A 144,179-nucleotide genomic window follows, 5' to 3' on the forward strand; every position below is an offset into this window, starting at 1 on the left:
AAGTTCTTGTGCCTGCCATAAATTCTCCTGGGTTAATTGCATGAGGGTGTGGAGTTTTGCGCGCAGTTCAAGAACGTACTGGATTTCATTTTTACTCGGTGAAGTTCCCTCCTCCCAATTTTCCCGCAGCACATCCAGAATGCCACGCGGCTTACGCCCATATAATAATTCAAAGGGAGAAAACCCTGTGGAGGCTTGCAGGACCTCTCGTACTGCGAACAACAGGGGTTCGAGCCACTTATCCCAATTACGCGCATCTTCACTAACGAATTTCTGGATTATGTTTTTGAGTGTCTGGTTGAATCGCTCGACTAATCCATCTGTTTGTGGGTGATAGACACTGGTGTGGATAGACTTAATCTCCAGGAACCCATGCAGCTCGCGTAGTGTGCGTGACATAAACGAGGTGCCTTGGTCTGTCAGGATTTCTTTCGGAATCCCGACCCCAGAGATAATGCGGAAGAATGCTTCCGCAATACTGTGTGCTGAGATATTGCGGAGAGGCACTGCCTCCAGATATCGCGTTGCATAGTCCACTAGAACTAAAATAAAGCTGTTAGGGTTTTGCTGGGATTCGAACCTGGTTCGCTGGTGTGATAATCCAGCAAACCCCCACTAGGCCACCAGGGGGATGACTCAAATCCAGAGGCGTGAGGTGGAAGTAGAAAAAGTATCAAAAGGTTTATTTACAATATTTACAAAAAATCCAAAAAGTATAATCCAAAACGCTCAGAAGATCTTAAGGGAAAAAATAAAAAATCCAAAAGTTCAAAGTCAATACAAAAGCCAAAAAAAAACTAGAAAAGAAAAGGCAAAAATACCAAACACTCAGAAGATTCACAAAGTCAAAAAACAAAATCCACAAAGTCCAAAAGAAAGCAAAAATACAAAGAACACAAGGACATGGACGAGGAAATCGGAACAGAGGTAACTGGAGCTTAAACATAACAGCACAAAGACTCCGTGACAAGAGGACTGAACTCAGGGGATATAAATACACAAAATAAATTGGAAACAGGTGACACTAATGAAAACAGGCAATCAACACCAACCCAAAACACAGGACACAGTGGCGACCTCTAGAGGCCAAAACAAACATAGACAAAAAACAGGAAATAACAGCGGCCTCTAGAGGCCAAAACAGTCCCAGTCCTAACAAAAGCAATATCCCCGTGCTGACCGATCTAATGGCCCTACGAGATCCATCCCAATTTGCTCAAATGGGGTCTCGATTAGAGGAAGAGGGTGCAACGGCGCTTTTGGAGTGGCCGCGGGATTTACTAATTGGCATTCACGGCACGCTGCACCCCACCAATGGACATCCCCGCGAATCCCTGGCCAATAGAACCAGGCCATTATTCTGGCTAGTGTTTTGTCTTGCCCCAAGTGCCCGGACATGGGATTAAAGTGAGCCGCATGGAATACAAGTTCCCTACGGCTCTTTGGGATTAACAACTGGGTTACTCGTTCCTTAGTTTGAGTGTCCTGCATCACTCGGTACAATCTATCTTTAATAATGGCAAAATAGGGGAAGGTTGGCGCCGCGCTTGGCTGAAGAGTTTGACCATCGATTACCCTCACTTGGTCAAACGCATGCCACAGAGTCTCGTCTCGCGACTGCTCTAATGGGAAATTCCCAAGGGACTCCCCGAGAGAGGGAGGAGGAGCGGGGTGCTCCTCACTCTGACACGGTGTTGATGCAGACGGCCCTGTGACAGCTTCTCCAGCCAATGCCACACCAGGATCTTCCCGTGACCTACTAGGGCAGGACCCACTACGTGTTAAATACTCCATTAATTATTTAAATCCCAGCCAATCACTACCCAAGATCAACGCGTGGGTAAGGCGAGGATTAACCGCCACCTTCATTTTATGTGTTTGGCCCCAGAATAGAATCTGGACTGACACTAGAGGGTAATGGTGAACATCCCCATGCACACACAACACCTTCACCACTTGTGCTCCCCCCAATGCCTCACCTTGCACCAGGCGTTGGTGAATTGAAGTCTGATTGCAACCAGAATCCACCAAAGTGTAATATGTAGCCCCTTGAATACTCACCGGTACGCGATACGTTCCGGCCCGATCAGGGGCGGTTTCTGGTGCGTCGGGGATCCAGATGACAGCCCCCACCTCCCTTGCGGGGCTCTGACTCTGGAGACGCTCCGATTCCCTGACGCGCCAGGACACCAGCCCAGGCTTTCCCTCTGCACTGGTGTTATGGGTGTCACTCACCTGAGTGGGAGACAACACAGACACAGAAGAGGGAGATGGGAGGACACCACGGGTGCAACGGGCTGGCTGGGGAGGAGCCAGCCACCGCCTCCATGTCAGGGGAACAGGGTGAGGAGGGGGACAAGAGACGGGGGGGGAAGAGAGAGAAGAGAATCGGGGGGAGATGCCTCATCTGCCTGCTGTCGGAGCCGCCTCCAGATGGTCCTCCGCCAGCTCGATGGCTCGTTCCAGCGACGCCGGGCGGTGACACTGGACCCTGGACACTGGACACTGGACCCATTCAGCCATTCCTTCCAGAAGTTGAGAGATGAATTGCTCCAGTGCCACCAGATCAATGATCTCCTCGGCATCGCGGTCTTCCACCCTCAGCCACCGCCGGCAGGCATCCCGGAGTTGCTGGCCGAATGCAAACGGCCGGCTGACCTCCTCCAGTGTCAGCGTCCAGAAGCGCTGACGGTGTTGCTCCGGGATGTGGCCAAGCCGCTGCAGGATGGCTTTCCTCAGGTCCATATAGACCAGCCAGCTGTCAGCAGGGAGCTGCTGCGCTGCAAGTTGCGCCTCGCCAGTCAGGAGCGGGAGGAGGCGTGCCATGCGCTGCTCCAGCAGCCACCCCCATGCCTCGGCTGCTTGCTCAAAGAGAGCGAGGAATGCTTCCGGATCGTCCTGCGGTCCCATCTTCGTGAGGGTGGCGGCAGCAGTGGCTGGCGGCCCTGCTGACGTGAGCCGGTGCCGGAATGCCTGACGATCTTCCTGCTGGGCCAGCATCAAGGCTTCGAAGCGCTGCTGCTGCTCCTTTCGGAGGGTGATCAGCTCTTGATGCTGGTTCTGCTGGGCGGTAGTGAGGGCAAGGATGAGCTCTTTGAACGGGGAGGACTCCATGGGGTGGTTCCCTTCTGTGCGTCCTGGGTTTCGGCACCACTGTAGTAATCCCCGATGTGGGTGGAGCACAGAAGCATGGCAGGCGGGAGTTCATGTTCACACACATGCACTTTATTGAGCTTTTCAGCATTCATTCATTCACACGCGCACGCACACATGTGTTGTGGTCGGGAAGCGAATTCCTCTTCTCTCCTCTCCCCCTCCCTTTATACTCCATCCCTGCAACAAACAAACACACACACACACACACACACACACACAAATTGACATCAGGTGTAATGACCTAGCCACTTACCTTCCCCGACCCCACCCTCCATTCACAGACTGCTGCTTAGCCATGTCCCCGCTGACACAGTCTCAAAATGCACAAAACCAAAAATAGCTCACTTCCTGTTGAGTATGGCTGATGCAATGTATAGGTAATTTTGTTTGGCTCAGGGTACTCCACAAACCTAACAAATTTGACATGTATTGGTGAAACTATACACCGGGCAGGAGTCTCTATGTCATATGGGGGCGCTATGGAGTCCCCCGGACACACCTGGGGCCAAGCCCCTACAGCTAAGTAGCCTTGCCCATGTCTGACGTGTGTACCAAATTTCATAAGTTTTCGAATATGTACAGGGTGTCAAATCTGTATTTTTTAACTAGGTGGTGCTATGGAGTTAATGAAGCCCTCCTAGACAAATTTACCATATCATCTCAAATTATATCATAGGACAAATGTATCTGCAAAGTTTCATGAATTTTTAGCCATGGTAAGCCCCTCAAAACAGCACAGAAAAATTTCAAAATCCCACATTCCATACAGCTTGGCTGACTTCCTGTTTGACAGAGTCAAATACTACAAAGTGAAATTTATCCTATATCACTATTATATATAGGACTATTATATACAGTGGTGCTTGAAAGTTTGTGAACCCTTTAGAATTTTCTATATCTCTGCATAAATATGACCTAAAACATCATCAGATTTTCACACAAGTCCTAAAAGTAGATAAAGAGAACCCAGTTAAACAAGTGAGACAAAAATATTATACTTGGTCATTTATTTATTGAGGAAAATGATCCAATATTACATATCTTTGAGTGGCAAAAGTATGTGAACCTTTGCTTTCAGTATCTAGTGTGACCCCTTTGTGCAGCAATAACTGCAACTAAATGTTTCCAGTAACTGTTGATCAGTCCTGCACACCGGCTTGGAGGAAATTTAGCCCATTCCTCTGTACAGAACAGCTTCAACTCTGGGATGTTGGTGGGTTTCCTCACATGAACTGCTCGCTTCAGGTCCTTCCACAACATTTCAATTGGATTAAGGTCAGGAGTTTGACTTGGCCATTCCAAAACATTAACTTGATTCTTCTTTAACCATTCTTTGGTAGAACAACTTTTGTGCTTAGGGTCATTGTCTTCCTGCATGACCCACCTTCTCTTGACATTCAGCTCATGGACAGATGTCCTGACATTTTCCTTTAGAATTCACTGGTATAATTCAGAATTCATTGCTCCATCAATGATGGTAAGTTGTCCTGGCCCAGATGCAGCAAAACAAGCCCAAACCATGATACTACCACCACCATGTTTCACAGATGGGATAAGGTTCTTTTGCTGAAATGCAGTGTTTTCCTCTTTCCAAACATAACGCTTCTCATTGAAACCAAAAAGTTCTACTGGGATTTTGGTCTCATCCATCCACAAAACATTTTTCCAATAGCCTTCTGGCTTGTCCACATGACCTTTACCAAACTGCAGATAAGCAGCAATGTTCTTTTTGGAGAGTAGTGGCTTTCTCCTTGCAACCCTGCCATGCACACCATTGTTGTTCAGTGTTCTCCTGATGGTGGACTCATGAACATTAACATTAGCCAAAGTGAGAGAGGCCTTCAGTTGCTTAGAAGTTACCCTGGGGTCCTTTGTGACATCACCGACTATTACATGCCTTGCTCTTGGAGTGATCTTTGTTGATCGACCACTCCTGGGGGGGTAACAATGGTCTTGAATTTCCTCCATTTGTACACAATCTGTCTGACTGTGGATTGGTGGACTCCAAACTCTTTAGAGATGGTTTTGTAACCTTTTCCAGCCTGATGAGCATCAACAACGCTTTTTCTGAGGTCCTCAGAAATCTCCTTTGTTCATGCCATGATACACTTCCACAAGCATGTGTTGTGAAGATCAGACTTTGACAGATCCCTGTTCTTTAAATAAAACAGGGTGCCCACTCACACCTGATTGTCATCCCATTGATTGAAAACACCTGACTCTAATTTCACCTTCAAATTAACTGCTAATCCTAGAGGTTCACATACTTTTGCCACTCACAGATATGTAATATTGGATTATTTTCCTCAATAAATAAATGGCCAAGTATAATATTTTTGTCTCATTTATTTAACTGGGTTCTCCTTATCTCCTTTTAGGACTTGTGTGAAAATCTGATGATATTTTAGGTCATATTTATTCAGAAATATAGAAAATTCAAAAGGGTTCACAAACTTTCAAGCACCACTGTAGTGCTCAGGCACTAATAAGAAAAAACATGCTGAAAACAATAGGGCTTTGCACCTATGGTGCTCAGGCCCTATTATTATTATTAATAATAATAATAATAATAATAATAATAATAATAATAATAATAATAATAATAATAAACAGGAAAAAACAATAGGGCTTTGCACCTATGGCCTGCAGCTCAGTGCTCGAGCCCTAAAAAGCATGCCAAAAACAGTAGGGCTTTGCACCTATGGTGCAGGCCATATGTCTGCACCTCGGTGCTCGGACCCTAAAAAACAATGACCATTGACCCATCAACTTTGACAGTGTTAGCACTGAGCTATCATCAGAAAACTTCAGCAGTTCTATGTTCTGTGAAACTGGACAAGACCTGGCCATAGGGGGCGCTACTTGAGAAGGGTGCTTGGACCCCACAAGTATAATCTTTCCCTCGTCATTCAGGCAGCTGCTGTCCAATTTGCAGACATTATTTTTTTGAATTATACTTAATGATGCTGCCAAATATGTACCATGCTTATGTCATTTTACAACATTACAGTACATGTTACACATTACACACACATATATATATATATATATATATATATATATATATATATATATATATATATATATATATATATATATATATATATGTAACATGTAATAACTTAAGTATTCAAATATTTCTTCCTATCCATCCTGAAAACATGAAAATGGGCTTTGCTTTGTAACTTTACATTTTTTGTATTTTCTAAAACATTCCAAGTAAAATCAGTCATTTGATTATAAAAAAAAAAATACATTCTTAAAGCATATACGCAGAACCATGGCCTCACTTTTTGTTTATAATTGCCTTGAGACATCAAGAATGGCATCGGGATAGTTTTAAGCTTTAACAATAAATATAATATAGTAATTTTAATGATTAAAGTGATTCATATAGGTAGTGGTCTGAGTGAATGACCATGACGTCCGTGATGTCACAGCAGGAAGTCTATCGGTCTCATCTCCATTTCCGCTATACTAAAACACAGAGCTGACTGCAACTCCGATCCTCCATTTTGAGCTAATTTATCGCCATGCCACATATATGTGACCCCTCACTGAATCCAGGGACACATGTCGGCTGAAATGAATCCGAGATAATCGCAAAAGAAGCATATTTTTTTTTTTAAATTTGTGATTTTTGTTTTTTTCCATCATGTGCAAGTTGAGATCTTGAAGAATGCAATCAGTATTTCAGATAATAGATTGTTTTGTTGGAAAAGCATACATTTCTTTGTTGCAAATTGTCTCGTTTTTGTCAGGACTGTAGCCTGCTGGGGGGTGTGGGTAAATTACCATATGGGCCATTCACATGAAGATTTAAGTAATTTTTTTTCCGCGAATCAGCTGTATGATCCGAGTTGAGCACATGGCTACTTAACCTGCATACAGGCGTGTAATTTCACTATGGAATGAGTTACTAAACAGAGCGCAGAGGAGCAAACACCGCGAAGCAAACAGACACACGGTATTTACATCGGAGATCACCATTTCTAGCAAAAAAAACCGCAACCTCGTTTTCCAGATTGAATGGAATACTTGAATGATTGGATGATACACGGACCGTTCTAGGATTACATTCCATCGGAGGCATTGGTGTGTGCAAGGCGCCGTTTCTCTTTCTGATGGGGTAAGTTTATTAATCTAAGGCTGTGTGGTTATTTTTGCATGTAATGGAGAGTGTTGTGGTTTGGTTAAGCCTAGGTCACAACTGGACGTACGATTTTTTGGCCATGTGATTTTTGGCGTTTCCCAAATCGCTGCGGGGTTTTTTTGTTCACGGAGAAAGACGCGCGTTGGCCGTAAGTTTGTCTTGCAACCTGAAAAAAACGTAAGTGCCCGTAGAGTTTGTTTGACATGACAAAGAACCTCTGCGGCTGGTCTGCGGCTCAAAAATCAGCACATCACACGCGCGCTCTCGTGCTTTTCACACGCGCGCTCTCGTGCGTTTCACACGCGCACTCTCTGTGTGTTTCTTGCGTTTTTTAAATGTAGACCGGCCGTAGGAGCGCGTACTGTACGGCCGGTTGTGACCGAGGCTTTACATGAAACTAGTGTTGTGTTAGTTGTGTCATCATCGTGCTATCTTTCTTTCTTACGGTGTGAGTAATTTTTCAACCACAAAACGTTAAAGTATACTTTAGGACTTATTTTTGTACTTCATAATTGTGTTGGGCATACTTTGCATGGAAGGAAAATTGACGTGGTGATCTTTGTTTACATGAAAGTAGTATCGTGCTAGCTCGTAGGGGGTAGAGCTTTCCTTAATTTCATGCAAATGAGCACCATTATGTGCCCGTCCTACACCCAGAGTAGCTGAGATGGAAAACTTTGAGGGCGATTTTCTCCCTTTTCTGTTTTAAGAAGTATACACTTTCAAAAGGCCACACATTCTTCAAATATTGTCACATCTCCACATGGAAGGCATCATTGGAAAGCTTAGAAACTGTACTTTCTGAATCTGTCAATAACTCAAAATGCCCCCGGGCCGACATGTGTCCCTGGATTCTGTGATCTGCCACATATGTGTTGCTGGCGGGTGCAGCAACATGACAGAAGGTGGATTTACGTTGCATTCATGGCCCAAGAATGTTCAAACTGCAAACATTTGGACGCGTTTTGCGAGAAGTTCACGGGCACATTGGGTGCCTATACAGTGATCTCTCCTCTGCTCTGCACATTTTACTGAAGACTCGTACGAGACCACTGATCTGTTGAGGAGCATTGGCTATAAGCCCGTATTGAAAGAGGGTGCAGTACCAACAATTAAAGGAAAAGAAAACTATAAGAAAAGGAAAGTAAGTTCATTTGCACCAGTTCTCTTGGAGTGTGAGCCGAGGGTTGTTGCTAAAACCTGGGACAGAACGGGACATATTATCGCTCAGGCAGTGAGCTCCCCGCGGTTGTTGCTCAAACCAGTGACGTCCCGTCCTGCGTTTTAGTAACTGCCTGAGCCAAGCAGTAATGGCGGAGTACTCAGTATGGAGAAAATGGAGAATGAGTAGAGCCACCGTCTGATTTCTCCACTGGATATGCTTGCCTCAGCAGCAATATCTTGTCCTTACGTGGAAGAAGCGATTGAACGGCAAACTGAATGAACAACTGAAAGTCAGATTGTTTCAAAACAATTGGCCACAAGATCTCACTTCAAGAAGTGAGAACACAGACGGGTAAAAAGCGACTCTCATTTGGATATAAAACAACAAAACAACAACACTCGTTGTTTACCTGCATTTAGATTAATATATGTAACTTGTATTGTGTGCTTAAGTTACCGGTATAAGATTATTTAATTTGCTTCAGAATGTGATTGTCTCACTTCATCTGATTATTTAATTAGCCTTTTACGTTTTATCAGTGAAAATGCATGCATGTACATGTACTGTATGTTGCATCAGTTATAACACCTATCCTGTTTTAATGAGAGTCAACCCACAATCAATGAAGTCAAATCAGTCTTAGTTGAGCAAGTTGGTAACGGTATTTCTTACTTTCACCATAAATATTTATTTATATATGACTTTGGTCTACAGCTGTCAAAAGCCTTGGCCTTAAAACCGGTTACAGCTATGACATCACCCACTCAGGGCTGGTTGGCTCAGTGGGGCAGCTCGAATGCCAACTTTGCGGTCGATTTTAACTCTCAAAAATATATATATTTTTAATTCCCATTTATGCAGCATACAAGAGTCAAGGATGGAGATACTATCCACTCAGAAATGTATTTAAAAATAAAGGTTCTGCGTATCTCCTTTAAAACCTTTGCAAAACTTACTGAGTTCAAATAAAACATATTTTAACCATAAAGAAAATTTATTTAGCACAAAGTTGTGCACAAAAACACAACTGGCTTTTTAAAACAATGTTTCCAAAAAACAGCAAATAGGAAGTCTCATCTCATTATCTCTAGCTGCTTTATCCTGTTCTACAGGGTCGCAGGCAAGCTGGAGCCTATCCCAGCTGACTACAGGCGAAAGGCGGGGTACACCCTGGACAAGTCGCCAGGTCATCACAGGGCTGACACATAGACACAGACAACCATTCACACTCACATTCACACCTACGGTCAATTTAGAGTCACCAGTTAACCTAACCTGCATGTCTTTGGACTGTGGGGGAAACCGGAGCACCCGGAGGAAACCCACGCGGACATGGGGAGAACATGCAAACTCCACACAGAAAGGCCCTCGCCGGCCATGGGGCTCGAACCCAGGACCTTCTTGCTGTGAGGCGACAGCGCTAACCACTACACCACCGTGCCGCCCCCAAATAGGAAGTAATACTTACAATATATAAGTTCTCTCTCTCTCTCATTATCTCTAGCTGCTTTATCCTTCTACAGGGTCGCAGGCAAGCTGGAGCCTATCCCAGCTGACTACGGGCGAAAGGCGGGGTACACCCTGGACAAGTCGCCAGGTCATCACAGGGCTGACACATAGACACAGACAACCATTCACACTCACGGTCAATTTAGAGTCACCAGTTAACCTAACCTGCATGTCTTTGGACTGTGGGGGAAACCGGAGCACCCGGAGGAAACCCACTCGGACACAGGGAGAACATGCAAACTCCACACAGAAAGGCCCTCGCTGGCCATGGGGCTCGAACCTAGGACCTTCTTGCTGTGAGGCGACAGCACTAACCACTACACTACCGTGCCGCCCCCAAATAGGAAGTAATACTTACAATATATAAGTTGAGTCTGTAAAATAAATAGTGCTTTAGTGCTTTAATATGATCGTGCTTTAATATTGTTTCTTATAAAATATTTATGAGGTCCAGGGCACAGAAAAATATCCGACTCCATAATATAGGCAAAGATTACTTTCTTCCGAAAGAACTCTATGTGCCACACTGGGTTTGGATAAGAAACCAATTAGCCAACCTCTATTTTCAGTGGGTGTGAAACAAAGAATGAGGAGTGGCATTGTGATTTAAAAATGGGCTATAATTGTATTATGAATAGCATCAATTACTACAGCAAATTCTCTTTTAATAACTGGAATGTTTTATTGATAATTTAGTATGATAAAATATTGTTATTAAACTAAATTTGGAATAGGCTTATAGATATTTTCCTTTTGATTATCATGGTTATAGTCTAGAGATCATGACTGAAAGCGTTTTTACTTTGTTTATGGAAAGTGAATAGCTTAATTTGTAGTGTTATATAATTAATTACATAAAATGATTGGAGACCAGCCACTTTAGAGAATGCAAAATAAGCATGTCCACGTTAAGCATACCACCACGTTATTATAAACGTTCATAACGAAGGATTTGGCATCGCGTTCTTATGTTATAAACTTGCATACTCAAGCTTCGTAGCACATGACGAGTCTTTAGTGTAACGTTAACGCATGCGCCACGCAAACAGGACCGAAAGGGACAGCCCGGATTCAGCATCCATGTGTCCGATTGATCAAGGCGCTGTGTTTCCGCGTCACGTGACTGGTATTCCAAGCTGTGGGGAAAACAGATGGTAATTACGAAAACACACAATAGGGAGTGTGTGTTCCTATTGAATACTGTTTGAGTTTTTGGCAATTGGCTGCTTGTATTCTGGCCGTTTTGTTTGAAACAGAGTTTGGAAATTGGTTTGGACAAGAGCGCAGGTGTTTTTTTTTTTTTTGTCTGCTACCTTTCTGGGTCATGTGACCAGGAGGTGGAGCCAACAAGTCTCTAACTCGACAGGTAAAAGCAAGGTGAGTGAAGAGTAGAAAACCCGAAACCATTTACTATCATGACTGGGAGCAGTCTCACCTGACTTCCTGCTAACTACTTGTTACTGGGTGTTGTAGGCTATTTGAAAACAGAAAATTAACGCAGGACGAGCTCAGCTTTGCCGGCCATCAGCGCGATGTTGAATCCTATAAGTAGCGGGCGCAAAGCGCTGGGAAAGCTTGCAACGCGCCTGGAAGAGGTGAAGAACCTATGGCGGCCCACTTCCACGTTAGAGCTGAGCCATAATGAAGCAGCACGTCTCGCCACGGACGCGCTTCTCGAGTCCGGAGAGAAAGAATACCGGCGGGTTTTAACTGAGGAAAAAGAGCTCAACTTTCTCTCTACACTAGAAATTCGCTATATTACTGAACATCAGGCTAAGACCGGGAAACCCGAGAACGGCTCTAATGGAGTGGGAGACTTTGGAGAAGGAGACACAGTTTCAGAGCTCACTTCAGGAACTTATTTCCCCATGATGTCAGATGAAGAGCCGCCTATGCTGGAGCTCGGCTGGCCCGAGGTGTCCAACCGCCACGGGCCCTGCGAGACCCAGATCTACTTCCAAAGAGACAAGTCGAAAAATGTCAAAGATTTGGTTCGATCCCTAATCAGTAAGGCCAAGAAGGTAAGGAAAATACAAGGGGCATATCACGTCCTCATGAACTAATCCTTATGAAAAGTTCACAAAAGAGTGATCTTGAAAATTAGTCGGCAATAAATTGTCACGGGCCATAGCGAGTTTGTTTTTAATTGATACAAGTTACTATTTCAATGCGAAGTGGCTCATCCAAGTAAGTTCTTAGGAATCTTTGAGAGATGGTGTTTGTGTGATGATACGAGAAAGCGGAGCAAGTTGTCATTACTAAGTCGTTTCATTCTTCACACTTACATCAGCACTATTAACCGTTTTGTGTGATATATAAAATGTTTTTTTTTTTTAATATTTGGATTTCTCTTTCATGTTTTCACTCTAATCCGAGGTGAGCAAAACAAGTTGTTTTTGACTTTCAAAAGTTTTTAAAAAGTCGTGTCATTTAGGTTTAAAAAAAACAACTTGACAACCTGCTTAATCATTTGGTATTGTGGTATCACCTCCTGGGTTTTTGATAATAGTAGTAAATGTTATTGTAAATTAATTATTCTGTAATTACTTATCATATACGGAATATTATTTATCTGCCATTATATATTTACAAAGCATAGGTGTATGCGTGGAAACCCCCAGGGAATGAAAAGCGGTTGATCAGATTGTGTGATGCAGTCGCGCCCTTCTAGGGGTCCCCTGGAAAATTAATGGAAGAAAAAAAAAGTGCATTCTGAGTGCTATTATTTGAAGAACATTGCTCAGGAAATCAGGTCGACATATATTTAACAGTTATATTTAAGTTATTCCACTCAGTCTCATCGTACATGGTTTATAGCCAACCTGGTGCTACGTGCCACATCAGCTGTCAGCTCATGGACAATAAGATTGAGTGAGTGGAATAACTGTTTTATTATTTCCACATTCAATGGATTTTGAGAAATGGAGCATTTTTATTTTTTGCAAATTCAATAAATTTAAAAGCTTTATAAAAACCGTTTGACAATCGTTTCAGCATAGAATGTAAAAAAAACGGCCAAATGACAGTAGCAATTTGTGAAAAATGCTATAATAATAATTCTTGAAATAGAAAAGGCTACGTTCTTACCATCAAATACTTTTTGTTCCATATTTTGTCGCATTTTTATTTTTTTGGGGGGTGGGGGTTTGTTTTCAAGTAGAGTTTTTATTTCATACTCGGTTGGTTCAGCAACACCATTTTGTTTTTCTCTATACCAGCTTTGCCATTGCTGATAGCCTAGTAGTAGAGTGGCCGGCCAATCAGAGCTTGTGATTGCTCATATCCAGTGAAATGTGGATTTTAAAAAGTGTGTGTATGTATATGTACACACACACACACACACACACACACATATATATATATATATATATATATATATATATATATATATATATATATATAGTGTGTGATTTATTTATATATATATATATATATATATATATATATATCACATTTAATCACACACTTTTATGTATATAAAAATCACACACATTTTGTGATATATATCACACAAAATGTGTGGTTTTTATATACATAAGTGTGTGATTAAATGTGTGAGATATATATATATATATATATATATATATATATATATATATATATAGTGTGATTTAAGTGTGTGATTTTGATATATCAAAATCACACACTTGTATATAAATATCACACACTTTATATGTGTGTGTGTATATCTATCTATCTATCTATCTATCTATATATATATATCTGATTGGCTAGAACTGTAATGATAGCCAGTGGAATGGTAAGATACAGTTTAGGTTCAACACCATTATCATGCCTTTCCATTGGCTCTCGGCTTCACTGAATATGACTATTTGACACTGTGTCCCCTGTGCCAAAAATAGCTGAACCAAGATCAGAAGAGCAAATCCAACAGTGTTCACTGGTTATTTTGTAATGCTGCTCTAACCATGGGGACACCATAGCCTAATATTTAGAGAAATGATTTTGGAACCAAAAGGTTGCTGGTTTGATTCCCTGGACTAGCAGGAATGGGTGAAGTGCCACTGAGCAAGGCTCAACTGCTTTCCAGGCTGATCCGGGTATGTTGTACGTCACTCTGGATAAGAGCGTCTGATAAATGCCTGTAATGTAATGTGGTAGTTTTTAGAACTAAAAATGGTAGGTAGTATTCACCTGTCAAAATTGCTAGACTGCCATGTTAATTGGTAGGATTGGCAAGTATGTAGGTGTAGTTGTGTGTTTCTACTAACATACTAGATTGACATGCTAGTGTGTGAAGCAGTATATACACATAATACCACTCCTGCCTCTGTTCCAGTGTTTTGTTTTATTTTGTTTTATTAAGCTGTCTTTGGGTTTGATTTTTGAAATGAAGAAAAAAATCAATATGTACAAAGATTTGTAATCTTATGATGTTGAAAAATCGGGTGAGTTCAGTGTCACGAGTGCACATCCTCTTTTTAACTGTCTATAACTCCAAACAGATATAATAATATAGGAAAAAGGGGGGTATTGGGCCCCACTACGTTGAAAATACATGGACTTTATCACCAGCATGTTAGACATTATTGCAGATTACTCAGGAGCCAACTGGAATGCTTGATAATTGTACATAATAAAATGAAATAGAAATTGAAAGTTGAACTCTTGCTGGGGGTTTATTATCCCATGCCTGTGGGGCATTGGCTCTACTATTAAAAAAAAATGGACCTGTTGGAAAACTTTCACTTTTATCATTGGATTTCATGCCAGTTAGTGTTTGTGTGTGTGTTTTCTATTACACTGTTAAGAAAGTTAAACTCTATACCATGTATTTATTTATTTATTTTTTTAAAGTGTGGCCTAATGCCTCTTTCCCCTAATAAATAGAAAATCTGTGCCAGAGACATTATTTAAATTGGTATGCCATTTTATTGCACTGTAATTTGTCATACCCAAGAAATGTAACAAATGGTGAAAACACCACTCTGCGCCTATTTAATCACTGTAGATGCTCATTGTTTATTGCCATCGTTGCTTCAGAATTTTATGAAATCTCATGAAGTCACACTTACACGACTCTGCGGAGGGTTTTTTTAATTGAAAACCATGGATGCAAGAAATGGAGCTACAAAGCAACATCTGGCCAAGAGGAGAGGAAGAGAGACAGAGAGCGGTAGATGTAACTAGCGAACATTGAGTTGGATAGATTTTACAGTTTAAATAAAAATTTGTAATGTACAACCCCGATTCCAAAAAAATTGGGACAAAGTACAAATTGTAAATAAAAACGGAATGCAATAATTTACAAATCTCAAAAACTGATATTGTATTCACAATAGAACATAGACAACATATCAAATGTCGAAAGTGAGACATTTTGAAATTTCATGCCAAATATTGGCTCATTTGAAATTTCATTACAGCAACACATCTCAAAAAAGTTGGGACGGGGCAATAAGAGGCTGGAAAAGTTAAAGGCACAAAAAAGGAACAGCTGAAGGACCAAATTGCAACTCATTAGGTCAATTGGCAATAGGTCATTAATATGACTGGGTATAAAAAGAGCATCTTGGAGTGGCAGTGGCTCTCAGAAGTAAAGATGGGAAGAGGATCACCAATCCCCCTAATTCTGCGCCGACAAATAGTGGAGCAATATCAGAAAGGAGTTTGACAGTGTAAAATTGCAAAGGGTTTGAACATATCATCATCTACAGTGCATAATATCAAAAGATTCAGAGAATCTGGAAGAATCTCTGTGCATAAGGGTCAAGGCCGGAAAACCATACTGGGTGCCCGTGATCTTCGGGCCCTTAGACGGCACTGCATCACATACAGGCATGCTTCTGTATTGGAAATCACAAAATGGGTTCAGGAATATTTCCAGAGAACATTATCTGTGAACACAATTCACCGTGCCATCCGCTGTTGCCAGCTAAAACACTATAGTTCAAAGAAGAAGCCGTAACTAAACATGATCCAGAAGCCTTCTCTGGGCCAAGGCTCATTTAAAATGGACTGTGGCAAAGTGGAAAACTGTTCTGTGGTCAGATGAATCAAAATTTGAAGTTCTTTATGGAAATCAGGGACGCCGTGTCATTTGGACTAAAGAGGAGAAGGACGACCCAAGTTGTTATCAGCGCTCAGTTCAGAAGCCTGCATCTCTGATGGTATGGGGTTGCATTAGTGCGTGTGGCATGGGCAGCTTACACATCTGGAAAGACACCATCAATGCTGAAAGGTATATCCAGGTTCTAGAGCAACACATGCTCCCATCCAGACAACGTCTCTTTCAGGGAAGACCTTGCGTTTTCCAACATGACAATGCCAAACCACATACTGCATCAATTACAGCATCATGGCTGCGTAGAAGAAGGGTCCGGGTACTGAACTGGCCAGCCTGCAGTCCAGATCTTTCACCCATAGAAAACATTTGGCGCATCATAAAACGGAAGATACGACAAAAAAGACCCAAGACAGTTGAGCAACTAGAATCCTACATTAGACAAGAATGGGTTAACATTCCTATCCCTAAACTTGAGCAACTTGTCTCCTCAGTCCCCAGATGTTTACAGACTGTTGTAAAGAGAAAAGGGGATGTCTCACAGTGGTAAACATGGCCTTGTCCCAACTTTTTTTTAGATGTGATGTTATGAAACTTTGAATCACCTAATTTTTCTCTTTAAATGATACATTTTCTCAGTTTAAACATTTGATATGTCATCTATGTTCTATTCTGAATAAAATATGGAATTTTGAAACTTCCACATCATTGCATTCTGTTTTTATTTACAATTTGTACTTTGTCCCAATTTTTTTGGAATTGGGGTTGTATTTCTCTTGATGTTCATGGCCAACTAATTCTTATTAATATTAATGTGTTGTGAAATAATGGTCCCGCTTACATTAGCTAGGTAACCTTAGTGTTGCCAAACTCAGTGAATCATAATTCTAGTAACATTACTTCAATACACATTGATAAAATAATTGCAGTTATTTTTATATTAGCTATGTACAACTCCAATTCCAAAAAGTTTGGGACATAACATTATGCAATAATTTCCAAATCCTTTTCAACCTATATTTAATTGAATAAAATGCAAAGACAAGATATTTAATGTTCATATGGATAAAACTTTGTTTTTTTGTAAATATACATTCGTTCTGAATTTGATGCCTGTAATAAGTTTCAAAATATGTGGGACAAGGGCAACAAAAGACTGGGAAAGTTGTTGAATGCTCAAAACCTTCTGAACCTTATGATATTTGGTCGGCAGGGCAGTACTTTTGCATATTGCCAACTTGGCAACAAAACAAAAAACACCAGTTTGGAGCATTCTACAGGTAAACAGTTTAATTGGGAAGGCTCAGTTGTTCACAAGAAAGGATTGGGTGAGTTTTAGCACTTTATGAAAAACTGCGTGGGCAAATAGTCCAACAGTTTAAAAACAATGTTTCTCAACATAAGCAAGTAATTTAGAGATTTCACCATCAACAATCCATGAAATCATCAAAAGATTCAGAGAATCCAGAGAAATCTCGGCAGGTAAGGGGCAAGGCTGAAAAGCAAAATTGAATGCCTGTGACTTTCAATCCCTTGGGCTGCACTGCATTTAAAAACTGGCAGTTGTGTAATGGATATTACCACATGGGCTTGGGGACACTTTAGAAAACCACTGTCAGTAAACAGTTTATCACTGCATCTACCATGCAAAGCAAAAGCTATATATCAACAACATCCAGAAACGCCACCAAATTATCTGGGCCCCAGCTCATTTGATCTGGGCTGGCACAAAGTTGGAAAGTGTGCTGTGGTCTTACAAGACTACATTTTTAATTGGATTTAGAAATCACGGATGTCGTTTCCTCCAGGCTAAAGAGGAAAAGGACCATCCAGATTATTACCAGCATAAAGATCAAAAAGCCAATATCTGTGATGGTATGGGGGTATGTTAGTGCCCATGACATGGGTAACTTGCAAATCTGTGAAGGCACCATTAATGCTTAAAGGTACATGCAGCTTTTGGAGCAACATATGCTGTCATCCAGACAACATCTTTTTCGAGGAAGTTATTCCAGCAAGACAATGTCAAGACACATTCTGTACGTGTTACAACAGTGTGGCTTCATAGTAAGTGCATGCTAAACTGGCCTTACTGCCTTCCTTTGAAAATGTGTGGCGTGTTATGAAGCGCAAAATATGATAAAGATGACCCTGGACTGTTGAGCAACTGAAGGCATATATCAAGCAAGAATTGGGGAAAAAAATTTCACTTTCAAACTTTAACAATTGGTGTCCTCAGGTCCCAAGCACTTATTTAGTGTTTAAAGAAACAGTTGTGTAACATAGTGATTAAACTTTCCCTATTTTTTTTTTTAACAGATTGCAGGCATCAAATTCAGGAGTCTATATGTACAGAAAATGATGAGTGGCCTAGTGGTTAGCGTGTCAGCCTTTCAATCAGGAGATCATGAGTTCTACTCACGGTTGGGTCATACCAAAGACCATCATAAAAATGGTACCTACTGCCATCTGGCAAGGCAATACAAATGCGAGTGGGGAGTCAAACTCTTGCGGTTACCAGAGGACTAGCCCCCCACTGTAACCCTAGCTATGTAATAGGCCGAGGGCTACAGAAACGGAGATCAGTGCCACATGGCGTGGGAAGAACTTTGATATGTACAAAAAATAAAGTTTATCATTTTGAGCATTAAATATTGTCCTTATATTGTATTCAATTGAAAAAAGATATGCATATCATTGCATTCAGTTTTATTTATGTTTTACAGTGTCCCAACTTTTTTGCAATCAGGGTTGTATTAAAATGTTCCTGATTTACATTTTCAAATGAATTTGTTAAATATATCTCCTATACGAGAAAGATGTCTGGTAAGTTTAGCTAGGGAGGGGCTCAAGGTTCTTGGCTCTGCCCTGAAGTTTTGAACAGAAAGAAATGCCTCTGATTCTAAAATATATAACTTGAGTGGTGGCTACTACAGTATTTTAATATTCTTACAGATTGTGTGATCAAGTATTTGTGATGAGAGAATTATCTGTTACTTATTGTCAAATCTAACCTTATTAGACAAGTAGATAGGCAGGAGGACTGGAGCAGGAAATGGAACAGAAAGAGAGGAGAGTGGAGGGAAAAACTAAGACTAGGGTAAAATTAGTTATTAATTAAAATAAAATTATTTATTAATAATGTGTCCAAGAATGATGCATTTATACTAGATTTGGGCAAAATGTCAGGGATAATGTACAGCGAGCTGATCATTATTGCGAAAAAACAAAAACCCTGACCGGGTAAACAGGACCCTGATGTGATGTTAAACTGAATCTTTAAAATCATGAAATGCTTTTTTTTTTTAATTACAGAATTTTTTCCTCCTCCTTTTCAGTGTTAAATAATTAATTTTTGTAGATAATAATCAATAATTTTTTGTCTTTAAGTATCATGATACTTGACTTGGAATTAATTTTGTAAAGAAAAAATTAGTCTCACACTTTTTTTTTTTTTATTACATATTGATCTTGTATTCTGACTGTCAGTGTATTAGCGTGTGCACGACCCAAGTGCAACAAACCTCTTTACCCATGCAGCTGGGGGAAAAAAAAAGAATCCTAGTGGAAACATTGCAATATGTTTTTATGACCATTCACCTTTTACCCAGAGTGATAATTACTTTCTGAAACTTAAACATTGACCTTAACACTTTGACCAGGCTAATTTGGCTTGAAATTGGCAGTGCATTAAAATATATAACATTTATAAATAATAGGGTGTACAGTATGTCGGTCAGTACTAAACCAAATCCACTGCAACCACGCTATGATGAACTCTTTTACTATGAGCTTTCCCATATAATGAACTAACTTTGTGTCCCCTGTGTTTAGTGATGGAGTCAGAGTCTTCAAAAACAAAATCACTGAGCTATGTGCTCCTCTTCCCACTAGAGACAAACAATAATCAAGTCCACAGTCAAGTTAACAAAGACTTAACTCGCTTTGCTTAGGTGTCAACCACTAGCAATTATTGAAAATGGTGTTCAAAAGGTCGATAAAAAGACAAAATGACTGCTGACATCATCGGTGATTTTTGCGCTCATTATACATCACTCTGGATAAGATCGTCTACTCATTGCCATGTAATGTAATTTGCAACAAATTAATGAACTGAATGGTGAAGATTTAGAAAACAGAGTCAGTGGGTGGACACTGACAGTGATACACTGGTAACCATTGTCATTTCCATAACAGACAAAGAAATAAGTGCCTCTGTTCAGGACAGTTCAAGGTGCGTAGGGTTGTTTTTTTGTTGTTGTTTTGTATTTTTTTATTTATTTTTAATTAAATAATCATCTTTAGGTTTTGTGTGCATGTTAGGAAACACGACTCTCTCTCTTGTTACTAACCATCTAAAAGACACAGACATGTTAATAGACAGCCAGTAATTCGATACAGGTGTAACTCGTCACATTACTAGTTACCTGCTGGTTCAGCGTGACTCCTAGTCATTCACAGCAGACACTCAACCACACCCTTACTGCAACACGTACTTTTACTAACTGATAGTTTACATAGGAAGCCATGGCCTAAAGATTGGAGAAGCAGCTTTGGGACCAAAAGGTCGCCCGTTCGATTCCCTGGACCAGCAGGAATGGCTGGAGTGCCCTTGAGCAAAGCACCTATCCCCAATTGCTCCATGGGCTGCCCACTGCTGTGGGTATGTCAGGGTCCTGTTGTATGTCACTCTGGATGAGAGTGTCTGTTTAATGCCTGTAATGTAATATTCACATTATTGTTATGCCATTGAAAAAAGTGACTTATTTCCTTTACTTTGTAAATGTGTAAGTGAATTTAAGCATAAATATAAATTAAACACAGTTGGTCTTGTTTTACATAAGAGTGAGTGTGTGGTGTGACAAGTGGGTCCAATTCAGTATTACGAACTTTTTGGTATCACAAAATATTTGGATGTCCCCCAAGGAGTTTGTTATAGTGGGGTTGCAGTGTACATCAAAAAAATATTATACTTGGTCATTTATTGAGGAAAGTGATCCAATATTACATATCTGTGAGTGGCAAAAACATGTGAACCTTTGCTTTCAGTATCAGGTGTGACACCCCCACCCCCCTTGTGCAGCAATAACTGCATCTAAAAGTTTCTGCTAACTTCTGCACATTGGCCTGGAGGAATTTTAGCCCATTCCTCTGTATAGAACAGCTTCAACCCTGGGGAGTTGGTGGGTTTTCTCACATGAACTGCCCGCTTCAGGTCCTTCCACAACATTTCAATTGGATTAAGGCCAGGACTTTGACTTGGCCATTCCAAAGCATTAACTTTATTCTTCTCTAACCATTCTTTGGTAGAAAGACTTGTGTGCTTAGGGTCGTTGTCTTGCTGCATGACCCACCTTCTCTTGAGATTCAGTTTATGGACAGATGTCCTGACATTTTCCTTTAGAATTTGCTGGTATAATTCAGAAGTCATTGTTCCATCAATGATGGCAAGCTATCCTGGCCCAGATGCAGCAAAACAGGCCCAAATCATGTGTAGTAATCCCCGATGTGGGTGGATCACAGAAGCACGGCAGGCGAGAGTTTGTGTTTACACACACGCACTTTATTCGGCTTTTCAGCTTTTTCTTTCTTTCTTTCACTCCATTCATTCACTCACTCATGCACGCACGCACACGTGTTATGGTCGGGGAGCGAATTCCTCTTCTCTCCTCTCTCCCTCCCTTTATACTCCATCCCTGCAACACACACACACACACACACACACACAAATTGACATCAGGTGTAATGACCTAGCCACTTACCTTCCCTGACCCTGCCCTCCATTCACAGACTGCTGCTTGGCCACACCCCCGCTGCCACATACCCCCACCACCCGACTCAGGCCGGGGAGCCGTCCGGCCTGAAGCTGACCCCCCCCGACGGGACAGGAAGTCCGCCACCACCATCTGTGCCCCCGGCCTGTGGATCACCTCGAACTTAAATGGCTGGAGAGCAAGATACCAACGGGTGAGCTGCGCATTGGCATCCTTCATGCGGTGGAGCCACTGGAGGGGCGTGTGGTCTGAACAGAGAGTGAAAGGGCGTCCCAGCAGGTAGTATTGGAGGGCGAGGACCGCCCACTTGATGGCGAGACACTCCTTTTCAATTGTGCTGTACCTGCTTTTGCGCACCGACAGCTTTTGGCTGATGTACAGCACCGGGCGCTCCTCACCCTCCACCTCCTGGGACAGAACGGACCCCAGCCCCCTGTCCAATGCATCAGTCTGCAAAATAAAGGGGAGAGAGAAGTCAGGGGAGTGTAAAAGTGGCCCCCCACACAGTGCAGCTTTTACCTCAGAGAAGGCCTGTTGGCATTGCTCCGTCCACTGGACCAGATCTGGAGCCCCTTTTTTAGTGAGGTTGGTTAGCGGGCTGGTGACGTCTGAATAGTTAGGTATAAACCTACGATAATAGCCAGCCAGCCCCAAGAACCGCCTCACCTCCTTTTTGGTCTTGGGCCTCGGGCAGGCCGCAGTCGCTGCAGTCTTGTTAATTTGGGGACGCACCTGCCCATGACCCAAGTGGAACCCCAGATACCGTACTTCCACCCGCCCAATCGCACACTTTTTCGGGTTAGCTGTGAGGCCCGCTCGCCTCAGCGACTTTAGAACAGCCCTCAGGTGTTCCAAGTGCCGCGGCCAATCATGACTGTAGATTATTATGTCATTCAGATAGGCGGATGCGTAGGCAGCATGAGGGCAGAGGACCCTGTCCATAAGCCGCTGGAACGTAGCAGGCACCCCAAATAACCCAAAGGGGAGCGTGACAAATTGGTGTAAACCAAATGGTGTGGAAAAGGCCGTTTTCTATCGGGATAGAGGAGTCAAGGGGATCTGCCAATATCCCTTGGTTAGATCCAGTGTCGAATAAAAGCGAGCAATGCCTAACCAATCAAGCAACTCATCAATGCGAGGCATTGGGTACTTGTCAAATTTAGACCTCACGTTGACCTTTCTATAGTCCACACAGAACCGGACCGACCCATTAGTCTTGGGAACCAGGACCACTGGGCTGCTCCAGTCACTGTGGGACTCCTCGATTATGCCCATTTCGAGCATGGCCTTGAGTTCATCCCGAACCACCTTTTTCTTGTGTTCGGACAAGCGGTAAGGGCGGCTACACACTACCACCCCCGGGGGCATTTCGATGTGGTGTTCTATGAGGTGGGTCCGACCCGGAAGGGGCAAGAACACGTCAGAAAATTCCTTCTGCAACTTGGCTACCTCCGTGAGTTGGGTCGGCGAGAGGTGGTCTCCACAAGGGACCGGAGTGGCCTGAGATGTTATCTTTTTTACCTCCGGCCCCAGCTCTGCCTTCTCTGGGACTACCGACACCAACGCCACGGGGACCCCCTCATTCCAGTGTTTTAAAAGGTTAAGGTGGTAGACTTGCAGTGCCCTGCCCCTATCCGTTTGCTTTACCTCATAGTCGACGTCCCCGACTCGCCGTGTGACCTCTAAGGGCCCTTGCCACTTGGCGACTAATTTAGAACTCGACGTGGGCAATAACACGAGTACTTTTTCTCCTGGCGTGAATTCTCTAAGGCACGTGCCCCTGTCATACAGCCGGCTTTGATGTTCTTGTGCCTGCCATAAATTCTCCTGTGTTAATTGCGTGAGGGTGTGGAGTTTTGTGCGCAGGTCAAGAACATACTGGATTTCATTTTTACTCGGTAAAGGTCCCTCCTCCCAATTTTCTGGCAGCACATCCAGAATGCCACGCGGCTTACGCCCATGTAATAATTCAAAGGGAGAAAACCCTGTGGAGGCTTGCAGGACCTCTCGTACTGCGAACAACAGGGGTTCGAGCCACTTATCCCAATTACGCGCATCTTCACTAACGAATTTCTGGATTATGTTTTTGAGTGTCTGGTTGAATCACTCGACTAATCCATCCGTTTGTGGGTGATAGACACTGGTGCGGATAGACTTAATCTCCAGTAACCCATGCAGCTCACGCAGTGTGCGTGACATAAACGAGGTGCCTTGGTCTGTCAGGATTTCTTTTGGAATCCCGACCCGGGAGATAATGCGGAAGAGTGCTTCTGCAATACTGCATGCTGAGATATTGCGGAGAGGCACTGCCTCCGGATATCGCATTGCATAGTCCACAAGAACTAAAATAAAGCGATGTCCCCGTGCTGACCGATCTAATGGCCCGACGAGATCCATCCCAATTCACTCAAATGGGGTCTCGAATAGAGGAAGAGGGCACAGCGGCGCTTTTGGAGTGGCTGCGGGATTTACTAATTGGCATTCACGGCACGCCGCACACCACCGATGGACATCCCCACGAATCCCTGGCCAATAGAACCAGGCCATTATTCGGGCTAGTGTTTTGTCTTGCCCCAAGTGTCCGGCCATGGGATTAAAGTGAGCCGCATGGAATACGAGTTCCCTATGGCTCTTTGGGATTAACAACTGGGTTACTCGTTCCTTAGTTTGAGTGTCCTGCGTCACTCGGTACAATCTATCTTTAATAATGGCAAAATAGGGGAAGGTTGGTGCCGCGCTTGGCTGAAGAGTTTGACCATCGATTACTCTCACTTGGTCAAATGCATGCCGCAGAGTCTCGTCTCGCGACTGCTCTAACGGGAAATCCCCAAGGGACTCCCCGAGAGAGGGAGGAGGAGCGGGGTGCTCCTCACTCTGATGCAGTATCGACGTGGACGGCTCTGCAACAGCTTCTCCAGCCAATGCCACACCAGGATCTTCCCATGACCTACTAGGGCAGGACCCACTACGTGTTAAATACTCCACTAATTCTTTAAATCCCAGCCAATCAGTACCCAAGATCAACGAGTGGGTAAGGCGAGGATTAACCGCCACCTTCATTTTATGCGTTTGACCCCGGAATAGAATCTGCACCGACACTAGAGAGTAATGGTGAACATCCCCGTGCACACACAAAACCTTCACCGCTTGTGCTCCCCCCAATGCCTCACCTTGCACCAGGCGTTGGTGAATTGAGGTCTGATTGCAACCGGAATCCACCAAAGCGTGATATGTATCCCCTTGAATACTCACCGGTACACGATACATTCCGGCCCGATCGGGGGTGGTTTCTGGTGTGTCGGGGATCCGGATGACAGCCCCCACCTCCCTTGTGTGGCTCTGACTCGGGAGACGCTCCAATTCCCCGCTGCGCCAGAACACCGGCCCAGGCTTTCCCTCTGCACTGGTGTTAGAGGTGTCACTCACCTGAAGGGGAGACAACACAGACACAGAAGAGGGAGATGGGAGGACACCATGGGTGCGATGGGCCGGCTGGGGAGGAGCCAGCCGCCGCCTCCATGTCAGGAGAACAGGGTGGGGAGGGGGAAAAGAGACGGGGGAGAGAGAGAGAAGAGAATCGAGGGGAGACACCTCGTCTGCCTGCCGTCAGAGCTGCCTCCAGATGGTCCTCCGCCAGCTCGATGGCTTGTTCCAGCGACGCTGGGCGGTGACACTGGACCCATTCCGCCGTTCCTTCCGGAAGTTGAGAGATGAACTGCTCCAGTGCCACCAGATCAATGATCTCCTCGGCGTCGCGGTCTTCCGCCCTCAGCCACCGCCGGCAGGCGTCCCGGAGTTGCTGGCCGAATGCAAACAGCCGGCCGACCTCCTCCAGTGTCAGCGTCTGGAAGCGCTGACGGTGTTGCTCCGGGGAGCAGCCGAGCCACTGCAGGATGGCTTTCCTCAGGTCCGTATAGACCAGCCGGCTGTCAGCAGGGAGCTGCTGCGCTGCGAGCTGCGCCTTGCCAGTCAGGAGCGGGAGGAGGCGCGCCGCGCGCTGCTCCAGCGGCCACCCCCACATCTCGGCTGCTTGCTCAAAGAGAGCGAGGAACGCTTCCGGATCATCCTGCGGTCCCATCTTCGTGAGGGTGGCGGCAGCGGTGGCCGGCAGCCCTGCTGACATGAGCCGGTGCCGGAACGCCTGGCAATCTTCCTGCTGGGCCAGCATCAAGGCTTCGAAGCGCTGCTGCTGCTCCTTCTGGAGGGTGATCAGCTCTTGATGCTGGTTCTGCTGGGCGGTAGCGAGGGCAAGGATGAGCTCTTTGAACGGAGAGGACTCCATGGGGTGGTTCCCTTCCGTGCGTCCTGGGTTTCGGCACCACTGTAGTAATCCCCGATGTGGGTGGAGCACAGAAGCACGGCAGGCGAGAGTTTGTGTTTACACACACACTTTATTTGGCTTTTCAGCTTTCTTTCTTTCTTTCTTTCTTTCTTTCTTTCTTTCTTTCTTTCTTTCTTTCTTTCACTCATTCATTCATTCACTCACTCACGCACGCACACGTGTTATGGTCGGGGAGCGAATTCCTCTTCTTTCCTCTTCCCCTCCCTTTTTACTCCATCCCTGCAACACACACACACACACACACACACATAAATTGACATCAGGTGTAATAACCTAGCCACTTACCTTCCCTTACCCTGCCCTACATTCACAGACTGCTGCTTGGCCACGCCCCTGCTACCACACCATGATACTACCATCACCATGTTTCACAGATGGGATAAGTTTCTTATGCTGGAATGCAGTGTTTTCCTTTCTCCAAACATAACACTTCTCATTTAAACAAAACATTTCTCTTCTGGTCTCATCCATCCACAAAACATTTTTCCAATAGCCTTCTGGCTTGTCCACATGATCTTTAGTCAAGTCAAATCAACTTTATTGTCAAATACAGCACAGATGAAATTTCAGTCCTCTCTGACCCACGGTGCAAACAGGCAATACAATAAATAAAAATAAAAATAGAATAATTGAAAAAACAAACAATATAAACAGTATAAACACTGTCTAGATAGGAACTAGACAGACTAAACACTCAGACAATATAAACAGTGTTAACACTAGATAAGAACTAGACAAAGACTAAACAGTCAGACAATGTAAACAGTATAAACACTCTAGATATGAACTAGACGTAGACTAAACACTCATATATACATATATACACACAGACACACACAAATTGGTTCAAATAAACAAACAGTCAAGGGCACTTGAGGTATAGCAGGTAAACATGAAATAAGCAGTATAAACAAACTAGCAGCTGTTAAGTTGAGGTAGTGCGGAATAGTGCAATAGTGCAAATGAGCGAGGTAAAGTGAGATGTGCGGTCCCTGAGTTCAGTGTGTTAATGAACGATGAGATGTGTGTGTGTGTGTTTTGGGGGGGGGGGACTGTGGGGATGACATGTCAGATGCTGAAGGGGGGCAGGGGGGTGTGCGAGCAGAATCTGGCAGGGGGCAGAGGGGGGAGGAGGGGCAGAACGGGGAGAGAGTTGAGCCTCCTGACTGCCTGGTGAAAGAAACTGTTCTTGAGCCTGCTGGTTTTGGCCCGGAGACTCCACAGTCTCCTCCCCGACGGCAGCAGGCTGAAGAGGCTGTGAGATGGGTGGGTGGGGTCACCTGCAATCCTGATGGCTTTGCAGGTGAGGCAGGAGTTATAAATATCCATTAGAGAAGGGAGAGAGACACCAATGATCCTCTCAGCTGCTCTCACGATGTGGTGCAGAGACTTGCAGCAGGACACAGTGCAGGCGCCGTACCACACGGTGATGCAGCTGGTCAGAATGTTCTCGATGGTGCCTCTGTAGAAAGTGTGCATGATGGGGGCTGGGGCTCTTGCTGTCCTCAGTTTGCGGAGGAAGTACAGATGCTGTTGGGCTTTTTTGGCCAGTGATGCGGTGTTGTTGCTCCAGGACAGGTCTTCAGAGATGTGCACACCCAGAAACTTGGTGCTGCTCACCCTCTTCAATGCAGCACCGTCGATAGATAGTGGAGCATGCTGGGTGTGCTCTCTCCTGAAGTCCACAACAATCTCCTTCATCTTCTCCACATTCAGACGGAGATTGTTGTCCTTGCACCACATGGCCAAGTGGCTCACCTCACTCCTGTAGATTGTCTCATCGCCATTGTTGATGAGACCCACCACAGTCGTGTCATCTGCAAACTTAATGAAGAGATTTGAGCTGGATGTTGGTGTGCAGTCATGGGTCAGCAGAGTGAAGAGGAGGGGGCCTAGCACACATCCTTGGGGGGGCCCCCGTGTTCAGTGTGATGGTGCTGGAGGAGCTGCTGCCGACCTGTACAGTCTGTGGTCTCCCTGTCAGGAAGTCCAGCAGCCTTGAGGTGTTGCACAGGGAGGTGTTGAGTCCCAGCTGGTCCAGTTTATGAATGAGCAAACTGCAGACAAGGAACAATGTTCTTTTTGGAGAGCAGTGGCTTTCTCCTTGCAACCCTGCCATGCACACCATTGTTTTTCAGTGTTCTCCTGATGGTGGACTCATGAACATTAGCCAATGTGAGCGAGGCCTTCAGTTGCTTAGAATCCTGGGGTCCTTTGTGACCTCACCAACTATTACACGCCTTGCTCTTGGAGTGATCTTTGCTGGTCGACCACTCCTGGGGAGGGTAACAATGGTCTTGAATTTCCTCCAATTGTACACAATCTATCTGTCTGTGGATTGGTGGAGTCCAAACTCTTTCGAGATGGTTTTGTAACCTTTTCCAGCCTGATGAGAATCAACAACGCTTTTTCTGAGGTCATCAGAAATCTCCTTTGTTCGTGCCATGAACTCCACATGAAATCCACAAATGTGTTGTGAAGATCAGACTTTGATAGCTCCCTGTTCTTGAAATAAAACACGGTGCCCACTCACACCTGATTTCAATCCATGGGATGACAAACACCTGACTCTCATTTCATCTTCAAATTAATTGCTAATCCTAGAGGTTCACATACTTTTGCCACTCACAGATATGTAATATTGGATAATTTTCCTGAATAAATAAATGACCAAGTATAATATTTTTGTGGGCAGCATGGTGATGTCATGGTTAGCGCTATCGCCTCACAGCAAGAAGGTCCAGATTCGAGCCCTGTGGCCGGCGAGGGCCTTTCTGTGCGGAGTTTGCATGTTCTCCTTGTGTCCGCGTGGGTTTCCTCCGGGTGCTCCGGTTTCCCCCACGGTCCAAAGACATGCCGGTTAGGTTAATTGGTGACTCTAAATTGACCGTAGGTGTGAGTGTGAATGGTTGTCTATGTGTCAGTCCTGTGATGACCTGGCGACTTGTCCAGGGTGTACCCCGCCTTTCGCCCGTAGTCAGCTGGGATAGGCTCCAGCTTGCCTGCGACCCTGTAGAACAGGATAAAGTGGCTAGAGATAATGAGATGAGATATTTTTGTCTCATTTGTTTAACTGGGTTCTCTTTATCTATATTTAGGACTTGTGTGAAAATCTGATGTTTTAGGTCATATTTATGCAGAAATATATAGAAAATTCTAAAAGGTTCACAAACTTTTCAAGCACCACTGTACTGTTTGAATAGTAACTTACTCAAAATGAAATATTCTAATACTTTGAGATTTTTTTCTTGTGCTGTATGCCATAATTAAAATTGAAAAATTTACTTTGTGAAAGGAGTCTCTAGAATGTATTACATTTTCACTTTCTTAAATAACTGATGGAAAATATTGAAATTTTTCACAATGTTCTAACTTTTTTTTTTTTACTACACTTTGTTGTATCTGACCAGGTGGGTGGAGCACAGAAGCATGGCAGGCCAGAATTGAGTTCTCAAAAACTCTTTATTTTTAGCTTTTCAGCTTTTCACACTCCCCCAGTCACACACACGCGCACGCATACACAAGTGTTCTGGTTGGGGCGAGAGCTCCCTTTCTCTGCTCTCTCTGTCCTATTAAAGGGCACGGTCACTGGGGAAGACACACAAACACGGGTTAATTCCCATCAGGTGCAATGATTCCACCACTTACCTTCCCTGACTCCACCCTCCATTCACAGACCGATGCTTGGCCACGCCCCCGCTGCCACATACCTCCACCGCCCGACTCAGGCTGGGGAGCCATCTGGACTGTAGCCGACTCCCCCCCCGACGGGAGAGGAAATCCACCACAACCATCTGCGCCCCTGGCCAGTGGACCACCCCGAACTTAAATGGCTGGAGTGCCAGATACCAACGGGTGATCCACGCATTAGCATCCTTCATGCAGTGGAGCCACTGCAGGGGTGTGTGGTCCGAACAGAGGGTGAAGGGGCGCCCCAGCAGGTAATAGCGGAGGGTGAGGACCGCCCACTTGATGGCAAGGCATTCCTTCTCTATGGTGCTGTACCTGCCCTCGTGCACAGACAGCTTGTGGCTGATGTACAGCACTGGACGGTCCTCCACCTCCTGGGACAGAACAGCCCCCAGCCCTCTGTCCGATGCATCTGTCTGCAAAACAAAGGGGAGAGAAAAGTCAGGGGATTGTAACAGTGGCCCCCCACACAGTGCATAAGCCGCTGGAATGTAGCGGGTGCCCTAAACAGCCCAAAAGGAAGTGTGATGAACTGGTGTAAGCCAAATGTGTGGAAAAGGCCGTTTTCTCTTGGGATAGCGGAGTCAAGGGGATCTGCCAATATCCCTTTGTCAAATCCGGTGTCGAATAAAAACAAGCCGTGCCTAGTCGATTGAGCAACTCGTCAATATGAGGCATTGGGTATGTGTCAAATTTAGACACTGCGTTGACTTTTTTCTATAGTCCACACAGAACCGGACCGACCTGTTGGCCTTGGGAACCAAGACCACCTGGCTGCTCCGGTTGCTGTGGGACTCCTCGATGATGCACATTTCGAGCATGGCCTCAAGTTCTTCCCAAACCACCTTTTTTTGTGTGTGTGTGGGTTCGGGCAGTCTGTAAGGGTGGCTGCACACTCCTACCCCCGGGGGCGTCTCAATGTGGTGTTCTATGAGATGGGTGCGGCTGGGCAGCACCGAGAACACCTCAGAAAATTCTGTCTGCAACTGGGCGACCTCCGTGAGCTGGCTCGGGGAGAGGTGGTCTCCACAGGGGACCGGAGCGGTGGGCGATGTCAATTTTCCTTTTTGAAACTCTGGCCCCAGTTCTGCCTTCTCCAGAATCACCGACACCAACGCCACGGGGACCTCCTCGTTCCAAAATTTTAGTAGATTGAGGTGGTAAATCTGTGACGCCCCACCCCTGTCCATTCACCTCACCTCATAGTCGACGTCCCCGACTCGCCATGTGACCTCAAAGGGTCCTTGCCACCTGACGATCAATTTGGAGCTCGACGTGGGCAACAACACGAGTACTTTCTCTCCCGGTGTGAATTCCCTAAGGCACGTGCCCCTGTCATACAGACGGACTTGACGTTCTTGGGCCTGCCGTAAATTCTCCTGGGTTAGGTGCGTGAGTGTGTGGAGTTTGGGGCGCAGGTCGATAACGTATTGAATTTTCATTTTTACTGGTTGAAGGTCCCTCCTCCCAGTTTTCCCGTAGCACATCCAGAATGCCGCGTGGCTTATGCCCGTATAATAATTCGAATGGGTAGAACCCTGGGGAGGCTTGCAGGACCTCTCGCACTGCGAATAATAGGGCCTCGAGCCATTTATCCCAGTTGCATGCATCTTCACTTACAAATTTTCTAATTGTTTTTGAGGGTGCGATTAAACCGTTCGACTAAGCCATCCATTTGTGAGTGATAAATGCTGGTGCAGATAGGCTTAATTCCCAGTAACTCATACAGTTCACGTTGTGTGCGTGATATAAACATAGTGCCTTGATCAGTCAGAGTCTCTTTGGGGATTCCGACCCGGGAGATGATGTGGAAGAGTGCTTCTGCAATACTACATGCTGAGATATTGCGAAGAGGCACTGCTACCAGATATCGCGTTGCATAGTCCACCAGAACTAAAATAAAGCAATATCCTCGTGTTGACCGATCTAATGGCCTGGTGAGATCCATCCCAATTCTTTCGAACGGGGTCTCAATTAATGGCAGAGGGCACAAAGGCACTTTTGGAATGGCTGCGGGATTTACTAACTGGCATTCGCGGCACACCGTACACCACCTACGGACATCGCCGCGCATCCCTGGCCAATAGAACTGGGCCATTATTCGGGCTAGTGTCTTATCCTGCCCCAAGTGTCCGGCCATGGGATTAAAGTGAGCCACCGCTCTTTGGGATTAAGAGCTGTGTTATTTGTTCCTTAGTCTGAGTCTCCTGTGTCACTCAGTATAATCCTATCCTTAATAATGGAAAAATAGGGGAAGGACGGGGTGGTATTTGGCTGGAGAGTTTGACCATCGATTACTCTCACTTGGTCAAACGCATGCCACAGAGTCTCGTCTTGCAACTGCTCTAACGGAAAATCTGCGAGGGAATCCCCGAGAGAGGGAGGAGGAGCCTGCTGCTCCTCACTCTGATGCGGTGATGACGTAGACAGCTCTGTGACAGCTGCTCCCACCAATGCCACTCTGGGACCTCCCCCCGCTGAACTATGGCAGGCTCCACTCTTCACTAAATGCATCATTAATTCCCGAAATCCTGGCCAATCAGGCCCCAAAATTATCAAGTGGATAAGGCGAGGATTAACCGCTGCCTTTACTCTAAATTTTTCCCCTCGAAATAGAATGTGGACCGACATTAAAGGGTAGATGTGAACATCCCTGTGCACACAGAACACCTTCACCAATTGTGCTCTTCCCAATGCCTCATCTTGCACCAGGCTTTGGTGGATTGAGGTCTGATTACAGCCGGAGTCCACCAAAGCCTGATATGTATCCCTTTGGATACTCACCGGTATGCAATACGCTCCGGCCCAATCAATGGCAGTCCCTGGCGCGTCGGGGATCCGGACCACCGCGCCCACCTCCATCGCCAAGCACTGATGCTGGAGGTGCCGCGGTTCCCCGCAGTGCCAGCATACTGGCCCAGGCTCTCTCCCTACACCGGTGTTCCGGAGATCACTCACCTGAGGGGGGGAAGACAGACAAGGAAGTAGGAAACGGTAGGGCACCGCAGGTGTGGTGGGCCGGCTGGGGTGGAGCCGGCCCCCGCGGTGGGGGAATGGGGAGAGGACAAGGAACAGAGGAAGAGAGGGGAGACGTGCTGTCCTGCCGTCGGTACGGCCGCCATATGGTCCTCCGCCAGCTCAATGGCCTGATCCAGCGACGCCGGGCGATGGCACTGGACCCAGTCCGCTGTTACTTCTGGAAGTCGGGCGATGAATTGTTCAAGCACCACCAGATCGATGATTCCCTCGGCATCGCGGTTGTCGGCCCTCAGCCACCGCCGGCAGGAGTCCCAGAGTTGCTGGCCAAACGCGAACGGCCGGCCGACCTCCTCCAAACGCAGCGCATGGAAGCGCTGCTGTTGCTGTTCAGGGGTGTGACCCACGCGTTGGAGGATGGCCCTGCGGAGGTCTGCGTAGATCAGCTGGCCGTCGGTGGGGAGCTGTAGCACGGCCAGCTGCGTCTCGCTCATTAGCAGGGGAGGAGGCATGCCATTCCACCAGCCAACCCCACGCCTCTGCTGCCTGCTCAAAAAGAGCGAGGAAGGCTTCGGGGTCGTCATGTGGACCCATCTTTGTTAGGGTGAGGTGGGGAGGGTCCGCGGCGGTGGTGATTGTGGACCCCGCCGATGCGAGCAAGTGCCGGAACGCCTGGTGATTTTCCTGATGTGCCAGCACCAGGGCTTCGAACAGTTGTTCCTGCTCCTTCCGGAGGGCGATCAGCGCCTGGTGCTGGCTCTGTTGGGCCGTGGCGAGGGCATGGACCAGGTCCTTGAAGGGGGAGGACTCCATGTGGCCGTTCCCTTCTGCACTCCTCCCGGGTTTCAGCACCATTCAGCACCATATCGTATCTGACCAGGTGGGTGGAGCACAGAAGCATGGCAGGCCAGAACTGAGTTCTCAAAAACTTTTTATTTTTAGCTTTTCAGCTTTTCACACTCTCCCAGCCACACACGCGCACAGACACACACAGGTGTTCTGGTTGGGGGGAGAGCTCCCTTTCTCTGCTCTCTCTCCTTTTAAAGGGTGTGGTTACTGGAGAAGAGACGGGTTAATTCCCGTCAGGTGCAATGATTCCACCACTTACCTTCCCTGACTCCGCCCTCCATTCACAGACCGACGCTTGGCCATGCCCCCGCTGCCACACACTTGTATTAGCTCTGAATGTCTATCATATTCTCATTAATTGGCATGCATGGTTTGAATCCCTTTTCTGTGGAAGGTGTTGGAATTCTGTTGGTACAGCATCTGGTTTAAGTCGAATGTGATTATGACCCCAAATACACATCAAACCTGGTTGTGGAATGGATACAGCAGGCTAACATTTAAGCTTACAACAATTCCTAACCTCAACCCCCAGGATGTGGACTGTGCTTGGAAGTTGTGAATGTGCCAGGAAAAGTGCACATTTTAATTGAACTCTACTAATTCTGTCAAGGAGAGTGATCAAATATCCAGCTGGCTTTCTGCCAGAAGCTTGTTAATGGCTACCAAAAGCATCTGGCTAAGGTAAACTTTGTTAACGGACATTTAACCAAATATTAGGTGTGCTGTATGTCCATCTTTAACCCTGTATGTATAATTTTGACCCTGTGTTTGATTTTTAAACCCAAAATAAATAATTTGTGCACCAAACTGTGTGTGGGGGTGGGGGGTTAATTAATTAATTATACAAATGAATGGTGTACAGTCATTCTGCCACAGAAAGTATATCTCAAAGAAATCCTTGAAATCCAATATTGACTTAACATTTATGTCCATGATGATATTCATGTCCGTGTGTGTGTAAACATCAGACTGCAACTCTGTCTGTCTGTCTGTTGATCTAATCAATCTGTCATGCATTCTAGACCTAGGACGTTTGATCAGAATGTATTCCATTCAAATCCTATTTAAACCAGTTTAACATTCTGGATTATTCCACATGTTTTGTTGAATAACTTGACAAAGGACAAGCTTTAAAAAAAAGTGCTAAACTATGGCTGAATCATTGTGGGCTCTTAAGAGAGAACTATCAAACACTAAAGATTACAGTATTTATTGTGCTGCGTCTTGTATTTTCTCTGTGTGCAGGTCATTGCCTTGGTCATGGACATTTTCACCGATGTGGACTTATTTTGTGACTTGCTTGAGGCCTCCCTCAAACGCAAAGTTCCTGTGTATATTCTGCTTGATGAGAAGAATCTCAGTTATTTCATTGACCTGTGCAATACACTAGATATCCAGCACTCGCACTTAAATGTAAGTCAAGTATTCATCAGTGGAACTGACTATTTAAATTAAATTTTTGATTGTGGATTTTACTTATGCAGATATTCTGTACACAAATGTTCTTAAAGCATATACGCAGAGCCATGGAATAGCTAGCATTGGAATAGTTAGCATTGCACTTGAATTATTCATTCTATTCAACAGAATTGGAGAAAAATGAATGAATGGAGGTATTTTGGTGTAAATTTATTACATCAGTCAAAGCCTGTTGTATTGCTATAATTCATCAAACAGTCTGCAGTTTTGTAGATCTTATGTCCTGCACCCTGATGTGTGGTAGATTTATAATGCGTTATTCTATATGGAGTGATGTACAGCAAAGGAATAATAAATATGAAGCACTAACTTAATATAATTATCTTCTGCAGAATATGCGGATACGAAGTGTGTGTGGAGACACATATTGCACCAAAAGTGGGAAGAAATTTACAGGACAGGTGCAGGAAAAGTTCATGATCATTGATTGCGAGGAAGTAATAGCTGGATCATACAGGTAAGACTTTCCCACTCAAATTAAATTTATGTTCACTTTTACAGTGGGGCAAAAAAGTATTTAGTCAGTCACCAATTGTGCAAGTTCTCCCACTTAAAAAGATGAGAGAGGCCTGTAATTTTCATGATAGGTATACCTCAACTATGAGAGACAAAATGAGGAAAAAAATCCAGAAAAATCACATTGTCTGATTTTTAAAGAATTTATTTGCAAATTATGGTGGAAAATAAGTATTTGGTCAGTAACAAAAGTTCATCTCAATACTTTGTTATATACCCTTTGTTGGCAATGACAGAGGTCAAACGTTTTCTGTAAGTCTTCACAAGGTTTTCACACACTGTTGCTGGTATTTTGGCCCATTCCTCCATGCAGATCTCCTCTAGAGCAGTGATGTTTTGGGGCTGTCGCTGGGCAACACGGACTTTCAACTCCCTCCAAATATTTTCTATGGGGTTGAGATCTGGAGACTGGCTAGGCCACTCCAGGACCTTGAAATGCTTCTTACGAAGCCACTCCTTCATTGCCCAGGCAGTGTGTTTGGGATCATTGTCATGCTGAAAGACCCAGCCACGTTTCATCTTCAATGCCCTTGCTGATGGAAGGAGGTTTTCACTCAAAATCTCACGATACATGGCCCCATTCATTCTTTCCTTTACGCGGATCAGTCGTCCTGGTCCCTTTGCAGAAAAACAGCCCCAAAGCATGATGTTTCCACCCCCATGCTTCACAGTAGGTATGGTGTTCTTTGGAGGCAACTCAGCATTCTTTCTCCTCCAAACATGACAAGTTGAGTTTTTACCAGAAAGTTCTATTTTGGTTTCATCTAACCATATGACATTCTCCCAATCCTCTTCTGGATCATCCAAATGCTCTCTAGCAAACTTCAGACGGGCCTGGACATGTACTGGCTTAAGCAGGGGGACACGTCTGGCACTGCAGGATTTGAGTCCCTGGCGGCGTAGTGTGTTACTTGATGGTAGCCTTTGTTACTTTAGTCCCAGCTCTCTGCAGGTCATTCACTAGGTCCCCCCGTGTGGTTCTGGGATTTTTGCTCACCGTTCTTGTGATCATTTTGACCCCACGGGGTGAGATCTTGCGTGGAGCCCCAGATTGAGGGAGATTATCAGTGGTCTTGCACATCTTCCATTTTCTAATACTTGCTCCCACAGTTGATTTCTTCACACTAAGCTGCTTACCTATTGCAGATTCAGTCTTCCCAGCCTGGTGCAGGTCTACAATTTTGTTTCTGGTGTCCTTTGGCAGCTCTTTGGTCTTGGCCATAGTGGAGTTTGGAGTGTGACTGTTTGAGGTTGTGGACAGGTGTCTTTTATACTGATAACGAGTTCAAACAGGTGCCATTAATACAGGTAACGAGTGGAGGACAGAGGAGCCTCTTAAAGAAGTTGTTACAGGTCTGTGAGAGCCAGAAATCTTGCTTGTTTGTAGGTGACCAAATACTTATTTTACCGAGGAATTTACCAATTAATTCATTAAAAATCCTACAATGTGATTTCCTGGATTCTTTCCCTCCCATTCTGTCTCTCATAGTTGAAGTGTACCTATGATGAAAATTACAGGCCTCTCTCATCTTTTTAAGTGGGAGAACTTGCACAATTGGTGGCTGACTAAATACTTTTTTGCCCCACTGTATTATATTACATCTCTAACTTAAACCTACAGAATCAAAACAGGTCATTGCTAATTGTAGTTTCAGCAATAAACTTTGGTTTACCATCTTTACTATCAGTATTATAATTTTTAAGTATGGGCTGTAGCAGGGCTCGAAATTCGTATATTTTTTTCACCGGCCAGCCAGACTAGTTACCTTCCAAAGTAACTAGCCAAACAGAAAATCAACTAGCCAAAATTTGTTCATGTATGAATTTTACTTCTGTCAAAAATAACACAAAAGAGAGTAGTTACCATTGTTCATGACTAATGTGCATTTATTTCAAGAACTGGAGTATTTTGATACTATTGTTAAATACATAAATGAGAACAACACAGAGCACCATAATATAATATCAACAAATAATAATATATTGGACTTTTTTCCCCATCAGCAGGGGGGGTGTCTACAGGTTGGGATGTCTGTAAACCAATCAGGATGCTCTTTGTCTAGCATGCACTTCATGAACACGTACACACGCAGTCTCTCTCACGCTCCCTCGCGCACTCCGTCATATGTGCGATGCAGACATTAATGTTTCGCATGCACGCTCTTGCTCGCTTGCTCTAGATTCCGGAAGATATTATCCAATTTGCGGGCATCAGGGAGCCACTATCAATATGTGGGAGACTCCCGGAACTTCCGGGAGACTTGGGATGTCTGTTATATGCATGCGCAGTAGTGAAAAAACCGACAGCCTGACCGTCCTGCCAATAAACACATCGATTAACACAGACACGGCACACGCTTAATATGTGGCGGCTTTAGTTGACAGTGTGTCTGAATCTTCGCTTCATATATCTTTTTTTATTTTCAACTAGCCAGCCGGGCTGGCTAGTGACAGGAATTACTCGCCAAATGACAAATTAAGTCGCCTCGGGCGATCGGACCACCGTGAATTTCGAGCTCTGGGCTGTAGCAAAGCAGCCTAAAATACCTTCTAGAAAAGTTCTGGCCCTGCAAAGACAGGGCTGTAAGTCATATCACTCAGTATTCATGCTGTATCTCACCTTTCTGTATCTCATATTGTTACTAGTTTGTTTTAGAAACTGTAACGTTTCTATCGAAGGGCGGAGCACAGAGGACGGCAGGACAGAGATCAGGTTTGAAAACAGGCGTTTTATTGCCACACTTTTCAGTGAACAACTCGTACTTTACACAGACAGACACACACACACGACCGGCGTCTGGTTCGGGGATGAGCTCTTCTGCTCTACGCTCTCCCTCCTTAAGTAGGGCGCGGTCACTGGGAAGACACACACAAACACAGGTTAATTGACATCAGGTGTAGTGATTCTGCCACTTACTTTCCCTGACTCCGCCCTCCTGTCACAGACCGGCACTTGACCATGCCCCCACTGCCACATACCCCCACCGCCCGACTCAGGCCGGGTGGCTGTCTGGCCTGCAGCCGACTCACCCCCCCTTTGACGGGAGGGGAAGTCCGCCACGACCATCTGCGCCCCCGGCCTGTGGACCACCTTGAAATTAAAGGGTTGGAGTGCCAGATACCAACGGGTGATCCGCGCGTTGGCATCCTTCATGCGGTGGAGCCACTGGAGGGGCGCGTGGTCCGAACAGAGGGTGAAAGGGCGCCCCAGCAGGTAGTAACGGAGGGCGAGGACCGGCCACTTGATTGCCAGACACTCTTTTTCTATTGTGCTGTAGCGCCCCTCACGCACTGACAGCTTCCTACTGATGTATAGGACTGGGCGGTCCTCCCCCTCCACCTCCTGGCACAAAACAGTCCCAACCCTCTGTCCGATGCATCCATCTGTAACATAAAGGGGAGAGAAAAGTCAGGGGAGTGTAAAAGTGGCCCCCCACACAGTGTGGCCTCTACCTCAGAAAAAGCCCGCTGGCATTGCTCCATCCACTGGACCAGATCTGGTGCCCCCTTTTTAGTGAGATCAGTCAGTGGGCTGGTGACGTCCGAATAATTAGGTATAAACCTACAATAATAGCCAGCCAGCCCCAGGAACTGTCTCACCCCCTTTTTGGTCTTGGGCCTCAGGCAGGCCGCAATTGCTGCGGTCTTGTTAATTTGGGGACGCACCTGCCCGTTGCCCAAGTGGAAGCCCAGATACCGTACTTCCACCCGCCCAATCGCACACTTCTTCGGGTTGGCTGTGAGACCCGCTCGCCTCAGCTTACTAAGGACGGCCCTCAGATGTTCCAGATGCCTCGGCCAGTCATTACTATAGATGATTATGTCGTCGAGGTAGGCGGCCGCATAGGTGGCGTGGGGGCAGAGGACCCTGTCCATCAGCCGCTGAAACGTAGCGGGCACCCCGAACAGCCCGAACGGAAATGTGACGAATTGGTGTAAACCAAACGGTGTGGAAAAGGCCGTTTTTTTCTTGGGATAGTGGAGTCAAGGGGATCTGCCAGTATCCCTTCGTTAAATCCAGTGTCGAATAAAAGCGAGCAGTGCCTAGTCGATCAAGCAACTCAATACGAGGCATTGGGTACGCGTCGAATTTAGACACCGTGTTGACTTTTCTATAGTCCACAAAGAACCTTGGGTACCAAGACCACCGGGCTGCTCCAGTCACTGTGGGACTCCTCGACGATGCCCATTTCAAGCATGGCCTCGAGTTCTTCCTGAACCACTTTTTTCTTGTGTTCGGGTAGCCTGTAAGGGCAGCTACGCACTACCACCCCCAGGGGCGTCTCACTGTGGTGCTCTATGAGGTTGGTGTGGCTGGGCAGGGGCGAGAACACGTCTGAAAACTCGGTCTGCAACTGGACGACCTCCGCAAGTTGGGTCGGGGAGAGGTAGTCTCCACAGGGGACCGGAGAGGTATGCGATGTCGATGCACCTTTTTGAACCTCCAGCTCCGCCTTCTCCGGAACCACCGACACCAACGCTACGGGGACCTCCTCGTTCTAGAGTTTGAGTAGGTTGAGGTGGTAAATCTGTAGCGCCCCACCCCTGTCGATTCGCCTCACCTCATAGTCGATGTCCCCGACTCGCTGTGTGACCTCGAAGGGTCCTTGCCACTTGGTGACTAATTTAGAGCTCGATGTGGGTAACAGTATGAGTACTTTATCTCCCGGTGCGAACTCTCTAAGGCGCGTACCCTTGTCGTACAGGCAGGTTTGGCGTTCTTGGGCCTGCCGCAAATTCTCCTGAGTTAGGTGCGTGAGTGTGTGGAGTTTTGCGTGCAGGTCAATAACGTATTGAATTTCGTTTTTACTTGGTGAAGGTCCCTCCTCCCAATTTTCTCGCAACACATCTAAAATGCCGCGCGGCTTACGCCCATATAATAATTCAAACGGGGAGAACCCTGTGGAGGCTTTGGGGACCTCTCGCACTGCAAATAACAAGGGTTCGAGCCATTTATCCCAGTTACGCGCGTCCTCACTTACGAATTTTTTTAATGTTCTTGAGGGTGCGATTAAACCGTTCAACTAAACCGTCTGTTTGTGGGTGATACACGCCATTGCAGATTGGCTTAATACCCAATAACCCATACAGTTCGTTCAGTGTTTGTGACATAAATGAGGTGCCTTGATCAGTCAGAATCTCTTTCGGGATTCCAACTCGAGAGATGACGCGGAAGAGTGCTTCCGCAATACTGTGTGCTGAGATATTGCGAAGAGGCACGGCTTCCGGGTATCGCGTTGCATAGTCCACAAGAACTAATATAAAGCGGTACCCTAATGGCCCGACGAGATCCATCCCAATTCTCTCGAACGGGGTCTCAATTAACGGTAGAGGGCGCAAAGGCATGTTTGGAATAGCCGCTGGGTTTACTAACTGGCATTCGCGGCACGCCGTACACCACCTACGGACATCGCCGCGAATCCCCGGCCAATAGAATCGGGCCATTATTCGGGCTAGTGTCTTATCCTGCCCTAGGTGTCCAGCCATGGGATTAAAGTGAGCCGCCTGGAATACCAATTCCCGGCGGCTCTTCAGAATTAAAAGCTGCGTGACTCGCTCTTTAGTTTGAGTGTCCTGCGTCACTCGGTATAATCTAGCCTTCATAATCGCGAAGTAGGGGAAGGACGGGGTGGCGTTCGGCTGGAGCGTTTGACCATCGATTACTCTCACTTGGTCAAACGCATGCCGCAGGGTCTCGTCTCGCGACTGCTCTAATGGGAAATCCGCGAGGGACTCCCCAACAGAGAGCGGAGGGGCCAGCGGCTCCTCACTCTGACGCAGAGATGACGTAGACGGCTCTGTGACAGCTGCTCCCGTCAAAGCGACACCGGGGCCTCCCCCTGTTAAATGGCAGGACCCACTCTTCACTAAGTGTGTCATTACTAAGTGTGTCATCACTAAGTGTGTCATCCCGAAATCCTGGCCAATCAGTCCCCAAAATTATAGAGTGGGTAAGGTGAGGATTAACCGCCACCTTCACTATAAATTTTTCCCCTCGGAAAAAAATGTGGACCAACACCAAAGGGTAGCTGGGAATGTCCCTGTGCACACACAACACCTTCACCCCCTGTGCTCCCCCCAATGCCTCGTTTTGCACCAGGCTTTGGTGAATTGAGGTCTAATTACAACCAGAATCCACCAATGCCTGATATGTATCGCTTTGAATACTCACCGGTATGCAATACGCTCCGGCCTGAGGGCGGGGATCCGAACCACCGTGCCCACCTCCATTACCGTGCACTGTTATTGGAGGTGGCCCAGTTCCCTGCAGCGCCAGCAAACCAGCCCGGGCTTCCTCTCCGCACCGGTGTTCTGGGGCTCACTCACCTGGGGGGGGGAGACAGACACAGAAGGGAGAAACGGGAGGGCACCGCGGGTGCCTCCGTGGTGGGGGAATGGGGCGAGGATGAGACACAGGAGGAGAGGGAGAGAGAGGGAAGAGGAGAGGAGAGAAGAGGCTGTCTGCTGTCCTGCCGCCGGGACAGCCGCCATATGGTCCTCCGCCAGCTCGATTGCCTGACCCAGCGACGCCGGGCGGTGGCACTGGACCCACTCCGCGGTTCCTGCTGGCAAGCGTGCGACGAATTGCTCCAGTACCACCTGGTCGATGATCCCCTCGGCATCGCGGTTGTCGGCCCTCAACCACCTCCAGCAGGCGTCCCGGAGTTGCTGGCCAAACACGAACGGCCGGCCGACTTCCTCCAAGCGCAAAGCGTGGAAGCGCTGACATTGCTGCTCCGGGGTGCGCCCCACACGCTGGAGGACGGCCCATCGAAGGTCAGCGTAGGCCAGCCAGCGGTCAGCGGGGAGCTGTAGCGCGGCCAGCTGCGCCTCTCCCGTTAGCAGGGGGAGGAGGCGCGCCGCGCGCTGCTCCATCGGCCACCCCGAGGTCTCCGCGACTTGCTCAAAGAGCGTGATGAATGCCTCGGGGTTGTCCTGCGGGCCCATCTTTGTTAGGATGAGGGGGGACGGGCCCGCGGTGGGAGCGCTGGTGGACCCCGCCGACGCGAGGAGGTGCCAGAACGCCTGACGATCTTCTTGCTGGGCCAACACCAGGGCCTCGAACCGCTGTTCCTGCTCCTTTCGGAACATGACTAGTGCCTGGTGCTGGCTTTGCTGGGCTGTGGTGAGGGCGTGGACCAGTTCGGCAAACGGGGAGGACTCCATGGGGCTGTTTGGCTGCTGTGCTCCAGTCCCGGGTTTTGGCACCACTGTAACATTTCTATCGAAGGGCGGAGCACAGAAGACGGCAGGACAGAGATCAGGTTTGAAAACAGGCATTTTATTGCCACACTATTCAGTGAACAACTCGTACTTTACACAGACAGACACACACACACGACTGGCGTCTGGTTCTGGGATGAGCTCCTCTGCTCTACGCTCTCCCTCCTTAAGTAGGGCACGGTCACTGGGAAGACACACACAAACACAGGTTAATTGACATCAGGTGTAGTGATTCTGCCACTTACCTTCCCTGACTCTGCCCTCCTGTCACAGACCGGTGCTTGACCACGCCCCTGCTGCCACAGAAACCTTACAAGTCTCTGTGAGGAAATGAAGGGGAGTGAGCAGGACTTTACTTTGGCCCAGCAAGCATGTGGGGATTAAAGAGCTTAGTCATGAAAGGATGATTTGGCAACTCCCAGGCCCAGCAACTTACTGTGGTCTTTCTGTCACTGCTGTCACTATACAGTAGTTGTGACTTTGATACTGATAGCAGGTATTGTGCTACAAAGACGAATACCAACATGATACTAAGACACAAAAAAATTGGAAAAACAGTTCTTCTCCTCAGACATTTATTATGGTCTTTAGAACACTACATGGATTATATAATTTATACAAAAACAGTACATGTTCAGTAGCTCTAGAAACAAAAGCTCATATAGTCATGGGAAAAGAAAAGTATACCCTCTTTCAGTTCTGTTTTTAATTATCAAGGCCTAAATTACTACATAAAATTTGTATTTTACTGATAAACAGAAGTTAATGTTGCGAAAGGTGGTTTTACATGTTACTGAATCATAGGTTGTACTTGTGCTTTCCAACTGGTTTCTGAATGTTCGTTTACCATTTGAGGGGAAAATTACTATTGAAATCTTTTTTTTTTGTCACCTGAGGTTATTTTGTTTGTTTACAGAAATTGGTGGGGACCAGACAATTATTTAGGACCTGATAAATCATAGACTTGAATGAGGGTGTACTCTCTTTTTCCCATGACTGTATACATTACTGAATGAAACTGTATTTTAGATATGCTAATTGCAACAAATTTGTTGGCAACAGAAATTGTCCCAGTGCTGCCTTACGGCTCTAGGGTTCCCATGGGTTTCATGCAGATTTCCCCACCTCCCAAAACCATGCTGATGGGTGGATTGACTACTCCGTGTGTGAATGGTGCTCTGCGATGGTAAAATTCAGGTGTATTCCCATCACACACACAGTTTTCTTGGGATAGCCTCTGGATCCACTGAGATCCTGATCAGGTTAAAGTGGTACCTAAAGTTGATTGAATATAAACATTTTAACGCAGTCTATTTAGTTTAGAACATGAAACATAAAATATTGTATGCTGATAAACTGAGGTGTGTAGTGGCATGACCCAAGACATGCATTTGAATATTCTGATCAGCATGGAGAAGGGGGTAGGGACCCAAATGGCACAGAGTGTGGGGGAGAGATCTTTTCAAAGCCCTATATGATCATGAATAATACCATGGTTAGCAGTTAATGATATTCATTTATGATACTTGAAATTTTAGTTACACTGTCACATAATGTGATTTTGTCCTTGTGTGTGGCTTTTGAGAATATGATCCAGTGGCATAAAGTTTCATATAGTAATGAAAGGCCTGGTTTGGTGTTTAGTTCTCTGAAGAAGTGTTTTTAATGCATGACACTTGGGGTGTAGTGGTTGAGTGCAAAAAAAGTTTACATAATGGGTGAGGATTATTTATATGACCGGCAAGAAAAAATCATACATTAGCCCATGTAGTCAGTGGTGAGAATAGAATACTGGTAAAAATGAGATAATGATAGAAATCTTTAAATGCTGTAATTACAATGAAAGAAAACCTTTGGAGTGTACTTCTCTAGAGCAGGTTTATGCTTTTTGAGTGGTGTTTGAACAATTGTGAAAGGGGCACACAGTCTACATGGTCAAAAAGTAGTTACAAAAATGTGCAGTGACTGATCCAGTCTTTTTAGCGTATGTGGCCCTTTATGCCATCAGATTCTGATAATACTTGAGTCTCAACAGAAGTAAATTTGCATTAAAAGGTACCCACACTGAAAAATAAACATAGGCTAGACATATTACACATTTTGCAGAAATGCATTTTGACTACCCTGTATTATCACACTGTTGCATAAAGCAGTGCTTTTAAAATTCTTTTGTATTCCTACTCACTCAAGGGCGCAGCCATATTGCCATTTTGTGGGTAGTGTTGTTGATGGGTTTCCTGCATACTGATTTGGCTCGCTGCTCCTGACGCGGTGATTTAGCTGAATGTACAAAACATTGTTGGAAAAATAGTGGAGTGCAAAGCCTATGGTTGCAAAAATAATAAAAATAAGGGAAAGCATTTTTTTTTTTCTTTTCAGTGTTCCATTGCTGACAGCCAAGCAATGTAAATGACTTGTTAAACAGTGGCTACACAACTTGAACAGGTTACACTTTAGAAACACTCCTTTGGTAGAAATTCTGAGGTTTGCGAGGACCATTTTAAGCCCGATTGCTTTGAAAGCAATCTACAGGCCGAGCTCTTGGGCTACACAGGTTACATTACACTCAAACCTGATACTATGCTCACAATATTTCAACACCATCTACAGAAAAGGGATTCATGCCATGCAAGCCAATTAGCTAGAATAGCATAGATATTCAAAGCTTTTATATATACAACCCCAATTCCAAAAAAGTTGGGACAAAGTACAAATTGTAAATAAAAACGGAATGCAATAATTTACAAATCTCAAAAACTGATATTGTATTCACAATAGAACAAAGACAACATATCAAATGCCGAAAGTGAGACATTTTGAAATTTCATGCCAAATCTTGGCTCATTTGAAATTTCATGACAGCAACACATCTCAAAAAGTTGGGACAGGGGCAATAAGAGGCTGGAAAAGTTAAAGGTACAAAAAAGGAACAGCTGGAGGACCAAATTGCAACTCATTAGGTCAATTGGCAATAGGTCATTAACATGACTGGGTATAAAAAGAGCATCTTGGAGTGGCAGTGGCTCTCAGAAGTAAAGATGGGAAGAGGATCACCAATCCCCCTAATTCTGCGCCGACAAATAGTGGAGCAATATCAGAAAGGAGTTTGACAGTGTAAAATTGCAAAAGGTTTGAACATATCATCTACAGTGCATAATATCATCAAAAGATTCAGAGAATCTGGAAGAATCTCTGTGTGTAAGGATCAAGGCCGGAAAACCATATTGGGTGCCCGTGATCTTCGGGCCCTTAGACGGCACTGCATCACATACAGGCATGCTCTACAGGCATGGTTCTGTATTGGAAATCACAATATGGGCTCAGGAATATTTCCAGAGAACATTATCTGTGAACACAATTCACTGTGCCATCCGCCGTTGCCAGCTAAAACTCTATAGTTCAAAGAAGAACCCGTATCTAATCATGATCCAGAAGCGCACACGTCTTCTCTAGGCCAAGGCTCATTTAAAATGGACTGTGGCAAAGTGGAAAACTGTTCTGTGGTCAGACAAATCAAAATTTGAAGTTCTTTATGGAAATCAGGGATGCCGTGTCATTCGGACTAAAGAGGAGAAGGACGACCCAAGTTGTTATCAGCGCTCAGTTCAGAAGCCTGCATCTCTTATGGTATGGGGTTGCATTAGTGCATGTGGCATGGGCAGCTTACACATCTGGAAAGACACCATCAATGCTGAAAGGTATATCCAGGTTCTAGAGCAACATATGCTCTCATCCAGACGACGTCTCTTTCAGGGAAGACCTTGCATTTTCCAACATGACAATGCCAAACCACATACTGCATCAATTACAGCATCATGGCTGCGTAGAAGAAGGGTCTGGGTACTGAACTGGCCAGCCTGCAGTCCAGATCTTTCACCCATAGAAAACATTTGGCGCATCATAAAACGGAAGATAGTATAAAAAAGACCGAAGACAGTTGAGCAACTAGAATCCTACATTAGACAAGAATGGGTTAACATTCCTATCTCTAAACTTGAGCAACTTGTCTCCTCAGTCCCCAGACGTTTACAGACTGTTGTAAAGAGAAAAGGGGATGTCTCACAGTGGTAAACATGGCCTTGTCCCAACTTTTTTGAGATGTGGTGTTGTCATGAAATTTAAAATCACCTAATTTTTCTCTTTAAATGATTACATTTTCTCAGTTTAAACATTTGATATGTCATCTATGTTCTATTCTGAATAAAATATGGAATTTTGAAACTTCCACATCATTGCATTCCGTTTTTATTTACAATTTGTACTTTGTCCCAACTTTTTTGGAATTGGGGTTGTATATTTTAGTCACTGCCTAAAAGCAGAGCTACCGAGGAGTGCAAAAAGTGTTAGTAAATTATCCCATGCAGGGCAGGAATTTCACGAGGGCCAGTTAGCATTGTTTTGTTGCTAGTATTGTATGTTTCTTTTTGCTGTTTAACTGAAGTGTAACTGCTGCCATCTTGATGAGATCACCATCGCAAGAGATTTTATCTCATTGTTTTTGGCGTCATTACAACATTAACATTTATTCATTTACCCTCTCTGTGTAAATTAGAAAATGGTGCAACTTCCTCTGTAGCTGTCAACGGACAAGCACAGACTTGTCTTGAGTTTTGAGCCAATCACAACAGGGCAGCACTGTGGCCTGAGGTAAAACATGATAGTTTAAATTTGTTTACATTACAAAAATGAGTACACCCAGTGACTGTCTCATATACTCTTCATATACTCATACTGTTTAAGTAATGCAATAAAACTAATCTTTAAAAGTGGTATTTACTCAAACTGTTTGCATAGAATGAACTTTCGGGTTAACAGTGTAAGGCCGAATCCCATTTCACCCCTTGGACCAACCCCTTGGCCCTTCCCCTCCATTTTGCGCGTTCACGTGAAGGGGTATCCCAATCCCAGTTAACGCGGAGGGGTAGGGGAAGGGGTAGGGTTTCTGTACCCCTCCAAACGGAGATTTTCCTGGCGCTGACTCCGAACGAAGGGGTTTGAGTGATTTCCCACAATGCCATGCGGATTTCAGCGAGATTTCATGCGGATTTCAGAAAGATGGCGGTTCCCGCGGCGAAAGATTGTCATAAATGTATTTTCTCCATTATTTACGTGTTTTAAGTTGTTATCCAGAGGAAACACGCCGCTTGATTCGCTTTCGAGCTGAGAATGAGCAGCGATTTCTGAAATCCAAGCTGCTGCTAAAAAGCTTTGGGAGTGAGTATTGTTTTCGGTTGCTTGACTGCGTACGTTTTGTTCTGTTATTCTCGCTTTTATTGTTTACATGAGTGTTCTGACACCTCATTCTGTCGGATGTGGTGCACGAAGCGCCAAAGATATCCCATTCAGTGGTGTTAGTTAACAAATCACACCCTGCCAGCAGAGATTTCTGGTTCTGCCTCTGGCTCTGACTGTAGCGGCTGGTCGCAGCCAATGACGCATTTGGTCGCGTTTTGCTAACGTAAACGCTGACGGAGGTACGCGATGACGTATGCGATCGTTGAAGGTCTATCCCAATACGTAAGGGTTGAATTTCAAGCCCTATCCCTTGTAGCTCAGTTTCAAGGGGAAGGGCCAAGGGGACGGGGGAGGGGAAGGGGGAGGGGTAGGGGTAGAAATTAGAATTGGGATTGGGCCTTATAGTGTTGCAGTGTTCTGCAAATTTGCAATTTAATATTTCAGATCTTGAGACATGAAAGTGCTATTTTAAAAAATAAATGGTCAGAAATGTTTTCTTTGTTGCCTATTTAGTTCATTTTATTTCCTCAATAATTTCCTTGATTGAGAAATTGGTCTGGGCTCTTATGGGTTAATCAGTAGCCTGCATGCTAGTATATGTTCCATTTACAGTCAAACATTTTGATGTACTCCAGGCTCAATTTTGATTAATCAAAAATCTGCGTAGTAGTACAGTCTGAAGATGCTCTTGCACATTCGGTGTCATTTGAACAAAAATTATGGGAGGATATAGGTTTAAGTTTTACAATTTTTGAAGTGAGTGATGGATTGATAAGTTTAGATGTGTTCAATATTTTCTTATCATCAGACATAATAGTGTAGGAGATGTTTCTTTACCTGCTTGATAGTTTCGACTGAGACTCCAATCTTCCTCAGAAGAGTCATTAGTCCTTAAATTAAATTCATTATAGACGTGAACTTAAAATCATTGTTTTATTTTATGGCCTTGGTGCCCTGGCCATAAGAGGTGGACAAAGTACGCAACTTCATTACTTAAGTCAATGTACCATAATAGTTTATATGATCTAAATACAGGCTAGTGACCGTTTGAAGCAGAGGGAGTTTATAATGGAGCGGAGCAAAGCGCGGAACACCGGAATTTTTTAGGGCCTTTGTGCCCTCAAAAAATTGACAGCACAAAAGGCCAAGTGGCCTTGCCCCTAAAATGACGAAATTCCAGACCTGATCCCATGTAATTTTTTTTTTTAAAGCAAATTTAAAAATAAGTGCTGGATTAAAAACTCGTCTATCTTATGTAAATAAAGATACAAATTTTGTTGTCCGGTGTTCCGCGCTTTGCTCCGCTCCATTATAAACTCCCTCTGCTTCAAACGGTCACTAGCCTGTATTTAGATCGTATAAACTATTATGGTACATTGCATGTCTATACCTGTATTCTCACACTAAAATAAATATTTTATTATTTTGTGCACACACAGGATATCTTTATCATAGGTTGCTGACCAATTTATGACTTCTCCATTTGCTGATGGTTCTCTAGCATCAGGCTACCATATTATCGTGCTACACGCAGGCTATTGTAGTCTGTATCAGAGGTGGACAAAGTACGCAACTTCATTACTTAAGTCAAAGTACAGATCCCACTGGTCAAATGTTACTCCAATACAAGTGAAAGTTGTACAGTCAAATTTTTACTTAAGTTAAAGTACTGAAGTACTTACTTTTCAAAATACTTAAGTACTAAAAGTATATTTTCTATCAATGCATTGTTGTATTATTGCCACAACACTTACAAAACTGAATGCCTATGAAGCAACCGACTGGATTTACTGACTAGCTTGTAGAACCTGTAGAATAAATGCCTGGATGAATGAATGTTACAAAATGAAATCCAACTGAACTGAAAGAGCCTTTTTTTTTTTTTTTTAATTGTAACACTCCTCCCCACCCCCACAAAGCAGCATGATAGTGTTCTGACCCAGCTCTGGCAGTGTGTGCACACATGTATGTGTATGTTAATCAGGAAGGCAATGGAATAGCTGTAAATGCAGGTTGCTCAGAAAATAAAAATGACAATCCAATCTGCTTAAAACCCAGGTCCACACCTCGAGCTTAATACAGTTAGGTCCATATATATTTGGACACTGACACAATTTTTGTTTTTTTTACCCATTTACTGAAACATATTCAAGTTATAGTTATGTAATGGACATGGACATAAAGTCCAGACTTTCAGCTTTCATTTGAGGGTATCCACATTAAAATTGGATGAAGGGTTTAGGAGTTTCAGCTCCTTAACATGTGCCACCCTGTTTTTAAAGGGACCAAAAGTAATTGGACACTTGACTCAAAGGCTATTTCATGGGCAGGTGTGGGCAATTCCTTCGTTATGGCATTCTCAATTAAGCAGATAAAAGGCCTGGAGTTGATTTGAGGTGTGGTGCTTGCATTTGGAAGATTTTGCTGTGAAGAAAACATGCAGTCAAAGGAGCTCTCCATGCAGGTGAAACAAGCCATCCTTAAGCTATGAAAACAGAAAAAAACCATCTGAGAAATTGCTACAATATTAGGAGTGGCAAAATCTACAGTTTGGTACATCCTGAGAAAGAAAGAAAGAAAGAAAGAAAGAAAGAAAGAAAGAAAGCACTGGTGAACTCATCAATGCAAAAAGACCTGGACGCCCACAGAAGACAACAGTGGTGGATGATTGCAGAATAATTTCCATGGTGAAGAGAAACCCCTTCACAACAGCCAACCAAGTGAACAACACTCTCCAGGAGGTAGGCATATCAATATCCAAATCTACCATAAAGAGAAGACTGTATGAAAGTAAATACAGAGGGTTCACTGCATGGTGCAAGCCTCAAGAATAAAAAGGCTAGATTGGACTTTGCTAAAAAACATCTAAAAAAGCCAGCACAGTTCTGGAAGAACATTCTTTGGATAGATGAAACCAAGATCAACCTCTATCAGAATGATGGAAAGAAAAAAGTATGGCGAAGGCATGGTACAGCTCATGATCCAAAGCATACCACATCATCTGTAAAACACGGTGGAGGCAGTGTGATGGCTTGGGCATGCATGGCTGCCAGTGGCACTGGGTCACTAGTGTTTATTGATGATGTGACACAGGACAGAAGCAGCCAGATGAATTCTGAGGTATTCCGAGACATACCGTGTGCTCAAATGCAGCCAAACTGATTGGTCGGGGTTTCATAATACAGATGGACAATGACCCAAAACATAAAGCCAAAGCAACCCAGAAGTTTATTAAAGCAAAAAAGTGGAATATTCTTGAATGGCCAAGTCAGTCACCTGATCTCAACCCAATTGAGCATGCATTTCACTTGTTAAAGACTAAACTTCAGACAGAAAGGCCCACAAACAAACAACTGAAAACCGCTGCAGTAAAGGCCTGGCAGAGCATTAAAAAGGAGGAAACACAGCGTTTGGTGATGTCCATGAGTTCAAGACTTCAGGCAGTCATTGCCAACAAAGGGTTTTCAACCAAGTATTAGAAATGAACATTTTATTTACAATTATTTAATTTGTCCAATTACTTTTGAGCCCCTGAAATGAAGGGATTGTGTTTAAAAAATGCTTTAGTTCCTCACATTTTTATGCAATCATTTTGTTCAACCCACTGAATTAAAGCTGAAAGTCTGAACTTCAACTGCATCTGAATTGTTTTGTTCAAAATTCATTGTGGTAATGTACAGAACCAAAATTAGAAAAATGTTGTCTCTGTCCAAATATTTATGAACCTAACTGTAACTGCCCAACAGCAACACTGCTTTAAGCAAGACCATCATCTGACATCAAAATAAAAAATTCCAGCAATTTGTTGTGACTGAGGCTACATCCACACGACAACGGCAACGAGATTTTATTTAAAAAAATATCGCGTCCACATGGGCAACGGATCAGTAAAATATCAGGTACATATGGCAATGCAACGCTTGCTGAAAACGATGCAATACACATGCTACACTTCTAGGGGCGCTGTAAGACGGTCCCATCGGAGACACCAGAACAATAGAAGAAGTAGACGCATGTGCATAAACCCCTTCTTCTACCCGGTGTGAAGCACTGTCAGGAACAAACACACAACAAGAAGAAGATGGCTACGACTACGCGAGGAAATCGTGCCTTCTGTGTGTACAAATTAGTTTTATTACTGTGCATAGTTTTATATAACTTTAATTTTCTTATTGTGTGTGAACATTTTGAAAAGCATTTTTATATAATTTAGATAACTTTTTATATTGTGTGTGAACATTTTGAAAAGCAGTCTGTGGCAGCGGGGGCGTGGTCAAGCGCCGGTCTGTGACAGGAGGGTGGAGCCAGGGAAGGTGAGTGGCGGAATCGCTACACCTGACGGTAATTAACCTGCGTTTGTGTGTGTTTTCCCAGTAACGGCTCCCTATTTAAGGAGGCAGAGAGAGAGGAGAGGGAGCGCAACCCGGGACCAGACGAAGTGTGTGTGTGTGTGTGTATGGGCTTACTCCGACTGAAAAGTTGTAAAAATAAATAGCCTTATCTGCCTCAAAGCATTGTCCTGCCGTCCTCTGTGCTCCACCCACACTCGATACGCGCTACAGTGGTGCCGAAACCCGGGATTAAGGTGGAGCACCACTGTAGCGTGTATCGAGTGTGGGTGGAGCACAGAGGACGGCAGGACAATGCTTTGAGGCAGATAAGGCTATTTATTTTTACAACTTTTCAGTCGGAGTAAGCCCATACACACACACACACACACACACTTCGTCTGGTCCCGGGTTGCGCTCCCTCTCACCTTCCCTGGTGATTCTGCCACTCACCTTCCCTGGCTCCACCCTCCTGTCACAGACCGGCACTTGACCACGCCCCCGCTGCCACACAGTCTTATCCAATAAAAAAAAGAAATTCAAGAAATGGTTCAGTTTACTTGTTTATTTAAAAAAAAGCTGAGCTGTATACAAAAGTGAATGCAATGCGGCGGTTCATACAAAACAGCGAGAGTGCTGCTTGTTCTAGTCATGTGGTTGTGACGTCATCGTAAACAAATCCGTTCTACTCATCCAGACGACTTCGCAACGGCGCCGTTGCCAGATTTTTCCACTCTGGAACCCGTTCTCAAAAAATATCGTTGTGGGGCACCCAAAACGCCGGTGCCGTGTGGACGCCAGGCCAAAACGATAAACAATTTTATCAGATTCACCTGAATCCATTCCCGTGTGGACAGGGCCTGACTCTAGTACAATACTGTCCAACTCGCAAGTCTTGCGTGCGCACATTTATTCATGCACATATTGAATTTGCCTGTGGAATCATGGTGGTTTAATGTTAAGCTAGCTGGTCAGTGAAGCTCCATCTGACATGCTAGCAAAATCTTTTCAAACTCAATCATATTGGGTAGCTAATGTTACTCGAAGAGAGATTTCTACTTTTGTTTATTTGGCAAGACTGTGCTAAAACATTTCTGAAAGCACTTCAGATTAGTTAACGTTATTCATGTTGGCGTAACTCCTTTTTTACATGCTAACTAACAGTGTTCAAGTTAACTAGTTATGTGTTAACATTAACTGTGGACAAGGCTATGGTAACTTGGTGGGCAAATTCATAGAAAGTCATTTGACTAACCAGACTGCATAACTATTGCAACCTTATCACTAGCTCTAAAAGCACATAAAACTTCATTGCAAGTTTTCTCTTGGAATAAAACATTTTGATACCTCAATATGCTTCCGCAGGTCAGTTGGCAAGTTTTTGCAGGCTGTGACGTGCTCTGTTTTAGGCAAACATAATGAATCTTTAATCCTTTCAGAAAACTGAAACATGGGTTCTAGGTATGGCCATGAATGCATGCATTCCCCAGAAGAACCACCTCCTTCCATTCTGCCATCAACTGATCGTGTCCAAATAATGATGTGGAGAAATCATTGATCTTGATGTTATCCAGTCTATGGATGTGACCAACCTGGCGACTTGTCCAGGGTGTACCGCGCCTCTCACCCATAGTCAGCTGGGATAGGCTCCAGCTTGCTTGCGACCCTGTAGAACAGGATAAGTGGCTACAGATAATGGACGGATGGATGTGACTTGACCCTAGTGATGGGCTGTTTCAGTGTCCCCTGCGAAAAAACAAATCACGTTTTAGTAAAGAGAAAAAAAATCCACTTTCAAAGCTGCTTCATAGTAACAAGTAATGAGGACCTTGATATAAGTGTAGTGGAGTAAAACGTATGATATTTGTCTTTCAGATATAGTGAAGTTAGTCATAAGTTGACAAAAAAATTTATACTTGAAGTACAGATTCTCAAAGTGTACTCAAGTACAGTACTCAAGTAAATGTACTTCATTAATGTTCACCTCTGGTCTGTATGTAGTCTATGAACAATGCAGGCTTGTGTGCAACATGTTTCCAAACCAGGTTTATCTGTGAAACAATTCAGTGACTGTTTTATATTATATTGCATAAAAGTTTGTGCTGTTTACAACAAACATCAGCTATACTTCTGGGACCTGGCTATTAATGACTTGATGTCACATCCTGGACAACATATTGATTGCCCATGTGCAATAAAACTTGATATGCTTTTGGACTTTTAAGCTTATGATAGATAATCAGGTTGCTGCATTTGTGTGCATTATTATAACTGGGGCTTGTACAATCTATATTGATCATGTGTAAATGCTGAACTGGTACCCTTTAAGACCATGTTTAACAAAAATTAGTCTGTTGGAGTTGGCACTCTTGCCTTGCAGCAAGAAGGTTCAGAGTTTGAACCTCGCGGCTGACTGCGGCCTTTCTATGCTGAGTTTACATGTTCTCCCCATGCCTGCCTGTGGGTGCTCCAGTTTGCTCCCACAGTCTTTATGTATGGATTAGGTCAATTGGCTACTTGAAGTTACTTTAAAGTGTGTGTGTGTGTGTGTGTGTGTGTGTGTGTGTGTGTGTGTGTGTGTGAGAGAGAGAGAGAGATAATGGTTGTTCTATCTCTGTGTTGGCCCTACGATAGACTGGCAACCTGCCCAGACTCTTGCCTGAAGTTGCTGGGATTGGCTCCAGCTTTCCCACAATCCTGACAGATAAGTGGTATAGATGATGGATGGAGTTAGGCTGATGTCGGGTACAATAACGCCACCATGAGGAATATGGCTTAAATGAATGACGAGCTGTCAAAATGTCATAAAGTAGAGCAGAATGAAAACATGTAACAGTGACAATAGAGTAAAGTGAAAGACAATAATTCAAAAACAGGCAGGGTTATTAGGGTAAGGTGCTTGTATAGTAGAATGTCAGTGTTAAGAGTGGGGTGAAATATATTGCTCAGTTTTGATAACATGTACAATACCTACAGTATTAGAAGGCTTGTATTGCTTGTTGTCTGATACAAGCTAGAGAGAGAAGAGCAAAGACCTTCTATATTGTTTTATGGTGCCAGGTAGTGGAGGGAGGTTTAAGTGAGCGATAATTGAAAATTTGAGTACCGGTTCTACTATGGTATTTAAACAAATAATACAAAACTAATGTATTTGTCCTACATTGTTGCAAAACTGCTGCTCACATGGGTGTGGGTTGAGTGTGATAATCTGCTTGCTTTAAGGCTGACTTTTATTTGTTTTTCGTTATGCTTTGTGTCCCTTAGTAGGTGTTACTTTGTTCTCCTGAATGGTATATGACTGATAATTTGCTTTATCAAAAGGATAATTAAGAAGAACTATATTTAAAAAAAAAAAAAGACAGTGGGTCAAAATTTGAAAATCAAAATTGAGACTTTGCTGTATGTTTTTGTTACACACCTGTAGTTTCAATAAAACATACACTGAAGATAACCAACCTTGTAATTCTTATTTCATGAATTAAAATACACTGGTCATAAATAACGTAACAGGACAGATGTATTTCTTTGTACAAAATCATTTAACAATTACTCCAGTATATATGTTACAGAGACTAAAACAATGATCTGTGGCATATTCAATAACTGTGTTTACAAAATTAAGAAAAATACCAGTCTGGACTACTGACATGATGCATTTTAAAGCTGGAAATACATAGGTTAAAAAAACTTTTACCAGTTCTGTATATTTGATTATTTAAATATCTCTTGCATAGCCAAACAACATTATGATCTATTTTAATACACAATGGTATTTACAACTCCTGAATAATAAATCTGTGTAAGAAAGCAATAAAAATCTAGATGTTTATAGAACAGTTTCACTAAGTACGTCATTGACTCAACCAGTCTAACATAATAGGACAGACATTTTTGAGTAAAATAAGAAAAATGGGGCTTTTCAAATTTAACATGATTTAACAATTTTACATGATTTAACATAACTGTCAGAAGTTTGGACACCTTTTATTCAATTTTTTTTCTTTTTATTAATCAAGACACTTCATGCCTTAAGCGCAGACCTGGGAATTTTACGGCCCGCGGGCCACATCCGGCCCTTTGGTTCATTCTGACCGGCCCACGTAAGGTTAATTAAAAATTACAAAATAAACGTATTTTCTAATTTTACCCCATGCATGGAGTGAATGTGCATTGCTTTTATTTTGAAGTTGTGTTCAACAAAAATGCAATGCGCGCGACATGAACATGACATGAAATCCCACGAAACCTAATCCCGCGATAAGTACTTCCGTAATTTGTCCAGACTAACCACAGACTTGTACGTCATCCTTCAAACGATCCAGCCAATCACATAGTGTGACGTCACCAGCAGGCGCCGGAGCCTGAGCCGATTTGTAGATCTGATACCTACACCGACTCGACGTTGTTGGGAGCAGATCACAAGAAGACTTTAGCCCCCAAAATGTCCGCAAAAAGAAGGAAGGTAGATGCCGAATGCAGGGCTTTCAGCAAAACATGGACTGCTAAGTATTGATTTACTGAAGTCAGAGATAAAGCAGTGTGTTTAGTTTGCAGAGAGCAGATCGCCGTGTTCAAAGACTACAATTTGAGTCGGCATTACCAGACGAAGCACACTGAGAAATACCGAAACTTGACTGATGCTGAAATAGCGCAGACATCAGAAGCTTTGCTGGCTAAGCTAGAAAAGCAGCAAGGCTTTTTTACCAAGCATCACACATCCAGGGATGCAGCAACCAAGACCAGCTTTGTGCTTTCCCACAAAATCGCTAAAAACAGTAAGCCATTCTTGGAGGGGAATTTGTGAAAGAGTGCTTGGTGGACTTGGTGCTTGATATTTGGAGTAGAAAGACAATACTGTGATGTCTTTATTGTGTTTTGGGGTGAATGTGACTGAAAAAAATGGTACAAACATTCACATTTTGTTAACCATTGTTTTGGGATATTTGATTGAATAAATGACATTTTTTTGTAAGGCAACCTCGTTTTTTCCATACTCTTACCAGTCTTAGCAGCTTGTAAAAACAATGTTATTTACTGCTTTATATAAAGAAATACAATTAATATTATGCAGAATTTAGTTCAGCCTTTTGGTACGGCCCTCCACAAAATTTTCTGTTTCTCATGTGGCCCCATGGAAAAAATAATTGCCCACCCCTGCCTTAAGGTAATAATGGACTGTCATTTCTCTTTACTTAGGCCCTGTCCACACGGCAACGGTTTCAGGTGAATCTGATAAAATTGTTTACCGTTTACGGCACCAGCGTTTTGGGTGCCCCAAAACGAAATCTTTTGAGAACGGGTTCCAGAGTGGAAAAATCTGGCAATGGCGCTGTTGCGAAGTCGTCTGGATGAGTAGAACAGATTTGTTTACGATGACATGACAACCACATGACAATCCCGCCAGCAAAAATAGGGGGAAAAAAAGGAGCGATCTCACCTCTTCAGATGTTGGTTTAAGTCCGACAATACATTCCTCAAAAAGGGCGTAGAAGAACAAAGTAATCCATCAACGTGTAGCATTCAATTTATTCCGGACCATTAAAGAATTCTGGAGGATCTCAGAATGTTGGCGTACCAGCTTCCATCTACCCCCGTTCATTCCTCTCTCCATCTACCCCCGTTCATTCCTCTTTCCGCGTCTCCATTCAAAAAACGACCACGTGATTTAAAGGGACTATAGCCATAGGACTGGGAGTGAGGTGTGCGCGTGTGACAGTGACAGGGAAGAACCTAGGCTCATGCTCGCCCTGAATTTCTCTTAAAGTGAAGGCAGAAGAACGTTCAGCGCCTGGCCAGGCTTTCTATGTATTAATTTACATAGACGTTTTAATATGAAATATAAATAAGTGTCTTAGACAATAGATACTATTTTATGCTACTGACTAATAATCAAAACTTTATGTGGCTAATGCTACAGAAGAAGGGGTTTATGCGCATGCGTCTACTTCTATTGTTCTGGTGTCTCTGATGGGACCGTCTTACAGCGCACATAGAGGTGTGGCATGTGTATTGCATCGTTTTCAGCAAGCGTTGCGTTGCCATATGAACCTGATATTTTACTGATCCGTTGCCCATGTGGATGCGATATTTAAAAAAAAATCTCGTTGCCGTTGTCGTGTGGATGTAGCCTTAGTTGAGTGGTTCTTGACATGGATTACTTCAATTGCCAAATAGGGCTATTTACTGTTTGATTTCAAATCCATTAAGAAGGCAAGAAATTCCACTAGTTAACTTTTGATGAGGCGCAGCTATTAATTGAAGAGCATTCCAGGTGACTACCTCATAAAGCTGGTTAAGATAATGCCAATAGTGTGCAAAGCTGTCAAGGTAAATGGTGGCTGTTGAAGAATCTAAAATGTGAAACGTATTTTAATACTTTTTGTTTACCACATAACATATGAAACATGTATGGGATTATTTCATAGTTTTGATGTCTTGATTTGATTTATTGTTCTATAATGTAGAATCTGAATAAGTATGTCCAAACTCTTGAATATTAATATTATTAGTAGTAGTATAAATTTTATCATTGTCATAATGAATTTTAAAATGGCTTAAGAATAACTAACTAAATCACGCAACATGAATGAACTACATGTCTTGGGTTATGTGTAACCTGCATTTTACACAGTTAGCACCTATTGTGACCTAATTTTTCTCAACTTGCATAATAATGAGAACAATTGATAAACACCGGTGATCTGCAATGGCAACTTGTGTCTTAATTAAAAAACAAACAAACCAAACTGTAAATGTTGGCACACGCAGGAATGGGAGACAGATGCAGGTGCAAAGTTTTATTCACAAGAGTAAAACACACAACAAATACAATAACCAAGGCACTGGGAATACAGAATAAACTGGGCTGAGCAAAGTGGTAGGAAAATGACAAACGCAAGACAAAATGGTGCACAAAACTTCGGCTTTTAACAAAGAACTAATTACCAAAATAAACTCTGAACAGGTTTGCATCATCAGGAGCATGTGATCAGCACATGGACTGTTAGGAAACGGAGTTCATCACCAGCTGTGAAATGTGCAACCCGGAAGTCTCGCCTGGCGCCACTTCTTGGTACTGGCGTATGAGTAAAACTTGTCCATCTATCTTGTTGTGTACTAATTTAGGCAAGTGTTGGTCTGTGAATTTTGAAGATCTCAAGAAAATGCTGTCAACGTTTCACCGTATTGCATCAGGCATTTACCAACAATATTCTTCAATATATTTCAAAATTGTGACCACATGTTATCAAATATAAATACCTCATTTGTGACAGACATAAAATACAATGAATTCATGTAGCTTACCAATTCCTCTAACACTCGCATAACATTTGGACAGACAAAATTCAAACATGCTTGTTATTTGACCTTTTCATAACAGCTTTATGACAGTTTGGTAGATGCCTGGATGTGCAAACATTCGCGCTTTCCGATTGGTCGATTAGTGCTTTTAAGTTGTCAGTGAGGACAAAGTTCACTGACTCAAATAACTCATTAATGGACAGACATTGAGTGGAATTTATTTATTGGTAAATACTTCCAACACAAATGCATAGATTAGCGCCTTGCTGCAGTCATTTAAAATTTATTGAAATAATGTTGCTAAAATAACAGAAGCGGGGGTTCTAATTGATAATTTCATGTAGTAGCTGTTTAACATTTTCCAACACAGCAGACATGACACAGTTGCATGATTACTAACAATCAATTCATTGATTTATTACAGATGAAAGGAGACATCTTAAGCATATTATTGCACAAAGTAAAAACTTAAAACAGGTATTTGTTGTCCAAAAATATTTCATTTTAGTAAACATTTTCACACTTACTGAAAATTTTGGGGTTTTTTTGTGTTTCAATTTGTCTTACTAATTTCTTTTTTCTTACTAAAATGGTGCTGTCTGACCTTTAAAGGAATGGGGAAGGAAACACCATCATTTTAGCTGAAATTGTTTTTATCTCTTTACCAAATGTTGATTCAGTATAATCATATGACAATGGATGTAGATCACATGAAAATCCAGGCTTTTCAAGTATATATTTTTATATACTGAAAAAGAAAATTATGAGCCATATCAGAAGAACTATGTCCTCAGCATTTTTTTCACATAAAAATTCCAAACACATTTTTACATCAACTTGATGTCTAATTTTTATATTTAAAATTCTCTTTTAATTTTTTAAAATAAAAATCACTATGAGAAATTCATAACTACTAGAAAGCATGGAGCTCTGCTTTGTTGAAGTGTAACATGCAAATGTCTGTATTGGTCCATCAGATTGTTATAAACGTTAAGTACCACGAGATTCAGAATAAAATGAAGTTTACTTAAGCTCAATGTGAGCATGACTGCAAATTAAAGTCTACCTTGATTAAAACAGAAGTGAGGGTTTTTGTTTTTGTTTTTAGTTTTTTTTTAAACTCATTTTAATACCTAATATTTAAATACAATCTTGACCAAAAAATGAGTATTCTAGACCTACTCCCAAATGCAATGGTATATTTTTAAAATAAGATCAGCCCCTGGGAGTTAAGATACTTGCAGTGTTCCACACACAGACTGGGTTGCCCAGGTATATTAACAGCTGCCAAAGCACATTTTTCAGCCCATTTTAGCAAATAAGTATTGCTGAAATGAGTAAGTATAAATAATAATGAGCATCATGTACTGTGTCACTACATGGTACTGTGTTGTGCTGGAATGAATGGCCAAATAGCCAACTACATAAACGGAGAGCTTTTAAAGAAAAAGAAAGCCCATGGTTAAAATACAGTTATGAAGATAGTTTATATCATAATCTAACAATTGATGTGAATAATTGAAAATAAGGAGCTCACACAATCAAGATATCCATCTCCGAAAGTCAGTTTCTATGCAGAATTCACAAACGACAAGACAAGACAAGCGAGACAATGCTGTCAGTAGTCCGCAAAAGAGACATTCAAAGGGTAAGAAAACACTTTATGCCATAAACGTATCACGCTTAATAAAAAGTTATGGAAGTCATAAAGTTTATGGCTTCCATAACTTTTTATAAAGCATGATACGTTTTGAATTCCTTTGGGCATAAATGTAATAATTGCTGATGCAGCTAAGTAGCTTGATGTTTGTTGTATGATGGGTGCCTTGCTTTGATTTAGTGTTGTCAAAAAAGCCTCGGTAATGACTAACTAAAACAACTCTATAAATATTGTTCTCGTGTGTAACCAACTGATATGATAATGCTTGTTTATCATGATCGTAATCACTATTCCTGTCATTGTCTGAAATACTCGAGGAAATCAGTGAAGAAATGCTGCTGGCGCTATGGTCCATTTTGTCGAATATGGCCATGTACTGTAAGTGACGTCACGCTTTACGGAAACCATTCGGAAAGCAGCTTGGGTGTTTCCGGCAGTATTTCTGCCCTTTTCTGTACAAGTGTGACATAACTCCTAGTTTCAGCCTTGTTTTACAGGTAAAGAGTTCGGGTTTGTCTGTAAGTCATGGTTGCATCTCATTAATACACATTTTCAGATGTATCGTGAAAAAATCGACATTGTCACCTTAGTAGACCTTTCACTTTGCCCCGTCAGTACTGAAGAGCGACACTCAGCATCCAAATGACGTCACACATCACCCTTCCAACAGGCAACATGGCAGTCTACTGGTGGCATTAGAGCAGCGATGCAAAAACGCTCACAGCTTTCTCATAAATGGTCAAACATGCCTGAAACTTTTCTTACAGGCTCTCAATATTACAAGCTACCAACCTATGCATGTATTTGTGTTACATTTTCCATTCGTTTAATCACTATGCACACTGTGTCATTGTCAGCATTACCATGACAACATGGAGCACTTAAGTCCAGTCAGTGCATTCAGTTTTGTAATAGCACTTTCTTTACAGTCTAGAAGTTCCTTTTCTTCTTTGGTCCAGAGCATGTGTTGTCCATTTCTTACAAAAATGACCTAGAATACCAATCCATCTGACCACAATACATATTTCCACTGTGGGATGGAGCATTTTTGCACAGTAAAATTTTAACTGGCATTTGTGGATGCAAGTCCATACTGTAGTGCCTGACAAAAGTTTGTCAAAGGAATCCCGAGTCCATGTGGTTATATCAGCTATAGATGAATGACGGATTTGATGCAGTACTGTTTGAGGGGATAGAGATAATGGGTGTTCATCTTAGGCTTGCACACTTGCCCTTTTACACACTGAAATTCCTCCAGATTCCTTGAATCATTGAATGATATGTACCATATCGAGGGTGAAATATCCAAATCCCTTATCTTTTCTCTTTTTGTTTATAAACATTTCAATAATTTTCTCATGCATTTGTTGACGACACCTGGAGAGTCTCTGCCTATCTTTGTTCTTCAAGACTAGGCCTTGCCTGGATACTGATTTTGTGCTAAGTCATGATTATGATCACCTGTTGACATTTACCTGTTTCAAATCACATCATTATTTGTTTTACCTCATTACTAGTCCTAAATTTTTCCCATCCCATTTTTTTGGAATATGTTGCAGGCCTGAAACACTGGAATAGATGTTCAGTGGGGCAAAAAAGTATTTAGTCAGCCACCAATTGTGCAAGTTCTCCCACTTAAAAAGATGAGAGAGGCCTGTAATTTTCATCATAGGTACACTTCAACTATGAGAGACAGAATGGGGGGAAAGAGTCCAGGAAATCACATTGTAGGATTTTTAATGAATTAATTGGTAAATTCCTCGGTAAAATAAGTATTTGGTCACCTAAAAGCAAGCAAGATTTCTGGCTCTCACAGACCTGTAACAACTTCTTTAAGAGGCTCCTCTGTCCTCCACTTGTTACCTGTATTAATGGCACCTGTTTGAACTCGTTACCAGTATAAAAGACACCTGTCCACAACCTCAAACAGTCACACTCCAAACTCCATGATGGCCAAGACCAAAGAGCCGTCAAAGGACACCAGAAACAAAATTGTAGACCTGCACCAGGCTGGGAAGACTGAATCTGCAATAGCTTGGTGTGAAGAAATCAAATGTGGGAGCAATTATCTGGGACTCCACGCAAGATCTCACCCCGTGGGGTCAAAATGATCACAAGAATGGTGAGCAAAAATCCCAGAACCACATGGGGGGACCTAGTGAATGACCTGCAGAGAGCTGGGACCAAAGTAACAAAGGCTATCATCAGTAACACACTACGCCGCCAGGGACTCAAATCCTGCAGTGCCAGACGTGTCCCCCTGCTTAAGCCAGTACATGTCCAGGCTCGTCTGAAGTTTGCTAGAGAGCATTTGGATGATCCAGAAGAGGATTGGGAGAATGTCATATGGTCAGATGAAACCAAAATAGAACTTTCTGGTAAAAACTCAACTTGTCATGTTTGGAGGAGAAAGAATGCTGAGTTGCATCCAAAGAACACCATACCTACTGTGAAGCATGGCGGTGGAAACATCATGCTTTGGGGCTGTTTTTCTGCAAAGGGACCAGGACGACTGATCCGTGTAAAGGAAAGAATGAATGGGGCCATGTATCGTGAGATTTTGAGTGAAAACCTCCTTCCATCAGCAAGGGTATTGAAGATGAAACGTGGCGGGGTCTTTCAGCATGACAATGATCCCAAACACACCGCCCAGGCAACGAAGGAGTGGCTTCGTAAGAAGCATTTCAAGGCCCTGGAGTGGCCTAGCCAGTCTCCAGATCTCAACCCCATAGAAAATCTTTGGAGGGAGTTGAAAGTCTGTGTTGCCCAGCGACAGCCCCAAAACATCACTGCTCTAGAGGAGATCTGCATGGAGGAATGGGCCAAAATACCAGCAACAGTGTGTGAAAACCTTGTGAAGACTTACAGAAAACATTTGACCTCCTCTGTCATTGCCAAGAAAGGGTATATAACAAAGTATTGAGATGAATTTGTTATTGACCAAATACTTATTTTCCACCATAATTTGCAAATAAATTCTTTAAAAGTCAGACAATGTGATTTTCTGGATTTTTTTTTTCTCATTTTGTCTCTCATAGTTGAGGTATACCTATGATGAAAATTACAGGCCTCTCTCATCTTTTTAAGTGGGAGAACTTGCACAATTGGTGACTGACAATACTTTTTTGCCCCACTGTATATTCACAAATGAATTGAAGTTGACCAGACAAAACATGAAATACAGGGTCTTGCAAAAGTATTCATTCCCCTTGGGGTTTATCCTGTTTTGTCGCATTACAAGCTGGAATTAAAATGGATTTTTGGGGGGTTAGCACCATTTTGATTTACATGACATACCATTTAAAGGTGAATTTATATATTTTATATAAAATAAAAAAAATATATAAATTCATCTTTAAATGTGAATTTTATATATATATATAAATATATATAAATATAAAATAGGGCAGCACGGTGGTGCAGTGGTTCGCGCTGTCGCCTCACAGGAAGAAGGTCCGGGTTCGAGCCCCGTGGCTGACGAGGGCCTTTCTGTGCGGAGTTTGCATGTTCTCCCTGTGTCCGCGTGGGTTTCCTCTGGGTGCTCTGGTTTCCCCCACAGTCCAAAGACATGCAGGTTAGGTTAACTGGTGACTCTAAATTGACCGTGAGTGTGAATGGTTGTCTGTGTCTGTGTCAGCCCTGTGATGACCTGGCGACTTGTCCAGGGTGTACCCCGCCTTTCGCCTGTAGTCAGCTGGGATAGGCTCCAGCTTGCCTGCGACCCTGTAGAACAGGATAAAGCGGCTATAGATAATGATCTATATTATTGTGACAAACAATAATTAAGATGAAAAAACAGAAATCTAAAGTGTGTAGGTATTCAATCTCCTCCCCCCTGCAAATACTTTGAAGAGCGACCTTTTGCTGCAATTACAGCTACAAGTCTCTTGGGATATGTCTTCATTAGCTTAGCACATCTAGCCACTGGGATTTTTGCTCATTCCTCAAGGCAAAACTGTTCCAACTCCTTCAGGTTAGATGGACTGTGTTGGTGTACAGTAACCTTCAATTTCTGCCACATATTCTCAATTGGATCAAGGTCTGGGCTTTGACTAGGACATTCCAAGACATTTTAAATGTTTCCCTTTAAACCACTCCAGTGTTAGTCTGGTTAACACCAGACCATATCACAAGTGAAATATGGTCTGGAATCCGCCTATTGAATTTCTCGTAGGGGAGGTGTGGTTTACGATTGTCAACGGCCGTTTATTGGACATTGCGAATGTCTATCATTTGGCGTATACGTAGCCCATGGCCAATCATGGCAGTTGTACCCAGTGACGTAGTTAGAGCGACGAAGAAGACGAAGAGGCAACTCTTGATAGCATTTTCCTGCTCTGGACCAAGCTGTGCCGCAGAAATCCCGAGATCGCCTGCCTCCTTTACCTGGTCTTCCACCAAGGCAGTCAGTGGCGAGACTACCACAACGACCGGGGTTTGGCTAAACCCCATCTGCTTAGCCACTAAGGGGGCTAGTTGGTAAATGAGACTTTTACCAAACCCTGTCGGGAGCAAGGCAAAGGCATCTGTCTTCGTGTCAATGAAAGACTGTAACGCCAAACGCTGTTCTTTTTTTTAAAACAAACTTTCGCTCTAAACTATTCAGAACAGTGTCTAAAGCTTGATCGAAAGTTTGGTTCGTATCACTCGCCACCATGTTAAATGTGATCCATAAACAGTCCCAAATAAACTACAAGCTTCCGTTTGTCGAGTAGTACGCATCACTGTCTTTCCACCCCTCCCCACTCTCTGATTGGCTCCCTAACTCAGGCGAGCCTTTAGACCATAGTTTCCATGCTGTCTTTTCAGATCGGAACGATTGTGCAAAGCAGCATGGGATTTCCCAGGCTACTCCAGTGTAGCTTTAGCAGTATGTTTAGGGTCCTTGTTCTGCTGGAATGTGAGCCTTCGTTCCAGTCTCAAAGTTCTGGCCGACTCGAACAGGTTTTCCTCCAGAATTGCCCTGTATTTAGTGCCATCTATCTTTCCTTCAACCCTGACCAGCTTTCCTGTCCCTGCAGATGAAAAATATTCCCACAGCATGATTCTGCCACCAGCATGCTTCACTGTCGGAATGGTGTTCTCAGGGTGATGGGAAGTGTTGGGTTTGTACCAAACAAGGTGTTTCCCACAATGGCCAAAAAGTTCAATTTTAGTCTCCTCTGACCAGAGAATCATCTTCCAGGTGATTGGAGAGTCTGCTACATGCTGTTGTACAAATTCCAAACGTGGGGGGGGGGTTGTTGTTTTTTCCTCCCCCTTAAGCAATAGCTTTTTTTTTCTGGCCACTCTTCCATAAAGCCCCGCTCTGTGGAGTGTATGGCTTAAAGTGGTCCTATGGACAGATACTCCCATCTCCACTGTGGATCTTTGCAGTTCCTTCAGTGTTCTCTTTGGTGTCTTTAATGCATCTCTGATTAATGCCCTCCTTGCCTGGTCTGAGAGTTTTGGTTGGCAGCCTTCTCTTGTCAGGTTTGTAGTGGTGCCATATTCTTTCCATTTTGCTATAGTGGATTTAATGGTGCTCCATGGAATATCCAAAGTTTGTGATTTTTAAATAACCCAACCCTGATTTATACTTCTCCACAGCTTTGTCTCTGACCTGTTTGGAGTGCTCCTTGGTTTTCATGTTGCTTGATTAGTGTTGCGTCTATCCAAACATCATGTGACATCGTGTGACCAATTTGATTGCATACAGGTGGATCTTAATCAACTAATTATGTGACTTATGAAGTTAATTGGTTGGACCAGCGCTTATTTCAGGGTTTCATATGAAAGGGGGTGAATACCTATGCACAGTCCAGATTTCTGTTTTTTCATCTTAACCCTCTGGGGTCTGAGGGTATTTTCTGGCACGTAATGATTTTTGGTATGCTTTGATTTTGTCAATTTCAACAAATCTAAACAGTATTTTCAAAGGCATATGAAATTTATTTATTTATTTATTTATTTATTTATTGTATTCAACACAAGTTCAGCTCAAATAATATCTATAGTATCTATAATATCTGTAGTATGTTTTATGATTGTACTTTTTAAAAATTAACAGATAAAGATGTTGTAAAAAGTGGTTTTAGAACTATGTTGGAATGTGTGAAAAAAACATTACCTTACCCATTGGGACATACTGTTTTGATCACTTGAGGTGATTCTGTTCAGTCTTAGGAATGTATCAAGCACAAAAACTTAAATCTGCTTCATTGATTTGGACGGTTAACTGGCCATCAAAAAATTGTTCTATTGTTTTGGGATAAAGGGTTGGCAGTGGGAGGGGTATTCAATGAGAAGAGTAAAAAATTCCATTCAATGAGAAGGGTGAATACCCCTCCCACTGCCAACTTTTAATCCCATCAGGTCAAGTGATCAAAACAGTTCGCCACAATGAGTAAGGTAATGTTTTTTTCACACATTCCAACACAATTCTAAAACTGCTTTTTACAACAGCTTCATTTATCTGTTGTTTTACTTTATTTTGGTATTTGACTCTCTCCAGTGTGTCTTGAAATTAACTCTTGTACTATTTTACTCGGTTCAGAACCACAACCAACTCTGTTACCAATTGCTCTGTAATTTTGCTCCTACTCCAAATTTTACTGTCTAAACTGAAAATAGAGCAAATTTAACCAATTTGGAGGAAAATGCTTTTCACTCTGGAAAAATTGCTCAGTCATTTTTCCTGTGTATGCACTACAGTGCACACATCAACTGATATGCTCATAAGAAATAGAAATATTTACACTTGCACGAGTTGATCTTTGGCTGGATCGAGTCGAAGTAAAAAAAAGAAAAAAGGCACCGCTCATCAGTGTTACAGTTCTCAGGATTGAATTGAATTACTGTCCTGAGTCGCTATCCTGAATCATGAATTGAATCGCTGTGCTGAATCATCCGAAGCGCATAAAAGCCGCGTGCCATCTCGCAATATATTTTATTGCCAAATAGCCTAAAGTCTGGCTGACAGATTTTATCCTGTTTACGGTGGGCACTCTCGCTACGAAAAAGAGAGCAATTGAAACCGAAAGAGTGAAAGTGATTATCATGCTGTTACCATGTGAATAGTCTTTTTATGAATGTGTAAATCGGCGCTCAGTGCTCTGACTCTGGTGTGACTGAGTAAAGCCTCGGTCACAACTGGCCGTACGTGCTCCTATGGCCGGTCTACGTGCAAAAAAACGCAAGAAACGCACGAAGGGCGCACGTGTGACGTGCTGATTTTCGAGCCGTAGACTGGCCGCAGAGATTCTTTGTCATGTCAAACAAGCTCTACGGGCGCTTACGGTTTTTTTTGCAGGTTGCAAGACAAACTTACGGCCAACGTGCGTCTTTCTCCACAAACAAAAAAAAACGCAGCGATTTGGGAAACGCCAAAAACCGCACAGCCAAAAAATCGTACGTCCGGTTGTGACCTAGGCTTTAGGTGACAAGTTTTGTTTCATCTAATTTATGGAATTTTAAAAATATATTATTTGGCAGTGGGCACATAGTGTAAAGCAGGGGTCTCCAACTTTTCTGGGACTGAGGGTTACCTGAAGGATGAGAAACTATATGGAGGGCTAGTCATTCAAAATAATTTACTTAAAAGGCTTAACATCCCTTTAAAATAAGACTATGTAGAATTATGTGCTTTTAATTAACAACAATCAAGGAATAGAAACTGGCATTTTAACATGAACATTAATTATGAATAATCATAATCTCAACATATCAATACTGTTTAGGAATTACCAACTTTTTTGCAAATTCCAAAGTTTAATTATGATAACTCTTATTAGCTAATGCTAATAAGCTAAGTATGATGATAATGAACATATTTTGTTGTAATCTCGTGTTGGGAAAGTACATTTGCCCTCTTTTAGAATTAAACACACAAAAAAAACCATTCTGATATTCTCACTGCAATTAACAGCAGTAAAAACCAGTAAAAACAGTAAAAATATAAAAACAGGTCTGGAAATGCCAAAAGCACAATAAAAGATTATAATTTTCCCTTTTCAACACACAACAGTTCTGTGAAAGTTAAAACTATTCAAAATCAATTCCTTAGAAAACCGCACTGCAACAGTAATAGAATGCTTGCACTTCTAACACAGCATACAAGTTGAAACTCTTAACTGCATCCTTAAATGATTTCACCTTATTGCAGATTCATAACATTCAAGAAATCATTCTCTTGATATTCTTTTCTCTTCTAAGTTTTAAAATGCATTTCATGCATTGATTTTTGCATGTGACTGGCTCGTAGTGGGAAGCCTGACACTGCACTGAGTCCACCAGTGCACTGTAATCAGGGGTATAGCTTGACACAGCAACTCTGATTGAATCTTCAAGGTATAGAGATCTTGCAGTCACGTGACCGGAAAGTACACAACCGCCATCTTGTCGGTCAAAAACACCGCTGAATACTGCTGTACTCGTGTACAGAATGGATCAGTTTCAACCGACGGACTACATGGCTCATTTTTCTAATGAACAGATAACTAGATATATGTCTAAAATAAACGATCTACAGATTTGTGACCCTTATGGCTTACCGGACGGAGTTTTCACGACCGGATTTTGAACTGTCAGCGGAATACCCGGACGTGTATAATTACCTCATTAACTTTCCCTCGCTGTTCAGTGGTGAAGCACTGCGTGCTTATAAATCTCTGCACAGTTATCTTTACAGAAATTCAGGATTTGTCAGCGACTCAGATGTGGCGTCTTGTAAACAAGAATCCTCATTGGATGGGTAAGTCACTTAAGTATTGAGTATAGCACTGACCAGCCGATTATAGAATAGAATAAGGTAATTCCAAATCGTCCGTCTTGTTTACATGGATCTGGCGTTGGAGAGGTAGAGGCTTGGCAGTGGAGATTTGAGTGGCTGTTTTCTGAGCTTAGTCAACAGGCCGGCTCTGCCTGCAGCCTCGCTTTTGCTTCCGCTCCTGGCACCGCCTCCTTCGCTTTGCTTCCGATAACGATCCACGGAGACCCCGCTGGTCTCGCTACCTCGTCCGGAATGTTTTTTTTTTTTTTCTCGTCCGGAATGTTGTGCATGCGATGGAAATCACTACAAACCGTCATTTTCTGCTGGAAACCAATGTCCAGTAAGTCCATACGGTTGTAGTGGATATTGAAGTCCGGTTCAGACGAACAACACGCAAAAATACACACAAAAAACATAAAAAACGTGCACAGGTAGGGAGAGCTTGTAGCCGCAGCCGTTGTAGTAGAATTGTATATAGTAGGGTTTTCCAGAAGAAAAGGTAGAAGTAAAAGCAGAAGTAGAACCAGAAGTAGAAGTAGAAGGCGGAATATGGCGTTTGACCGACAAGATGGCGTCTGTCACAATCTGGATCGGCTGTGACGTCACATGCAAGTACTCCATAGATCAGTTAAGCAAGTTCTGTGTTTGCTTTTAATGAAATTCATGTTAGAAAAAGCTGACTCTCAGAGATGCGTCGAACCAAACAGACATGCAACTTTCAAGGCTACTGTGTGCACACCTTTGTATTTTTCTGAGTCCACAAGATGCCAGAAGTTTGAGGATCCCTGGTGGGCTTTGAGAGTAATGTCGTTTTGCAACATAATGATTTCCATTTCAATCTCCTCAGCATTCAAGTTGAATACTTCAGAATTGTTCAGAAATGCATGTGATGTTACACTGCATGAAAGGATTAGCAGTGAATGCAACACAAGGCTGCAGTTGATCAAAGTCATGAAATCTTGCGTGGGCGGCATGGTGGTGTAGTGGTTAGCGCTGTCACCTCACAGCAAGAAGGTCTGGGTTCGAACCCCATGGCCAGCGAGGGCTTTTCTTTGCGGAGTTTGCATGTTGTCCGCGTGGGTTTCCTCCGGGTGCTCCGGTTTCCCCCACAGTCCAAAGACATGCAGGTTAGGTTAACTGGTGACTCTAAATTGACCGTAGGTGTGAATGGTTGTCTGTGTCTATGTGTCAGCCCTGTGATGACCTGGCGACTTGTCCAGGGTGTACCCCGCCTTTCGCCCGTAGTCAGCTGGGATAGGCTCCAGCTTGCCTGCGACCCTGTAGAACAGGATAAAGTGGCTAGAGATAATGAGATGAGAGATGAAATCTTGCTTCATACTCTTGCCCAAGTCTAGATATTAGCTGGGTGTACTTTTCTACAGCCCCGTCTAAGGCTACAGATGCAGGGGCATTTCCATTCAAAACTGACTGCACAGATGGAAAGTGCAGGAATTTCTTACTTTGCAAATGCACAGAGAAAATGTTCAGCTTTGCTCTGAATGCGTTCACAGCACTGATCATGTCCGATACAGTCTTACCTTTGCCTTGCAGTTCAAGTGATTCAGTTTCCCTGTGATGTCTGTTAGAAAGGCAAGGTCAAGCACCCACTCAGTGTCCCAGAGCAAAGTAGTGTCCTGCCCTCTGGATTCCATGAACTCTTTGATTTCATCCAGAAGTGACAAAAAGTGCTGCAAAACTCGATCCCTGCTGAGCCATCGTATCTCTGTGTGCAGCAAGAGGTCACCATACTCAGCTGACAGCTCCTCCAAAAGAAGTTTGAATGACCGGTGTTGTGTGGCATTCGCATGGATACTGTTGACAATCTTCACTACCGGAGTCATGACGTGATCAAAACCCATCACTTTGGCACAAATTGCCTGCTGATGGATGATACAGTGGTAACTGAGGAAACAGGGAAAACCTGGATCGCTTCTGCAGCGCACAATAAGACCAGAATGATGGCCAGTCATCGCAGGGGCTCCGTCGGTAGTTATCGATACCAACTTTTGAAGTGGGATGTTTTTCTCTGTAAAATAGTGCTTTAGGGCGGCACGGTGGTGTAGTGGTTAGCGCTGTCGCCTCACAGCAAGAAGGTCCGGGTTCGAGCCCCGTGGCCGGCGAGGGCCTTTCTGTGTGGAGTTTGCATGTTCTCCCCGTGCCCGCGTGGGTTTCCTCCGGGTGCTCCGGTTTCCCCCACAGTCCAAAGACATGCAGGTTAGGTTAACTGGTGACTAAATTGACCGTAGGTGTGAATGGTTGTCTGTGTCTATGTGTCAGCCCTGTGATGACCTGGCGACTTGTCCAGGGTGTACCCCGCCTTTCGCCCGTAGTCAGCTGGGATAGGCTCCAGCTTGCCTGCGACCCTGTAGAACAGGATAAAGCAGCTAGAGATAATGAGATGAGATGAGATGAAGTAGTGCTTTATGGCCTCGTAGAGGTCAACAGCCCTTGTTGTGGTTTTCAGGGGCAGCAAAGTAAGCATCTCCTCCTTCACAGTGAAATCACTGAACACCATTCTGATGAAGACCATCAGCTGCGCCGTGCTGGTTTTATCCACCAACTCGTCACACTGAATGCTAAAGTACCTGCATGTACTCATGCCACCGTTCAGCTGTTCCACCAAATTAGTGGACATTGCTGATACTCTCCTGGTGATGGTGTTGGCACTTAGCTGAACATCTGCGATGGCAGCGAGGATCTCCTTCCCATTCTTGTGCTCTTTAAACAAAGTGTCTGCAACCACTGACATCACCCCTTTGACCACCTCTCCGTCCGAAAATGCCTTTTTGTACTTAGCCAGGTAGTGTGCTGCTCTGAAGGAAGCTTCTGTAGCTGGTTTTGATTGCTTTGCCAGCTTGGTGAAAAAAGACTGTTGCCTACCCAAAGCTGCCTTGAGGTCACGAGTCTTTTGAGCATGTAATGCGCTGCCTGGAGGGTAGCTAGCATCAAACGTTCTGTGGCATGTAGAAAAACATCTCTCCACATTGTGTCTCTTAGCCAAGGCTACGGCAGCTCCACAGATCAGACACACACAACGTTCACCAACTTGAGTAAAGAAGAACTCTTTCTCCCATTCATCCTGAAAGTGATGTCTTCTTTTTCTTGCTCTCCGACATCACATTTAAACACTTTTACAAAACTGCCTTTACTTATCGCACTGTGTTGATCGCTATCGATTGGCGCACTAATGACTGAGGACTGAACGCAAAGGGGAGTTGGCACGCTGGCATAGTGGGGTAAACTTTGACCCGGCAAAGAAAATGATCTACATTAGGCGTCTATTTTAATTTAAAAAATATTAGGGGGATTTTTAGAAAATACTTCTGGATTAAACTTCAAGGCATCTTAAAACATGAAAACAATAAAAATAATATTTTTTTAAAGATTACCAAATATGATTTGAACAGTGCAGTAGTCACTGGCTATTTTTAGAACTTCCATCACGGGCGCTTCCCAGGCTCCCGGCAGGCTACCTGGTGCCCGCGGGCACCGTGTTGGCGAGGCCAGGTGTAAAGTTTCTGTTAATATGTTTATCATGCTTGTGTGATAACTCGTGAAGATATTTATCTAAATACATGACCTACTCATTCTAAACCTGCCGAGCTTTGCCAGCAAAGCTCTCGACCCCAGAGGGTTAATTTTTGTTTTTGTCACCAAAAAAAAAACACCGACGTTTGCACCTTTAAAGTGGTAGGCATGTTCTGTAAATCAATTGGTGCTTAACACCCCCCCCCCCCCAAAAAAAAAAATCCATTTATATTACAGCTTGTAATGTAACAAAACGGGACAAAAACCAAGGGAAATGAATACTTTTGCAAGACACTGTATCTTGGGTTCATACTGTCTGCAATGAAATACAATACAAGTAAAAAGGAACTTAGAACTTTCTGCCTTTTTTTAATTTGTATTTTCCATACTTTCCCAGCATTGCTTGATTTTTGGGATTTTAGAAAATTCTCAAGGGTTCACAAACTTTTTAAAGCACCATGGTAGATGAATGGATGGCATAGTCTACAATGAACAGGATATACTCATGGCCCCAGGCTGACTTCAGAAGGGGACCCACCAGATCCATAATCACTCTCTCAAATGGGACCCCCATGATGAGCAGGGGAATGAGCAGGACTGGAGCTGGCTTCTTCGGGGCAATGCCGAGGGATGGGAGTGGGCTAGATGCATCAACACATTGATCTTGGAGCAGCAGGCCCCTAGTAAGCCGCAAGGTTGGCCACGCCACTTAGTGTGCCTCAGTGCCTGCCCTGGTTGTTGTTTTTTGCCCTCTAGCATGTGTACCTGGCCCCAGCAGTGCTTTTAACCACTGATGTTGCTGTTCTCTCCCAAAGTTTCCCTCCTGAACCCCCTGCTAATACATGAGAGTGGGTTAGCAGTTATATTAAGCTCAACTTCGGCTGCTGCATCAGCACTGTCTTCTTGGTCATCAACCAGACAGCTGTTGTGGGGTGGAGCGGCACAGCATCTTGACCTCTGGGGCAGCCTGTGGCAACTCTCTGTCTCTGTCTTTCTCTCCCTCTCTCTCTCTCTCTCTCTCTCTCTCTCTCTCTCTCTGTCTCTGACAGGGGGCAGTTTCTTAGGGAAGCCAGGCCAGTCTCTGCCTCAGAGGAGATGGATAGGTAGGTCAGTTACCACACCGGTCAGGAGAACCCACTCACCTTGCTCATCACCAACCTGGAATTTGGCAGTAGCCATCATTTGTGTGTCTTCATGCACACAGGTGACCTTGATTTGTGCAGCTGGCTTCCACCATCTTGGGGAAGATAGAGGGCTGGGCTAGGGTGATGGTGCTTCTTGAATGAAGAAGGGCCCAGATGGGTTGACCCTTGATCCACACTAGGATGCTTGGAAGCTGGGAACTTGGAGGAGCATGGATGATGCAACCTACCAGCCAGCATTTTCAGGCCATGGTTGACTATGGCAGATTGGATGCAGTGGGCATTAGTTCATCCTGCGAACAGCTGGGGCTTCTGGCAGGCCATTTTTGTGACCCCATGCTACTCCAGGCTGGGTAGTGAGGAGGTCTTCGAGGCCCAGGGAGGTCCTTCAGCAGCTCTGATTTGGTGAGCTCCATGGTGGCAATGGTGCACTCCAAGGCCTCAATCAGCTGGGTGAATGAGCAAGTTTTGGGCTAACCCTGACAGACATGCATTGAGTTAGGAGGGAGCAGAGGAAATGGTCCATGATGATCTGTTCTGTGACCTGTGTCACCAAATACTGCTCAGGCTGTAGCTATCACTTAGTGGTTCTCAGTAAGTTGTCCATCTGGCTCTGGGGAGTGAAGTTGGCCTTGTAGGGCAAGTGGCCTGACAGAATGAGAAGCCACCCTGGGCCAGGCCCTCTTCCTTCAACAGCATGTAGTCTTCTGTGGAGCCCATAGTAGGTGAGCTGGGCCTTGCTGATTATTAGGGGGACCCAGCATTGGGGCTCATTTCTTTTCAGGCCAGCCCTCACGAAGTGCAGTCTGTTAAAAAGTGTAGAGGTAGGCCTCTGTGTTTTTCTACAGGGCCCAACATGTGGAGCAACCACAGGGTCTCTTGTCTGGGGTCAGGCAGGTGGGTGCAGAGAGGTGCAGCTCTGGCTTGCTGTTGTAGTAGCTCTTGGGTAGCCACCTGCAGTCCTCAGGCCAGCTCGTGAGTGACTTCCTGCTGCTGGAGGCTGGTCTCGGAGGTACTGAAGCAGGGGTTCTGTGTGGAGGGAGGGTGGGGGTGTCATGCTTATGCCCACATTCTCCACCCTTTTTTAAAAATTTTATATGGGTTACACCTGTGTCTAATTACTGGCTACCTATTAATGTGTCTGTGTGTCCTTCAGATGGACAGTAATGAGAGAGTGAGAGAGCGGTGTTCCCAAATGCATGCGTGTGAACAAAACCTAGTGACTGAAATGTGAAAGTAAAGATAAATAATAAAATGCACCTTGACCTGTCACACCTGTCTCCCAGTTCCTCATTTCCCCAGCATACAAGCTATTACAGTACAATCGTCATGTCCCATCAGTTTTACTTGCCAAAGACACTTGTAATCAAGTTTGTCAAGTTTATTTGTATAGCGCTTTTAACAATAAACATTGTCGCAAAGCAGCTTTACAGAATCTGAATGACCTAAGACATGAGCTAATTTTATCCCTAATCCATCCCCAATGGGCAAGCCTGTGGTGATGGTGGCAAGGAAAAACTCCCTCAGACGACATGAGGAAGAAACCTCGAGAGGAACCAGACTCAAAAGGGAACCCATCCTCATCTGGGCAACAACTGACAACATGACTATAACAGATTTAACATGAAGGCAGTTTTGTTGATGTTATAACTCTTCATTGATAGAAACTTGAGTGCAAAACTGTTCATGACAACTGCAGTCCTAAAGTTAGCAAGTCAACTGTAGTCCTCAGCCTTAAAAGCATTACTGAACGTGTCTAGAGCATCTTCCAAGTGTGACTTTCAACTGTCCATATTGGGCCGTCCTCCACAGGAGCGATGTGATGAGACTCCAACCAGACATAGGGCATCAGGATGGATCAGACGGGTCCAAGGAGCAGAAGAGGTCAGCATCTCGATCTCAGGATTGACATATAACTCAGAGGGACAGTTGGGGGAGGGGGAGAGAAAACACCGGTTGTTAGGTATGCCCAATGTCAACTGAGTAAGTAGGAACAGTATACATTTTGCACTGAGTACAAGCAGGGACTCTGGCAAAACTAACTATGACAGCATAACTAAAAAGGGAGAGCCAGAAGGTAACACAGGCATGAGGGAGCCCTGGGACATAAAGCAGCCAGCCACTACACCGTCAACAAACTCGAGTGAGCAAGCGAGTGGGGGACTGACCGCATCCATACATCCCAGTTTACCAAAACTGTGTCTGAGGACCCTCCAGATCTACTCCTTTACCTCATAAACACCATTAACAAAAGGCTTAACTAAACAGATGTTTTCAGCCTAGACTTCAACTCTGAGACTGAGTCCCAAACACTACTTGGAAGGCTGTTCCATAACTGTGGGGCTTTGTAAGAAAAGGCTCTGCCCCCTGATGTAGCCTTCACTATACAAGGTACCAGCAGATAGCCTGCACCTTTTGATCCAAGTAGGCATGGCGGGTCATAAAGGACAAGAAGTTCGCTCAGGTACTGTGGTGTGAGACCATTTAGTGCTTTAAAGGTCAGTAGTAGTATTTTATAATCAATACGAAATTTGATTGGGAGCCAGTGCAGTGTGGATAAGACAGGGGTGATATGGTCATATTTTCTAGTTCTAGTAAGGACTCTTGCTGCTGCATTTTGAACTAATTAGAGCTTGTTTATGCACTTATTGGAATATCCAGACAGTAAGGCATTACAGTCATCCAACCCGGAGGTAACAAAAGCATGAACTAGTTTTTCTGCGTCCTGTAGGGACATTAAATTTCTTATCTTGGCAGTATTTCTGAGATGAAAAAAGCTATCTGGGTAATGTTATCAATGTGAGTTTCGAATGAAAGACTGGGCCAGTAATCACCCCAAGGTCTTTTACTGCTACACATGAAGAAACAAAAGCCATCCAGAGTTAGTGTAATCAGAAAACTTATTTCTAGCTGCATGTGGTCCTAGTACAAGTACTTCCATCTTGTCAGAATTAAGCAGAAGGAAGTTAATAAGCATCCAGTGTCTCATGCCCTTTACACATTCCTCAGTTCTATTAAGCTGGTGTCTCTCATCAGGTTTTGCAGAAACGTACAACTGTCATCAGCACAACAGTGGAAACTAATGCAGTGTTTACGAATAATATCACCCAGAGGTAATCTATTATAAGAAAAAAGCAGTGGGCCTAAGACAGAACCTTGTGGAACACCAAACTTTACCTCAGTATGTCTAGAAAAATCACCATTTACATCAACATACTGATAGTGATCAGTTAAATAAGACCTGAGCCAGGAGAGAGCTGTTCCCTTAACTCCCACAACATTTTCTAGTCTATCCAGAAGAATGGAATGATCAGTGGTATCAAATGCTGCACTAAGATCAAGCAACACAAGCAGCAAGACACAGCCCTGATCAGACACCAACAGTAGGTCGTTTACTACTTTAACCAGAGCTGTCTCTGTGCTATGATGAGGTCTAAATCCTGACTGATACATTTCATGGATGTTATTCCTATGTAAATATGAGCTGAACTGCTGTGCCACAGCTTTTTCAAGGATCTTGGAGATAAAGGGGAGGTTTAATATTGGCTGATAATTGGACAGCTGACAGGGATCAAGGTCAGGTTTTTTAATCAGGGGTTTGATAACTGCTAGTTTAAAGGATTTGGGTACATAGCCAATCCTAAGAGAATAATTTATTTTTTTAGAAGCGGTTCAATTACTTCAGGTATTATCTGTTTGAATAGACGTGTAGGTAAGGGATGTAGTATACAAGTTGAGGCTTTTAAGGCGGAGATTAATGAAAGTAATTCAATTTCTCTAAGGGGAGTAAACCATTCTAATTGCTGATCTGATAGTTATATTGTTAACTACAGGGCCACTTGCATTGTCTGACCTTACATTGGGTCATTCCATGCCAAATCAACAAGAGGTTATGCTCGACCATCTCAGATTTCAATTAAATTTGGAGAGCTCAGAGATACTATTAAAAGAAGTTAATCCCCAAAACTTGAGCTTCCTATCACCAATAGTTTCAGAGATACAGACATTTGAATTTTTCGATTTTTTTGTTTTTTGCTCAAAACATACATATTTCAAAGTGCAATATAATCTTTATTATGCAAGATAGAAACCTAAAATTTTGCACAGAGAGACTCAATGTCTTGTACTACAAGTTTCAACTTAGAATTTCAATGGTCATTGTATATTAGATGGTGATTTTAACAAGGAAATTAAAAAGACAAATTTGCATTTTTTGCATTTTTAACTCATTCTGGAAGCTTGCCTGTGGCAGTAATGCTTAAACTAAGAATGTTATTCAAATCTACACAGAAATATCTACCAATTTCAGTTTTACCAAGTCTCCACTATTCCTAGTTTGTTTGTAATAGGGTTTTGAAATTCGCCGATTTCTAAAACATGCCATTTTCAGAAGCAAGAAATCCAATGTGGGATAGCAGTTAGGAACTTGTACATTTTTTTCAGTAATCCCCAAGACCCATATTTTATATTTCCAAATTTTTGTTCTGTGTCTCTCAAGTATTTTTAAACTACAGGGGTTTAAAAAATCCATTTTCACCAAATTCGAATTTTTGATATATTTTCATATAACTGATATTTGAGGGTTAATAAATGCTTCAATAAGGCTCAAGTAGGTTAGGAGACATGTTTCTTCCTCAATTTTAAATAAAATTTCAATTAATGCTCAGTATTATTTGTAAATTGATTTTAATCTAAGACTGTGTAACATTAGCAATCAATGACCAGCTAGTGTGTACCAGTCAACAGCCAGCCTTATCAATATCAACACAGCACAATAAGTGACCTTTGATACCAGAACAGATGGCTCATATCTTATAGTTTTAGAGTCTGTAAACTGCATACTTGTTCAGATAACATTATATTGCTTGGATTATATTAAATACATTGTAATACAGAGCACTGAGAAAATTTACCAATGTTATTAATTGAATGTGTTTCTTTGCAAGGATTGGATATTTTGAATAGTTGACTAGGGAATTTAATTGTAGTTGCTTTCAATTTGAGATCAGTATAAATGAGTTTGTTCTTAGACATCTAGAAATGGCTGAACTTCCTCCCTGTTCTATAGGAATTGGACTAAAGAAAGATTCTGACTGCCATAAACTAACATACAACAGAAATTGTTGTTACAGAAACTGGTACACAATAGCTGGTCATTGATTGCTAATGTTACACAGTCTTAGATTAAAATCAATTTACAAATAATTAATACTGAGCATTAATTGAAATTTTATTTAAAATTGAGGAAGAAACATGTCTCCTAACCTCCTTGAGCCTTATTGAAGCATTTATTAACCCTCAAATATCAGTTATATGAAAATATATCAAAAATTCGAATTTGGTGAAAATGGATTTTTTAAACCCCTGTAGTTTAAAAATACTTTAGAGACACAGAACAAAAATTTGGAAATATAAAATATGGGTCTTGGGGATTACTGAAAAATATTTACAAGTTCCTAACTGCTATCCCACATTGGATTTCTTGCTACTGAAAATGGCATATTTTAGAAATCGGCAAATTTCAAAACCCTATTACAGACAAACTAGGAATAGTGGAGACTTGGTAAAACTGAAATTGGTAGATATTTCTGTGTAGATTTGAATAACATTCTTAGTTTAAGCATTACTGCCACAGGCAAGCTTCCAGAATAAATTAAAAATGCAAAATATGCAAATTTGTCTTTTTAATTTCCTTGTTAAAATCACCATCTAATATAAAATGACCATTGAAATTCTAAGCTGAAGCTTGTAGTACAAGACATTGAGTCTGTGCAAAATTTTAGGTTTCTATCTTGCATAATAAAAATTATATTACACTTTGAAATATATTTTGAGCAAAATGCAAAAAAAAAATTCAAATGCCTGTATCTCTGAAACCGTTGGAGATAGGAAGCTCAAATTTCGGGGATTAACTTCTTTTAATAGTATCTCTGAGTCCTCCAAATTTCACTGAAATCTGAGATGGACGAGCATAAATTTGTCAGATATTTGTTGATTTGGCATGGAATGACCCAATTAGTAGTTTTAATTTTTTGTCGGATATTTTCAATTTTGTCGTTAAAAATTCATGAAATTGTTGCTACTACATACTGCAGGTGTGCATGTGTCTATTGGGGTGTTCACACGGCACATATTTGCATTGATGCTGCACCGATGTATTTTGTTGCGATATATCTTACACTGGTGTAAATTTTGTGGAGCGTTCACACGTCACAACCCTGCTTACTAGAGAGAAGCGTGTTAGCACCGGTGCAGCCCCACTTGCAGTCACACGGCAGTTTTTGCAACCATGCTATACGATAGTAATAATGCGGAAATTAAATATGCGCATGTGGAAAAATGTACTTCCTTTTCCCGGTTGTCATGGCATCACCAAGCGCCGGGAAAACAATGTGGATGAAGACACCAGTGTTGCCAGATACTGCTGACGTTATCCAGCCCAAAATATGTTCAAATCCATCAAAATGCACTTAAAACCGCCCAGTCTGGCAACACTGGAAGACACGCAGTTCTGTTGTTGATATTCACCATTTTGGATGCGCAAGATACCAGGATGCAAATTATGCAATGCCTGTATGTAATCAACTCTCCTCACTCGTAGCGAGTCTACCCCTGTAGCGTTCAGACGTCCCATTTTATATCGGTGCTGCCCCGCAAACTAGCATTTACTCCGGAGTAAATTTCTTAAACCACCTCCCGAGCAGGGTTAGATTTGCACCGGTTTAAGCAGCTTTTAGGGGCTACACCGGTATAACTTTGTACCATGTGAACGCTCTACCGGGGCAGCCCCGGTGCTACACCGGAGTAAAAGTTGTCGTGTGAACACCCCTCAAAGTGGATTTATTCCTGGTTAATTTTGAATGAATGAATGAACCCTTTATTATCACTAGTCACAAGTACCAGCGAAATTGACCATCAACCTGTCCTTACATACACACAGTGTTGGGAGTAACTCGTTACAAAAGTAACGAATTACTGTAATGCATTGCTTTTTGCGGTAACGCAGTAATGAAAGGCATTACAGAAAAAAATTTGGTAATATTTTACTCAGTACAAATGTCAGTAACGCACGTTACAATGTATTTTTAACCTGGAATGAAGCGGTGTTTTTTTTTTTTTTCCTTCATACAAATTCGCCAAAATCACCACGAGATCAGTAGAGGTGAAATGTCTGCGCAAAATGTTTCACTTCCTTTTCCTTTAGGCTAGTCAGACACGAGAGAGATGAGTGAACCTGCAGCTGATCTAACGTCGGATAGCACATTCTCCAGATGGGCACACGCCCATTACTTTAAGTTTGTGAAAAATAAGGATGTGAAGAACATCGTAGTCAAATGCACTTTGTGTGCTAAACCTAAAGAACTGTCCACTTCCCGAAATAGCACCAGTAATTTAACTAAACATTTACAGAGGTGCCATAGCAACATGAAGTTAGCAAGGAAGCAAGCGGAGGATGAGAGTGGCGATAAAATCACAAAGCAGCCAAAATTAACATTCTCCTGCTCTGAGATGCTACTTCAGCCTCAAGAAGTTAGGAGACGTGTGGCGGAGTATGTTGTTGAAGATATGCTGACTTACATTTTTGTCCTGTATAACTGAGGGTTTTTTTTTTCTTCTGGTCGGAAGTCAGACTAAAGTGATTGAGCTGCCTTTCCTTCAAGGGCTAATAGGCCTAAGCACTTCAATATCATTAAAAGCACTTTGATTTTGTTATTTCTAATTCCATTTTTCGAAATGTGACTGGGTAGCCTCATATAGCTAATAGTTATTGTCTAGCCGTGATTTAAAAGGCTTGTGGGGGGTTTTTCAGGCCAGTTTTATTGTAGGCTACGATTTGCCATAATATGTTCAATTTTGTTAAATTTCTGAAATGATGGAATCATAGCCCTTAGGGCTAATCTTTTGTTTTTATGAAGCATAAACTATGCTTAATGCTGTAAACTTGAAAACAATAAAGGCATAGAAATGCTAATTTTGTATCCTGTCATATCTTTAGACATTACAATACAGTTCAATTAATGTTAACATGAATAGGCCTAAAGTTACAGTATTTCTATCACAATTTGCCAGACTTTGACCTTTTGTCTGTTCTTGCGATGATTGTTCCATGTATTGTGCCATGAGCCATCACTGTGGCTATTATATTCTACTGTTTTTAACCATAAGCCTAGCTCAGTCAGATACCACATCACCTTCCACTGGATGTGTGATGAGCTAATTGAGCGTCTTGAGCTACATTTAGATTGCCAAATCCATACTTCCAGTTATTTTGGTGAGAGTAACTTAAAAGTAATGCAATAGTAGTGTAATGCCTTACATTTTAAATACAGTAATATTGTAATGTAACGAATTACTTTAAAATGACAGTAACAAGTAATAAATAACGCAAAACAGTTTTGAAGTAACTTGCCCAACACTGCATACACACATACACACAAGGGAGAGTAACAGGACAGGAAGACAGGGATGAAAAGAAAAAATACAGAGTAACATGAGGAGATGGGAGGAGAAAAAAAGCAACCCCCACACTATGCTCCTGTGAGGAGTACAGTGTGGGGAACATTAAAAAAAAAAACCTCAGCACATAAGCACAAAATAACACAAGTACACTTTACAACATGAAAACTCTGGACTTGAGGGGGGGCGATCAGGGTGGGGGGGGAGGTAGCGGTAACCCAGCGCAAGTAAGCAGCCGTCTGCTCCTGCAGCCATGATGGCGCTGGTCATGCACCCGCTTGTCACACTGGGGCTGAAGCAGCGACTGCGGGAAGAGGGGGGAGGAATACGAGAGAGTCTAACAGCAGTGACCTCCAGGGGGAATTGTTGTCCCAGCAACGACCTTGGCCAAGGCCAGTGCTGTCTAAGGGAGCCGAAAGCAGATAAGATTGGGCTTGTTTGGGTCAAGCAGACACATTCCTTTACATGACTACTCTATTTGTCCATACTGGCCTCCCGAATCCATTTTCCTCTGCAAAGCCGAAAGCTTCTCCATGATGTTATTACCAATTTTAGTTCGATGACATTTACATTCCAATTTTTGAGTGGTCTGTTTTAAAGTGCGAGTGTTATCATTAGACCAGGGTGCTAATTTTTTCTCTTTGATCATTTTCCTTTTAAGAGGAGCTACATTATCTAAAGTATCATGGAACATTGACTCTAAGCATTCAGTTGCCTGATCAAGTTCTGCGGCGGCTGACAGCGACCCAGTCAAAGTTGATAACTCTGGGAGATCATTTATAAAGCTCTGTGCAGTAGTTGACGTGAATGTACGTTTAATACAGTAGCGTGGTGAGGTGCATATATTACTCAGACATATTTTGAGTGAGATGAGATAATGATCTGAGAACTTCAGACTAGGGCTGAATGATATATCGTTATCATATCTATATCTAGATATGAACATTCAAGATATTAATATCGAAAAAGCAACAATATAGATGATATAGAGTTCCCCTCCCCCCGCTCGCCCTGGATGTACAGCTCTGGCAGTCACAACAAACATCATTTTTACGATTGCCCTTGAATGCACCACTAAGGCCAGTTAACCACAAACCTTATTTCATGCTTCCTGTGGATCGACAGCTGAAGCCAATGACAAACATATGAGGGTGGGAGTGAGGGAGATGGAGACCGATGCATGTACACACACTACAGACACAGCGGGAAAATTAAAAAGAAAGAAAGAAAATGAGTGCGGAAGATAATGCGGCTAGTGGCGGTGCAGAATCTGACTTGATGCCAAAACATAAATCATCCTCCATTATTTGGAGGTATTTTGGATTCAAAAAGGACGATGTTAACCAGAGTGAGGTGTTGTGCAGGTCGTGCTTAGCAAAAATTGCGATGAAGCAAGGTAGCACAACAAACATGTTTCACCACCTGAAACAACACCATCGCGTGCTGCACGAAGAGTGTATGACAATGAGAGAAACACCGGGGACTTCTCAGTCATCCCAAAATAAGCCAAAGCAAAGTTTGATTGCTGATGCGTTCAGTAGCGTTACACCGTATGAGTCGACGTCCACCAGACATAAAGAAATTATAGACGCTATAACATACCACATTGCAAAAGACATGGTACCTGTGTACACAGTCTCGAAAGAGGGCTTTAAAAAAATGGTTTGGACACTGGACAAGCGTTATAAAATACCATCCTGAACACATTTTAATCAAGAGGCCATTCCAAAACTCTATAATGAGTGTAAAATGAATGTTGAATCCGAGCTCCGTGAAATTGATCATTTTGCCACAACCACGGACCTTTTGTTAAAGCAGTAAAATGTTTGATTTGTAATTTATTTATTTGTAATTTATGTTAATGTTGATTACTGGCAGTGAGTTCTAAAAATAAAACTGCACTTTCCACATTTTTTTTGTATTATGATGTTTTTATTTTTCTGAAAAATGCTTGGTTTTCACCGAACCCGTAGTCATATCATATCATATCGATATCGAGATATGAAATTTTGTCCATATCGTTCAGCCCTGCTTCAGACTGTGGAAGTATGACTATATTTTCCTGGACTGCTTTAATTTTAGGCACATTCTCCTTATCACAACTTTCTTCTTCCGCGTCACTATTGTAGTTCATTGACTAATGAATCACAAATGGAGGCGATGGGTTCTTCGTCTGTAATGGAGGTTCCTGGTGTGTCATTGTCCATGTCCTCCCACTGACTTGCTATGTTTTCTAAATCGTCACCATTTGGTTCATTCATATGTTGCCAATCACCAATGATGTGAGCAGTCATTTCATACTTTTTTCAATCCTTTGTTCATCATTCTCAATAATTGTTAGTGATGGACACCTAAGCGAGGCTCATTAAACCTCTGTTTTGTGGTGTTAATGCATATTGTTAACTTGACTGCATACTTGATTACTTACTGTTTGTCTCTGATGGAAAGATGAACATATGGTTCAATGATCTGTGGGGTGGTGTGTTTTTTTTTTTTTTTTAAAAGACTTACTCAATGTCACTAAAAGTGGGGGGACACAAACTTAGTTCATGGGGGGGGGGATGAGAATAATACCCAGCCACTGGGGTTGCACAAGCCAGAAGCTATTTCTGTTTCTGGTTGAGAATATGCCGTATATGTTTTGGCTGCTGCTTCTATCCGGAGCTTTCTTTTTTTTTCTTTTTTTGTGTTTGTGTAGTTTGTTTTTTGTTTTGAGTGTTTTGTCCGCCAGTTGTTGCATAGCTCCGGACCTAGTTTTAGACGGTGGTTTTCTTCAGGCCATGGGTGATGCTTGTGCTCCTCGCTATGGACTGCAGTGAGCTCATTGCTCTTTTAACATTGGGGTTGTTCAGCGCTCTGTGTGGCAGTGCTTCTGTGCTTGGTGCGGCGTTCCAAGTGATGTTGCCCAGTGGCGTTGCGGTGGCTGTGCAGGTGGTTTGGGACATACCAACACCCTGTGTGGCGGTGCTTCTGCGCTCACTTTGTGGATCCATGGCGCGGTGTTCAGAGTGATGTTGCCTGGTGGTGTCGTGGTGGCTGTGCAGGTGGTGTGGGATTTATCTTCATGCACCTGGTGGGACTGTGGTAGCTATGTCATTGGAATTACATCCTGACCCTCATTTGGTGGACTTTTTTTCCCTCTCTCCCCCTAATTGTAAAGCGGCCTTGGGTGTGAGAAAGGCGCTATATAAATTGAAATTATTATTATTATTATTATTATTATTATTATTATTATTATTACTAGTAGTAGTAGTGCATACTTGGTGCTGGTCCCAAGCCCGGATAGGTTGGGGAGGGTTGCGTCAGGAAGGGCACCCGGTGTGAAAACTTATGCCCAATCAAATATGTGGATCATGATGATCCGCTGTGGTGACCCGTAATGGGAGCAGCCAAAAGAAGTAGAATAAGGGGGGAGAAGGATGTGGGTGGAATATTGTGACAGTTTGTGTAGGGGGGGTGGAGCACAGAAGGACGGCAGGACAGAACTGAGTTCACAAAACTGGCTTTATTCAGCTTTTCAGCCTATGCACTCTCTCAGACACACGCGCACACATCAGTCATCTGGATGAGGAGAGAGCTCCCTCTGCTCTCGCTCTCTCTCCTTAAATAGGGCGCGGTCACTGGGAAGACACACAAACACATTAATTAATGACAGGTGTAGTGATTCTGCCACTTACCTTCCCTGACTCCGCCCTCCTGTCATAGACCGATGCTTGACCACGCCCCCGCTGCCACATACCCCAACCGCCCGACTCAGGCTGGGCGGCCGTCCGGCCTGCAGCCGACTCCCCCCGACGGGAGAGGAAGTCCGCCACAACCATCTGTGCCCCCGGCCTGTGGATCACCTTGAAGTTAAAGGGTTGGAGTGCCAGATACCAATGGGTGATCCGCGCGTTGGCATCCTTCATGCGGTGGAGCCACTGGAGGGGCGCGTAGTCCGAACAGAGGGTGAAAGGGCGTCCCAGCAGGTAGTAGCGGAGGGCGAGGACCGCCCACTTGATCGCCAGGCACTCTTTCTCAATGGTGCTGTAGCGCCCCTCACGCACTGACAGCTTGCAACTAATGTATAAGACTGGGCGATCCTCCCCCTCCACCTGCTGGGACAAAACGGCCCCCAGCCCTCTGTCCGATGCATCCGTCTGCAACATAAAGGGGAGAGAAAAGTCAGGGGAGTGTAAAAGTGGCCCCCCACGCAGTGCAGCCTTTACCTTAGAAAAAGCCCGCTGACATTGCGCCATCCACTGGACCGGATCTGGTGCCCCCTTTTTAGTCAGATCAGTCAGCGGGCTGGTGACGTCCGAATAATTAGGTATAAACCTACAATAATAGCCAGCCAGCCCCAGGAACTGTCTCACCCCCTTTTTGGTCTTGGGCCTCAGGCAGGCCGCAATTGCTGCTGTCTTGTTAATTTGGGGACGCACCTGCCCGTTGCCCAAGTGGAAGCCCAGATACCGTACTTCCACCCGCCCAATCGCACACTTCTTCGGGTTGGCTGTGAGACCCGCTCGCCTCAGCGACCTAAGGACGGCCCTCAGATGTTTGAGGTGCCTCGGCCAGTCATTGCTATAGATAATGTCATCGAGGTAGGCGGCCGCATAGGTGGCGTGAGGGTGGAGGACCCTGTCCATCAGCCGCCGAAACGTAGCGGGCGCCCCGAACAGCCAAAAAGGAAGTGTGACGAATTGGTGTAAGCCGAACGGTGTGGAAAAGGCCATTTTTTCCCGGGATAATGGAGTCAAGGGGATCTGCCAATAACCCTTTGTTAAATCCAGTGTCGAGTAAAAACAAGCCATGCCTAGCCGATCGAGCAACTCATCAATACAAGGCATTGGGTACGCATCGAATTTAGACACCGCGTTGACTTTTCTATAGTCCACATAGAACCGGACCGACCCATCGGCCTTGGGTACCAAGACCACTGGGCTGCTCCAGTCACTGTCGGACTCCTCGACGATGCCCATTTCGAGCATGGCCTCGAGTTCTTCCCAAACCACTTTTTTCTTGTGCTCGGGTAATCTGTAAGGGCGGCTACGCGCTACCACCCCCGGGGCCGTCTCAATGTGGTGCTCTATGAGGTTGGTGCGGCCGGGCAGGGGCGAGAACGCGTCCGAAAACTCGGTCTGCAACTGGGCAACCTCTGCGAGTTGGGTCGGGGAGAGGTGGTCTCCACAGGGGACCGGAGAGGTACGCGATGCCAATGTTCCCTTTTGAACCTCCGGCCCCAGCTCCGCCTTCTCCGGAACCACCGACACCAACGCCATGGGGACCTCCTCGTTCCAGAGTTTGAGCAGGTTGAGGTGGTAAATCTGTAGCGCCCCACCCCTATCCGTTCGCCTGACCTCATAGTCAACGTCCCCGACTCGCCGTGTGACCTCAAAGGGTCCTTGCCACTTGGCGACCAATTTGGAGCTCGATGTGGCAACAGTACAAGAACTTTATCTCCTGGTGCGAACTCCCTAAAGTGCATACCCTTGTCGTACAGGCGGGTCTGTCGTTCTTGGGCCTGCCGCAAATTCTCCTGAGTTAGGTGCGTGAGTGTGTGGAGTTTTGCACGCAGGTCAATAACTTATTGGATTTCGTTTTTACTTGGTGAAGGTCCCTCCTCCCAATTTTCCCGCAGCACATCTAGAATGCCGTGCGGCTTACGCCCGTATAACAATTCAAATAGGGAGAACCCCATGGAGGCTTGGGGGACCTCTCGCACTGCAAAGAGCAAGGGTTCGAGCCATTTATCCCAATTACGTGCGTCCTCACTTGGGAATTTTTTAATTATGTTTTTGAGGGTGCGATTGAACCGTTCAACTAAACCGTCCGTTTGTGGGTGATACACACTGGTGCGGATCGGCTTAATACCCAACAACCCATACAGTTCGTTCAGTGTACGTGACATAAACGAGGTGCCTTGGTCAGTCAGAATCTCTTTCGGGATTCCAACTCGGGAGATAATGCAGAAGAGTGCCTCCGCAATACTGCGTGCTGAGATATTGCAAAGAGGCACTGATTCCAGGTATCGCATTGCATAGTCCACCAGAACTAATATAAAGTGGTACCCTCGTGTTGACCAATCTAATGGCCTGATGAGATCCATCCCAATTCTTTCGAACAGGGTCTCGATTAACGGTAGAGGGCGCAAAGGTGCTTTTAGAATGGCCGCTGGATTTACTAACTGGCATTCGCGGCACGCCGTACACCACCTACGGACATTGCCGCGAATCCCTGGCCAATAGAACCGGGCCATTATTCGGGCTAGTGTTTTATCCTGCCCTAAGTGTCCAGCCATGGGATTAAAGTGAGCTGCCTGGAATACCAATTCCCGGTGGCTCTTCGGAATTAAAAGCTGCATGACTCACTCTTTAGTCTGAGTGTCCTGCGTCACTCGGTATAATCTATCCTTCATAATCGCGAAGTAGGGGAACGACGGGGTGGCGTTCGGCGGGAGCGTTTGACCATCGATTACTCTCACTTGGTCAAGCGCATGCCGCAGAGTCTCGTCTCGTGACTGCTCTAATGGAAAATCCGCGAGGGATTCTCCAACAGAGAGAGGAGAAGCCGGCGGCTCGTCACTCTGACGCAGAGCTGACGTAGACGGCTCTGTGACAGCTGCTCCCGCCAACGCGACACCGGGACCTCCCCCTGTTAAATGGCAGGACCCACTCTTCACTAAATGTGTCATTAAATCCCGAAATCCCGGCCAATCAGTCCCCAAAATTATCGAGTGGGTGAGGTGAGGATTAACCGCCGCCTTTACTTTAAATTTTTCCCCTCTGAAAAAAATGTGGACCGACACCAAAGGGTAGCTGTGAACATCCCCGTGCACACACACCTTCACCCCCTGTGCACCCCCCAATGCCTCGTCTTGCACCAGGCTTTGGTGGATTGAGGTCTGATTACAGCCAGAATCCACCAACGCCTGATATGTATCCCCTTGGATACTCACCGGTATGCGATATGCTCCGGCCCGATCGAGGGCGGCTCCTGGCGCATCGGGGAGCTGTAGCGCGGCCAACTGCACGTCTCCCGTTAGCAGGGGGAGGCGGCGCGCCACACGCTGTTCCACCGGCCACCCCGAGGTCTCCGCTACCTGCTCAAAGAGCGTGATGAATGCCTCGGGGTCATCCTGCGGGCCCATCTTCGTGAGGGTGAGGGGGGAAGGGCCCGTGGCGGTGGAGATGGTGGACCCCGCCGACGCGAGGAGGTGCCGGAATGCCCGACGATCTTCCTGTTGCGCCACCACCAGGGCCTCGAACCGTTGTTCTTGCTCCTTTCGGAGGGTGAGCAGCGCCTGGTGCTGGCTCTGTTGGGCCGTGGTGAGGGCGTGGATCAGGTCGGCGAAGGTGGAGGACTCCATGGGGCTGTTCTCTTCCGTGCTCGGCTCCCGGGTTTCGGCACCACTGTGACAGTTTGTGTAGGGGGGGGTGGAGCACAGAAGGACGGCAGGACAGAACTGAGTTCACAAAACTGGCTTTATTCAGCTTTTCAGCCTATGCACTCTCTCACACACACCCAGACACACGCACACACATCAGTCATCTGGTTGAGGAGAGAGATCCCTCTGCTCTCGCTCTCTCTCCTTAAATAGGGCACGGTCACTGGGAAGACACACAAACACATTAATTAATGTCAGGTGTAGTGATTCGGCCACTTACCTTCCCTGACTCCGCCCTCCTGTCACAGACCGATGTTTGACCACGCCCCCACTGCCACAAATATCTAAAAGCAAAATGCAAGCACAAATGTTCTCAATGGGCTGAAGATTTGACAGTTGGAATGAAGTTTCTAGCACAGAAGCACTAGGTACAGTTAGGCCTCAAATGAATTGAAGCTAATGGAAGGAAAAACGAGGGGTGAAAAACAATAACAGAGGTATGAAAAGAGGTGGAGTGCTTTCAACACTGAACAAAAATATAAATGAAACACTTAATTTATAAACGTCTTATGTACTTCTTATTGTTTAAATATTTTAACTAAATAATTCTTGTATGTTAAATCATCATTGTGCAACAAAATGCAGACACTCAACAAAGGTCCACTGGAATACCAGCTACAGTCAGAGGGGGTCAGTGTTCAAAGTTACACTTTCACTATCATATGTACAGTGGTGCTTGAAAGTTTGTGAACCCTTTAGAATTTTCTATATTTCTGCATAAATATTACCTAAAACATCATCAGATTTTCACACAAGTCCTAAAGGTAGATAAAGAGAACCCAGTTAAACAAATGAGACAAAAATATTATACTTGGTCATTTATTTATTGAGGAAAATGATCCAATATTACATATCTGTGAGTGGCAAAAGTATGTGAACCTCTAGGATTAGCAGTTAATTTGAAGGTGAAATTAGAGGCAGGTGTTTTCAATCAATGGGATGACAATCAGGTGTGAGTGGGCACCCTGTTTTATTTAAAGAACAGGGATCTATCAAAGTCTGATCTTCACAACACATGTTTGTGGAAGTGTATCATGGCACGAACAAAGGAGATTTCTGAGGACCTCAGAAAAAGTGTTGCTGATGCTCATCAGGCTGGAAAACATTACAAAACCATCTCTAAAGAGTTTGGACGCCACCAATCCACAGACAGACAGACTGTGTACAAATGGAGGAAACTCAAAACCATTGTTACCCTCCCCAGGAGTGGGCGACCAACAAAGATCACTCCAAGAGCAAGGCGTGTAATGGTCGGTGAGGTCACAAAGGACCCCAGGGTAACTTCTAAGCAACTGAAGGCCTCTCTCACATTGGCTAATGTTAATGTTCATGAGTCCACCATCAGGAGAACACTGAACAACAATGGTGTGCATGGCAGGGTTGCAAGGAGAAAGCCACTGCTCTCCAAAAAGAACATTGCTGCTTGTCTACAGTCTGCTAAAGATCATGTGGACAAGCCAGAAGGCTATTGGACAAATGTTTTGTGGATGGATGAGACCAAAATAGAACTTTTTGGTTTAAATGAGAAGCGTTATGTTTGGAGAAAGGAAAACACTGCATTCCAGCATAAGAACCTTATCCCATCTGTGAAACATGGTGGTGGTAGTATCATGGTTTGGGCCTGTTTTGCTGCATCTGGGCCAGGATGGCTTGCCATCATTGATGGAACAATGAATTCTGAATTATACCAGCGAATTCTAAAGGAAAATGTCAGGACATCTGTCCATGAACTGAATCTCAAGAGAAGGTGGGTCATGCAGCAAGACAACGGCCCTAAGCACACAAGTCGTTCTACCAAAGAATGGTTAAAGAAGAATAAAGTTAATGTTTTGGAATGGCCAAGTCAAAGTCCTGACTTTAATCCAATCAAAATGTTGTGGAAGGACCTGAAGCGAGCAGTTCATGTGAGGAAACCCACCAACATCCCAGAGTTGAAGCTGTTCTGTATGGAGGAACGGGCTAAAATTCCTCCAAGCCGGTGTGCAGGACTGATCAACAGTTACCGCAAACATTTAGTTGCAGTTATCGCTGCACAAGGGGGTCACACCAGATACTGAAAGCAAAGGTTCACATACTTTTGCCACTCACAGATATGTAATATTGGATCATTTTCTTCAATAAATAAATGAGCAAGTATAATATTTCTGTCTCATTTGTTTAACTGGGTTCTCTTTCTCTACTTTTAGGGCTTGTGTGAAAATCCGATGATGTTTTAGGTCATATTTATGCAGAAATATAGAAAATTCTAAAGGGTTCACAAACTTTCAAGCACCACTGTATCTACCATTTGAATTCTGTAGTGTAGTGTATCTCCTTTGCATAGAGTGAATGAGTTTAGTTGGTCTTAGGCAGTCATGCAGATGTAGTAGACAAATGTTCAGATCCTGAGCCGGTGTTGTGGTACGTTTGTTTTGGGCATACGGTTGATTGGCTGTGGTGCCAAACTGCTGGAACGGACTTCTAACACGGCTTATTGTTGAAAAATGAACATTTACAGCTCCAGCAGTTTGGTGACTTGACATGCGAACTTTAATCATACCAATTTCCCTCTCCCTGTCGACTTGTGACATCTGTGGCATTGTGATATGTGACCTCTGTAAGATTTTGGGTGGCGCTTTTTTCCCCCTCCCCCTGTTCCCAACATTAAAGGAGATACGCAGAGCCTTTATTTTAAAATAAATTTCTGAGTGGATAGTATCTCCATCCTTGACTCTTGTATGCTGCATAAATTGGAATTTAAAAATATATTTTTGAGAGTTAAAATCGACCACAAAGTTGACATTAGAGCTGCCCCGCTGAGCCAGCCAGCCGTGAGTGCGTGATGTCACAGCAGGAACCGGTTTTAAGGCCGAGGCCTTTTACAGCTATAGACCAAAGTCATATAAATAAAAATTTATGGTGAAAGTAAGAAATACCATTACCGACTTGCTCAACTAAGATGATTTGACTTCACTGATTGTGGGTTGACTCTCATTAAAACAGGATAGGTGTTATAACTTATGCAACATGCATGTACATGCATGCATTTTCACTGATAAAACATAAAAGGCTAATTAAATAATCAGATTAACTGAGACGATCACATTCTGAAGTGAATTAAATAATCTCATACTGGTAACTTAAACACACAATACAAGTTACATGTATTAATCTAAATGCAGGTAAACTTTTTTTTTTTATCGAAATGAATCAGAGCTTACCTGTCTGTATTCTTGCTTCTTGAAGGCTGATTATTTTTGAAACAATCTGACTTTCAGTTGTTTGTTCAGTTCTTCGTTCATTCACTTTTTCCATGTAAGGGAGAGATGGCAGCAATATCCAGTTTAGAAATAAGACGGCTGCTCTACTCATTCACTTTTCTTCATACTGTGTCGTCTGCCATTACTGCTGGGCTCAGGTAATTACTAAAACCCGGGACGGAACGGGATGTCTCTGGTTTTAGCAACAACTGCAGGGAGGTCACTTCCCGAGCGATATGTCTCATCCTGTTCCGTCCCAGGTTTTAGCAACGACCCTCGGCTCACTCCGGGAGGACTGGTGCAACTGAACTCACGTTCCTTTTAAAAAAATAAAATATACTTTTTCTTTTCTTGTAGTTTTCTTTTTCTTTAATTGTTGGTACTACACCCTGTTTCAATACAGGCTTATAGCCAATGCTCCTCAACAGATCAGAGGTCTCGTACGAGTCTTCAGTAAAATGTGCAGAGCAGAGAAGAGACCACTTCATAGTGCCTGTGAACTTCTCACAAAACACGTCCAAATCTTTGCAGTTTGAACATTCTTGGGCCATGAATGCAACGTAAATCCAGCTTTGGTTGTGTTGCTGCACCGGCCAAAAACACATCTACGTGACATGGTGATAAATTAGCTCAAAATGGAGGATCAGAGTTGTAGTCAGCTCTGTGTTTTAGTATAGCGGAAATGGCAAGGAGACCGATAGACTTCCTGTTGTGACGATACAGACGTCAAGGTCATTCACTCAGAAATCTACCTATATAAATCACTTTAATTGTAAAAATTACTATATTAGATTTATTGTTAAAGCTTAAAACTATTCCTGTGCCATTCTTGAGGTCTCAAGGCATTTATAAACAAAACTTAGGCCATGGTTCTGCATATATGCTTTAAGGTGTGTCTGTGTAATGCTGCTGCTGCTCAGGCTGTTCAACTGGCCACACCTGTCTTTTGGGTGGATCATCTTGTATGGGATTTTACTCATTATTAAGCAGATGCAAACAAATTCTTTCTTTTGTTCATTTCAAACCCACAAACAATGCGCATCTATGCAAAAATAACAATGAAACATTTCAATTAAAAAAAAAACACCACTTTTTAAGGTGATACATGTAAAATTTTGTTCAGTGTAGTATTGACCAGAACATGTCTAGTACATTTGGAGGTATTATTTTGAAAATGGACTATTTGGGAGCAATTCCAAAAAATCTCCCATTCAAAGTATATGGTATAAATAAATATTAAAGAGGAATGTGGGTGGAATATCAAAATGAAAAGTGATAGCGACTGTGCTATTTACAAGTCCTATGCAATAGAGTTTGAACAAAGTTTCTATGTTAATAGATGGATAAACAGATTTACTTTATTGATCCCAACCTGGGAAATTGTTACAGCAGAAAGTTATCAGACATGCAAAAAAAAAAAAAATCACAACTGTACAGCATGAAATAAAATGAAAATATATCCCAGAACAAGCCAACTATAAAGATAAAAATGTAATGATAAATATATGGTGTACAGTGGTGCTTGAAAGTTTGTGAACCCTTTAGAATTTTCTATATTTCTGCATAAATATGACCTAAAACAACATCAGATTTTCAGACAAGTCCTAAAAGTAGATAGAGAACCCAGTTAAACAAATGAGACAAAAATATTATACTTGGTCATTTATTTATTTATTTATTTATTTTTGGAAAGTGATCCGATATTACATATCTGTGAGTGGCAAAAGTATGTGAACCTTTGCTTTCAGTAACTGGTGTGACTCCCTTGTGCAGCAATAATGGCAACTAAACGTTTCCGGTAACTGTTGATCAGTCCTGCACACCGGCTTGGAGGAATGTTAGCCCATTCCTCCGTACAGAACAGCTTCAGCTCTGGGATGTTGGTGGGTTTCCTCACATGAACTGCTTGCTTCAGGTCCTTCCACAACATTCCGATTAGATTAAGGTCAAGCCTTTGACTTGGCTATTCCAAAACATTAACTTTTATTCTTCTTTAACCATTCTTTGGTAGAACAACTGGTGTGCTTAGGGTCGTTGTCTTGCTGCATGGTCCAACTTCTCTTGAGATTCAGTTCATGGACAGATGGTGTAGTGACGGTGGTGTAGTGGTTATCACTGTCGCCTCACAGCAAGAAGGTTTCGGGTTCGAACCGTGCGGCCGACAGGGGCCTTTCTGTGTGGAGTTTGCATGTTCTCCCCGTGTCTGCGTGGGTTTCCTCCAGGTGCTTCGGTTTCCCCCACAGTCCAAAGACATGCAGATTGTACAATGGGGCCACTGTAATTGGCGCAAGCTGTAGTGGTTTCCAAGCCATAATGTATGTACATATATAGATCTTGCTATGGCAAAAAGCTAAAAAATTAGATGTCCTGACATTTTCCTTTAGAATTCGCTGGTATAATTCAGAATTCATTGTTCTATCAATGATGCCAAGCCATCCTGGCCCAGATGCAGCAAAACAGGCCCAAACCATGATACTACCACCACCATGTTTCACAGATGGGATAAGGTTCTTATGCTGGAATGCAGTGTTTTTCCTTTCTTCAAACATAACACTTCTCACTTAAAAAACTTCTCTTTTGGTCTCATCCATCCACAAAACATTTTTCCAATAGCCTTCTGGCTTGTCCACATGATCTTTAGCAAACTGCAGATGAGCAGCAATGTTCTTTTTGGAGAGCAGTGGCTTTCTCCTTGCAACCCTGCCATACACACCATTGTTGTTCAATGTTCTCCTGATGGTGGACTCATGAACATTTAACATTAGCCAATGTGAGTGAGGCCTTCAGTTGCTTAGAAGTTACCCTGGGGTCCTTTGTGACCTCGCCAACTATTACATGCCTTGCTCTTGGAATGATCTTTGTTGGTCGACCACTCCTGGAAAGGGTAACAATAGTCTTGAATTTCCTCCATTTGTACACAGTCTGTCTGACTGTGGATTAGTGGAGTCCAAACTCTTTTGAGATGGTTTTGTAACCTTTTCTGGCCTGATGAGTGTCAACAAGGCTTTTTCTGAGGTCCTCAGGAATCTCCTTTGTTCATGCCATGATACACTTCCACAAACATGTGTTGTGAAGATCAGACTTTGATAGATCCCTGTTCTTTAAATAAACACTCACACCTGATTTTAATCAATGGGATGACAAACACCTGACTCTTATTTCACCTTCAAATTAACTGCTAATCCTAGAGGTTCACATACTTTTGCCACTCACATATATGTAATATTGGATCATTTTCCTCAATAAATAAATGACCAAGTATAATATTTTTGTCTCATTTATTTAACTGTGTTCTCTTTATCTACTTTTAGAACTTGTGTGAAAATCTGATGTTGTTTTAGGCCATATTTATGAAGAAATGTATATAGAAAATTCTGAAGGGCTCACAAACTTTTTCAAGCACCACTGTATGGGGGGGAATCAGTGGGTCTAAGACAGAATCTTGTGGAACACCAGACTTTACCATAGCATGCATAGTGACCATTTACATCTGCAAACTGATCACAAGTTAAATAAGACCTGAGCTAGGAGAGGGCTGTTCCTTTAACTCTGACATTTTCTGGTCTAGCAAGGAGAGACCATCCTGATCAGAGGCCAGTAGTAGGTCATTTATTACTTTGTCATGATTCAGATCTCATAGCACGACACATTTCATGAATGTTATCCTTACGTAGATATGAGCATAACTGTGTCACAGTGGTGGTGCCCCCCTTCCTCTGATCTTGGAGATAAAGGGGAGGTTTGATATTGACCTGTAGTTGGACAGCTGACAGGGGGTCAAAGTCAGGTTTTCAATCCTGATAATCCCTTTAATTTGATAACTGCTAGTTTAAATGATTTAGGTACATAGCCAATGCTAACTGAACAGTTGGTTATTTTTACTGAAAACTGACACTGATAAGAGACTTGCGGCAAACAATTCAAAAACAGGAACTACATCATGGGAACTCCCAACCACCATAATTCAGTTAGCCATGGCTAGCTCAATGAGGTAAACATTAAAACAATCACAAGCTGTTAGAATTAATGCTTCAAATATCCATGAAAGTAAACCGACTGTGATTGAAACTGTTTTAAATTGCACTGTTTACTTTTGCTGAGACTTGACACCTCAATTCTAATACAGTGGGGCAAAAAAGTATTTAGTCAGTCACCAATTGTGCAAGTTCTCCCACTTAAAAAGATGAGAGAGGCCTGTAATTTTCATCATAGTTATCCCTCAACTATGAGAGACAAAATGAGAAAAAAAAATCCAGAAAATCACATTGTCTGATTTTTAAAGAATTTATTTGCAAATTATGGTGGAAAATAAGTATTTGGTCAATAACAAAAGTTCATCTCAATACTTTGTTTTATACCCTTTGTTGGCAATGACAGAGGTCAAATGTTTTCTGTAAGTCTTCACAAGGTTTTCACACACTGTTGCTGGTATTTTGGCCCATTCCTCCATGCAGATCTCCTCTAGAGCAGTGATGTTTTGGGGCTGTCGCTGGGCAACACGGACTTTCAACTCCCTCCAAATATTTTCTATGGGGTTGAGATCTGGAGACTGGCTAGGCCACTCCAGGACCTTGAAATGCTTCTTACGAAGCCGCTTCTTACGAAGCCACTCCTTCGTTGCCCGGGCGGTGTGTTTGGGATCATTGTCATGCTGAAAGACCCAGCCACGTTTCATCTTCAATGCCCTTGCTGATGGAAGGATGTTTTCACTCAAAATCTCACGATACATGGCCCCATTCATTCTTTCCTTTACACGGATCAGTCGTCCTGGTCCCTTTGCAGAAAAACAGCCCTAAAGCATGATGTTTCCACCCCCATGCTTCACAGTAGGTATGGTGTTCTTTGGATGCAACTCAGCATTCTTTCTCCTCCAAACACGACAAGTTGAGTTTTTACCAAAAAGTTCTATTTTGGTTTCATCTGACCATATGACATTCTCCCAATCCTCTTCTGGATCATCCAAATGCTCTCTAGCAAACTTCAGACGGGCCTGGACATGTACTGGCTTAAGCAGGGGGACACGTCTGGCACTGCAGGATTTGAGTCCCTGGCGGCGTAGTGTGTTACTGATGGTAGCCTTTGTTACTTTGGTCCCAGCTCTCTGCAGGTCATTCACTAGGTCCCCCCGTGTGGTTCTGGGATTTTTGCTCACCGTTCTTGTGATCATTTTGACCCCACGGGGTGAGATCTTGCGTGGAGTCCCAGATCGAGGGAGATCATCAGTGGTCTTGTATGTCTTCCATTTTCTAATAATTGCTCCCACAGTTGATTTCTTCACACCAAGCTGCTTACCTATTGCAGATTCAGTCTTCCCAGCCTGGTGCAGGTCTACAATTTTGTTTCTGGTGTCCTTTGACAGCTCTTTGGTCTTGGCCATAGTGAAGTTTGGAGTGTGACTGTTTGAGGTTGTGGACAGGTGTCTTTTATACTGATAACGAGTTAAAACAGGTGCCATTAATACAGGTAACGAGTGGAGGACAGAGGAGCCTCTTAAAGAAGTTGTTACAGGTCTGTGAGAGCCAGAAATCTTGCTTGTTTGTAGGTGACCAAATACTTATTTTACTGAGGAATTTACCAATTAATTCATTAAAAATCCTACAATGTGATTTCCTGGATTCTTCCCCCCATTGTCTCTCATAGTTGAAGTGTACCTATGATGAAAATTACAGGCCTCTCTCATCTTTTTAAGTGGGAGAACTTGCACAATTGGTGGCTGACTAAATACTTTTTTGCACCACTGTAGCTTGTTTGTGAATCCTGTTCCATGGGACTCCTGCTGTCTTTTAACATTACACGGTGTGCATGCACCCTCAGTTTGACTTTTGAAAAGGTATTAGAACATGGTCTCAATTTTACATTTTGAATTACAATGGATATAAAGTGTACACACCCCGTTAAAATGATAGGTTTTTCTGATGTAAAAAAAGACCACGGTAAATAATTTCAAAACTTTTGCCACCTTTAATGTGACCTATAACCTGTACAATTCAATTGAAAAACAACCAAATCTGTTAGGGGGGAAACATATTAAAAAAAAAAACAAAAACGTACAATAAGCTGGTCGCATAAGTGTGCACACCCTTAAACTAATACTTTGTTGAAGCACCTTTTGATTTAATTACAGCATTCAGTCCTTTTTGGGTAGGAGTCAATCAGGCTGCAACATCTAGACTTGCCAATATTTGCCCACTCTTCCTTGCAAAAGCACTCCAAATCTGTCAGATTGCAAGGGCATCTCTTGTTCATAGCCCTCTTCAGGTTCACCCCACAGATTTTCAATTGGATTTAGGTCTGGGCTTTGGCTGGGCCATTCCAAAACTTTAATTTTCTTCTGGTGAAGCCATTCTTTTGTTGATTTTGATGTATGCTTGGGGTCATTGTAGTGCTGAAAGATGAAATTCATCTTCAGCTTTCTAGCAAACAACGGAAGGTTTTGGGCCAAAACTGACTGGTTTTTAGAACTGTTCACAATTCCCTCCACCTTGACTAAAGCCCCTGTTCCAGCTGAAGGAAAAAGCTCAAAACATGATGCTACCACCATGCTTTACTGTGGGTATGGTGTCCTTTTGGTGATGTGCAGTCTTGTTTTTGTGCCAAACATACCTTTTGGAATTGTGGCCAAAAAGTTCAACCTTGGTTTCATCAGACCATAACACATTTTCCCACATGCTTTTGGGAGAGTTGATTGTATTTATTATTATTATTATTATTATTATTTATTTTTCTAAATTTAGCTGGGCCTGGATGTTTTTCTTTGTAGGAAAAGACTTCCGTCTTGCGACCCTACCCCATAGTCCAGACATATGGAGAATACGGCAGATTGTTCTCACATGTAGTACACGACCAATACTTGCCAGAAATCCCTGCAGCTCCTTCAGTGTTGTTATAGGCCTCTTGGCAGCTGCCCTGACCAGTTTTCATCTGGTCTTTTCATCAATTTTGGAGGGACAGCCAGTTCTCGGTAATATCACTGTTGGCACAAATTTTCTCTACTTCTTGATGACTGTCTTTACTGTGCTCCATGGTATATCTAATGCCATGGAATTTTTTTTGTACCCTTCTCCTGACTGATACCTTTCAACAATGAGATCCCTTTGATGCTTTGTAAGCTGTCTGTGAACCATGGCTTTTGCTGAAGGATACAATTAAGTAAATGTCAGGAAAATCCTTCTAGGACAACAGAACTTTATTTGGGATTAATTGGAGTCATTTTAATTGATGGTGTGTACCCCAAAAGACTGAATGCTGTAATTAAATCAAAAGGTGCTTCAACAAAGTATTAGTTTCAGTGTGTGCACACTCACGCTACCAGCTCATTGTAATTTTTTTTTTAAATAAATGTTTTTCCCCTAACAGATTTGTTTGTTTTTCAATTGAATTGTACAGGTTATAGGTCACAAAAGGTGGGAAAAATTTTGAAATTATTGTGGGTGGGTTTTTTTTGTTGGTTTGTTTTTAAACATCAGATAAACCTATCATTTTAACAGGGTGTGTACACTTATGTCTAACGTAATGGGTAATGGATTTTTGAATTTGAGGTGCTAAATGCTGAAAAAGTTAAAACATGAAATTCCCATGGTTTTCACTGATTGATAACATGCATGATTCTCTAAGCAGTGTGCGTGGAGCAGAATCCAGTGCAATCCAAAATCACATATAGGTAATGCCATAAAGTGTAGCAGCAGTAATGTGATGAGAGTTGTACCACAAGTTCAAAATTCATCTACAAGCATTTCAGGCTAGGTTGTCCTGTATATTGTATCTGTTTTATAATACAAAAATTTTCCAATCCCAGATCCTGTGAAAAACCGTCATGCTAATGTGACAAATATAGCCACATGGGCTCAGGAGTACTTCAGAAAACTGTCACTTTACACAGTCCGCTGAAAAGCAACCTATAATTGTATTACACAAGGAAGAAGCCATTCATCAATTTGATCCAGAATTGTGGACAATTTCTCTGGGTTCATACTCCTCTCAGATGGACTGAAAGACAGTGGTAACATGTGCTGTGTTCAGATGAGTCCACATTTCAGCTTGTTTTTGGGAAAACTGGACGTTGCATTCTCTGTGCCAAAGGTGAACACGACCATCCAGGTTATCGGAGAAAGGTGCAAAAACCAGCATCGGTGTGTATCAGTGCCCACAGCATTGGTGAATTGTATGTGTGGGAGTACCATTGACACGGAGGCATATATTGGGATTTTAGAGCAATAAATCCAAATCAAGATGACGTCTCTTCCAGGGAAGTTCATGCTTATTTCAGCAGGACAATGCCAGGCCTCATTCTGCATGGGCTACAACAGCATAGCTTCGTAAACGCTGTGTGTGTGTGCTTGACTGGCCTGCTGCCAGTCCAGATCTGTCTCCTATTATTAGGGGTGATGAGATTAGGATCCAGAAGCAGAACACACAGTAATCCAATAAATAATGATATTTAATCCAGGGAAAGGGCATGGCAAAAAAGGTAAACAAACAAATGGCAAAAATAGTCCAGGTAAAAAGAGACCAAAAACTTGACAAAAACACAAAACCGACAAGGACAAAAATGCTAGAGCAAAAAAGCCATAAGTGCAAAAAACATGAACTAGAAAAACCCTTAGTGCAAAAACCATGAACTAGAAAAATAGCTTGAGCAAAAACCATGAAACACAATAAAGGCACAGAAACCGCTAGAATAGCAAAACGAGACTGTGGCAGCGGGGGCGTGGCCAAGCAGCAGTCTGTGAATGGAGGGCGGGGTCAGGGAAGGTAAGTGGCTAGGTCATTACACCTGATGTCAATTTGTGTGTGTGTGTGTGTGTGTGTGTGTGTGTGTGTGTGTGTGTGTGTGTGTTGCAGGGATGGAGTATAAAGGGAGGGGGAGAGGAGAGAAGAGGAATTTGCTCCCCAACCACAACACATGTGCGTGCGTGCGTGAATGAATGAATGAATGAATGAAAGAAACCTGAAAAGCTCAATAAAGTGCGTCTGTGTGAACACGAACTCTCGCCTGCCGTGCTTCTGTGCTCCACCCACATCGGGGATTACTACAGTGGTGCTGAAACCCGGAACGCACAGGCCCTTCTGTGCGTTCCGGGTTTCAGCACCACTGTAGTAATCCCCGATGTGGGTGGAGCACAGAAGCACGACAGGCAAGAGTTCGTGTTCACACACACGCACTTTATTGAGCTTTTCAGCTTGCTTTCTTTCACTCACTCATTCATTCATTCATTCACTCACGCACATGTGTTGTGGTCGGGGAGCGAATTCCTCTTCTCTCCTCTCCCCCTCCCTTTATACTCCATCCCTGCAACAAACACACACACACACAAATTGACATCAGGTGTAATGACCTAGCCACTTACCTTCCCTGACCCTGCCCTCCATTCACAGACTGCTGCTTGGCCACGCCCCCGCTGCCACAGAGACATTCTGGCAAAGTCAGGGTCTGAGAACGGCTTATTTATACACAGCAGAGAGAACCAGGAAGTGAAATGCAGGCTAGATGGAATTCCCGTCCCGGATCCGGATTGGCGCTGATCTGGGAGAAGTAATCTCTGGAGTGGAAGTCCGGGGCGGAGCATGACACCTATTGAGAATGTATCGCGCATCATGAAGAGAATCCGATGACAGTGACCATGGACTTGTTGAGCAGCTTAAGTCTTGTATCATGCAAGAATGGACACAAATTCCAATTGCAAAACTGCAACAATTAGTATCTTAAGTTCCCATACAATTAAAAAGTTTTATTAAAAGGAAAGGTGAATGTAACACACTGGTAATAATGCCTTGCTTATATTTACAAAATACAATTAAGTTGGTCAGTAAAACTATTAAATCTTTTTTTTTGTACTTTTATCAGTTAAGTAAAAGTTCCTGTGAATTCATAAGTCAGAAATCTTGAAAGTGTTTGTGTGTGAGATTTTATTTATAATCCTATAAATATAATAAAATTATACACGCACACCGGCCACTTTCATAGAACTTGCTCTTGGCTGTTAGGAGTGGAACCCAACGTGGTCTTCTGCTGATGCATGCTGAGATGCTTTTCTGCTCACCGTGGTTGTAGAGAGTTGCTATATCCTTCCTGGCAGCTCAAACCATTCTGGCCATTTTCCTCTGACCTCTTATCAATGAGGCATTTCCACATACATAACTGTCACTAACTCAGCGGTTTTTGTTTTTGCACCATTCTCTGTAAACTCTAGAGACTACTGTTTGTGAAAACCCCAAGAGCTCAGCAGTTTTTGAAATACTCAAACCAGTCCATCTGACACAAACACCCATGTCACAGAGATCACAATTTTTCCCGTTCTGATGTTTGAAGTGAACATCAACTGAAACTCTTGATTTGTATCTGCATGATTTCATGCATTGTGCTGCTGTCAAGGGATTGGTTGATTAGATAGCTGTATAAAACAGCAGCTGTATAAAGCATGCGCACGCACACACACAGTGTTGATTTCAGAAAACTCATAAAAATTGTGCACCAAATTCTTGGGTTTTTTTTTCTATTGAAGATGTATGTTGTACAACTATACTTCCCCAGAAAAAGAACAGTTCAAAGAAATCATTGACATTCGTATCCATGATGAGTGTATGTAAACTTCTGACTGCACCTGTACATGGCATATTGGTAAACAAATTATTCTGTGTTATTCTAATGTTAAATTCTTCTCTTCCAGTTTTACTTGGCTGGCTGCTCAGGTGCACAGCAACATGGTTTTGCACTTTTCAGGACGCATTGCTGAAAGCTTTGATCGGGAATTCCGTTGCCTCTATGCGGACTCGCAAATCATTGAGCACTTCTATAACCCTGATGAGGAAGGTGTTACCCACTACAGTTATGGCATGTTGGTACACAACATGGACATTTTCCAAGATAGAGGAACTAGAGAGAGGGAGAGGGTTTGCTCAGAAAACTCCAGTAGCCAGTCCAGCAACAGTGTCTCCAGCATTAAAGCAGCTCCATGCATAACCCCTCAAGTCTACAAGGTCACCCAGGAAAAGAAGGATGCTGGCACAAACAAGAGTTTAGAGAAGCGGGGTGTTTCAAATTCAGGAGTTCAGATGCCTCAAGGAAGTCACACTGGCAGAGGATCTCACAATGATTCCCTGCAGAATCCAGTAATGGAATGTTCAACATCTGGAATGGAATGGGCCAAAGCAGGAGTCTTCCAAACCAACCTTTCAGGACCAACATCCAAATTTCAAGCCCTGGATCTCTATGACCACAAGAATGCCTTGCCCAGTGCAGCCAAAGCACAACCACATCCTCTAATGGAGAACAAAATGCCCAAAGTACGCAGTCCTACTAGTCCTTTTTTAAACAAATTTACTGACCTCTTCTCCTTGTCAGCCAAAGACAAGGACCCCTATGTGTTACATAGGCCACCTCCATATAGTACAGCTTTTGGGGGTCCAGATCTCTCACAAAATGAGCCTGAAAGTAGTCAAAGTCCTCCTCCACCAGCGCCTTTGCCCAAAGAACGGGTAGGTCAGGATGGCAGAATCATCCGTGGGGATGAGAAGCGCATGACATTGGGACACAGCAAGCTAGACCTCGTCAACCATTATAACCAAATGAAATCGAAGCAGGTGTACAGCCGATTTGAACTGAAGAACAATTGACCTCTTCACACCTGATTATTTAGCTCATGTAGGTTTAAGCCATAATTCATCTGCAGGCTTAAAGTCTAGTAGAATGTGGTATTGTCTGCTTCATTTGTTACACAACAGAAGGCAAGAAAGCATTTTTTGGAAGGCTGTGACCTTTTTTTTTTTTTTATAACCAGGTTTGATTAACAGTTTAATACTTTGATAATTAACTGCTGTGTATAAGAGAGCATTACGTAATTGGTGCATTTGACATTCAGGGTGTTTCAACAAGACCACCAGTAATTTTCATGGCAAACAAGATGGTAGAAAGATGGTATTACTCTCTTAAGTGGCATGGTTCTTTCCTTTACTTGAAATATTCCATTTCCAAGTTTGTTGTCTTCCAGCTGTTCGTGTATTTATACTGTGACTTTCAACTTTTAAGAAATTGTACTCAAACATCAAAACATGGCATGATAGGTCTATACTGCAGTATAGATGTGTGTGTGTGTGTGTGTGTGTGTGTGTGTGTGTGTGTGTGTGTGTGTGTGTGTGTGTGTGTGAGTGAGATGGAGCTACTTCAGCAAAAGGTGGGTTTTTTTCAAAACCTTTTTTTTTGTACTAATTTTTACAAGAGGTGGAAATAATCATGGAGGTAGGTGTAAAAACACGAACCTAGTCACTTCACTATGTTTCACTGTGATTAAGACTTTAAGTGCATTGTAACATACATGACAGTTTCATAAGAGTTCAAAACCCAATTTAATCAAAATGCTGATAGTGTGCCTACACTGGAAATGAGTCAGCAGGAAGATGTAAATTTGCATTGTTTTGTTTGATCTTGATCACAGACAAGGCATTGCTTCTAAATCTTGGTTTTAACAAACTGTTGGGACTGGCAGTCACAAAAATGCAATTCTCATACATAGTAATGCAGACTTAATTACAGAAAGGTACAAAACCATTTTATTATGCTTGGCATCTATTTGTGTACTGGGTGGCGTATTATGTACAGTATGAAATTGTCCTTTTCCTGTCCAGTTTCAAAACATTGTCACCTGTCTCTCTCTCTTTTCTTTTTTTCAGTGCTAATTATTTACTGTATTTTGATTTGAATTTTGTGAGCACAGTGAGAGTGCAAGTAATGTACAAAAATACAAAAGCATTTGCCATCTTTTATTGTCTACTTCTATTACTACTGTATTCTGGGAAAATTAAAAAATATTGTAAATAATCAGAATTTTATGCATGATGTGGAAATAAATATTTGAAAGGTAGTTAGCAAAACGAAAACCTGTGTGTGTGTCATGGTACAGTGGTGCTTGGAAGTTTGTGAACCTTTTAGAATTTTCTATATTTCTGCATAAATATGAACTAAAACATCAGCTTTTCACACAAGTCCGAAAAGTAGAAAAAGAGAATCCAGTTAAACAAATGAGACAAAAATATTATACTTGGTCATTTATTTATTGAGGAAAATGATCCAATATTACATATGTGAATGGCAGAAGTATGTGAACCTCTAGGATTAGAGCAATTCCAGCGTTATGGACGTGACACTTGAACTCAAAATGGCAACAAATGACCCAGTGCATGTTTTATTGTCTCCCAGTATTTAAACAGGTGTTGCATATTTTAAGGCTGTACCATACTGGAGAAGTGATAGAACAAGAACAATTCCCATAGTACATCTAGGGCATGCCAGAAAATGCCAATAAAAGATGCGTTATGGATGTGACAGAAAAAGTATCACTTTTCTTGGGTGACTGTACATTTTTATCAAACTCTGTGAAATTGTAAACCTAATGTCGAAATGGAGAGATCCATTTGACAGAGGGGTCCAAGGTGAATATTAAAAAAATCTTTGTTTAAAATATTTTGTATTTCATGCAGAGTTTCGGAAGGAAAAGTCAGCGTTATGGATGTGACGAAATTCCGTTATGGATGTGACGCGTCTGAAATAGACATGGCATATGTTTAGAAAATCAGCAATTTAACCACCATAACCCTTTGAAAAACTCTCTAAATATCAGCTAAAACTATCAAAGTTCTTAAATAATATTTAGGATGGCTATTGTTTTGCTGTTTTGTGGATTTTAGCATACATTTCTGTGGCTTGTGGCAATAATATAGAATTGTACATGATCAAAGTTGGTTTTAGCTTGGGTTTTACATTATAAGAAAGAAAGACCGACAGTGACATATTAGGTTGGTTACAAATTGGTTCAACTTATTCACATCTGTAAAATACTGGCCTAGGTGATATCTCTGGGAGTGGTTTTGATGTATTACATGTTGCTTTATTTTTGCATGGTGAGGTTGACATTTACATGGAATTGCCCATTAGCAGTTAATTTGAAGGTGAAATTAGAGTCAGGTGTTTTCAATCAGTGGGATGGCAGTCAGGTGTGAGTGGGCACCCTGTTTTATGTAAAGAACAGGGATCTATCAAAGTCTGATCTTCACAACACATGTTTGTGCACTGAAAAAAATGGCCTGTTAAATTAACACAAAAAAATCTTGTACATCGGTTGCACTTATTAAAATCATATCCACTAAGACCAATTAAGTCATGTTTGTTTGACTGAACATGACTTAATTGGTCTTAGTGGATATGATTTTAATAAGTGCAACCGATGTACAAGATTTTTTTGTGTTAATTTAACAAGCCATTTTTTTCAGTGTGGAAGTGTGTGTGTGTGTGTGTGTGTGTGTGTATATATATATATATATATATATATATATATATATATATATATATATATACACTCACCGGCCACTTTATTAGGTACACCTGTCCAACTGCTCGTTAACACTTAATTTCTAATCAGCCAATCACATGGCGGCAACTCGGTGCATTTAGGCATGTAGACATGGTCAAGACAATCTCCTGCAATTCAAACCGAGCATCAGTATGGGGAAGAAAGGTGATTTGAGTGACTTTGAACGTGGCCTGGTTGTTGGTGCCAGAAGGGCTGGTCTGAGTATTTCAGAAACTGCTGATCTACTGGGATTTTCACGCACAACCATCTCTAGGGTTTACAGAGAATGGTCCGAAAAAGAAAAAATATCCAGTGAGCGGCAGTTCTGTGGGCGGAAATGCCTTGTTGATGCCAGAGGTCAGAGGAGAATGGCCAGACTGGTTCGAGCTGATAGAAAGGCAACAGTGACTCAAATAACCACCCGTTACAACCAAGGTAGGCAGAAGAGCATCTCTGAATGCACAGTACGTCGAACTTTGAGGCAGATGGGCTACAGCAGCAGAAGACCACGCCGGGTGCCACTCCTTTCAGCTAAGAACAGGAAACTGAGGCTACAATTTGCACAAGCTCATCGAAATTGGACAATAGAAGATTGGAAAAACGTTGCCTGGTCTGATGAGTCTCGATTTCTGCTGCGACATTCGAATGGTAGGGTCAGAATTTGGCGTCAACAACATGAAAGCATGGATCCATCCTGCCTTGTATCAACGGTTCAGGCTGGTGGTGGTGGTGTAATGGTGTGGGGAATATTTTCTTGGCACTCTTTGGGCCCCTTGGTACCAATTGAGCATCGTTGCAACGCCACAGCCTACCTGAGTATTGTTGCTGACCATGTCCATCCCTTTATGACCACAATGTACCCAACTTCTGATGGCTACTTTCAGCAGGATAATGCGCCATGTCATGAAGCTGGAATCATCTCAGACTGGTTTCTTGAACATGACAATGAGTTCACTGTACTCAAATGGCCTCCACAGTCACCAGATCTCAATCCAATAGAGCATCTTTGGGATGTGGTGGAACGGGAGATTCGCATCATGGATGTGCAGCCGACAAATCTGCGCCAACTGTGTGATGCCATCATGTCAATATGGACCAAACTCTCTGAGGAATACTTCCAGCACCTTGTTGAATCTATGCCACGAAGAATTGAGGCAGTTCTGAAGGCAAAAGGGGGTCCAACCCATTACTAGCATGGTGTACCTAATAAAGTGGCCGGTGAGTGTATATAATATGATTTGTTTATCAGATTTGATCTCTGACTTTCACACATTTCATTGAAGCAATTTCATTTAATTGCAAGCAAGTAACAAGGTAAACACGTAAAGTGGAAATATCTCTTCTTACAGCTATAGGCCTGTTATATTAGCCACGCTGAAAGTCAGAGATGGAGATGACAGTTGACAGATGGCCTAGTGTTGCACTTAACAAAGCACACCTGCATGCACCCAACCTCCATGGAAATTCCATCAATCCATCCGTTATCCATTCCCACTTATCCTGTGCAGGGTCACGGGCAAGCTGGATCTTATCCCAGCTGACTATGGGCGAGAGGCAGGGTACACCCTGGACAAGTCGCCAGATCGTCACAGGGCTGACACAGAGAGACAAACAAGCATTCACTCACATTCACACCTAAGGTTAATTTCAAGCCACCAATTAGCCCAACCTGCATGTCTTTGGACTGTGGGGGAAACTGGAGCACCTGGAGGAAACCCACGCAGACATGGGGAGAACATGCAAACTCCACACAAAAAGGCCACTGTTGGCCACTGGGCTCAAACCCAGAACCTTCTTGCTGCGAGTTCACAGTGCTAACCACTACACCACCGTGCCACCCCATGGAAATTTTATATAGAGTTGTGCTCAGAAGTTTACATACAGTGACATGAATGTAATCTTGAATATGAATGTCATGGCAATATTTGGGCTTTCAGTAATTTCTTTGAACTGTTCATTTTCTTTCTGTTGCAGAATGTACAGCATGCATCTTTAAAAAAACACTAGAATTTGGTGCACAAGTTTTAATTTTCTTTGGGTTTTCTGAAATCAACACAGGGTCAAAAGTTTACATACGATCACTTAGATTATTAATTCAGAGGTGCTGAAACTTCCAAAATATGTCTTATTTTGCCAAGGCCTCTTCCTGTTAGTGATCATGATGAACTACAGCTGGTAGCTTCTCTGTGCCTTCATAAAAAGGGTTTGTTTACAGCACTAATTGGATTGACCAACACACAGTAAAATGGGAAAGTTCAAGGAGCTCAGTGCAGATCTGAGAAAGAGGATCACAGATGTACACAATTCCGGAATGTCTCTTGGAGCCATTTCTAAACAACTGCAAATTCCAAGATCAGTTCAAACAATTGTAGCCAAGTTATTGCGAGGTGTAGTCACTTTACGAAGCCACTTTGCTTCAAGAAAACCCAAACTTTCACCCTCAGCTGAACGGAAATTGGTTTGGATTGTCAGAAACAACCTGGGAACCACCATGGCACAGCCCTGCCATGAACTGGAAGTTGATGGATCACTTGTTTACAGTTCAGATCACCATGGACTAAGAGGCTGCTTGAGTTGTCCGGCCACAATGACCACCATGTACAGAGGGACACTGTACCAGCTGCTGGTTCATTGCACAAAGTGGATGGAATAATGAAGAAGGAGGACTATCTCAGAATTCTTCAGCATAAACCGTCAGAAACTTGAACATGACTTGGGAGTTGCAACAGGACAATGAACCCAAACACGCATCAGAGCTGGTTGTGGAGGTTAAAGCAGGCTAACATTAAGCTTAAAACAAGTTCTGACTTCAACCCTATTGAAAATATATGGACTGTGCTTAGAAGTCGAGTCACTGCCAAGAAAAAAAAATTAATTGAACTCTACCAATTCTACCATGAAGAGTTATGAAATATCCAGCCAGAATTCTGCCAGAAGCTTGTTCATGGTAAACAAAAATGTTTGATCAAGGTGAATCTTGTGAAGAGACATTTTTACCCAAATATTAGGTGTGCTGTATGTATAATTTTGACCCTGTGTTGATTTCAGAAAACCCAAAGAAAATTAAAACTTGTGCACCAACTTCTAGTGTGTGTTTTTTGTTTTGTTTTTAATAAAGATGCATGTTCTACATTCTGCCACAGAAAAAGAACAGTTAAAATAAATGACTGAAAGCCCATATTGCCATGACAATACAAAAATAAAAAATGTACAATAAGCCGGTTGCATAAGTATGCACACCCTTAAACTAATACTTTGTTGAAGCACCTTTTGAGTTAACTACAGCATTCAGTCTTTTTGAGTAGAAGTCTATCAACCTGCCACATCTAGACTTGGCAATACTTGCCCACTCTTCCTTGCAAAAGCACTCCAAATCTGGAGTGAACTGGGTGAACCACTCCAATGCATCTTCAACCTCAGCCTGCAGCTGGGGAGAGTGCCAACCCTCTGGAAGACATCATGTATCATTCCAGTTCCCAAAAAGAATCAGCCCAGTGAGCTGAACGACTTCCGACCGGTGGCACTCACTTCACATCTGATGAAGACTTGGAGCGGCTCTTCCTCAGCCTCCTCAGACCCCAGGTACAACATGCCCAGGACTGTCTGCTGTTCACGTACCGGGCAGGTGTTGGTGTGGAAGACACCATCCTCTACCTGCTACACCGAGCCCACTCGCATCTGGATAAGGGAAATGGCACTTGGACTTCTCGAGTGCCTTCAATACCATCCAGCCCCTATTGCTTCAGGACAAACTGAACAGGATGCAAGTGGACCCCTGCCTGGTCACCTGGATCTCCAGCTACCTCACTGACAGGCCGCAGTACATCAGGCTGAAGGACATCACGTCTGACAATGTAATTAGCAGCACCAGAGCACCCCAGGGCACGGTGCTGGCCCCTCTTCTCTTCACCCTGTACACTGCGGACTTCTGCTACAACTCGGAGCTGTGTCACATTCAGAAGTTTGCCGATGACACAGCCATCATTAGGTGTATCAGTGATGACAGAGAGGAGGAGTATAGGAGCCTGGTGAGGGACTTTGCTGTGTGGTGCAACAGGAACCATCTGCAGCTCAACACCTCGAAGACCAAGGAGCTGGTCATTGACTTTGGGAGGTCCAGACCAAGGTCACGACCAGTTCTGATCGAGGGAGTCGAAGTGGAGTCTGTGGATTCCGACAAGTACCTCAGGCTGTGGCTGGACAGCAAGCTGGACTGGACTTGCAACACCAATCACTTGTACAGGAAGGGACAGAGCAGGCTATACTTCCTTAGGAGGCTGCGGTCCTTTAACATCTGCAGGAAACTCCTGTGGATCTTCCATCAGTCTGTGGTCGCCAGTGTCTTGTTTTACACCGTGGTGTGCTGGGGGGCAGCACATCCAAGAAGGACACATCCAGGCTGGACAAACTGATCAGGTGGGCCGGCTCTGTGGTCGGCATGAAGCTGGACTCTCTGGTGATGGTGGCAGAGAAGAGGTCTATGGACAAACTATTGAACATCATGGATGATGCCAGTCACCCTCTGCACACCGTCATCAGCAACCAGAGGAGCCTGTTCAGTGACAGAATGCTCCTTCCCAAGTGCAGGACGAACAGACTCAAAAACTCCTTTTTCCCTCACGCCATCAGGCTGTACAACTCCTCTCTGGGGGGGAGGAGGAGTAACAGGAGGACAGAGGGCGGGAAGGAGCAGTAGCCTAGCCTAACAATAAGCAATACTGGACAATGTGCAGTATAATGTGCAATATAAAGTGCAACATCTTTCCTGCTGCACCCCCCTCCTCTTTTCCCCCCTCCCCCTTCCTCTCGTCCCCATATCTTATTCTTTTTATATTTGTATATATAAATACTTAATTTATTTTAATTTATCTAGAATTTTTATCTATTTCTTTTCTCTGTTTATCTGTAATGATGCTGTTGGAATCTTAATTTCCCTGAGGGAACCCTCCCAAAGGGATCAATAAAGTTTTATCTAATCTATCTAATCTAAATCTGTCAGATTGCGAGGGCATCTCTTGTGCACAGCCCTTTTCTGGTCACCCCACAGATTTTCAATTGGATTTAGGTCTGGGCTCTGGCTGAGCCATTCCAAAGCTTTAATTTTCTTCTGCTGAAGCCATTGTTTTGTTGATTTTAATGTATGCTTGGGGTCATTGTTGTATTGAAAGATGAAATTCTTCTTCATCTTCAGCTTTCTAGTAGACAATGGAAGGTTTTGGGCCAAAACTGACTGGTTTTTAGAACTGTTCATAATTCCCTCCACCTTGACTAAAGCCCCTGTTCTAACTGAAGAAAAACAACCCCAAAACATGATGCTGCCACCACCATGCTTCACTGTGGGTATGGTGTCCTTTTGATGATGCGCAGTCTTGTTTTTGTGTCAAACATACCTTTTGGAATTGTGTCCCAAAACTTCAACCTTGATTTCATCAGACCAGAACACATTTTCCCACATGCTTTTGGGAGAGTTGATTATTTTTTTTGCAAAATGTATCCGGGCCTGGATGTTTTTCTTTGTAAGAAAAGCCTTCCGTCTTGCGACCCTACCCCATAGTCCAGACATATGGAGAATAGGGTAGCTTGTTCTCACATGTAGTACATGACCAGTACTTGCCAGAAATTCCTGCAGCTCCTTCAGTGTTGCTGTAGGCCTCTTGGCAGCCTCCCTGACCAGTTTTCGTCTTGGCTTTCCATCAATTTTGAAGGGACGTCCGGTTCTCGGTAATGTCACTGTTGTCCCATATTTTTTTCCAGTTCTTGATGACTGTTTTCACTGTGCTCCATGGTACAGTATATCTAATGCTGTAGAATTTTTTTTGTACCCATCTCCTGACTGATACCTTTTCAACAATGAGATCCCCTTGATGCTTTGTAAGCTCTCTGCGAACCATAGCTTTTGCTGGAAGATACAACTGAGTAAATGTCAGGAAAATCCTACTAAGACAGGTGAACTTTATTTGGGGTTAATCAGTCATTTTAATTGATGGGAGGTGTGTACCCAAAAAGACTGAATGCTGTAATTAAATGAAAAGGTGTTTCAACAAAGTATTAGTTTCAGTGTGTGCACACTTATGTAACCAGCTTATTGTATTTTTTTTTAAATGTTTTTCCCCCTAACAGATTTGTTTGTTTTTCAATTGAATTGTACAGGTTATAGGTCACAAAAGGTGGGAAAAGTTTTGAAATTATTTATCAGGGTCTCATATTTTTTTATATCAGAAAACCTATCATTTTAACAGGGTGTGTACATTTTTATATCTACTGTGTATATAATTGTGTGTGCGTGTGCACACAAAATTTATCCATAAAACATTAGCTAAATGACTCCCACCCCCCACATTATTGACTGTTTCAACTTGAATAAACATGAAGTGGTTCAGTCAAACAGTCTCTTTTTGGGGGCTTATTGTATTAACTGTTATAAAACTGCATAAAATCCACAAAAATTTTTAATAATACGCATGACACCTGCAACAAGAGACGTCAGTTCCTCTGGCAGGAAACTTCAGAAAGGCAGTGAGGTAGGTTATGTTTCTTCTCTCATTAATTTGAACAAAATCTTGAGGATACACCAACAGTATATTACGTTGTACTTATTCATCAGATTTGTCATTGAGATATTGGAGTGAATCTCTTGCTCATATTTTAAAAACAAAAATATGATTAATAATCCACAGAATTCTGTTTTTATACATGGAATGTGGTAGCTATTTTGTGGTTAGCATGTGGCGTGAAGACAGAAAATGGTGGAAAATGTCAACTATCGTATCATCAATTCTGTTAATGGATTGCCCAGTTTAATGATAAGAGTTGATGATTAACAGAGTCAACACTTGAAATGTACCTGCAATTATAGTGTGTATTTATATATATATATGTGTATGTGTGTGTATATATATATATATATATATATATATATATATATATATATATATATATATGAGAGAGAGAGGCACGGTGGTGTAGTGGTTAGCGCTGTCGCCTCACAGTAAGAAGGTCTGGATTCAAGCCCCGTGGCCGGCGAGGGCCTTTTTGTGTGGGGTTTGCATTTTCTCCGCGTGGGGGTGCTCCGGTTTCCCCCACAGTCCAAAGACATGCAGGTTAGGTTAACTGGTGACTCTAAATTGACCGTAGGTGTGAGTGTGAATGGTTGTCTGTGTCTATGTGTCAGCCCTGTGATGACCTGGCAACTTGTCCAGGGTGTACCCCGCCTTTCGCCCATAGTCAGCTGGGATAGGCTCCAGCTTGCCTGCGAGTCTGTAGAACAGGGTAAAGTGGCTAGAGATGAAATGATATATATATTACACACACATATGTATGTATGTATATATATATATGTGTGTGTGTGATATATATATATATATATATATATATATATATATATATATATATACACACACACACACACACGTGTATATATGTGTGTGTGTGTATTTATATGGGTGTATATTGTGTGTGTGTGTGTATAGGTCGTCGTGCACTTTTCCAACATGACTAAACGCACATCTAAGGCCACTGTTAGATTTCTGAAGAAAAACAGGGTGAAAGTTAGTCAGTGGCCAAGTATGTCTCCTGATCTGAACCCAATCGAACACCTACAGTATAGGGAATTCTGAAGAGACAAGTTGAGCATCACTCTCCATCCAGCATCCAGTCACTAAGACTACGTTCAGACTGCACCCTGAAACGACCCATATCCGATTTTTTTTGCCCATATGCGACCTGTATTCGATTTATTACTGGCAATCTGAACGACATAGATCCGATTTTTTCACATGTGACCCAGGCCGCTTGGATATGTGGTCCTAATTCCGATGCATATCCGTTATTTTCACATGCGACTGCAGTCTGACCGGACAGGTCGCATTCATGCGACCTACACGTCATCAACAAGAGACAAACGTCACTATTCTGCATTGGCTAATCCCGCCTCTTTGGTGAAAACAACAACATTTGTACAGTTTTCAGAATTTAAATAGACTTTTATAGAATTGATCAAGCTAATGGTGGATTTGGTAGGGACCTGGATGTTAAATCATCCTGTATTACAAGATTATAAGATTGTTCTGGAAATTTCCAGTAATTTGACACCTTCGGTCTCATTAGTCTGCTGCCCACATTAATCAGATTATTGTGTGAGTTCCGCCGCCGCCACAAAAACCACATCGCCAGGTCTCGCCTCATCTCCATGCTTTACTTGCAAACTTGAAGAGTGCGCTTTTTTTGTTTACGTATTACGTAGATGTGCTTATTACGTGTCAATTTGCGCATGTGGGACACTTTTGGGTCGTTTTCCATTCATATTGGAGATCGCATACAAGTCTCATATAATTAGTAATGTGAACGGCCTAACAAAAAAATCGGATTTCACAACAAATCGGATATGGGTCGTTTCAGGTTGCAGTCTGAACATAGTGTTTAAGAGGTCTTTGTTGAAGAATGGAAAAAGCTTGATGTTGCAAAATGTTGCCAACTTGTTCATTCCATGCCTAGAAGACTTGGTGCTGTCATTAAAAATCATGGAGGCCATACAAAGTACTAGATGTAGTAGTTTTTGTTGTGGGGTGTACTCATTTTTGCACCACCCTAATTTGAGTAAAACTGAAAAATGTGTAATATAAGTTTATATTATTAACCTTACTTTCACGTTATAAGTTAAACAGATGTTATATTAAAATTGGTCTTGTCAACATTTTGGAAATTGTTTGTGTTCATTGAGATATTGTTTAAAATGTTACTTTTCAAAGGGGGTGTACTCATTTACGCTGAGCACTGTGTAAAAAATATATATATATCTCATCTCATTATCTAGCCGCTTTATCCTGTTCTACAAGGTCGCATATATATATATATATATATATATATATATATATATATATATACACACATACACACGTGTGTGTGTGTGTGTGTATATATATATATATATATATCTCATCTCATTATCTCTAGCCGCTTTATCCTTCTACAGGGTCGCAGGCAAGCTGGAGCCTATCCCAGCTGACTACGGGCGAAAGGCGGGGTACACCCTGGACAAGTCGCCAGGTCATCACAGGGCTGACACATAGACACAGACAACCATTCACACTCACATTCACACCTACGGTCAATTTAGAGTCACCAGTTAACCTAACCTGCATGTCTTTGGACTGTGGGGGAAACCGGAGCACCCGGAGGAAACCCACGCGGACACGGGGAGAACATGCAAACTCCGCACAGAAAGGCCCTTGCCGGCCCCGGGGCTCGAACCCAGGACCTTCTTGCTGTGAGGCGACAGCGCTAACCACTACACCACCGTGCCGCCCATATATATATATATATATATATATATATATATATATGTGTGTGTGTGTGTATATATATATATATATATATATATATATATATATATATATATATATAATTACATACATATACACACACGTGTGTGTGTGTGTATATGTATAAATGTATATATATGTAGGTGTGTCATATATATATATATATATATATATATATATATATATATACACACACACACACACACACACACACACACACACGTGTGTATGTGTATATATACAACCCCGATTCCAAAAAAGTTGGGACAAAGTACAAATTGTAAATAAAAACGGAATGCAATGATGTGGAAGTTTCAAAATTCCATATTTTATTCAGAATAGAACATAGATGACATATCAAATGTTTAAACTGAGAAAATATAGCATTTAAAGAGAAAAATTAGGTGATTTTAAATTTCATGACAACAACACATCTCAAAAAAGTTGGGACAAGGCCATGTTTACCACTGTGAGACATCCCCTTTTCTCTTTACAACAGTCTGTAAACGTCTGGGGACTGAGGAGACAAGTTGCTCAAGTTTAGGGAAAGGGATGTTAACCCATTCTTGTCTAATGTAGGATTCTAGTTGTTCAACTGTCTTAGGTCTTTTTTGTCGTATCTTCCATTTTATGATGCGCCAAATGTTTTCTATGGGTGAAAGATCTGGACTGCAGGCTGGCCAGTTCAGTACCCGGACCGTTCTTCTACGCAGCCATGATGATGTAATTGATGCAGTATGTGGTTTGGCATTGTCATGTTGGAAAATGCAAGGTCTTCCCTGAAAGAGACGTCGTCTGGATGGGCGCATATGTTGCTCTAGAACCTGGATATACCTTTCAGCATTGATGGTGTCTTTCCAGATGTGTAAGCTGCCCATGCCACACGCACTAATGCAACCCCATACCATCAGAGATGCAGGCTTCTGAACTGAGCGCTGATAACAACTTGGGTCGTCCTTCTCCTCTTTAGTCCGAATGACACAGCGTCCCTGAGTTCCATAAAGAACTTCAAATTTTGATTCGTCTGACCACAGAACAGTTTTCGACTTTGCCACAGTCCATTTTAAATGAGCCTTGGCCCAGAGAAGACGTCTGCGCTTCTGGATCATGTTTAGATACGGCTTCTTCTTTGAACTATAGAGTTTTAGCTGGCAACGGCGGATGGCACAGTGAATTGTGTTCACAGATAATGTTCTCTGGAAATATTCCTGAGCCCATTTTGTGATTTCCAATACAGAAGCATGCCTGTGTGTGATGCAGTGCCGTCTAAGGGCCCGAAGATCACGGGCACCCAGTATGGTTTTCCGGCCTTGGCCCTTACGCACAGAGATTCTTCCAGATTCTCTGAATCTTTTGATGATATTATGCACTGTAGATGATGATATGGTCAAACCCTTTGCAATTTTACACTGTCAAACTCCTTTCTGATATTGCTCCACTATTTGTCGGTGCAGAAATAGGGGGATTGGTGATCCTCTTCCCATCTTTACTTCTGAGAGCCGCTGCTACTCCAAGATGCTCTTTTTATACCCAGTCATGTTAATGACCTATTGCCAATTGACCTAATGAGTTGCAATTTGGTCCTCCAGCTGTTCCTTTTTTGTAGCTTTAACTTTTCCAGCCTCTTATTGCCCCTGTCCCAACTTTTTTGAGATGTGTTGCTGTCATGAAATTTCAAATGAGCCAATATTTGGCATGAAATTTCAAAATGTCTCACTTTTGACATTTGATATGTTGTCTGTGTTCTATTGTGAATACAGTATCAATTTTTGAGATTTGTAAATTATTGCATTCCGTTTTTATTTACAATTTGTACTTTGTCCCAACTTTTTTGAATCGGGGTTGTATATATGTAGGTGTGTGTGTGTGTGTGTGTGTATGTATATATATATATATATATATATATATATATATATATATATATATATACACATATGGTGGCACAGTGGTGTAGTGGTTAGCGCTGTCGCCTCACAGCAAGAAGGTCCGGGTTCGAGCCCCGTGGCCAGCAAGGGCCTTTCTGTGTGGAGTTTGCATGTTCTCCCTGTGTCCGCGTGGGTTTCCTCCGGGTGCTCCGGTTTCCCTCAGAGTCCAAAGACATGCAGGTTAGGTTAACTGGTGACTCTAAATTGACCGTAGGTGTGAATGTGAGTGTGAATGGTTGTCTGTGTCTATGTGTCAGCCCTGTGATGATCTGGTGACTTGTCCAGGGTGTACCCCGCCTTTCACCCGTAATCAGCTGGGATAGGCTCCAGCTTGCCTGCGACCCTGTAGGACAGGATAAAGCGGCTAGAGATAATGAGATATGTGTGTGTGTGTGTGTGTGTGTATATATGTGTATATATATACTATATATATGTGTGTGTGTGTGTGTATGTATATATATATATATATATATATATATATATATATATATATACACACACACACACACACACACACACTAGTGTATCTCAAAAAATTAGAATATTGTAAAAAAGTTCAATATTTTCCATCAGTTATTTAAGAAAGTGAAAGTTATATATTATAGACTCATTATACATAAACTAAAATGTTTCAAGCATTTTTCTATTTTAATTTTAATCAGTATGGCATACAGTACAAAAACATAAAAAAAATCTCAAAATATTAGAATATTTCATTTCGAGTTTGAGTAAAACAGTATGAACACAGTGTATCTCTCGGTCTAGTTCAGTGCACACAACCACAATCATGGGGAAGACTGCTGACTTGACTGTTGTCCAGAAGATGATCACTGATGCCCTCTACAAGGAGGGTAAGCCACAAAAAGTCATTGCTGAAAAGGGTGGCTGGAAAAGGTGCACAAGCAACAGGGATGGCCGCAGTCTTGAGAGCATTGTCAAGAAAAGTTGATTCAAGAACTTGGGAGAGCTTCACAAGGAGTGGACTGAGGCTGGTGTCAGTGTATCAAGACCCATCACGAACAGACATCTTCAAGAAAGGGGATACAACTTTCGCATTCCTAATATCAAGCTACTCCTGAGCCAGAGACAATGTCAGAAGTGTCTTATCTGGGCTAAGGAGAGAAAGAAATGGACTGTTCCTCAGTGGTCCAAAGTCCTCTTTTCAGATGAAAGTACATTTTGCACTTAATTTGGAAATGACGGTTCTAGAGTCTGGAGGAAGAGTGGAGAGGCACAGAATCCAAGGTGTTTGAAGCCCAGTGTGAAGTTTCCACAGTCTGTGATGATTTGAGGTGCCATGTCATCTGCTGGTGTTGGTCCACTGTATTTTATCAAGTCCAAAGTCAACACAGCCATCTACCAGGAGATTTTAGAGCACTTCATGCTTCCATTTGCTGATGAGCTTTTTGGAGATTCTGATTTCCTTTTCCAGCAGGGCTTAGCACCTACCCATAGTGCCAAAACTACTACCAAATGGTTTGCTGACCATGATATTACTGTGTTTGATTGGCCAGCCAACTTGCCTGACCTGAACCCCATAGAGAATCTATGGGGTATTGTCAAGAGGAAGATGAGAAACACCTGACCCAAAAATAAAGATACGCTGAAAGACACTATCAAAGCAACCTGGGCTTCAATAACACCTCAGCAGTGCCACAGACTGATCACCTCCATGCCACACTGCATTGATACAGTAATTCATGGTAAAGGAGCCCCAACCAAGTACTGAGTGTATAAATGAATATACTTTTCAGAAGTTGGACATTTCTGTATTATAAATCCTTTTTTTGATTGATCTTAGGGAATATTCTAATAATTTGAGATACTAGATTTCTGATTTTCATGAGCTATAAGCCATAATCATCAAAATTAAAACAAAAAAGGTTTTAAATATTTCACTTTACATGTAATGAATATAGAATATATGAAAGTTTACCTTTTTTAATTAAATTATGAAAAAAAGGAATTTTTTCATGGTATTCTAATTATTTGAGATGCATTAGTATATATATGTATGTGTATATATACATACACATATACATACATACATACATACATACATACACACACGCGCGCGAATAAATTTATATGCGTGTGTGTGTGTGTGTGTGTATATATATACATCCCCGATTCCAAAAAAGTTGGGACAAAGTACAAATTGTAAATAAAAACGGAATGCAATGTTGTGGAAGTTTCAAAATTCCATATTTTATTCAGAATAGAACATAGATGACATATCAAATGTTTAAACTGAGAAAATGTATCATTGAAAGAGAAAAATTAGGTGATTTTTAATTTCATGACAACACCACATCTCAAAGAAGTTGGGACAAGACCATGTTTACCACTGTGAGACATCCCCTTTTCTCTTTACAACAGTCTGTAAACGTCTGGGGACTGAGGAGACAAGTTGCTCAAGTTTAGGGATAGGAATGTTAACCCATTCTTGTCTAATGTAGGATTCTAGTTGCTCAACTGTCTTGGATCTTTTTTGTCGTATCTTCCGTTTTATGATGCGCCAAATGTTTTCTATGGGAGAAAGATCTGGACTGCAGGCTGGCCAGTTCAGTACCCGGACCCTTCTTCTACGCAGCCATGATGCTGTAATTGATGCAGTATGTGGTTTGGCATTGTCATGTTGGAAAATGCAAGGTCTTCCTTGAAAGAGACATCATCTGGATGGGAGCATATGTTGCTCTAGAACCTGGATATACCTTTCAGCATTGATGGTCTTTCCAGATGTGTAAGCTGCCCATGCCACACGCACTAATGCAACCCCATATCATCAGAGATGCAGGCTTCTGAACTGAGCGCTGATAACAACTTGGGTCGTCCTTCTCCTCTTTAGTCCGAATGACACGGCGTCCCTGATTTCCATAAAGAACTTCAAATTTTGATTCGTCTGACCACAGAACAGTTTTCGACTTTGCCACACACTCACACACTATCCGGAAATTAGCGTCCGTGTATCCACTTCAGAGTGGGTCGGACGTCGCATGGAGAACAGCAGCATGCCATCGAGCTCTGTCTTGGGTGTCGCTGGCAGACAGACCAGCAGCCTTCAGATCATTTTTCACGCATTCCTGCCAGGACTTCTGGGGCCTGCCAGGACGTTTACGCCCGGCGACTTCGAGGTGGCATGCGCGATTGATGATGGAGTTGCTACGCAGCACATGGCCAAACCAGCGAAGTCGCCGACGCCTGAGGGTAGACTCCAGGTCTGTCAGACCGAGCCTCCTCGTCAAGATAGATGTGCTCGATCTATCGTCAGGCTTGGTATGCAAAATCCAACGCAGCATGGCCCTCTCGTTTCTTTCTAATCTTCCAAGCTCACAACTTTTCAGGGGCCAACACTTGCTAGCATAAAGCATAGCACTCCTTACGCAGCTTTCGTACACTTTCCCACGTGTTGATAGAGACAAACACCTGCATGTCAGGACTGGGAGAAGTTCTCTGAACTTGCCCCATGCACATCTAGTTCTTGTAATAGTAGCAGCCTCACAGCCACCACCCGATGTGATGGTGTCACCCAGATAGCAAAAGGAGTCAACGACTCCAAGCATCTGACCGTCAACAGTGACATGTTCGCATGGCCTGTTGTCAATTGGGCGGGCTGTTCCTAGACACCTTCTACATCTGAAGCATGGGTCAGCAGTGAGCCTTCCTTTGATGTCGCTACACCTTTTATGGATCCAATGAGAACAGCCTGTGCAGAAGATAGAGTTGCTACCCACGCCACTCCGGCAAACACCACATGGGAATTTTCCCGAGTCTTTTAGGGGGTTTAGATTGGGGCCAAGAAACATCACCTTTGTCTTGTCCACATTCACTCGCAGGCCCTTGGACTCGAGCCCTGCCTTCCAACGTTGGAATTTATTGAGCACATCCTCGAGAGATTCAGATATCAGAACCAGGTCGTCTGCATAGAGTAGCTCCCAGGGGCAGCCCGTACGGAAGTCTCTTGAAAGAGCCTCAAGGACGATGATGAACAGAAGAGGACTGAGGACAGAGCCTTGGTGAACTCCAACCCGAACATTAAACTCCTCGCTGTACGAGTTGTTAATACGTACTCTACTTCTGGCATGAGCATACATGGCCTGCACTGTTCCAACTAACCATTCAGGCAGTCCTAGCCGCCTCATGGCCCACCACAATACCTCACGGGGGACACGGTCGAATGCCTTCTCGAGATCCACAAAGATGAGGTAAAGCCTTCGGTCTCTCGCAAGATATTTCTCTTGTAGCTGACGAACGACGAAAACAGCATCAGTTGTACTTCTGCCACTCACAAATCCTAACTGCATTTCATTGATGTCAACAATGCCACGGCATATTTCCTCAATGACTCTTTCGATGACTTTAAGACAGTGTTCGGTGAGTTTAAGACCTCTATAACTACCTCTCTGCAGCATCGCCTTTCCCCTTATACAAGTTGACAATATAGCTATCATCCCAGTCAGCTGGTATTTTCCTTTCTGCTATGATCGAGTTGGCAAGATTACTTAACACTTGGCATGTAACTTCAGAAGAAGATTTTAGCATTTCAGTGGCAATGCCAGAAGGTCCGGGGGCTTTGCCAGTTTTCATCTTTGTCAGGCTCTCAGCTATCATTACAGGTGTCACCTGCACTGGAGGTCCTGCAACAGGCTCAGCAGTTGGTAAATCCTCTACAGACCATGGAAATTCTATGTTAAGGAGACGCTCGTAGTGCTCCTTCCAGGCTTCCTTCTTAGCATCGTTATCTACCGCCAGACAGCCAAGGTCGTTTCTCACAGCACTTTCACCAACAATATCCCGATTCACTCTTCTCATTTGCTTAGCAATGCGGTAGATGTCCATCTCATTTTTCTCCACATTCTGAAACCTTTGATTCTCGGCACGTTTCTTAGCGTCAAAGACCACACGCCTAGCGTTACGCTTAGCTGCAAGATATTCCTCTTTACTGCCACCCTCTTTACGCCATCTTTTCCATAACTGCCTCTTTTCGTCCACCGCAGAGCTCACTGTCTCGTCCCACCACCATGTTTCCTTTCTCCAGCCACTGGCTTTCTTGGTCGAACCACATAGAGTTTCCGCAACCTTCAACAGGGCACCTTTTAGGGCATGCCACGTTCCTTCCACTGACGGGGCCTCTGCAGATGAATTTAGTAATTCATGCAGCTCCTTCTCAACCTCCTCTTGATATTTCGCCTGGGTTTCAGGGTCACGAAGCTTCCAAACACGGAGCTTGGGTTTAAAGGTTGATCTTTTGCACTTAATTGGACTAACTGCCAAGTCACATAACAGAAGTCTGTGTTGTGGGGCACATTCCTCATTAGGTAGTATCTTTACATTAGTCACAAATCTGCGGTGACTATGCCTAGTCAAGATGTAATCCACCTGGGTAGAACACTCGCTAGACTTGTAGGTGACCAAATGAGTGCTTCTCTTCTTGAAAAGAGAGTTGCAGATAATAAGCTCATTTGCCACAGAGAACTCTAAGATCCTTTCACCTTCAAGATTGCGCTCCCCATAACCAAAACCACCATGTATCCCCTCGTACCCGGAGGATGAGGCCCCAATGTGACCGTTGAAGTCACCACAGATGAGGAGGGTTTCATTTGTGCCAATTTTGATGACTAAATTCTGAAGTTCGTCGTAGAAGGCATCCTTTGCAGCTTCGCACAGCCCAACTTGGGGAGCATAGATTGTAAATATTGATAAGATATTTGACCCCACAATGATCTTAATAAGACAGATTCTGTCAGAGATCCGGTTGATATGCAACACATGCTCAACCCACTTTTCAGCCAGGAGAATACCCACTCCTCCTGTACCCTTATCATTGCCGACCCAAAAGAATTTATATTTTGAGTCCATGCCCGTAATCATTCGAGCTGATCCACCTCACCACCTTGTCTCTTGCAGACAACATAAATCAATCTTCCTTCTCGAAACAGTCTCTACAACCCCACTTCCTCTACCTCTCATAGTGCCCACATTCAAAGTCGCAAGTCGAAATTTCTGACATTTCTTGCGTGGTCGCAGGATGTCGATCTGGTGTTGCCCACGCATAACACCCACCCTACCGTTCACGACACTCCTGGTACATCCAGGAGTCCCGTCTACTTCTAAACTACTACTGTGAACCTCCATGACTTGAATTGAAGCAAAATTTTTACGGCTGGATGCCCTTCCTACCACCAACCTGGATCTACAGCAACCAGGAACCACAGTCCATTTTAAATGAGCCTTGGCCCAGAGAAGACGTCTGCGCTTCTGGATCATGTTTAGATACGGCTTCTTCTTTGAACTATAAAGTTTTAGCTGACAACGGTGGATGGCACGGTGAATTGTGTTCACAGATAATGTTCTCTGGAAATATTCCTGAGCCCATTTGTGATTTCCAATACAGAAGCATGCCTGTATGTGATGCAGTGCCGTCTAAGGGCCCGAAGATCACGGGCACCCAGTATGGTTTTCCAGCCTTGACCCTTATGCACAGAGATTCTTCCAGATCCTTTGAATCTTTTGATTATATTGTGCACTGTAGATGATGATATGTTCAAACTCTTTGCAATTTTACACTGTCGAACTCCTTTCTGATATTGCTCCACTATTTGTCAGTGCAGAATTGGGGGGATTGGTGATCCTCTTCCTATCTTTACTTCTGAGAGCCGCTGCCACTCCAAGATGCTCTTTTTATACCCAGTCATGTTAATGACCTATTGCCAATTGACCTAATGAGTTGCAATTTGGTCCTCCAGCTGTTCCTTTTTTGTAGCTTTAACTTTTCCAGCCTCTTATTGCCCCTGTCCCAACTTTTTTGAGATGTGTTGCTGTCATGAAATTTCAAATGAGCCAATATTTGGCATGAAATTTCAAAATGTCTCACTTTCGACATTTGATATGTTGTCCATGTTCTATTGTGAATACAGTATCAGTTTTTGAGATTTGTAAATTATTGCATTCCGTTTTTATTTACAATTTGTACTGTCCCAACTTTGTATTTTTACACACACACACACACACACACACACACACACACACACACACACATATATCATATATACACACATAAATATATACTGTGTGTGTGTGTGTGTGTGTGTGTGTGTGAGAGAGAGAGAGAGAGAGAGAGAGAGATTTGGTGATGGTTGAGTGGCTCTGGTATGTTCATGGTACTACTCAGAGAAACACAGACACTGCCACACCTGAAAAATCTGTAAGAATTGTGTGATGCAGTCATATCAACATGGACCAGAATCTCAAAGGAATGTTTCCAACATCTTGTAGAATCCATGCCATGAAGTATTGAGGCTGTTTTGAGAGCAAGGTATAAACCCAGTATTCATATCATGTTCCTAATAAAGTGCTTAGTGAGTTTAGACCATTCCCTTATTAGTCTAAGTTGACACTGTCGGTTCAACTAGAAAAACCCTAAAGGTCTGTAATCTGCATTTACAGCACATTACTCTCCCCTTAATGTTACTTTAAATTTGCATTATGGAAATTCTGAGACTATTAGAAAGTAATTTTTTGAACTGTGGTCAAACATGTATTTGATTACTCTGCTGGGCTGTATTTGATTACCTGATTACTCTGCTGGGCTGCCAACTCTCATGCAATGAACGTGAGACACACGCATTTGATTGTCTTCACATGCTCACACGCCATACCTCCGATTTCTCACGCTAGAAAAAAATCTAATTTATCTATCTGATCTAGGCTACCCATTGCGTCGTGCCAACCACTTGCGATTGATCAATTACGCCTTACGCACGGCTAAACAGGCAGAGAGGTGTTCCCTTCTGTACACACTCCCCTATGGTAGGTGGCGCATCTAATGATGCTGCACTCGCCGGAAGTTGGATAATTGCCTACCGTCAATTTAGAGGAAGAGGAGAGAGAAGAAGGTATCCGAATTGAAGACGGGTGTCTCAGACAGGTTTGTACATATGCACGCCAATGTGTGGTGTTACTGGCGTAATTATGAACTTATATAAAGTTTCTTAATCGTTTTAGCCTATATGTGTTGTGAGAATATTTAATGCCATATCGAGAGCTGTGTACTAGGCATGCTAAATCATTATATGCTTACTGCTGTGCCACAGCCTCTATCTTCCCCAACAAGCAGCACGGGAGAGCACCTCCTTAGCACACGTTTATTAAGGCGCATTTTTAGTTTGTTTACTGTATGTTATCATACTTTATGACTTTATTTGAAGCCATACTGGAAATGTTGTAAAATAAAGCAAGTAAGAGATAATATTACAAATGCAAGAAGAGCCATTAGCCACCATACCTATTGTTTATTTACAGGGTATTTATTTTTAATTATTTATGATGTATGTAATTGCTCAGTTAAAGTAAATAAAGAATGGTCACCTGTAATATCAAAGAACTTGAACTTGTGAATAATTTAAAAAAAAAGACAGAAAACAATATACTGAGGAGACAGGGTTTCAAAGAGGGCAAGACAGGTAGAGAATATTTGTCAGATAACAGGCCCTGACGAATGCTCTATTATTAATAAGAAACATAGATAAGAAATAAATTCATAAGAAATATATTAATATAGCTTATTTAAGCCTCATCTCGTTATCTCTAGCCGCTTTATCCTGTTCTACAGGGTCGCAGGCAAGCTGGAGCCTATCCCAGCTGACTACAGGCGAAAGGCAGGGTACACCCTGGACAAGTCGCCAGGTCATCACAGGGCTGACGCATAGACACAGACAACCATTCACACCTACAGTCAATTTAGAGTCGCCAGTTAACCTAACCTGCATGTCTTTGGACTGTGGGGGAAACCGGAGCACCCGGAGGAAACCCACACGGACACGGGGAGAACATGCAAACTCCACACAGAAAGGCCCTCGTTGGCCACGGGGCTCGAACCCGGACCTTCTTGCTGTGAGGCGACAGCACTAACCACTACACCACCGTGCCGCCTGCTTATTTAAGTATGACCAAAATTTTTAAGCCCAACTTTGTGTGCACCTTCCCACCTATGGCCAAGGTTCAGCTTTTTGTGTTTCAATACTGTTCAAACTTAATCATTTTAATGTTTCTTGTAGCACATGCACATTTTGATTACTGTTTAAACATTTTATTTGTTCTTTTGCTATTGATATTTTTCCCTATGCCAATCTTCTGCTGAACTCAGTGGTGGGGAAAGCCCTTAAATGCATAATGGTCAGTGAGGGACAATCTTATTTTTGCAACTCGTCTCGTCTTCTTCCGCTTTATCCGGGACCGGGTCACGGAGGCAGCAGTCTAAGCATGGAAGCCCAAACTTCCCTTTCCCCAGACACCTCGGCCAGCTCCTCGGGAAGAACACCGAGGCGTTCCCAGGCCAGCCGAGAGACATAGTCCCTCCAGCGTGTCCTGGGTCTTCCCCGGGGCCTCCTCCTGGGGGGACATGCCTGGAACACCTCCCCAGGGAGGCGTCCAGGAGGCATCCGAAAAAGATGCCCGAGCCACCTCAGCTGATTCCTCTCGATGTGGAGGAGCAGTGGCTCTACTCCGAGCTCCTCCCGAGTGACTGTGCTTCTCACCCTATCTCTAAGGGAGCACCCAGCCACCCTGCGAAGGAAACTCATTTCGGCCGCTTGTATCCGCGATCTTGTTCTTTTGGTCATTACCCAAAGCTCATGACCATAGCTGAGAGCTGGGACATAGATCGACTGGTAAATTGAGAGCTTCGCCTTTTGGCTCAGCTCCTTCACCACGACGGACCGGTAAAGTGACCGCATCACTGCGGAGGCTGCACCGATCTGCCTGTCGATCTCATGCTCCATCCTTCCCTCACTTGTGAACAAGATCCCAAGATACTTAAACTCCTCCACTTGAGGCAGGACTTCTCCACCAACCTGGAGAGGGCAAGCCACCCTTTTCCGGTCGAGAACCATGGCCTTGGACTTGGAGGTGTTGATTCTCATCCCAGCCGCTTCACACTCGACTGCAAACTGCCCCAGTGCATGCTGAAGGTCCTGGTTTGAAGAAGCCAACAGGACAACATCATCTGCAAAAAGCAGAGATGAAATCCTGTGGTTCCCAAACAGGATTCCTTCCGGCCCCTGGCTGCGCCTAGAAATTCTGTCCATAAAAATTATGAACAGAACCGGTGACAAAGGGCAGCCCTGCCGGAGTCCGACATGCACTGGGAACAGGTCTGACTTACTGCCGGCAATGCGAACCAGACTCCTGCTCCGTTCGTACAGGGACCGGACAGCCCTTAGCAAAGAGCCCCGAACCCCATACTCCCGAAGCACCCCCCACAGAATACCACGGGGAACACGGTCAAATGCCTTCTCCAGATCCACAAAGCACATGTGGACTGGTTGGGCAAACTCCCATGAACCCTCGAGCACCCTATGAAGGATATAGAGCTGGTCCAGTGTTCCGCGACCAGGACAAAAACCGCATTGTTCCTCCTGGATCCGAGGTTCGACTATTGGTCGAATTCTCCTCTTCAGTACCCCGGAGTAAACCTTCCCCGGGAGGCTGAGAAGTGTGATTCCCCTGTAATTGGAGCACACTCTCCGGTCCCCTTTCTTAAAAAGAGGGACCACCACCCCAGTCTGCCACTCCAGAGGCACTATCCCCGACCGCCACATGATGTTGCAGAGGCGTGTCAACCAAGACAGCCCCACAACATCCAAAGACTTGAGATACTCAGGGCGGATCTCATCCACCCCCAGTGCCTTGCCACCGAGGAGCTTGCAAACCACCTCAGTGACTTCAGCTTGGGTAATGGACGAGTCCACCTCTGAGTCATCAGCCTCAGTCTCCTCAATGGAAGACATGACAGTGGGATTGAGGAGATCCTCAAAGTATTCCTTCCACCGCCCGACAATATCCCCAGTCGAGGTAAACAGCTCCCCACCCGCACTGTAAACAGTGTTGGCAGAGTACTGCTTCCCCCTCCTGAGGCGCCAGATGGTTTGCCAGAATTTCTTCGAGGCCAACCGATAGTCCTTCTCCATGGCCTCCCCGAACTCCTCCCAGTTCCGAGTTTTTGCCTTCTCAACTGCCCGAGCTGCAGCACGCCTGGCCTACTGATACCCATCAGCTGCCTCAGGAGTCCCAGAGGTCAACATGGCCTGATAGGACTCCTTCTTCAGCTTGACGGCATCCCTTACTTCTGGTGTCCACCACCGGGTTTGGGGATTGACACCACAACAGGCACCAGAGACCTTGCAGCCACAGCTCCAAACAGCTGTGTCCACAATGGAGGTAGAGAACATGGTCCACTCACACTCAATGTCCCCCACCTCCCTCGGAAGCTGGGAAAAGCTCTCCTGGAGGTGGGAGTTAAAGACCTCCCCAACAGAGTGCTCGGCCAGATGTTCCCAGCAGACCCTCACCATACGTTTGGGCCTGCCATGTCTGTCCAGCTTCTTCCTCCACCAGCATATCCAACTCACCACCAGGTGGTGATCAGTTGACAGTTCAGCCCCTCTCTTCACCCGAGTGTCCAAGACATAGGGCCGGAGATCAAATGAAACGACAAAGTCTATCATCGACCTCCGACCTAAGGTGTCCTGGTGCCACGTGCACTTATGGACACCCCTATGCTTGAACATGGTATTTGTTATGAACAAACTGTGACTAGCACAGAAGTCCAATAACAAAACACCACTCGGGTTCAGATCGGGGAGGCTGTTCCTCCCAACCACGCCCCTCCAGGTGTCACTGTCATCGCCCACGTGAGCATTGAAGTCCCCCAGTAGCACAATGGAGTCCCCAGTCTGAGCATCCCTCAGTACCTCTCCCAGGGACTCCAAGAAGGCCGGATACTCTATACTGCTATTTGGCCCATAGGCACAAACAACAGCAAGAGCCCTCTCCCCAAAACGAAGGCGCAGAGAGGCGACCCTCTCGTTCACTGGGGTAAACTCCAACACATGGCGGCTGAGCTGGGGAGCTATAAGCAAGCCCACACCAGCCCGCCACCGCTCACCATGGGCGACTCCAGAGAAGTGGAGAGTCCAGCCCCTCTCGAGGAGCTGGGTTCCAGAGCCCAAGCTGTGCATGGAGGTGAGCCCGACTATCTCTAGCCGGTACCTCTCAACCTCCCGCACAAGCTCAGGCTCTTTCCCCCCCAGCAAAGTGACATTCCATGTTCCAACAGCTAGCCGCTGTGTTTGGGGATCAGGTCGTCGAGGCCCCTGCCTTCGACTGCCACCCAATCCACACTGCACCAGTCCCCTACTGCTACCTCTGTGGGTGGTGAACCCACAGGAGGTCGGGCCCACGTCACCTCTTCGGGCTAAGCCTGGCTGGGCCCCATGGGCAAAGGCCCAGCCACCAAGCGCTCGCATACGAGCCCCAACCCCAGGCCTGGCTCCAGGGTGGGGCCCCGGCTGCGCCATACCGGGCGACGTCACTGTCCTCGATGGTTTCTCCATAAGGGTTTTGGTGAACTGCTCTTGGTCTGGCCTGTCACCTAGGACCTGTCTGCCTTGGGAAACCCTGACAGGGGCATAATGCCCCCAACAACATAGCTCCTAGGATCATTCAAGCACACAAACCCCTCCACTACAATAAGGTGGCAGTTCTAGGAGGGGTATTTTTGCAACAGTTATTAAAAACTTAACATTTAGTTTCAATTCAGAAGGTGTTTAGGCTTAGCTGATGAAATATTTTCAAACATGAACTTGCCTTTAAATCTGAAACACAGGTCTATAGGGCTACAGGAACATTGGTGGTCATCTGTAGTTTTCTAATGTGGGGGCTTTTAAGCCAAAACTTGGTGCTTTTGTTGGCCACGAGCTGAAGGCCTGGCAAGTCAGGGTGTGTAAAAATGTAGGTATGGCACAGCAGGCCACTCCAAAAATCCACCAGAATGCAGGAACATCTACTAAATCCAAAATCTCAACCCCCCCCCCCCCCTTTCATTGTCCATCTCCAGCTGGATGACCCACAAGCAAAACACCAGAATGCAGGGGGACAAGTGAATATCAAACTGAATACAAAATTCCCACTTACTGCGTGGTGTGCAGAAAAATTTTGCCGTCGACCCCCCCCCCCCAAAAAAAAAAAAAAAATTCTCACTCCAAGGAATTTTGTAAAGTTGGCAGCCCTGACTCTGTCAAGATCAAATGGTGTTTGATTTTAAAAAGTTTCTCAGTGTTTCTTATTATACACCCTCTCAATCTCATTACAAAGCTCATAATGTTAAACTCGACCGAGAAGACATTTTGGACCTATTAAGAAGTTTTATTTTTCTTAATGTATCTTCTAAGATCTAAAATACAAGAGATTTCACTTGTTAAAATCTGAAGTTATGTTGAAACAGGATGTCTTGCACAGAAATTTTGTACATTTTCTAATCTTAAAATTAATTTGAATATATAGTAAATGTGTTTCTATACAACCAGATAAACATCTCACAAGTCTGCTGTCTATCCTTGGTTGCACTGGAAAGTCCAGTTTATTCAGCACATTGCATGTAACCGGTTAATGTTAGTAATATTTAATGTGAATGTTATATCAGCAGTAAGATGAGAAGATAAGTCTTTATTGTCATTGTCACTTTTCCAAAGGTGCTGTTGACTCATTATGAGTAAAATTGAAGGTGCTATTGACTCATTATGAGTAAAAGAAAAAATAAGAACAAATAAAGTATAAAAATAAATTGTAAAGTGTGGGTGGTAAAAGAGAACAACTGGACTTGCTTGAAGATTCTTGAAGACGTTTCACCTCTCATCCGAAAGGCTTCTTCAGTTCTGTCTGACTAAAGCTGTGTTCACATATATACCGGTACGATAGTGGTATAACTGTATCGATACAAAGTATACCAGTACAGTTTAGTGCATCTGTCCACACTAGCGAGAAATGTTTGCGGTTTTCTTTCACGATAGTTGAAATGCGCGTGCGCAAAATGTTTCCGTGGTTACCGAGTAACTTCCTTCCGAGAATATGGCGGATGAAACAATGTGTGTGTGCTTTTTGTTGTCAATGTACAGTCTGTATTTCTAGTGGCAGAGCCGGTTCAGACCTCCATGGGGCCCTAGGCAAAACTCTGCTAAGGGGCCCTCTTAACTGAACCCCAAAATGTTCAACAGTCGCACCTGACACGCAGTGCTTCCACTCATCCCCCTCTTTAAACATATTGCACTAGTGTCACCACCTGTTGGTCTAACTCCAAATAAATACAGACCAAATCAAATCGAACTGAATGTGTAACAAATTACTCACCATTAAAAATGTCCCTTTCTGCACTTTCTGGATGCAAAATCATCAATAATGTCGTCATATGATATTTGTTTCCCCACATCATGGTTGATGCTCATGATGGCCAAACCACTCAGATGTTCCTGGGACATGGAAGATCTAAGATAGTTTTTGATCATTTTTAACTTGCTGAAGCTCCTCTCAGCTGAGGCAACTGTCACAGGCAGAGTGACAGCAATTCTCAGGGCTATCCAAAGGTTAGGATAGAGTTCCTCCAGATTTTTCTCACAAAGGAAAGAAAGCAGCTCAAAGGCAGTCATATTAGCTGATGGTAGGTCAGGTAAATTCTTGATTTCGTTTGCCAGATCAACTCCACTGATGTCACAGTCTTGGTTGAAGGTAAGAGTTTTCTCAAGTTCCATACACTGAGCCTTTAAGGAGTCACTGGCCATCTGACATGCAGTGCTGAAGTTCAGCACTACTCCATATTTAGTCTTCACCTCAGAGCATTTTTTAAGGATTTTCCACTAGGAGACCAACTGGTCTGGGCAATACAATCACAGGCCCCAGAGTTCATGCGGCTGCACTGCTGCGGCATATTCTGTGATGCAAAATGGTTCACCAATCACCATACAGACAAACACTACAGTTAGTGCGTTTACATGCACATCCAAATTGAGCTACTGTCGGTAATCGAGCTAAGGGTCCCAGCAGGGGTGCCAGAGAAATCCAATCCTACATGCACACAAGTTAATCGAGCTATTGTGTGAGGTACATTATGCACCCGAGCCACAGGTGGCACTACACGCCCCATCGTGTTGGTACACTTCTGGTTGTCATCATGAAGAAGAGCTATTCAAGAGTATAAACAAACAAAGTTATCAGCAGTGTTGCCAGATACTGCTGACGTTTTCCAGCCCAAAACATGTTAAAATCCGCCAAAATGCACTTAAAACCGCCCATTCTGGCAACACTGGCAGTTCTGTGTTCACAAGTTCCATGCTCAAGCTGTTAGGCTTGCTCTAACAGACTGTATGGCTACAAACTGTCCTGCGCAGACCACTGTTTTGTAAGACAACTTATTTTGCACAATTGTATATTTTTCTAAAGTCCATTTTTTGCTTACAAAAAATATTTTTCTAAAGTCCATTTTTTGCTTACAATTTAACTTATGTCTTAATAAACACACAAAAAGTTCAATTGTTTTGTTTTTATTGACATTCTTCAGATGTTGGACATCTATATACACACACACACAAATACAGTGACTTGTTTATGTACACAATTCACAGCTATGCAACAGCTGTACAGATGTATTTGGTGATACAGTAAGTGAGCTAAATTTTAACAGTGCAAACAATGCCACAAAAAGAAAAGATTCATGCCATTGTCATGCCGACCGAGGCTGTTGTGTTTCCCGCTTGTGGTCTCGTCACTCGTCACTTCCGGAAGGGGCAGTGCTGAAGTAAGTAGCTCGAATACGTAGCTCAATAGGGTATACATGCACTAAGTAGCTCAGCAGAAATCGCATAATCTAGGTCGTGTAGCTCGATTCTGAGAAATCAAGTTCGGTTCAATTTCAGCCGAATTAAGGTGTATACATGGCATTTTGAACTTCGATTTCAGTCGAGCAACGGCAGAAATTCGATTCTCTCTATGTGCATGTAAACGCACTGAGTGACTACACAGCTATCAAGAGCAATTACCAAGCACAAATGTTATGTCAAAGACACTCAAAGTTACACAGTAATGACATCGGATTCTGACATCAGCCATCTCAGTAACCAAATTTTAGTTTTGTTTTTCTTAACCAACATGATCTTGTGTGTATATCTTACAACATAGATCTTCGTTTTCCTTGTTAAATGTATACTTACATGGTACTTGGTTAATTAATTGCAACTGATTGAACCAAATGATAAGACGTAACTTGGTTTAAAATTTGGTCTCCCAGTGAAGCTGGTTTGGCATTGACTAGGAGACCAAATCTGGCCACTGGGAGACCATTTGGTCTCCCAGTAACTATGTTAAAAAATGCTCTGCTTCACCTGGTTCAGAGTTTCAAATCGTTCATCAATGGATGCTATTGTGGAGTCAACCACAATGTTGAAGAAGTAAGATATAGATAAGGCTACTATTAATTCAGCTCCATCAAATTGGCTGCACTTGTTTTACCTTCAGATACTGTACTTAAAATGTAGGTGATTTAGATTATTATTTAGCCTATTTAGCACCATTGTCATACAACCCCGATTCCAAAAAAGTTGGGACAAAGTACAAATTGTAAATAAAAACGGAATGCAATGATGTGGAAGCTTCAAAATTCCATATTTTATTCAGAATAGAACATAGATGACATATCAAATGTTTAAACTGAGAAAATGTAGCATTTAAAGAGAAAAATTAGGTGAGTTTAAATTTCATGACAACAACACATCTCAAAAAAGTTGGGACAAGGCCATGTTTACCACTGTGAGACATCCCCTTTTCTCTTTACAACAGTCTGTAAACGTCTGGGGACTGAGGAGACAAGTTGCTCAAGTTTAGGGATAGGAATGTTAACCCATTCTTGTCTAATGTAGGATTCTAGTTACTCAACTGTCTTAGGTCTTTTTTGTCGTATCTTCCATTTTATGATGTGCCAAATGTTTTCTATGGGTGAAAGATCTGGACTGCAGGCTGGCCAGTTCAGTACCCGGATCCTTCTTCTACGCGGCCATGATGCTGTAATTGATGCAGTATGTGGTTTGGCATTGTCATGTTGGAAAATGCAAGATCTTCCTTGAAAGAGGCATCGTCTGGATGGGAGCATATGTTGCTCTAGAACCTGGATATACCTTTCAGCATTGATGGTGTCTTTCCAGATGTGTAAGCTGCCCATGCCACACGCACTAATGCAACCCCATATCATCAGAGATGCAGGCTTCTGAACTGAGTGCTGATAACAACTTGGGTCGTCCTTCTCCTCTTTAGTCCGAATGACACAGCGTCCCTGATTTCCATAAAGAACTTCAAATTTTGATTCGTCTGACCACAGAACAGTTTTTGACTTTGCCACAGTCCATTTTAAATGAGCCTTGGCCCAGAGAAGACGTCTGCGCTTCTGGATCATGTTTAGATTCGGCTTTTTCTTTGAACTATAGAGTTTTAGCTGGCAATGGCACGATGAATTGTGTTCGCAGATAATGTTCTCTGGAAATATTCCTGAGCCCATTTTGTGATTTCCAATACAGAAGCATGCCTGTATGTGATGCAGTGCCGTCTAAGGGCCCGAAGATCATGGGCACCCAGTATGGTTTTCCGACCTTGACCCTTACGCACAGAGATTCTTCCAGAGTCTGTGAATCTTTTGATGATATTATGCACTGTCGATGATATGTTCAAACTCTTTGCAATTTTACACTGTCAAACTCCTTTCTGATATTGCTCCACTATTTGTCGGCGCAGAATTAGGGGGATTGGTGATCCTCTTCCCATCTTTACTTCTGAGAGCCGCTGCCACTCCAAGATGCTCTTTTTATACCCAGTCATGTTAATGATCTATTGCCAATTGACCTAATGAGTTGCAATTTGGTCCTCCAGCTGTTCCCAGCCTCTTATTGCCCCTGTCCCAACTTTTTTGAGATGTGTTGCTGTCATGAAATTTCAAATGAGCCAATATTTGGCATGAAATTTCAAAATGTCTCACGTTCGACATTTGATATGTTGTCTATGTTCTATTGTGAATACAATATCAGTTTTTGAGATTTGTAAATTATTGCATTCCATTTTTATTTACAATTTGTACTTTGTCCCAACTTTTTTGGAATCGGGGTTGTATTTCACAAGTTTTATTTATTCACTAATATATCTGCATCTATATTTGCCTGTGGGCTATGCAAGCAAACAAAATTCAATCTTAGTAAATATTTATCCATTACTTTCCATTTTGTATAAGTGCAGTTGTAACTACACTCAGAACGATTGATATAACACTTAAATTGTAGAAGCCAGCAAGACGCACACGGAGACCGTCCGGGGTTCACCCAGGGCTCACCACCCTGTTATGTAGGTCAAACACCGACTAGCCCCGTGTCCCTCCCACTCTCCCACCTGGAGAGGAGAGTTACCTGACTGCTGTTCCCGCTGTTCACTTTCATGCAGTTTCTTTTTCCTTTTTTCACTCCCCGAGGGATAACTCCGCTTCATCTTGCTAGGTTGATGCACATGCACTGGGAATCTGACGTGCGTGAGCAGCGCGACGGACGGTCACGTCATCACGTTTTTTTTTCCCCATGGGGCCTCTATGAGTTTGCAGGGCCCTACGCAACGTGCGTAGTATGCATATTGGGTGAACCGGTACTGTCTGGTGGTCGTTTATTCAGTCGAATTATATAAAACACGCGAGGCAGTTGAGAAAGAAACAAAGAAAACGAATCATGGAAAGCACGTGTGTATTGTATTGTATTGTATCATATGAATAACCTGGAAGAAGTAGGAATGGTTCATTGCACATGCGTATTATATTTGTATCAATACAGAACTGCTTCATCTGTCCACACTACAGCGAAGCGCTACAGTACCGATACTGTACCGGTACGAAACCCATACATTTGTGGGTTTTGTACCAATACAGTTATGCTGCTACAGTACCGGTATAGTTGCTAGTGTGGACAGGTGTTGCGGTACGAAAATAGTATCGTATCGGTACAAAATCCCTAGTGTGGACAGGGTATAATAGGGAGTATCAGGTATTTATCCTCTCATGGATGAAAAGCAATCCTAAGGTGTTGTTGAGTCATCCTGTTGGTGTGGCTCACTGGGGGCTGGGTGTGAATGGCCTAGAGAGTTGTTGGGATGATCAATGGATTTTTGGTTCTCTCTGTCCTCCTGTGAGTCACTGAAAACAGCTGGGTTTTGGTGTGGATTCAGTTGTCTGGGAAGTGTGCTAAGGATTGCATTGTAGGTGGCTGATAAATGATGTCTTAGACCACCACCTCTGTTCAGTGATGGCCATTCCAGGTTGACAAAAATGGCTTCTTCAACTCCTCGCTCAAACCAATGATCCTCTCTGGCTAAAATGCGTACATTGCAATCCTGAAATGACTGTCCTTTGTTGTTGAGATGAAGATAGACAGCAGAGTCCTGGCCTGAGGAACTGGCTCTCCTGTGTTAAGCCATGCGCCTGTGAAGCGGTTGTTTTGTTTCCTCAATATACGAGGCCGTGCATTCCTCACTGCACTGAATTGCATACACTACGTTGTCCTGTTTGTGTCTGGCTATTCTGTCCTTAGGGTGGACCAGTGTCTGCTTCAGGGTGTTACTGGGTCTGAAATGTACCGGAATGTTGTGTTTGTAGAAGATCCTCCTGAGTTTCTCAGATACAGTAGACCAGAAATGTAGGGAATGACAATGGGCATGACAGTGTTCTTGCGTTTGTTCCTGTTATCCTGTTGTCTGTTATGTTCCTTTTTCTGCTCTTGAAGAAAGCCCAGTTGGGATACAGTTCTGAAGTGCTTTCTTGATCTGATTCTGCTCCTTCTCTTTTCCCTCTACCATTGTAGAAATGTTCTGAGCCCTGTGTTGCAAGGTCCTAATGACCCCCAATTTGTGTTCCAGTTGGGGGTATGAGTTGAAAAGTAGGCATTGGTCTGTGTGTGGGGGTTTCCGGGAGACCTCGATACTAAGGCTTCTGTCTTGCCTAAAGTGTACATCACAATCCATGAAGGCTAGATTATTCCCACTGACATTGTCCCGAGTGAAATTGATGTTGATATCCACTGCATAGATGTGCTTGGAGAAGGCTTGCACCTCATGGGTTTTGATTTTAACCCAGGTGTCATCCACATATCTGAACCAGTGGCTGGGAGCAACTCCTGAAAAAATGGTCAAAGCTTTATGTTCCACTTCCTCCATGGAGGAAGTGGAACATAAAGCTTTGACCACTTTTTCAGGAGTTGTTCCCAGCCACTGGTTCAGACATGTGAATGACACCTGGGTTAAAATCAAAACCCGTGTCATGTGTGTTAGTTTTATATATATATATATATATATATATATATATATATATATATATATATATATATATATATATATATATATATATATATATATAGATAGATAGATAGATAGATAGATAGATAGGGCGGCACGGTGGTGTAGTGGTTAACGCTGTTGCCTCACAGCAAGAAGGTCTGGGTTCAAACCCCATGGCCGACGAGGGCCTTTCTGTGTGGAGTTTGCATGTTCTCCCCGTGTCCGCGTGGGTTTGCTCCGGTTTCCCCCAAAGACATGCAGGTTAGGTTAACTGGTGACTCTAAATTGACCATAGGTGTGAGTGTGAATGGTTGTCTGTGTCTATGTGTCAGCCCTGTGATGACCTGGCGACTTGTCCAGGGTGCACCCTGCCTTTCGCCCATAGTCAGCTGGAAGAGGCTCCAGCTTGCCTGCGACCCTGTAGAACAGGATAAAGCGGCTAGAGATAATGAGATGATATACTGTATATATGATATCTAAATAGCATTTGCTTATTTCCAAGTTCAGTGTGATTTGTCACTTGGTTCCATTACAACTCAATCTCCTGGGTGCACCCTTACAACATGAATTATTTCTTAACACCACCACATTCAAGTTTGTTCAATACAAAAGTCACCCGTGAATGTGAGAATGATTCCTACCAGTCAGCTCCAAATTCCCCATCCCAGGATGTGACAATGAAGTCTATTATCCAATGAAAGAAAGAATGATTACCTTTTCTATCAATCACTCAATCAATCAAAGGCAAGTCAGACTTCAGAGTTCCAGAGGGGTTGTGTATGGATGTGTGTAAATGGGGATGAGAGGCTTAAGAGGAGAAATGAGAATGAAACCAAATGTGTGTGTGGAGGGGGGTCTGTTGCAATGGGGCTACCACACTGCAGACTGCAGTAGCAGTGGGACTGGTCCAGTGATTATTCAGAAGGGAAGGCTCGCCATCAATATCACCAGCAGATCCAATCCTAACAGCCATCCGACAAAGGAAATCATAAACAAACAAAAAAAACTGATTTTGTGTGAATGACTGGACATGTACACAAAATGGTAGCACCCAGTAAAGTCATGAGGTTCTCGCTCGCAGAGTCGTAAGAATGAGTGTCCCGGAAAAATACAGACACAAAAGATAACTTCAGTCCATACAGATTCTAGAGCTGCATAAACACTTATATTTTAACACTTTTGCTTACAGTGGTTGGCTGATTTTAGCTACATATATACTCATTTCTTCTGCTTCTCGCTCGTTTTTACATCCTACACACACAGCGCAGTGCTTCTTCTCTCTCCACCTGTGACAGAAAAAAAATAATTCTCCCTCGCTCACAGACACCTCAGCAAGTGGGCAGGACTACCTGCCATCAGCTGATTAGCCAGCTGACATATCAGTCTTTCCTCATATTTACTAAATTTTAAACACTACAAACATTGGAAAGACTCTTAATTTACCAGAAAATAACCAAAATAAAATCATTAATTTATAGTAATTCTATGGCTTTTCTAGTTTTTACATTTAAGCCACTAGATTGTCTGGGTTATACCCTCCCCTTTTGATGATATGCACATCCCTGTGCATTTGCATGGTGTGATGGCTGAGTCATGGGTTCCAGGGAACTTGCAAAAGCATCATTCAGGCCATGGAAGAGGGACTTCACTACATACAATACTGGACTATCTAATCTTAGATACTGTAACCTCTCAGGTTCCTCATGCTGCCTATGAGAGTGATGAGGGGTTTGAGCATCTTTGCTTACAGTACATCATTCCATGAACCATGCTTCCACTGGTTCAGAGAGTTCTGTTCAGGGCTTTGAACCGGTTCAAGGAACGAAAACGAAAACCGGGAACTTTTTCTATTTCACATGGAACAGAAACGAAACCAGAAACTTTATTATTTTTTATGTTCCGGAACAGAAACGCTTATTAAAAATAATGGTAACCGGTTAATACTGGTTTTTATTTCGTTCCTCAAAGTTTCCGTAGCCTACAAATAAAAAAGCCATTCTCCTGCGCAAGTTTCTATGACCCGCTGGGGTTCACTTCCTGTGTGACGTTCGCTGACTGAATGGAGAGAGCGGGAAGGTGGACTACTATCACGTCTCCACGTGATAATAAGTGAGTAAGTGCATTACTGAGTGTCTGAGCAAAGAAGAGCCTGAACATTGCAACCTCCCTATTGGCTGTTTGTAAAAATGTATCAGTTGTTGCCCTTCCCATGGGAATCATCGCGGACTCGAGGGACGAGACCTGACGAGTTAGTTCGTTGGTAGCAGAACAAAATGTCTGGACACAAATCGGGTTTTCAGAAAAGGAAAGAAAATAAACAGAGGGTTGAAAATACAAAAAAGGAGGCAGAAAATGCAAAACGAGTTTTAAGGTAGGACAAATGGTTACTTTTTAAGGCAGCCCGCCGTGGCTGCAGGCTTTCAGTTGTGTCATTGAATGGTTACTTTTCTGAGGCAGCCCGCCGTGGCTGCCTGCAGGCTTATTTATTATAGCCCATTTAGTTAAAATAGTTGATATAAAATGTTAATAGTTATAGTTATGTGATGGTTGTCCTGATTTAGACTGGTGTTTTTTTTTTTTTTTTTTTGGGGGGGGGGGGTTGCGTGATGTTGCACCCGGGTCCAGATTAGGGCAGAACCGGTCCTGGCTACATTTCAGGTGTAGTTTGTTTTATGTATGTATGTACTTGCATAGATGTGTACTTGGTCTTCCAATATGGCGCCTAACAAAATCTCGCGGCACAGTGACGTCATGCGGTAGCCCTCTATAGGGCCTGACTAGCCTTTGGTAACACACTAAACGAATTATCTTTCATTTTTGGCACTTTTTCTGCTTGTGTAGATGGGAAGACATACTGAGAATCCAAATCGCCAACATTTGAAATAATAATTGTTTTGAATTATTTCTTGTCTTATTTAATGAAGGTTGTAATAGAATTAGCCTACATTTGGCTTAAGCTGGATGAGACAGAGACATAACTTTATAGCCATTTGTTAAACAGCTGACAGGGAACGTAATTAACCATTCTGGGAACAAAATTTTTTTGTTCTAACCGGTTCGGGAACGTCTATTTAATGGTAGAACCCAAAACCGGAAACGTTAAAATAACGTTTCTGTTCGGAACGAACCAATAGGAAAAAAAATTCTGGTTCAAAGCCCTGGTTCTGTTACAGATTTTTCTCCTGCAGCTTTTCCCTCTTCTTGGGCAGTCATATCCAACAACACAGGAGATGTCTCATTTACATAGAGTACGTGAAGGGATGTTTCCTCAGGTGGTGGCTCATGCATAGTCAGAAGAACATCAGCAGGTAAGTCATCAGGTAAGGGGTTTGGTTCAGGTAGATTGTCACATTCAGCTGGGATGTCTTCATCGGGTACATTGACTAGTTTGGGTGAATTGACTGGTTTAGATAGGTTTTCCTTTACAGACTTCTCAATTTCAGACACTAGGAATTCAGGTAAGTTCTGTGTGAATAGGCCATCTGCACTGTCCTCTGCAAGAGGTTCAACTGCAGACAATACAGGAGTAGACAACACATCTGGTGCATCTGATTGTGTGATCACACAAGGGTTTGATTTCTGAGTCTCATGGACTGTGATGAACACATCAGGTTCTTGGGTAAGAGGAGGGACACGTGTCTAGATAGGCACATCCTCTGAGCCAGAACATTCCTCTTCTTCACTCTCATCAATGGGACAGTCTTGTCCTCTGTCGCCAGACTGAAGGTTGTTTTGGAGACTAGTGTGTCAAAGTTGTTGCAGGTAGAAAGCCGCAAGGTAGGAGCATCATGATGTAAGGTGCACACAGGTCCATCCTTACCTTCAGGCTTGACTGTGTAGACAGGCAATTCACCAGCTTTCTGGAGGACAATGTACACATCATCCTCCCACCTGTTAGCTTGTTTGTGCTTTCCATGAAACTTAATATTGTGGACAAGGACTCAATCACCCACTTCCAGATTTAAATCAATGACTTGTTTTCCAAATCGCACCTTATTGCCATCATCGTTCTTCTGTGTGATTGTGTAACTCTTTTCTGAGCAACATTTCCAATCACTGACATACTGGAAATGTGGCTTCTTGTCAGTGTTGATGGGCAACCCAAAGGCTAGGTTGATCAGAAGCCTTGGTTGTCTCCTAAACATTAACTCATAGGGAGAGAACCCTGTCACTGCACTTTTTGTGCAGTTATATGCACAGATGAGAGGTTTAATGAAGTATTTTGAGTGCTGTTCTTCATGCTGGCTTAGTGTCCCAAGCATTTGGAGAAGAATGTGGTTGACTCTCAATTGTATTCCCTCTGGGTTGAGTGGTAGAGTGATATGTACTTTTTTATGCCAGTGAGCTCAGAGAGCTCCTTTATGGTCTTTGACTTAAAATCAGGGCCTTGGTCACTATGCAATCATTCTGGTAAGTCATAGTGACACATGAAGCTCCCACACAGGCTCTTTGCTACAGTATGTGCTCACTGGTTTGGAGTTGGTACAGCCACT

At 43.2% G+C, this 144,179-nt stretch overlaps 1 protein-coding gene across 1 annotated transcript; it reads left to right on the top strand.

Annotated features, from left to right (window-relative positions):
- The first annotated feature begins 11,331 nt into the window (after positions 1 to 11,331).
- fam83c (family with sequence similarity 83 member C) lies at positions 11,332 to 106,797 on the top strand. Its single transcript, XM_060919105.1, has 4 exons — positions 11,332 to 12,004; positions 34,885 to 35,052; positions 35,451 to 35,575; positions 104,592 to 106,797. Exons 1-4 carry the CDS (start codon positions 11,516 to 11,518, stop codon positions 105,535 to 105,537), a joined length of 1,728 nt encoding a protein of 575 aa, XP_060775088.1. The 5' UTR covers positions 11,332 to 11,515; the 3' UTR covers positions 105,538 to 106,797.
- Positions 106,798 to 144,179: the final 37,382 nt, after the last annotated feature.

This window comes from Neoarius graeffei, chromosome 4, assembly GCF_027579695.1.
Source record: "Neoarius graeffei isolate fNeoGra1 chromosome 4, fNeoGra1.pri, whole genome shotgun sequence".
Classification (NCBI taxonomy): Eukaryota; Metazoa; Chordata; class Actinopteri; order Siluriformes; family Ariidae; genus Neoarius; species Neoarius graeffei.

What these genes read in the sequence shown, in the direction of transcription:
- fam83c (XM_060919105.1), top strand. Translation starts at nt 11,516, where the DNA reads ATGTTGAATCCTATAAGTAGCGGGCGCAAAGCGCTGGGAAAGCTTGCA. An exon ending in TAATCAGTAAGGCCAAGAAG is followed by an intron (nt 12,005 to 34,884) that starts GTAAGGAAAATA and finishes CTCTGTGTGCAG; the next exon opens with GTCATTGCCTTGGTCATGGA. An exon ending in TCCAGCACTCGCACTTAAAT is followed by an intron (nt 35,053 to 35,450) that starts GTAAGTCAAGTA and finishes TATCTTCTGCAG; the next exon opens with AATATGCGGATACGAAGTGT.